General features: G+C 32.4%; 11 protein-coding genes, 2 non-coding genes and 2 pseudogenes across 13 annotated transcripts; 7 read left to right on the top strand and 8 right to left on the bottom strand.

The window, feature by feature from the left end:
* Positions 1–12,454: 12,454 nt before the first annotated feature.
* On the bottom strand, positions 12,455–13,213 carry LOC147075405 (eukaryotic translation initiation factor 2 subunit 1-like). The gene has a single exon (XM_085942478.1). The coding sequence runs from the start codon at positions 13,211–13,213 to the stop codon at positions 12,455–12,457; it is 759 nt and encodes a 252-aa protein (XP_085798604.1).
* Positions 13,214–23,350: 10,137 nt separating this feature from the next.
* LOC147075404 (uncharacterized) lies at positions 23,351–25,633 on the top strand. Its single transcript, XM_085942477.1, has one exon. It carries the CDS (start codon positions 23,351–23,353, stop codon positions 25,631–25,633), a length of 2,283 nt encoding a protein of 760 aa, XP_085798603.1.
* A 6,712-nt stretch (positions 25,634–32,345) lies between these two features.
* Positions 32,346–32,418, bottom strand: TRNAK-UUU (transfer RNA lysine (anticodon UUU)). Its single transcript has one exon. It is a non-coding gene; the product is annotated as a tRNA-Lys (tRNA).
* A 3,862-nt stretch (positions 32,419–36,280) lies between these two features.
* On the bottom strand, positions 36,281–37,258 carry LOC147075402 (uncharacterized). Its single transcript, XM_085942476.1, has 2 exons — positions 36,848–37,258; positions 36,281–36,619 (listed from the first exon to the last, which is right to left on the bottom strand). The coding sequence occupies exons 1-2, from the start codon at positions 37,256–37,258 to the stop codon at positions 36,281–36,283; spliced, it is 750 nt and encodes a 249-aa protein (XP_085798602.1).
* A 1,928-nt stretch (positions 37,259–39,186) lies between these two features.
* Positions 39,187–40,020, bottom strand: LOC147075401 (uncharacterized). The gene has a single exon (XM_085942475.1). The coding sequence runs from the start codon at positions 40,018–40,020 to the stop codon at positions 39,187–39,189; it is 834 nt and encodes a 277-aa protein (XP_085798601.1).
* A 4,051-nt stretch (positions 40,021–44,071) lies between these two features.
* On the top strand, positions 44,072–49,154 carry LOC147075400 (5'-3' exoribonuclease 2 homolog). The gene is made up of 4 exons (XM_085942473.1): positions 44,072–44,516; positions 46,939–47,123; positions 47,220–48,276; positions 49,135–49,154. The coding sequence occupies exons 1-4, from the start codon at positions 44,072–44,074 to the stop codon at positions 49,152–49,154; spliced, it is 1,707 nt and encodes a 568-aa protein (XP_085798599.1).
* A 1,651-nt stretch (positions 49,155–50,805) lies between these two features.
* Positions 50,806–51,995, bottom strand: LOC147075399 (la protein homolog). Its single transcript, XM_085942472.1, has 2 exons — positions 51,313–51,995; positions 50,806–50,833 (listed from the first exon to the last, which is right to left on the bottom strand). The coding sequence occupies exons 1-2, from the start codon at positions 51,993–51,995 to the stop codon at positions 50,806–50,808; spliced, it is 711 nt and encodes a 236-aa protein (XP_085798598.1).
* Positions 51,996–52,141: 146 nt separating this feature from the next.
* On the bottom strand, positions 52,142–52,645 carry LOC147075398 (uncharacterized). Its single transcript, XM_085942471.1, has one exon. The coding sequence runs from the start codon at positions 52,643–52,645 to the stop codon at positions 52,142–52,144; it is 504 nt and encodes a 167-aa protein (XP_085798597.1).
* Positions 52,646–53,023: 378 nt separating this feature from the next.
* Positions 53,024–54,058, bottom strand: LOC147075397 (uncharacterized; annotated as a pseudogene).
* An 18,905-nt stretch (positions 54,059–72,963) lies between these two features.
* Positions 72,964–74,286, top strand: LOC147075396 (protein disulfide-isomerase-like). Its single transcript, XM_085942470.1, has one exon. It carries the CDS (start codon positions 72,964–72,966, stop codon positions 74,284–74,286), a length of 1,323 nt encoding a protein of 440 aa, XP_085798596.1.
* Positions 74,287–78,339: 4,053 nt separating this feature from the next.
* On the top strand, positions 78,340–79,386 carry LOC147075395 (uncharacterized). Its single transcript, XM_085942469.1, has one exon. The coding sequence runs from the start codon at positions 78,340–78,342 to the stop codon at positions 79,384–79,386; it is 1,047 nt and encodes a 348-aa protein (XP_085798595.1).
* A 2,178-nt stretch (positions 79,387–81,564) lies between these two features.
* Positions 81,565–85,181, top strand: LOC147075394 (uncharacterized). The gene is made up of 3 exons (XM_085942468.1): positions 81,565–81,666; positions 84,121–84,952; positions 85,168–85,181. Exons 1-3 carry the CDS (start codon positions 81,565–81,567, stop codon positions 85,179–85,181), a joined length of 948 nt encoding a protein of 315 aa, XP_085798594.1.
* A 707-nt stretch (positions 85,182–85,888) lies between these two features.
* LOC147075393 (uncharacterized) lies at positions 85,889–86,863 on the top strand. The gene has a single exon (XM_085942467.1). It carries the CDS (start codon positions 85,889–85,891, stop codon positions 86,861–86,863), a length of 975 nt encoding a protein of 324 aa, XP_085798593.1.
* Positions 86,864–94,099: 7,236 nt separating this feature from the next.
* LOC147075392 (uncharacterized) lies at positions 94,100–95,212 on the top strand (annotated as a pseudogene).
* An 18,598-nt stretch (positions 95,213–113,810) lies between these two features.
* TRNAW-CCA (transfer RNA tryptophan (anticodon CCA)) lies at positions 113,811–113,882 on the bottom strand. Its single transcript has one exon. It is a non-coding gene; the product is annotated as a tRNA-Trp (tRNA).
* Positions 113,883–114,142: the final 260 nt, after the last annotated feature.

The following is a 114,142-nucleotide window of genomic DNA, read 5'->3' as shown; positions in this document are numbered from 1 at the left end:
CTATAATTTGGCTTCATCCTCATCAAATGAAAGTATGAATTATTCTGTGAGTGATTTGTCAAATATTAAATCTGAATCTCTAGAAAATTGGAATGATCGCATTGCAATAAAGGATGAGCCATCAAATGTTAAGGATGGTTCTAAAAGAGCTTTTATACCAGACGAGACTAATGATACAGCCGAGATTGTACCAAATGAAAAGGGTGAGTTAATGAAAAAAGACTTTAACAGCTCGACTCCCTCTTTCAAGAAGGGCAAATGTATTAACGAGTCTAACACGAAGTCATATAAGCAAACATATTCTAAATCGTTTGCAGATATTTTTGATTTGCAAAAGGGAGCAAGTGTGTCAGGTATAGAAGTTGAAGAAGAAGAAGATGATGATGGAAAACCACTAAATATTTTTGAGGAAGAAGCCAACAGAAGTGTTCTAGGTAGTATACTTGGGATGTTTAAGAAAAAAACAATCGAGAAAGAGGAACCACTGAAAATTTACAAAAAGCAAGAGATTCAAAAGCCTAACAAGGAAAAGATAGTGAATAGAAGTGAGTATGCTGGTAAAAAGGAATCTAGTATAGTAATTCCAGGAGCAAAGATTAGGAAAGGTTTGACAGCAACAGCTTCAGAGGCTAAAATACCGAATGCAACCGATTTACCACAAATTAACAAAGACAAGCTGATCCAGATAGGTTATCGTAAATCAGTATCTTCAAAAGAACTGTTAAAAAATCCTTTGCACAGCAATGCCATGGAATCATCTGAAGCTAAGGAAGAAAGTACAAAATCTGATATTTAGAATTAATAAAAGTCTTTTTTTAAATTTGAAATCGAATTATGCTTAAAATGTTGATATTTTCTGGAAACAGTAGCCATTTTTGTCTTTATGGTAATTAATATCAGTATATCTGGTTATAAGGCTATTTAAAAAGTTATTCTAAGTAATCCTTTCTGAGTATCACCCCATTATGTCAAATATTCTTAGGGAAGTCAATGACATAATTTTGAAATTTCATGAAGATGATCAGAAAGAATTATTGAACTATTTCTTCAAAATTTCCATAGAGAAAATAGAGGATTTATCCCAGTTCACTAATAAAAAGCTGATTTTGTTAATAAATATTCTGCAGTATATCGAGGGAAACTCTAGGAACGATCTGATCAGGAGGGCATTTGAAATGAAAATACTTACGGTGAGAGCGTTGATATTGGATTTAGTATCCACAAATTACTCTGGAGAGCAGGTGAATATTTACAAGCCTGAAAAATGGATAGATTCTGTATTGAATGATATTGAGGCGACATTTAAAATAGATAGAATGAATTTACTAACCTACAAAGGCATTGGTAGTTTGCAAAAAATTGAAAAACTACCCGCCTTAGATTCGGAAAATAACATACTAGAGCCTCATCGCATTAGACAAAAGGAATGGAACTTTATTATTCCGGTCAGATTGGTGACCACTGTCATTAAAAATGAAGAAATAGTGAATTTGTTGGAAATATACAACCAAATGTTATGTGAGGAATTTATTTTAATATTTTGTTCATGTGAAAAGTTTAGAAGTGCAGGCAGGCAGTTACTACTGAACTTTATAAAGTATGCTGATAAGCTTTCATTTCTGAACTATGATTTTAACATATTCATTAATAGAATTATGCGGAATTTTGAATCAGAATGTAATATTGAGGATATTAAAATGGTTTATGTGAAATTACAGAGTGAGAAAAAGACTAGATTCAAAAAATAAGAGTTTTGCTATTTAAGATATTGTAAAAAGATAATAAATGTTGCTTGTCGAAGAATATCTAGTGGTAGCATATATAGGTGTTTATTAAGATGGATGGGTATGTTTAGTTTGGTTCTTATACTTTGATTAATCTCTACTATGATATTTTATTACAGGGTATGTAATGTATCCAATTTGAAAATGTAGCTTTGTAACTTGATGCTGCTGTTTTTATACTTTTTCCTAAAGTTTATAAATTTAAATATATTAAACCCATAGAGGCACCTTAATACTCCTTGATATAGCCAAAACTAATAACTTCCAAATAACATTGACCAACTTAAGATAATTTAACTCAAGACACATTTATAAATATATTAGAATGAAGCAATATTGCTCAAAAAATACAAGTATAATGGACGATCTTGTCATACAGTTAAATAATAGTTTTGACCACCATATATTTTAAATATCTTGTCTAGGTTTTCCTACTAGAAATTTTTAACCCCATGGGATTTGAAATTCATCATGTTAATACACCAATGCTGTTTCTGGACTGTGCATCTTTTTCTATTTGGGGAATCCCATATCTGATAGTTACACATGGAACACAGTTGACACTCTACAGTATTTGTGAGTATAATGATAAATTTTCAGAAGTTAATTCTTTATTCAATGCTGTTCATAGTACTTCGGTTGACTTAAAGACTAATATAACTTTGAGAGGAGTAATCGAAAAGACAAATACATGTGAGTGCAACTCATTGGTGATAGGTCCTGAAAACATTTCGTTATTAACAATCAGTTTTACGAGAACTGTTGGTGCGGCTAGTCCTCTTATTAAAATGACATTAAGGGATATTGATAGTGGAGTAAAAGGTCCAATCAAAATAGTTGATGATAAGGTAGGTGGAAATACCTTTATATTTGGGCCTGATGAATTTGTGGCGGTAATATCCAGAAGTGGAGATGGGTCAATCTCAACAGATAGTGCTTTGCCCGGATTAGTCTCCAAAACTAAGAGAATTAAAAATAGTACGCAGATTAATTCTTTGATTAACCCTGCTCAGAACTATCTAGACAAGAATATTTCTAAAGGCACTCCAGAAATTAGAATTGTTCGTTATAGTGACATTTCCTTTTTTCATGTCATTTCTTCTTTCATGCATTCTACAAGCATTTATTCCCTTGTTACGTCATATTCTCGTAGGCTTTTGCTGGAGCTTAGTGTGTTAAAGCCATTTCTTAAAAGCAGCCGTCACAAAGAAGTGCGAATTTCAGGTGGAGATTTCTCTGTTGAAGATGTAGAGTATATATTTGAAACACCAAGTAAAAGGATAATGGCGTATTTTGATGGTAGGTTGGAGGAAATCTTGGGGGATGGAAGCATTTCCAACTTAAAACCTGTAAATTCCTTAAAACAGCCTGCTTTTAATCTCAATTTGATAAAACAAAGCAAAACCACACGTAATATTCGAAGAAAACCGGCCGTTTCATATCTAAAGGTTCCTAAAGGAAAAATCATGTTTACAAAAAATATTCTTGATTTTTCGTTAATATTTATGCAAAGTGGAGATATTTATATTTTTGATGAAACCATGCTACACAAACTGAAACTAAGAGACTGCAATCTTAATGCCACAATTACTGGAGTTGAGCTCGTATCTCCAATTGAGCCAAAAAATGAAACCACCACTGATCAGAAATTGTTGTGTATTTTATTTTCAAAGGCGATTTCTTTTATTATTGAGATAAACATAACAGCATTAAATATAAGTGTGCTATCTACAATTTCATCTCGGTTGGATTTTGTAACTCATACACATGAGAGTGTTGTGTATTCTATTGGAGGTGTAAAACAACAAATTGAATCCAAAATTGTTTGTAATTTAGAATGTATAGCAGGTTCAAATTCTAGAAGCATAATGGAGGAACAATATTGCTCCGGACGCTCTATTTTTTTTTTGTATAAGGACTCTAATTTTAGAATTGTTAGTTACGATACTTTCTCGCTTTTGAATGGCTTACCTGTACCTCGTATTTCCAAATGTTGTAGAAAAGATTCATTTCTAGAGATTGATGGCGGGAGGTACATTATTAGAATTAATAAACCGAAACACAGCAACCTCAAAGAAAATAATGATCCAAATGATACTTTAAATGTTAATACCAATGTGCCATCATTTACTATTTTTAAAAGCGTTGAGGACAAGAAGATAGTAAATGATTATCTAGATATTGAAAGTCTTCACAGATGGATACTTGAAAACATAGGAAAGCCAGATATGAGAGAGTTAGATAGTAGTCGATCCAGTCTTATTTCGCTAAATGATGCGATTCCTTGGGGGAAATTTGATAATTTTAATATGGGTAACTTATATACCGATGGATTACATGTGCATTCTCTTAATTCAACTGTGCCATCAACTCCCATTTATTCCTCCAATTTCATTATCAATGTCAATTCATTTAAAAATAGTATAGTTGCATCTACAGATATAGGGTCAGTTTTGGTTCAATCTCGAAAAGAATACTTATTGGTCAAGACAAATGGTTGTCCAATTCACAGTACCTACTCCTTTGAATACAACAATGAGCTATTTGTTGTTAATGACAAAATTTATAAAGTTCATATTTTAGAAGAATTATACAAATCTAAGAAGATTGCAACAAACGACTATCCTAATTATTTACCACTTAGAACATCTGGTAATGTCTTACATGTATCTAAGAGAATAATAGTTATAAATGATAGAGTTTTAAGGGTTTTTACAATAAACAAGAAAATGTTGATTTCGATTGAATTAAAAGAGCCACCACAATATATAACAGGGAATGAAGATCTAATGGTAATAATTTACTTCCGAAGTGTCGATGTTTACAAAACAGAAGATTTTATTCGAAGAAAACACAAACATATTGTAAAAGATGGATCTCACACTTCCATGAGTGCATTTGATCATCTACTTCTAAATTATTTTCCAATTCCGAATATTTTGGTTAGAAATGCTATTCTGATCAAAAATCAATTAATCATAAATTCCGCAGAAAATATTCAGAAAATATACTACAACATTTGGATTAATAGTGGTGTTAGAGAGAAAAGTATAGATATTTCAGAAATTAACGAATGGACAGAGTATATTTTCCAAAAGCAAAAGTATTTTAATAACAATAATGTTGTTGATTTTCTAGAAGCTGATGATAATAAGAATCAATTCAAAACAACAGGAATCACGCCGTTCAAGCCTAGAAATATTCCATGCAATACTGTTTTTCATCATGAGTTTATCACTACAATTGCACATTTAGGCAGGAGAGTGAATTACGGTAATGATAAGATTGAAATTGAAGTTGGTAGTCCTGTGTGTAACTCTATGACTGATGAAGTGCTTTTGGATACGGATAAATACAAATACAATAAACTAATCGATAGGAGAGAAAATGGATTTGATGATGGAATATCCTGTGAAAATGGAAAAAAAAGATTCAGATTTGAGTCACTAGAGGAAAAAGAGGACTTAGAAATGTCCAGTGATCTTTTTGTTTTCCTCAAGTCACTCAAATGGAAGGAAAATATTTCATATGTGTATTCGTGCAATGATAGGCTGTATGTTTTTGGAGAAAATGGAAGTGTTCATGTTATATCACAGAGTGTTATAACATCTTAGAGAAAATTAACAATCCTATTTATAGAAATGAAGCTCTTTACAGTATTATTGGATTGTATTAATTCTGATTAATAATCAATTCATATTTATAAAAATATTACTTGATAGTATGTACAGTTTTGTACAAAAAGTTACTCTCAGCATTTATGGTATAGATTTAAAACAATCAATAAATTGCTTTATTCCAAGCTCATCAAATGTCTTCTTTTATGGTTGTGATAATTTGTCTACAAAATTTTACAAGCAAAATTACCCTATAATGAAAATTCCAAAAAACGTTTCCGATTTAGCTGATCAACAAAGCAATAATCTTTATTTTGGAAAAGCTGTTAAGGGCTGTGATTTTGAGGGAGAAGTAACATTAGATACCATTCTGAAATCCTACGAAAGTACTGGCTTTCAAGCAATAAATTTGGCTAATGCTATTGAAGAAATCAAAAATATGCGAGCAAATAACGCAAAAATTTACCTTGGCTGTACTTCTAACATTTTGTCTTCTGGCTTGAGGGAGACTGTGAAGTATCTAGTAAAGAACAAATTTATTGATGTGTTTGTTTGCACAGCAGGGGGAATTGAGGAAGATATTATCAAGTGCTTTAAAGATACATATTGTGCTTCATTTGGCTGCAATGGTAAAGAGTTGAGAGAAAATGGGTGGAATAGAATAGGGAATCTGGTCATTCATAATGACAACTATTGTGATTTCGAGACATGGATGACAGAATTTCTTAATGAGTTGATAAGTAGCCCCGTAGCAACATTAGAAAGCCCTAGGATCATTACACCCTCTAAAATGATTAATTTGATGGGTCAAAAAATTAATAATGAGCAAAGTGTATTGTATTGGGCTTATAAGAATAATATCCCGGTATACAGCCCAGCAATTACGGATGGTTCATTGGGTGATATGGTTACTATGTTTGATAAAAGAGAGTATCTTAAGATTGATATTGCAGAGGATATTTACAACATAAATATGGAGTGCTTTTCAGGTAGACAAAATGGTGCAATAATTGTTGGGTCAGGACTTATTAAGCACCATATTTTTAATGCCAATTTATTCAATAATGGACTGGATTATTGTGTTCTGCTGAATACTGCAAATGAATTTGATGGGTCCGACTCTGGTGCTTCAATTAGTGAAGCTTACAGCTGGGGCAAAGTTAAACCAGATAGAACCTGTGTGAAAGTTCATGGAGAAGCTTCTATTATATTTCCATTGATGGTATATGGTGCATTTAAAGCAGGCAAATAAATATATTTATCCAGTACATAATAATTATAGATGCGGGATGAGAAACTACGAAGATTTGTAAGAAATGGCTCTATTAGGTTGTAAAATAAGCATTTGATTAAAATTTTCATAACAGTACAATGACTATGGTTCTAATTTATTTAACATACTTGTATAAGCTTCATTATTAAACAGCTCTAAAATTGCCTCAACTTCCCAGTAGTATAAATTTAAAAGACTTTTTAGCCAACCTAATTAATAAAATCCAAATCTTTCGATATATCACTTTTCATACAAAAGTCTTCAACATACTTTAGGAACTCGTATTTGGTCATTCTTTGACTTCGTCTAACGGGAAAAATATTTGCCCAAGTTGTATAAAAGTCTATTAGTTCATCAATCTTCTTAAAAACATTTATATTCCTACAACTTTTTGAAGAATTTACTAAAAATGGAATTCCTTTCGGCGAGACAAGAAATTTCTTCACGACTTCTGATTCTTTGTACCTTCCATCTTTTTCTTTTTCATCTACAATTTGAAGATTTTTTTTTGTAAATGAATTATTCATATAAGAAAGGGCAAGTATTAATTGATTTTTTAACACAGCGGTAACATTTGTCGATATAATTATTTGCAAACTATTCTATTAACTTGTCATATTTTTCGTGTAAATACTCTATTGGTTAAGATAGCTTCTATCGTTTCACAAAATGTAGATCCTAAAATACTGTTTATAAGATCATTTATAATATTTTCGTCTTCTAACAGCCTCATTTCAGATAATAAGCCAATATATATCCTCAGTAACTTCATATCTTTAATATCAAGTTTCTGAATATAGTTGTATCCCAGAATTTTTTCTGAATGGTTCTTACGACGAATGTCCTCTTGTTTTTTAATCTGGTCAAACTTCGATGATTCTCTCTGTAATAAAAAAATGGATTCATCTAAAGCGTTTTCGTTCGAATCTGAATCATTTCTGATAGATTGGTCTTCAAAACAATGCTCAGTTTCTTTTTGAGTAGACGACATACTTAAAAAGGATTAAAAATTTTGGATTAAGTGTGTATCCTCTATTTGAAGAAATATAGCAGATATTGGAGCATAAATACTCAAATTATTGGATAAATGTTCCAGTAAACAATCAGAACCAAAACAAACGAAGGTCAATTCAGATTCAATAATAAATAATCACTTTAATCAATAACTTTAAAAATTCTCCCTGAAGTTACTGAAAAATATCCCCCAATCAACCTTCTTGCTTCTCCCAGTTTAGAAAGTAATACCTTGCCATTATTGGAGTATCGAGAATACTTTTTCTTTAAACTTTGCAATAATTCCTCCATTTCATACCATGTTCTTATAGTGTTAGTATCAACATCAAAATCTGCATTGGGGGTATTAACATACAGGAAAATCTCCGAAAGAATTTCTTTTGACGAAGAAGTCTGTAAGATAAGGGAATTTCGGAAAGCATATAGTCTCTCTTGTAAAATGCATGCTGTTCTATAAATTTCTGAGTCCTTACTGTTAAAATATTTACAATTCAGGGAGATTCTCTCGATATCATAGAAAAATGTATCAAAACTTTTGTAAAAGATTTTTTCAGGTAAAATCTCTCGGTTGATCAGTGTATTATTGGTCTTTTCAAAATCCCTTCCACTATCGTCCTTGTTGCTAAGTTCGTTGTCCAATTCTTCCCGTTGAATATGTTCTGAAAATAACCTATCTTTAACAGTGTTTAGACACATCGAGATTCTAATAAAGTCCAGATAGTTTTTAAATTCATCCAATGGAACTGGATTTTTAAATACTTCAAATTGTGGATCTTCATAGACCTCGATGAAGAAATCAATACAGTTTTTTAGGATTGACTTGTTCAGTCTAGAGACATTTGTTGGAATCAATTGATATTGGAAAATTGTCTTTTCCACAATGTTAAAAAGAGTTTTGGCACCCAAATGCAGTTTAGAATTTACAGATGCATAGGCTATTACATATCTAAGCGTATTGGTGATATTATCTACAAAGTTGCAGAGGCAGCCACGGTCAGAATGGCTTACTGTGTCACATACAATATTATCTTTACTTTTCTCAAAGGCTACAAAGTCCTCCTTATTAAATGTAGCTTCGATTAGTTTTAAAGAAACTGGTGGTTTCTCATAAAAATTAAGGATTGGTTGTGTTGCCAAGAATTTTTCAATGCTTGCCAATGCTTTGTGCTCGTTCAATCTGCTCAGAATCAGTTGTGGAATATCACAATTTCTGTATTGAATCTTCTTGCAATCGGACTTTATTCTGATAATAAATCCCCCACACACATTTTTTGGAGCAATCCTTTTACATCTCAACTTAAAGACTACCTTGCCCTTTTGCTTGATTTTTTTCCTGGGAACTTTTAATACAATCTTAAAATTGGTTTTGAAGAGTTCAAATTGAAGATCTTTATAGTTGCTTATTCGAATTCTACGAGTTTCATTTGATCTTTCAAAAGTTAAGGTAAAATCTTTTTTGTTTTCCAGATTTTTGTTAATTTCTCTGATCTTGATCGAACTGTATTCTTCAACCGGAACCAAACAGCCATCTTTTGCATGAATCAATTGCTCAATCAGGAACTTAATTTCTGAATTCCCTGAAAACATCTCTGAAATTCTGTTTATGGTCTCTAAATTGAAGCATATAAAATTGATAATTTGTTGGAACCCTATAGAAACCATTCGCAGTACAATGGTAAAGAACTGTTTAATAACAAAGCCTGTGTCGTTCATCGAAATGAATTCTTCAATACCCAATCCATTGGGATACAAAACTAATAAACCCTCAAAAGCAAGAAATCTTAGTTTGAAAAAATTTGGATATTTAGCCAAATTAATCAAATAGGCTCTTTTTAGAGAAATCTTGCCCTTATAAGCCAAGCGAATTAAACCTAAGACGCATGATTTTGTAATTAGATTATTCACACTTGGAAATACCATATCCAAAATTCTAAATCTTTCTATTTCTTGTATACAATGAGAAATATTTTTTGGAATATGGCCAAGGTTCGAAACTATGGTATCAGCTAGATTTGAAAAGTTCATATTGCCTCGATCACATTCTATGGAATTTTCACTTAAATAGAGCGTATGGGTAGTCAATCGATTAATGATATTAAAAAGGTAGAATGGATCATCAAATTGGTCCTTTGTATTATCATTATAATTAATTATGTTGTGTAGGAATGCTACAACAACCTTGATATCTTTAAGGAAAGTCTCTGGAAAATTATTGACACTTTCACAGTTCAAGTCGAAACCACCTCTGATACTTTTAGAGTAGCTTACTTCCGAAATATTTTTAACAATAGATTTCTGTAGCAAAAAATTAATAAGCCCAGAATCGCTTGTTTTTAGAACTGTTGAATTTGGAACACATCTCAGCTTAATAAAATATTGGATTAGTCTCATTATTCCGTTGTATGAAAAGGATACTGCTGGTGTCGAGTTGCTGAGTAAGATATTCTCTGGATTCTCCAAGGTATTTAGAGATTCTAGAGGAATTCGAATGTCTTTTAAGCAGTTTAGAATTCTACATTTAATCCTATAAAAAGTATGACTATCCTCCAGCAATCTCTCCATGGCCTCAATTGACTTGGTACCTGCCTTGTTTTTAAATGAATCAATAGCTTCAATTTGGCCTAGGACATTTCTTTCTGCCAACTGTTCAATAAACATATAATCAGATTGATGAATATTGCACTTGATTAGATGTTCTCGTTTATAGTCTGCTCTTATAAACAAAATCCCTCCTGTTTCTGTCTTTTTGTGATAGAAATAGGTGCAAGGCTTATCAGTTGTTATTTTGTGCAGAAATGTTCCATCACTTTCATAGGACTTTATTTTCAAACTTTCTAAAAAGGATTTATTATCGGTTTTTAACAAAGTTGTCGAATTCTCTCTGCAGGAAAGAGTAACAGAATTTTTCTTTGTGTTGATCTTCACGAAAATATCAATTTTTATAAGACCTGGATTGAAAATATAAAAATCAAAAAACTGTTTCAGTTCTTTCCCTGAGGAGTCTTTGACAATCTTTATAAAAAATGGAGTAAATGATCCCTCACAATCGTTAATCGTGTAGTTATTTGCTAGAATGTTGTCTATTATACTGTGTTTCCGAATAATAACCTTTGGAGTATTCTTAGGAGAAGATTTCAAAAAACTTGCAGTTTTTTCCTTTGAGCCTGTGTTCATTACTGGAGAGCTGATAATTTTGGTTTCCATGTTCTTCATCTCAGAACTATTGTTTGATAGGGAATGTTCCGACTCATCCAAGGAAAATTTTGTCTTTTTAGATTCATTAGTTGCATTTGAACCCGTTTTTCCACGGATCTCAATCTTAATCTTATTAGATCTTTGATCATCATCGATTCTATTATCACTATTCTCACAACTTCTGTTTCCGCCCTCTAGCTTACCCATCTTGGAATCATTGATTTTTAGTTTAATAATTGCAACAATAATCTTTTTAATAAATGCTGAACTTAGCTGAGAATTCATACAATGAAAAACCATTTTGGACTTTGTTTTAAAAAACCTAGACTGGTAATCTGATTCATCCCTTTCGGGATAAAACAGAGGAGGCTCAACTACATCATTGTTAATAACATATTCTCTATCTGCATGATATCTGTACAAAAATTCATTATTGCCTAGCAGGTATCTCAGAGAAATATCCGAAACATATCCGGCAAGTCCCTGAAAAATCCACGAATCAATTCTATTGAAATTCAAGTACATGAAAACTAGCTCTGAAATACTATCACATAGAATATTCTTCAGGTCGAAATTCAATTCGATATCTCTGGGACGGCCCAATGAGTCATATCTTATAACAATAACATTTTTTCTTGTAATATGTTCAACCACATTCATAGTAAATAGTATGGATGTGGAGTCCAAAGTAGCAAAGTTTTTAATGAATTTTATGATGTTCTGGACATCGAAAATAAATTCACTCAGATCAGCCTCAAACATTGATGGCAGAAATACATAAGAATCTTCATCAACTGTATGCTTGTTAAATGTACCAACAGAAAACGCAATGTGTGCAGGATTGGTATTTTTGGCCTCGTATACATAAATAACACTCTCTGATTTTTCCTTAAAAGAAACAAATTTTCCAGAGGAAATTATTTCCAAATCCCTTGCATTTGGTAGAATATAAACTAACTCTATGTCTGTAACTCCCTGAATGTATGGGCATGCATATGAGGGATTTAGAGCCAGAAGTTCTCTATGAGAATCATCCAAACCAATGGGTCTATAGAAGATCAAATTTGGATTGTTTACAGAAGGATTAAAACAAATTCGAAGTATAAAATCTGTTTGGTTGAGTGTTTTTGGTATCAAAACCTCAAACCCATTGGCCGAATCACAATTTTCAACAATTTTACCATCTTTGTAAAATTTTGGAACCAGCTGAAACTTCTGGCCAACAATAACCACTGTTTCGACTTCAATACAACAACTAGTTAAATATACCGAAACTTCCTCTGGCATTCTCTTTATATGGATCTCAGTATAGCCTTTGAATGCCTTTTTCCGTATATCAATGAAGTATCCGTTTCTTTGTTTTAAAATCTTCATGATGGGTGAAAAAGATTTTAAGAATAACACCAATAGGACCAAGAAAATAGCTAGTATTACAGAAATGACTCCAGATAGTGTATCCATAAGAATGTATGTCCATCTATAGCCTCAGGCTATGTGAAAACAAAAAGAACTCATTTCTTGAAGATGGACAGGCTCTATCAGAGCTTAAAGTTTAATATGACTTTAGAAATTTAATCACTACTTGACTCTTCAGATTCTTCATCATCCTCGTTTTCCACTTTTAGCACATTGTGCTTTGATTTTTCTCCAAAAACTTGAGGTGCTGACATTAAGTGGTATTCCCCTTTTAGCGATTCAATACAAGTCTTTATGGATTCAAGTGCTGAACTAACCAGTTCAATTCCCTTTTCCTTATCTGCTGTAGTATATGATACTGAATAGGTAGGCGTATTCAGTAACTGTATTTCTATTTGTGTATCAATTTCAGTGCCTCTAGATAATGCTTCCTTAACTAGTGAAACACCATCAAATCTGTTGCAATAAACATCAATATCGGCTCTAATTTTATATTTTGATGTCTTGTATCTCATCTCAATAATCTCCATAAAGGCTCTTTCATATTTATCCAAGTTGGAAGAATCGATCGATTCTTCTTTTAATTTGGAAAAATAATTATATAGGCTTCCATGCTCCTCACTCATCACATAGCCCTTTTCGATATACAGATCTGCTACCTTCTTATTTAACAGCTTGGCACTCTTGTCCATAATTGAATAGGCAATCTTATTTTTCTTAAAAAGATCCATAGTTTTTAATTTATCAGCAGATTCGACTCGTCGGATACTCAGATCGATATCCTTTCCATCAATTTTAACAACTTGACAAACTTCGATTTTCCCCAACTTGGTAACTTGCCCAATATTTTTAATTCTTTTCTTACTTAATTCTCCAGGGAAAATCATTCCCTCTGTATTTCCATATTCGATCATCTCTGCAATGATAATTCCATTTTTAATGCTTGTAATTTTTACAACAACATTCATTCCTTCTGAAATTTTACTGTTAACTATTTTACATTCAAACATACGGTAAAAAAAGTTGAAAATTTTCCATCTTATAACAAATTTATTTTTCTGGGAATTTCGATCTGTCAATGAAGATTGTTGATTTGAGACAAGAAATATTTGCCTGGAAGTTTGTAGTAAGAGGCACTCTCTTCGTATACCTAGAGAATGGATATGAGAATCCAATGCCCATATAGAAGCAAGATAGATGTCTTACCAACTATAATTGACTATTGAATGGATAGCCTTGGGATTCAATTAATGTAAGGAATTGTTTTAAAGATGTGATTTATAAAATAACTTACAAGTGAACACAGCCCGATAATTTTAAACTTTTCAGTTTAGCTAAAAATCTATCTTTATATATGGCAAGTGTATTGAAACAATTCTTATATTAAACCTCGTTTTGATATTTTAGTGTTTTTTACAGAAATTACTCTAATTATTTTAAACCCCACAAATGGTAAAAATAAAGGGATTAGTTGAAAGATTACCGAAGAAGACCCTAAAAGAAATCTATAGAACACTCTTAAAAATGTTCTCGGAAAAACATCTTATAAATCGGAAAAAGGATGCAATTTTTGCAGAATTTAAGAGACGCAAAGCTCTTTTTGAATCCAATCTCGTTCCTGAAGCCACCGGTGAAAACAGATGGGGTGAGAAGGATGCAAAACAGATCTTAAGGGAAAGAAATGACAGAGTTTTTGAGTTAGAAGGAATCGTAGATAATTTGAAGTGTGAACTATATAATCATGAAAGTAAAAAGATGAAGATTCAAGATTCAAATACAGAGATAGTTATTAAGCAAGTTATAGATCTGAATTATTATGAAAAAGAAATATCCAATCTGAAGGACAACCTAACTAGAGTTACCAAATCTCTCGAATGTGTAAAATTAGAAAGCCAAAGTGAAATCAATACCCTAAAAGCTAACAATGAGTTTATAAAGAAAGAGTATCATCACTTAAAATCCAAATATGAATCTGATCAGACATTCTTGAATTTTTCAAAGGTTTCTATAGAGTTATCTGATCGTTTAAAGGAATTGGAGAGAATGAAAAATGCAGTTTCAGAGCTGGAAAAGATGAATTATGAAAATATGGTGAATATCAAAATGTTAGAAGAAGAAAAAATGATGCTTAAAGGACACATAGGAATTTGTGAGGACAAAATTAAAAATTCGAAAATATCGCAGATTGATGGAATGAAATTTGATAACTCAGTTATATTGATGGAGCTAAAGTCAATCTCCAAGGCATTTGAAACTCTTCAACTCGAGAATAAGGAGTTCGTGGAAAAAATCTCTGAAAAAAACCAGAAGAATAATTCTTTAAATAAAAAGATGGCTGTTTTTGCAAATGAAAAGAAATTTCTGGAGAGGAAAGAGAAGACGCTGGAGAAGCAAGAAGAGTTGCTGAATCAAGCCAGGGAAAACCTTGCATTAGAAACTAAGAAATTTGAAGAGGTGGGTGAGGAAGGCAGGAAAAAATTGAATGATGCCACAAAGAAGATTAATCAGATGTCTTCGGAGTTACGAAAGATGGAGCATTCTTTGAGTGTGGTAAAGGGTGAGTTAAAAAGATATAATACAGCATATCTGAGTGAAGCGGAAAAAAACAGGGAAATTGTCATGGATAGCCAAAAGAAACAACTGGAAATTGTCAGATTGGTTTCACAAATTGAATCTTATAAGTCTGTTATTACGAATAAGGATATCCTCGAAGATATAGAGCATTTAGAGGGGATCAGACAAATTCTCAACTGTAATCTGTGCAATGATAACTTTCGAGATACCGTAATTTTGAAATGTGGGCACTGCTACTGTGAAAAATGTATTAATAATAGAATTAAATCGAGGATTAGGGGGTGCCCTACTTGTGCTATAGAATTTGTTAAAGATGATTTGATGAGGATATATTTTCCACATTAGATCCATGTATAGGGGATTCCGACCAAATAAATTAATTTCAAAGATTTGCCATGGTTATAATTTGTCCACGATATTACACAATTAATAAATATACAATACTAGAACGTAACGCCAATATCTACTACCATCAAAACACAAATAACAATCTTTTAATAAAATAGTAATTCTTGTAGCCAATATCCGATGGTTATTTCATGTTTTAGATTGCTAGCCAATTCCAGAACTTTTTACTTTTCAAAAGTTTGGAAACATTTTATTATTTGTTGAATCTCTGAAGAAATATTTACCATCATAATGTTATAGCACTTCAATATCTTTGTTTTTGCAAATTTTTTCAGTGTCAAAAACTATCCCAAATGGTTGAACTAAGCTTAGCACCAATGCTCAAAGTAACTACACCCACATTTAGAAATTTAATGGGATTAATATCTCCAAATGTAATTTTATTCACAGAAATGATTGTTTCCAATACTGTTGTGAATGTGTCAGAGGAGAAGCTACAGTATCTGCTTGGTCCTCCGAATGCTCAAACCATCGTTCAAATAGGAGGATCAGATCCGAAGAATATTGCAGAAGCAATTAAGCGACTTGTTGGGTTAGGCTGGAAAATATTCAATCTGAACTGTGGTTGTCCATCTAAAAGAGTCCAAAAGGGGATGTTTGGGGCCATTCTAATGCTCAAACAAGATCTGGTAGCTGAAATTATAAATGAAGTGTATGATTATACAGGAATTGTGCTATCTTTGAAAATCCGAACAGGGGTTGACGATACGGATTCCTATGAATTTTTTTCAGGATTCATAAATTTTATTTCCAATCAAACTAAATGTATGCATTTTTATGTACATGCTAGGAAATGTTGGTTAAATGGTGTTAGTCCCAAACACAACAGAAACATTCCAAAGCTGAATTATGATTTTGTTTATCAAATTAAGACTGAGAGGCCAGACTTGAAAATATTCCTCAATGGAGGTGTTAGAGATGCAGTAAACATTAGCAATTTGGATGGAGTAATGATTGGTCGGCATGCAGTCGAAAATATTAATATATTTAACCAGCTGCTGGAAAATTCATCAGACGAATGTCTTTATAAATTGAAGTTAGCAATACAATCTTATCTTCAGGTTGCAGACATGCTTCCTTATTCCCGGCTTCAAATTCTACTTCCACTCAACAATTTACAGAAAGGAAAGGCACATAACAAGCATTTTAGACAAGTTTTAAACAAACTTATCAATTCCACAGTGGGCTTTAATGAAATTTTTGAAAAAATCAAAGAATTTATTTGAAGAGTGTTGAGCACGCATCACCAAAAAATGTGTATCGTACAAAGTCAATGAATAAAATCGATCTTCTGCAAGTTAAACATCGTTTAATGAATGGTTGATTACTCTGGCATGCCCGGCTTAAATCAATATTTAATTTGTTTCTCTCCAATATATTTAATTATTCAATATATGCTTTTCCAGACATTTCTGCAGTTTCCTTGACAACTAACTTAACATATTGATTTATAATACTAGCAGCTAAAAACATATTGGTTCCAGAACCAATAGTGGATGTAATATCACAAAATACGATAACAAAGGATGTTATAAGTCCAGAAAGGATTGCTGCTGCAGGTATGTATTCCCTGAGCTTTTCTACTGTATTTGATTCTCTAATCCCCTTAATCTGAATGCTCTGATCTTTAAACCGTTCAGCAACCTTCTCTGGGGTGTCTTCATGGCTATCTAACCAACTTTTACTCATAACCGCCGCAGTGGCAAATGTTAGAACAAGATATATCACAAAATATATAGGCCTTTTTACTCCATCATAGAAAGAGGTTGGAGGTGTAATAAAATAAGATATACCACCTGTGGGAATCATTCCCTTTTTAAATTGCATTTCCCAAGAACCCATAATTCGTACAAAAATGTTCTTTGGAAACTTACTGTAAAGGAACCTAGAAAAGCTTGAAAAATGTGTAATGAGTTGTCCCTGAACAACAATGGGTGTTGATGAAGTGTAAAGTAAGTGAATTGGAAACAGTTCGCTGACACCCTTCTGCTTCAAAGAATATACATTCAAATTCACTTTCAACTGTTGGATATAAACCACAAATGTAAAAATAATCAAAGTGTATAGAAATTGGCATAAATTGGGTAGATTTTCTCTGAAAAAAACCTCATAGAGTGCTGAAAACTTGTTTCTTCTCGCAAAAATTACATGAATAAGAGAAACTAAGCATCCCTCAAATTCCATTCCTCTACCTGTATAAAACACCCTAGGAGAAAATGCAGACCAAATAATTCTTTCACAGACATTGGCCACAATAAATAAATTAACTCCATTACCATACCCATAACCCTTCTGAAGCATTTCATCCAACAAAACAATAATAAGGCCCGAGATGAACAGTTGAATAAAAATTATACATTTATATGCCATTGGGATGTTTTCTGGAAGCCCATAAAATCCCGTGGATATTTGTAGAATTGCTTGAAGTACTGTAATCAAGAGACTGATAAGTCTTTGTAAACACTCATAGAGCATTTTGTCCTCTTTGATTGAAAAATCAGGGACTACCATTCCTGTGAGTGTAAGAATTTGCATAATCATAGATGAGGTCAGTACTGGGCTAATACCCAAATCCATAAGAGTACCTCTATTCGACGCCATTATTACCCGCAACCAACCAAGTGGATCTTTTGAGGATGTATTTACAATCCCAAATAATGGAATTTGAGAGGCTACTGAATATATAAGAATTGCCATGGTGGTCCAAGTTAATTTATCGTTGAGACCCAAAGATCTCATTGGGGACTTGACCTCTGGTATAATGGAAGCGAAAGGTTTGACAAGCAGTAGGGATTTTTCGAAGAATCCTCTTTCCTTTACTTTTGGATGATTTGTTTGTTGCATTGGGGTAAAATAAAAAAAGATTTTTTTCAAAATAGAAAGCAAACAAAGATACATGTAAATATTTAACAAAACTTTCTAGGAAGAATTCAAAAGAATCATTAACAATAGTGGGATTTTTCTAAAGGAGCTAATTAAAATAAAGCTAGTTTCATCAACCTATGCATTATTTTCATTTAATATATAGTTTTGAAATATTTTTATCTGCGAATAGAGAAAATTATCATCATATCAGACAACCTTCTATGTGGTTCCAATTTGGTACAAAATATCCATCTGTCCTTGATTTTCATTGGGTTTGCTTAAGTAATTTTGTGGAGTTACAAAGAATAAACCAATTATCTCATGATTTCTAGCATTACCAACCTATTTTCTCAGTCAATTGGAAATATGTTATTTGGTTAACAAATAGATTTAAATCTATTCTTGGCGGTTATTGATGAGAGTCAAATAAATCTCCATCGTCAAAAGAATCGCCTATTTTTTCATCATCTTGATTAGCATTATGATCCCCAATGAATTTATCACGCTTTTTATGAGTTTGTTTCTTCTTTGATAGGTTCATGCAATCAATTTCATCTTCCTGAATTATAATATCGTCCTTTATATTGTCCAAATCACTTCTTTTCAGCAATTTATTACTATCGAATTTATCTACTTTTGAATTTTGTAATTTAGAAATATTTCTTAAAAACTCTTTATCATAACAGCAATTCCCCAATGCATTTCCGAACTGTCTTAGTGCACGCTTGAGAGAATCGGTAACTGCTTCTTTTTTCGCTTTCTCAATTGCAGATCCAAGAATCCTTTGATTATCTGCACTTCCAAACCCCACATCTTCCTTAAATACGCCATTTTTGAGAGTAACACGACAGAGACTGGAATATCCAACAGATATTTTCCCATCCCTACAATCGTTATATTCCTGTGTAACCGATTTTATTTCTGAAGACCAACCGTCGAATCCAAATACTTGGTTTGCAATACTTATAATCAACCATCCCTCAACATATGTAAGCTTTATTCCATTACATCCTGGTCTATAGCTTAAAAATTCTGGCCCAAGCGATCTATCTAGCTGCTCTGCAATTTTATCTCTGTCATTGAACTCGTGATACATAAAGAAAAAAATGAAGGTGGAAGAAAATCAACATAAACAAACAATTGAATAGATTTATTTTTGGTTCAAATATGCATAGATACCCAAAGAAGCACAAATAACTATAACAGATGCAAACAATTCTATCGGAGAAGTTGTTGGAACCAACTTGGTTACTATATGTAAGCAAAGAACCATAAAAATAAAAGTCAGAGAAAGAAAAAGCACTTGTATCGCGGTAAAAGCAATGGTAGATTCTGCATCCACAACCAATCCTCTGAGCTTTCTTATTCTTTGCTTGTCTTTACTTTTGAAGCTCTTTATTGCCGTTGTTTGAGCACTCATATTGGGGTAAAAAACTAAATGTTATTTTTGCTCAGCATCTGAAAGAAACACATTTTAATTATGGCCTTGCAAAATTCAGGCAGTAAAGTCTACAATTTCCAAGAATTTTAGGGTTTTGAAAATATATCGAATCTGCTAGAGAGTAGTTGAATTCTGTAACGATTTTGATACGCATTGCTGACATTTAGAATATGCTACAAAGAATTACATATAGCAACGCTTCTGGTTTTATAATAACTTAACACTGAAGCCAACTATAGCTTATTCAAGCAATACTTCATGGATACGTGATAGCTTCAATAGTTACAGCCTTCCTCGGAGTTAGATCAAATATTCCTAAATCTGAAATCAGGGCAATGAAGCATACTATACTGGAACAGTCAGTTAAAATGGAGATGTTAATACTGGTTGCAAAATCAAAATACATAATATTTGTCGAGTCTGTAACTGCTAATTTGATATTTTTCATTTGTTCTTGCTTGAGCAACCTACTGATGAACATAGTTGCCTTAAAACAGACATAACAATTTGGATTCCCGTACACAATATCTGGAATACTAAGAATATAATCTATTTTTGAAATTTTTGTGTAGTCGGTCAAACTTTGGGGGATTGAGAATCGATATTGAAAAATTCCAAAAAAGTCAGAGCTTGAGTTAGAATTGTCGATATTGTCAGAAACTAATGACTTTGTAAGCTCGGATGCATTGCTTGGAGCCATCTTCATCCTTTTATGATCGGACTTATCAAATACCCATGCGTATTTTGCGTCATAATTCTTAATATTACACCGACTCCTGTAGATCCTAAAGATTATTCTAAATAATTCTTCTGAATCGTCAGAGTTGAGTGTTAAATCCGACTTAATGCTGCAAAAATAGTCAAGTTCTTTGGAAATATCCATTTCCAATTTACCATGTTTGATCATACCATACTTCTCCAAATCCTTATACAGTTTTGACGGATTTTTGTTTTTTTTATTAAAGATTTTTAATTTAATAAATTTGAAATCCTCCCTCAATCTTCTACAACAATTGGTAATATTTTTTCTCAAAGAAAATGCAATTAAAAGATTACTAACATATTCATGATCCGATAGTTGTAGCTGATGGTCTATGGCTGGAGAAAATTTTAGATGCAAATATTCTAAAAATAGATCTGGATTGTTTCTAACAATGGCTATCAAGCAAGGGAACTTGTAACGATCTTCTACATTAACTCTCCCATACAAGTCAAAAAATATTTCAGTATCAAAATATTTAATCCGAGAAATGATCTTTAAAATATTCCTTTGCATGATTGCATTTGATTCCTCAATCATATTCAAAAAATATTTTGCTTGACTCTTATTAATGGCTAGCTTATTTATATTCTGCTTTCTAGTACACGCTCTCAATGCAATTAGTATGGATACTCTTATATCTTCCGACTCCTCATTTAGCATATCAATCAAATAATCAATTCCTGCCGGAATTGGAAAGTTTCCTACTGCTTTAATGATATTTTCTCTAACAACATCGATCTCATCTTCAGCCCCATAGACAAAAAGTCCAATATCGTTTTTATCAAAAAGCCTACCGCAAAACGATTCATCAGATGTATGAAACCTATTCAAAACCCTGCTAAATTCTTTTCTTACGGGCACATCTCTGTCGTTGATCAAGTGGCAGAGATTGATCAAAAGCTTCTCTGAAAGTTGGTCTTGTTCCAGTTCTCCGATTCTTTTTAAAGTGGCTAATTTAATGTCTGTATTCTGGTCTTTCAGAAACCTTAGCAAAATCCCTAAATCTTCTATATGAGCTATCGATAATAGTCTTACCTTATAAAATGGGTCACGGATCATCCGTTGGATAATTGATTCTCTATCAGCCGGATTAAGAGAGCTCAGCCCATGCTGTGCTATTTTAGCGTTGTTAGTATAAACACTTTGTATTGTCTCACCATTAATAAAAATTGAGCTCAGGTTCTTTAAATTTGAATTGTATTTTTCCAAAAACAGTGGACTACCTTTTCCAACTTTTGGAAAATTTTGATTAAAAATTGTAAAAGCCAACTTTCTTACTATTGGTGAGGAGCTTTCAAAAAACTTTTGGATACACTCTGGAACAATTTTGTTTTTTAAATGACATTCTAGAAAATCAATTTCACAACAAATCTTTAAATCAGACACTGCTTCGCTAGTGCTAGGATCGGTTTGTAACCTTATATTTGAGCTTCCATATTCAGAAAACTGCCTACACTTTGTCATTTCGGGGATAAAATAGAATGTGAAGTATATAGTTCTATTGGAATTTATGCATCTAGCAAATGAAATGCTAAATCCCAGACAACTAATATAATATCCCCATAGAATAAAGCATGATTGCAAGTTTCCACTATAATAATAAGTCCATGAAAGAATGAAGATTTTTTAGCATTTATTAAATAAACTTAATTGTAATAAAAGGTCAAATTATGTTTTGCCATTGATACAAAGTAAGTTTTCAAAATAAATAAGCTTGGGCCTGCAGAATAATTAGCTACACAAGTTAAATGATATCAGATAATAAAATCTACAAGATCGATCAATATCTATCACCACTTGGTTTATAGATATTGATGACGTTGAAATACAAGTTTTAACAGATGAACTAAAATAAATCAGAATACAGTTTAGAATATCATATTTGCATCAATCATTAATTTCCAATTTAGGAATATTGATGATTGATGCAAATATATGCTTTGGAAAAAACAATCTGTGTGCATATCGCAATCATCCCGATGGTTTTTTATTTTGGAAATTTATTCTCCTTTATGTTTATTATTTTTTTGAAACATTTCTATAAAAATATTTTTTTTCAAAGGGGTATCAATGTTGAAGAGTAGCGAAACCGATCCACTTCAAGCAGCCTTGAATGGTAGAAAGAAGTCGTTTTATGAAATTCCACTGAACAACAGCAAGTTCTTTGAAACCAGGAAGTTTAACGTAGAGCATTTTGGACTATCACTTACTCAGAGATTCACTGCTTTCTTTGCTTGTTTCATTCTGGGAATTCTTTCTTTCGTTTACGCAATCACAAATATAGTTTACTCCATTACCAATCCGTCTAAATTCGCCTTTCCATACGCTTTCAGCAACCTCATGTTTTTCATCATGTTTGGATTCATAAAGGGATTTAAAACATATATGATAGACCTATTTAAACCAAGCAAGAGACCATATTCCATTTCATTTATCGTTACAACATCTGTGACTTTGTATTTCTCATCGTCAGTCAATTACATATTTAAACTAATGCTGTTGATAATACAGATTGTATCGTGCATTAGCTTTGGAATAACGTTTATCCCAGGCGGGGCTTTTGGACTATCAAGTATTATGAGCATGATTTTATCAAGGTAGGTAAATAAATAACTAGAAATTATGAAGATTTATTTTGATTTAAACAATATAATTTCACATTGTGTTGGAAATAATAAGTTCCTCATGCAAGTAAGTCAAATGCTATTGATTCTGCAGCATTAATCCGTCTATCAATAACTTCAATAAAACTCTATTAATATTAATTATGTCTAAAGTATTTAAACAGCAAGGTGTTGGGACAGAAGCCATGCCCTATTTCTTATATCAAGAGATTGACACTTTCTTTCTTTCTGTCATGTAATATTAATATATTTCCCACATGAATTTACTTTTGTTTCAACCAAAAAACCCTAATATTTGTTTATTCCATCTTGATAATTTATTTTCTTAGTCACCAACACCAATAAATTATCAAAAAATAAAAAAATTTATCCATAAATGTCTGGTATGAAAAGAAATGTTCTACAGAAAGATAAAACTACTGAAATGGAAAACAACAATGGTAAACAGAATTTAGACAATTCAAAAGAAAAAACCATCAGTGATAGTGAGATAATTGATGTAGATCTAAAAGATTCGGCTAAGCCAAAGAATGGAGAGGTGTTTCATAAGCCAAGCAATGCTCCTAAAAAAGTTACAGTTGTTACATCCACAACGAATTCCAAACCGATGAAAGGCATCTCAATTGCACAATTGAAAGCTATGCAACAAAAGAAACAAGAGGAGTCCAAACGGCTTGAAGAAATAAAGATTCAGGCTAAAGAGGCGGCAGTAAAACGAAAGGCAGCTGAAGAAAGAAAAAGAGTCGAGGAAGAAAAAGTTAAAGCAATGGCCGAAGAGAATAATAAGACTACTAAAATGACTAGTAATTTTAACAGGCTGGGTTTATTTTCAAAACAGGATAAGAAGACTGATGTTATTCTGGAGAAAGACGCTACTAATAATCAATTAAAAGAATCCGAATTTAAAAGTCCAATCTGCTGTATTTTGGGACATGTAGATACTGGGAAGACTAAGCTATTGGATAAATTAAGAGAGTCTGATGTCCAAGGATCAGAGGCAGGTGGTATAACGCAGCAGATAGGAGCAACATTTTTCCCAACCAATGTTCTTTCGAACAAGTGTGGTGTTGCTATTCCAGACCTGCCTGGGATAGTGATTATTGATACGCCTGGCCATGAATCGTTTAGCAATCTTCGTTCAAGAGGATCATCTCTATGTGATCTAGCTATTTTAGTTGTTGACATTGTTCATGGGTTAGAACCACAAACCATCGAAAGTATTCAACTCCTAAAGCAAAAGAGAACACCATTTATTGTTGCCCTCAACAAAATCGATAGAATTTACAATTGGAATTCTGTGTCCTATAGAAAGTTTTCGGAGTGCTTAGTTGCTCAGAAAGATGAGTCAAAGCGTGAGTTTGACAAATTACTTCGTGGGACTATTAACGAGTTTGCAGAGCAAGGCCTAAATGCACTTCTGTTTTCCGAAAACAATAATCCTAAGAAGTATATTTCCCTTGTTCCAACATCTGCAATTTCAGGAGAGGGAATTCCGGATCTGATTCGATTATTTTTGGACCTATCCCACAAATATATGATTGAGAAAATGAGACTTAAGGAGTATGTTGAGTGTACTGTACTGGAGGTTAAGCAGGTTGAGGGCTTTGGAGTCACATTGGATGCAATTCTCAGTAATGGGACTTTGAGAGAAAATGACAAGATTGCTATTTCAGGATTTGAGGGTCCAATTGTTACAACAATTAGAACCCTTTTGGTCCCTCAACCTCTTAAAGAGCTCAGAGTGAAATCAATGTACCAAAGTGTCAGGAAGGTTCGAGCATCTATGGGTATAAAGATTGTTGCAAATAGTCTTGAGAATGCACTTGCAGGCTCAAAGCTATATGTGATTAATGAAGAACTGTCTGAAAGTAAAGCAATGGAGCTTTTGGAAGAAGACATATCATCAATTATATCCCATGTGGAAACCGTAGAAGAAGGTGTTCATGTTGCTGCATCTACACTTGGAGCTATGGAGGCACTCTTGTCATTTTTGAAAAAAGAGAATATATCAGTGGCATCAGTTTCATTAGGGAGAATTAGGAAAAAGGATATTTTGAAATGTTCTGCGATGTCAAACAAATTCAATCGTATTATTCTGAGCTTCGATGTTCCCATCGACAAAGAGCTTCAGGAATTAGCCGATTCTCTTTCAACAAAAGTATTCGTAGCCCCAATTATCTACCATCTATTGGATTTTCATAAGAATTTTATTCATACTTTATCCGAGTCTAATAAGTTACAAAATGCGGCCGAGGCTATATTTCCAGTTAAATTCCGTATTCTTCCGAATTGTGTCTTTATGTCAAGAAGCCCATTGGTTTTAGGTGTGGAAATTGAAAAGGGAACATTGAAGATAAATACACCAGTTTGTGTATTCAAAAGCAAGGAGATTGTTCGGCTAGGAGTTGTCACATCCATTGAAGAAAAAAAGAAGCCAGTCCACCAAGCAGGCAAGGGAAAGCAAGTTGCTGTAAAGATAGAAATTGGCAAAAATGATACGCCTAGATGCCTAGATAGACATTTTTCAGTTGATGACATGATATACTCTGTTTTGACCAGGAAGTCTATTGATCTACTGAAATTGTACTTTATGGATGAACTTCAAGACGATCATGCAGAGCTTATTGTTTTCCTAAAAAAGAAGTTTGATATTATATAAGATTCCATGGTTTGTTTTACGAGTATTTTGAATAAATCTATACAATATGAAAAATATAGGGACATATTCAGTACTATAATCATGTTGGAAATAATATCTAATAGTGCAGATAAATAATTGCAATGAAACCTATATATTTTAGATGTACATCCTCAAATAAGTTTGGGTACATTGCATCATTACAATTTGTTCAAGGTTTATTTGAATATATTTTTTATTATATTTTGTTTGTTTTTTTTGACCATGGATCCCAGTGATCATGATGACAGTAATTCTAATATAACTGACTGTAGAATAAATAGTAGTGCTTCAGCAAATTCTGATGCTACAACAAATAGCTTTGTGGAAAGTTCTTCTGTTTCAATCAATTTAATTCTTCATAGGAAATTGGTCACTGATTTTACTCTTTATGAATTAAACGATAGGGAAACAGTTTCATTTTACATTAAAAATATGGATTATTTTATCGACAATTTCCCGTATTTTAAGGATATTTGTCTCTTGGAAGAATACTTTGTCTCTAATGAACAGTTTAAAGAGTTATTTAGGAAAAAGATCGATAGATTTGTGCAGATTGTCAAATATAATCCATTGTATAGGATTCCTATCTACGATCCAGCCCATAGTAACAGCTTAGACAAGGAAGACAGTGAAAGTGAAGTTAAAACAGATTCAACCTATGATGAACTAGAATATTCCATGAAAGAAAACATTGAAAGGAGTAAGTACAAAGAATACTGTGGAGATGAATATTCAGAGACCAACTACAGCAGTGAATCAGATTCAAGTGGTGATTCTACCAGTTCTTCAGTCGATTTATCTTTGAATTCATGTGTCTCGGATGATTCTTTATCATTTAATTTTGAGATTGACCGGCATACAACTATTGAATTTCCAAATTCAGATACTGAGAACTTTCCCAATCACTTCCCAAAGGGTGATCATTTTAGAGCTAACAAACTATCTTTAGTCTGTAGATGCTGGACTAGGATTATTATGTCTTACATTAACTCATTGGATATGACAAGACATTTCCAAATGTTGCTTCCATATACAACCAGAAAGATTACTACGAAAAAGGAACACTTCAATGGTGATTCTGAAGCATTGATTTCTGATTTTGATCAATTGGTAATAACTAATCAAAGGCCAGCCAGAGGTGGTTCCGGAAATTCAATACAATCTGGCTTAGCACAAGATAGTATCATTTATGCTGGCATCAAAACCACAGTTAAAAGATCGGAAACCATACTGAGAAAGATTAATATACTTGCAAGTGACTTGTATGTGACAAACAGTCTAATTTCATCGCTTCTTTCGTCAATTTATGTTCATAACGTATCTAGACTATTAAGGAATGGAAATGTTCAGATAAGTGGAGACAGATCAAAATTCCTCAGAATCCATAATATTTTGGACTATAATGTTGAAATAGTACTAAAAATAATGTGTAAGGTTTCATCAAATGAAGTTGGACCTGAGATGACCAGATTCATAATGAAACAGATGCATAGAATCAAAAATAAATTAATCCAGTCTTTTGTAGAATATGGGTTAAAGAATGGATATATTTCTGAGTGTAATGGAGACGAACCTAAAAATACTCATATAACCAACAAAGAGAGCATATGTAAAAATATTAACAATAGTATTTCCACAAGCTTGGTCGGAGAGAATTCTAATCAAATTTTTGAAAATCTACCAAACCAAATACTAGATGATGGTCAAATTCCTTGTATTGATTGCTCTCTGAAATGTCAAGAAGATGACGGTACAGAGAGTGTACAAAGTGATAAATTAATTATTGGCATTACCAATGATAAAACCGATGAGTTAGCTACAAAATGTAATGACAATCAATTGAATATAGAAGAAGTCTTGAGCTGTGATAAAATTGAACAGAATAGTGATAAAGAATTATTATCGGAAACTTTCAAATCAGATGAGTTGGAAAATAGCAGCTCCTCAACAATCTGTGAGAATGAGGAGGTAATTGCACTCCTAAATTACATCAACTCAGAGTATTTTAATACTATGAATTTTAAATCAGTCTATAAAGCCATTATCACTATTTTATCTTATTTTCCAGGGATATCACTCAACTATAAGCTCACTATTGACAAATATTTACAACACTCTACGCCTGAGAATAGTTCTATTGATATGTATACACTATTTTATATTAGGTTGGTTTCGATGATGAATGAATGCGATGTGGTGAACTTGAATGAGTATATTAGTATGGTATTTAAGTTTAACAACAATCCGCATTTATTGACTTCAGTTTTTAGAATTATTGGAAAATTTCCCGCATTAAGAAGGTTGAAGATAATAGAGAATTGTTCTGGACAAAATTATCAGAAACACAGGGAAGAGAGTACTACCTGGAAACAGCAGAACAATTCTAAGAGGGAAATGAATATCACTGAAGAGGAATTCGTTGAATCATCAAGAGACTTTTGTCAAAATGAGAGTACGTACTATTTTATGGATAGAATGTTAAAGTGTTTAGTTGATTATGCCGGGGAGATTTATTCAGGAAACTGTGTCTATCAGCAGATTTATGGCCATTTAATTAAGCTTTATAGTTCGAATATACGATTGATTAGAAATCATGAAGGATTTTCCGATTGTCCTGACGATTCAAATCATCTTTATTCATCTGGGAAGAATCTAAATGATATTAAGATCCTTCTAAAAGGATTAATAGAAATGGAGTCTGGCCATTATTCATATTCAGAGTATGATGGGTTTGATCGCTTTGTTCTTGATACATTTTTAAGTGGGATGCCATATCCCAGCATATTTAAAGAAAGGGACAAAGGTGAGCAATATATTATTTAATAAAACGGAATATTTAATTCATAGAAATATAATTGTTCTAAGAGCTATTTGTTGTTGAATAGCTATCCATGAGCTTATTAAAGAGGTATTGATAAATAAAGTATAGTGGCAGACTGGAAATTGTTATATAATTGTGAATATTGATGAGGTTGTATATTGGATGAAAATATCCCTGGTAAGTCCTTATGATTCCAAAATAATTTATGTAGTGTTCAGTATGAGATGGCTATATTGTTTTCCATTGCCTTGTTTTATTTATAGACCAGTTCAAAGAGTGGATTATAAAAGGGTGGTTGCAAAATTATCCCATATGGCTATTGCTTTGATCAATGTACTTAACTACGATCCATAGAAACTTTGGTTTCTTCTGAACCTGAAAAATGTATTTTAGATAGGAAAGTGTATGTGTTAAATTTTAAACTGTGATAAAATCATTTATTCCTTCTCATATCTGAGCTCTCCGTATCCAACATCCTTTAATTTCCCTACATATGGATAGATATTTCCCCTTAATTCAAATGTAGGATGTTCATCTCCATTCGAACTAAACATATAGTTGTATGATTCTTTATTGAATAATCTATAGCTATCTCCTTTTAAAATAAGCTTTGACCAACACATTTCAGTATGATTTGGTGTTTTACACAAAAGATACAGGAAAATTTGTTTAGTATTGAAATTAAACTGAGAGGTCAGATCGATGTTTGGCTCAAATCGTAAATAACAATTTCTTCCACTGGATCCAAACAAGGGAACTTTTAAATTAGCTGTAATGGGTGGCTGTGGTCGCAAAGCAGAAGTAGCAAATATAGCAAATAACAAGATTACTGTACAGTTGAAAAGTGTGGAAAGATAGAAGGTACTTCTGCTGTAGGTATTTTTCATAGGGGTAAACAAAGAGGAAATTTTAGGAAGAACTTATTTCAATACCGAACGGTACAGCAAACTCAATGAAGGCACTTCACTCTGAGAATCTGATGAGCAGTAGTCACCAACTTTTCCGATTTATAAAACTTCTTTACAATTTTAGCCATGCTTTTCCAAATTTACAACATTGAGCAGAAGAATGATTCTGAGGTGTATTTACATGGAAAGAATCCAGAAGAAATTGGAGCATCCATTCAAACAATCACTATCAAAAATGTATTCTCAGATATTTACTTTCTTCACTCCGAGGGTAAGAGAAAAGAATTCATTTCCGATTTAAACAAGGCTTTCAAGGTGGTTTCAGTGGAAAATACCACCAGAAAAAACATGTTTATAAAAAGCTTGGAAAGAACTCTTAATCTTTTAAAAGTCAAATTTGCCGAAAATGTTAATTTAGAGAATTTTGAATCTGATTATTGTGAAATGGCGCAGACAGAATTTTGCAGCCCAGTCGAAAACATTGTGATTTCTAGGAAGCTCATGGGGCCATGTATCGTTGACATCACAGGGAAAAATACTGATTTTAAGGATATTAAATTTGTTAGAATGGGTTGTCTAGCAAAGTTAAAACTATGCTCAATTGCCATAGAAACACATAATGACAAAATTGTACGATACGTCTATAACGATGGAAAAAAGGAAGTGTATGGAAGGCATATGGATGCTAACGATATAAACCCAAAAGAGGAGAGTTTTAATACATTGGATGGAGTTCATTCTAGTTTATTAAGTGTGATAAGAATTCAAGAGCCTGATTTGATTATTTGTCACAACTTCAGCTTAAATAGGAAGATTAATATCAAAAACAGGCTCTTTTGTGATTTATTCAATTTTTCTATGGGAACCATCAAAGGAAGAGATTTTTCTATTGATGAACTATCCAAAAAATACGATGTGGATAGAATTCAGGGATTAATTGGAGATTCAAAGGCTATGTTGCAAATATTCTCTAGAATGAATGTGCTAAATTTGGCAAAAGAAATGTCAGAAATCAGTGGGTATATGCTAAATAGATGCCTAACTAACTCTAGGGCAGAAAGGATAGAGTATACACTGCTACATGAGTTGTATGAGCATGGATACTTATTTCCAGTAAGTATTAACAACTTAAGCTCAAAATATTCTGGAGGATTGGTATTAGAACCGGAGAAGGGATTTTATGAAGATATTGTTCTTCTACTCGATTTCAACTCATTGTATCCATCGATTATACAAGAATTCAATGTGTGTTTCTCAACAGTTGGTTTTTCTGATGATGATATCCCAGATGAAGATGAATGTGTGGATAAATTTTCCCAGAGAGAGGACACTTTCTTACCTAGGATTCTGAAAAAATTAGTAAATCGAAGACTGGAGGTTAAGAATGAAATGAAGAAGAAACAGACTGATTCTCAAATGCTGGCCTTAGATACAAGGCAAAAGGTATTAAAGTTAACAGCCAATTCTATTTATGGGTGCCTGGGATTTTCACATTCACGCTTTTGTAACTTTAAAATGGCAGCCTTTATAACAGCAAAGGGTAGAGCTATTCTAAAAGATACCAAGCACATTGCAGAAAAATGTGGAATGAAGGTAATTTATGGAGATACTGATTCTATTATGATACATACAAAGTATCCAGGCAAAAGAGAGTATTATGGAGCAGCTCTTGAATCTGTGACATTTCTCCAAGATCAGATCAATACCAAATATAAGCACATTGAGATAGAAGTAGAATGCTGTTTTAGTAAGTTGCTGCTGTATACAAAGAAGAAATATGCAGGGCTTATTTTTGATATGAATGGATCTACTATTGAAACTAAGGGTCTTGAGATCGTTAGAAGGGATTACTGTAAGGCCTCTACAGATCTATCTGTTAAGATTCTTGATATTATTTTAGAAGATGATGAGTTGGCAGATAAAGCAAGAGTTGCCGAAGAAACACAGCATGGTGAGAATCTGGCCAGTCATAACAATTTATCTACTGAAAACCGCTTTAATGTGGAAAACTCAATTGCTGAAAGAGTTTATGATCTTTGCTTGAAATACTACTCCGGGTTGTCAAAAAGGCCTGTGGAAGACTTTATAATGTCTAGTGTATTAGGTAAGGATCTATCTGCTTACACCAACCTAATCAATTTGCCCCACATCAACTTAGCTAAGAGGCTTCAAAGTTCTGGAGTTAGTCTTAAACAAAATGATGTCATTAATTATGTGATTGGTGTTGGCCATGGGCCAATTAGTAATAGGGGATTTCATCCAGAAGAAAATTTTGATGTTGACTTGCCATATTATATTAAGAATCAAATACTCCCTCCTCTCTTTAGAATACTGGCACCTTTAAGAAAAGTTCATCTTGATAAGATTGCACTTATTTTCAATGCTAAGTCCATTTCCAATACTCGGGTACTTCATAGAAAGATGACATTTACGACAGAATGTTGTCAAAATGTTCAGGAACCTCTTGATATCTGTCAAAAGTGCCAAGCCCAGATCCCCAAATCATTTTATTTCAAAAGTGCATATCTATTGCTCAGGTCTGGCTGTGATTTATACCAGTACAGGTCTGAATGTATTGATTGTGGCATGGTTTACAAAAATCATTTTACACAATGTTACTTTTGCAAAAAAGACCTAAAGATCAGCATTAAAAACAAGGATTTTGATGATCTAATTTCAAATTTGCAGGATACATTTTCTGAATTCCCTGAAATCATTTCTATGTGTAAAAAGTATTCTGCAATGTCATCCTATAGGATAATAGATCTATCCAAGTATTTTTCTGAAGAAATTCAACATTATCTGCAACTACAATAATAAATTATTTGATGAGATTTTTAGCTATGCCAATAAATATGTCACAAACACTTTTATATTGGAAGTTCTGATGATATATTAGTTATTAATGAATGAAAAAACATAATGTGAGAAAACAGAATATAAATTCTCATAAAAATTTATACACCCACAACGGGACTCGAACCCGAGACCCCCAGATTAAAAGTCTGGTGCTCTACCGACTGAGCTATGCGGGCATGTGAAGGAGTATATCTCTGTAAATATCAGTTAAAAATAAAGACTTAAAAAATATCAATCAATAAACCATATATATTGACTTACTGCAAATTATTTATTTAATTTAAACTGGCTATTGCATTATAACTAATCAATATAGATATATGGCACACATTGGTATTGCAGATTTATTATTGATACGTATACATCATCAGCAATTATACAAAAGCATTGAGCAAATATCGTCCCATAGATATCTTTCCTTCTTCGATGAAATCTGTTCCAAAAATACATCCGCTCATCGCTCACTTTCAAAGTTCAGTTCAACTCTACATATGGGACAGAGACTATCCTTAGATTCTCCTATCCACCTAAAAATGCAACTTCTATGATACTTAGTTTTACAATTCTTACATTCATCTCTGGGAAATGTCTTAGATTTTTGATCAATGATGGAGTAGCAGATCAGGCACTCCTTATATTTGCTTAGCTTGTCATCCAAATGCTTCTTCCACACATAAAAGATTTCCAATATTTTTGTTGTCTTCTGGAGGGTACACATTATTAAATTGTGTAAAATCTGGTTGATGAGAACACTTCTATTTGTATCAGTATTGATCATTTTAATCTGGATTCTAAAATCCTTGGGGATCTGAATCTCTAAAAAATTGTCTGTCGAATCTATTGTATATACAAACTTGATTATAGAACACTCAGCTGACCGTATCTGACATATTTTTGTATTGGGTATTTTTGTAGATGCAACTTTGCTAAGATAATTTGAATCCAATACATCACAAATTGGAATAGAATGGGGAATTCTGATATTTCTCAAAACATTACCAATTTTAGATATTTGGGCATTTCCATTGAAATTACTATTTTGTATTAATAGAATGGTTTTGTAAATGTTGGGGAGTACTCTACCAAACATTTTTAATTCATATTCTGTGGCATTTTCCAGAAAATTTTCCAAAGCTGAAATCATCGATGATTTCATCACTTCGTCATTTTCCAACTCTTTTGAAATTTCCTTTTCGATATAAATTACTGTCTCGATATCCTTTATAATTTCCAATGCTCGAATTAATATTGTAAAATAGCAATTTGGATAGTTAAGAAGGCTTGAGAAAAAAGAATTTGATTCCTCGCCAGCAACCCTTTCATAACAACCATCTTCTTCTGCCCCAACAGAATTGTCCTCAATATAAGTCGTAGTACTGATTATAGAATTCTTTGTCAATTCCACAGCCTCATTCAAAAATCTTTCATAAACAGCCAATCTCCGTGGTCTAACCAAACTAGGGATTACAAAATCGTCGGCATCTCTACAGATTGTGAAAAGTATAAGGTTCTTATCAAAGTTCATGATTTGTAACATATTTTGCATCGATACATTGGAAATGTTGGAAATATAACTGTCTGTTATAAATGTAGGATCCAATGGTGATATGCTTACACCAAGAGAATCACAAGTAGATTCATTATCCTGTATAGTACTCGGAAACATCTGCTCATCAGAAATTGAACTACCTAAAGTAAGATGAGTCAAATAATCAATAGCGGAAGTATCTTCACTTATCTGACTGTACTTCTTTAGATATTCAATAATAAATTGATTTTGGCCAAGATCTATTGTATATCGAATGCTCTTGTCTATGTCTGTTGAAAATACTAAAAATGACAAAACATTTTTCAATTGAGGCAGCATTGGATTTGAAGTAGTGGTGCATACGGCTAAACACTCAAATATTGAATAGACACGGAAATCTATTTCTGGGAGTGATATGCTTTGGCTTTCTGTGAAATTATGTTGCTGGTTTGAGCTTATGCAATTTGTAAAATAAATATTTCTTTTTATTTTTAACAAACTAAGAAAGTCCAGAACACCTCTGTAAAATTTCTCCGATTGTTTTGCATGCAAAAAGCTTAAGAAAGACCTATTGTAAATTCGTAAATCAGAACCAAATACAAGACTGTAATCTATGGTAGAACTGTTCGCTTCATCTCTCAAAAAATAAGAGAATAGTGTATTTACAGAGCTCTTATCTGATCTAATTGCTGATGACTCATCAAATACTGCTTTAATCTCATTTTTGCTCATACTGTTGAAAATACTTACTACAAGCTTTATTGGAAGCACATCTATAATTTTGGGCAATACATACAGCTGTGGATCTATCTTTTCAAATAATTCCGGATATTCTCTAATAATTACGGACAAATCATAATGTCCTTTGGTAATATCCCCTAATGTTTGATAATTCTGTGAATAGAAGTATGTTGCAGGCAAGACTTTCACAGCATAGATTAATATAGGGAGCACATCCTCTAGAAACTTGAATTTTGATCCATCAAACAATTCATTGGAAAATTTATCACTGAACTCTTGGTGGAATAAATATGTTTGTCTTATGTATTCATGCAATATTCCATTCTTTGTATCGCAGAAAGGCTCTAGAGAACAAAAAAGTGTAGAATCGAAAGATGGAGGAAGATTCTCATTATCCGAGCATTGATATTCAGACAAGTCTTTGATGATTTTTAAAAGAGATAGATTCAAAGAGTCTGAGAAAATTGGCATTATGGACAACGATTTCATCACTTCAGTAAAAGAATTATGAATTTGTGACCGATCTTCAGTTTTGTCCGAGTTATTTATGGTCTGAAATTTGTATAATACATCATATAGATCCATTTCTTCATTGAAGCATTTTAAGACGTAATCTTGTCTTTTGGAAACCGATAAATAAGATAGAACTATCTCCAAACACTCAACTGATTTAACATATATCTTAAAATGGTCAACGGATGGGTGTTTGACAAGCAAAGATACGAACTGGATAGGGTCTAAAGAGTGCTCCTTAAAAGGATTTTTACCTGCCAACTCTCCCTTTGAGTGGTGAAAATCATTTAGAAATATGTGATACCATGAAAGATATTCATATGTATTGTCATCCACATAAGAATAATATTGTAGCAGTATAGATACAATAAGATTAAAATTTTTACTGTTTTTTCCAGTTTCTCTAGTTTTCTCAAGTAATAATTTTTGATAAATTTCACTGTGGATCTTTGAATAAATCATCTTGATCTTATCAATCAAATGAAGAATTCTCGAAATTACAAATATGTTTGAAATAGAATTGACGGGAAAATATACATCATCTGCAAAGCTTCTAGGAATAGTGTTAGATATAGACCAACTGGAAGTACAACCATTGATATCCTTGTTGGATATAGAACAATCAGACATACAATCATCTATGTCTTTGTTGGAATGCTCTAAAATGTACAGAAAAATGCTCAGACGTAAATTACTTGGCTGCATAGTAGTGTTATGTGATCTATCACTAGAATCTGTGTGTTGAGTAGATTGAGTGTCATCCTTCTCACCAAAACGTTTCTTATAAACCTTTATAATCCCTTTCAGTAGTACCTTACTGTAGATATCATTGCTAACTATAAATTCTACAGTTGGAAACCCAATAGAGTTGAGAATCGGAACAATTGTTTTTGGAGAAGACAGAATCATTAATCGCAAAATAGATTTGGACATCGAACCTACAATATCAGAAGATACTGGTTCACAATTAACCAATGGTGCCAAAACAGACAATAGAAAAGTAATGGATTCTGGCTCTGGAAATATTCTATGTAGTTCTGAGGAGTTTGAATTGTCCAAACGATCTAATTTCTTTTGTAAACGTTTTAATGCTTTTGTACGAGTTTCTACAGACGGTTTTTGTAATTTCTCGACAATATCAACCAAATCTGGCGATGATGAATAAAAACTTGAATTTTGAAAAATATTCATAGAATTAGGGGTTAAGAAACTTAAAAAATAAGTCTCAAATAGTAATGCACTGCTATGGTCAACATTTATTCAAAACGATGTGGGCCATAAGCTTTTGGATCATGAAATCTGAAACGTGTCTTGATATTTCTCATCAGCTCTTTATCTTCATTCTGTAAAAAAACAAGACTTATATTTGACTGAATATGTGCTGGAAAACTACTTCTTGGAATGACTGCAATACCTTCCAAGACTTCAAAGCTAAGAATAATCTGACTAGCAGAAACAGAATACTTTTCCGCCAATTGCAAAACTAAGGGGTCATCCCGCACTGGAGGTGGAGCAACCTCACCTCCATCCGATGTACTTTGATCATCTAGAGCCTCAAATGTGCAGTGTATTTTATTGAGCTCCCTATTTATCATCTGCTCTTTAATTTTATGTGTGAATCTGACACCATTTGCTGCTACATTAGATCCAAGAGTTGAGTAACTAATATTTAATATATTATTTTTCTTACAAAATAAGTGTATTTCATCTTGCGGAAAATAAGGGTGTAATTCGATTTGGTTTACTACAGGTTTAATCCTACAAAATGATAGTAAATGCGTCAAATTTTTAATTCCAAAATTTGCCACTCCAATAGACCTCACTTTCCCTGAATCAACAAATGATTCCATCTTTCTCCAGAGTGGCTCCAAATCGAAACTACCATTAAAATTCACAGGCCAATGAATTAGGTACAAATCAAGGAAATCGAGTTTCAATCTACTCAACGACTCCTCTAGTGCAATTTCCGGATTATCATGGGAATCATTCCATAGTTTAGATGTTATAAACAAATCAGATCTTGTTATGTGTATATTAACATTAACATTTCCATTTTCAAAACCTGGAAGAGCTTTGGAAGATTGTAATAAATTGTCTATATATTCCCCAATAAGATGCTCATTACGGTAGAAGGGTGCAGTATCGATATGCCTATATCCCGCAGAAATGGCAGCATTTAACGCAGTTGTGATTGTTTGACGATCAGAGAGTTGCCAAGTACCGAGACCAACCATTGGCATAACCTTTCCATTATTCAATTTTATTATCATAGCAATAAATGTTTAAAAATATTTATAACTAAAGTGTTAATTTTAATTGGTCAGGAAACGAGAATAGCTATTGAGCCATTCAAGAACAATCCAAACGCTGCATTTTAAGCAATGGCTGAGTCTCCATTTCTTACTAATAGTTTTGTAGAATTAGTTAAAAACATTCTTTATCAATATACATTTATTCGTTTTTCAATACAATTTCTACGTCTGATCTGCAACAAGGGCAGAAATGCTGTCGGCTTACCAACCACTTGTCTATACAATCTTGATGAAAATGATGTTTACATTCTAGGAATCGTATTATACTATCATCTTCAAAATCTTCGAAACAAATTATACAACTGTTCTCAATATTCTCATTGCCATTGTCCTTAAAATCACCATATGTTTTCAATTTGCTTCTAAGTATATTGAAGTCATTCAGATTTGGATCTGCTCTAGAATATTTAGTAATGATTGATTTAGCCAGTGTTATGGAGATATAATACAACAAACTACCTGTTACTACAGAGATTGGCCAAAACAATGGATATCTTGTTGATATCTCTAGCGAGATGTTGTTGAAGGTATTCTCAGTACGTTCACCAGATTTTTTATTATAGCTGAAGAAAAAATCCAACAAATCTCTATCGAAAATTAGAGTCAAGATCAAGGGGTTATCGAGAAATCTCCAATATTTTCTTACAATTTCATTGTATTTCAATTCTTCAGAAGTTAAGAAGATGAATATTTGGAACTTGTTTGATACTGAAGGATTTAGTATATTTTCTTGACTCTTGCATATATCCTGGCCACTATCTTCCTCACTCTTTACCCATGCTTTTCTCGACTTTTCTATATTTTTTATACCATTCTCTTTAAAATCTTTTATTACTTCATAATTGGTATTTTTGTGATCAATAAATTGAAAAATGTAATCTTTTTCAAGAAACTTGTTGGTATACAGTGAATTGGATACAAGGATTGTTTGGTTCTGGAAATTTTTAAGGGTAACAGTAACATTTGACCTAAAATAGTAACCCACAGAATATATAAAATCCAAAACAATATTCATGCCCAAAAAACAAATAAAAAAGTAAAATAAATAAACAGTAGGAGTTTAATCTATAGGAATATTAAAAAACAAATAAAGCCTATTATTGGGATTATACAACTAAACCTTATGGGTGAGACTTCAAATTAATTGTTGATGTAGAGAAATACTACTAAACAGCAGTTTCAATATCATATACTTTCATGGACATTATTAAACTTCAAAGCTTGATAACTTTTCGACCCTTCAAATGCCAGAGTTCTCTGAAAAATTTAAAAGACTATACTTCGAAAAATATTCCTCGAATTTGACAAAAATCCTTCTTAAATGTGAACGAAAGGAATTGGAAAAAGGGTGGAACTTGGCCAACGCATGTGTAAACAATGTTTCTAGCAAATCTTCCCTTTATCCTATGATTTTAGGCAATGCTATGTTTAGAGTCTCAGTTACAAATATTGGAAACTTTCCACCGTATAAAGTAACTAAGTCTCATATTTATCCATTAAATTTTTCCAGCAAAAAACGATTCAAGCCTCATAATAACTACACTAAGGGCAATAAAGACAGGATTCTATATATTATTTCAATAGACAAGAATGGTCCAAAAATAGTGTCTGAAGATAAATATGAATGGAAGGGTGAACATCTATGGGAAGAATTTGTGAAAGATGTGGGAGGAACCGATGAAATTAAGACTTTTGAGGACTTTTCTGGGTTAAATCACCCCACATCGAAAAAGTTGATTGAGGATTTAGGTGATATTAGCCAATTTCCAGAATATCAATCACACATGAAAAAATAAATTAGTTAAAGAGTTTGTAAATAACTATACTTCTACTACAGATAGCTAAGTTCTTTATTCAAATCTACCTGGTCCAAAGCTCACAGGGTCCACAAACCTGAACTGAGTATCAATTGATTTGATTTTTTCCATGTCTTGATCTTTAATAGTAACTAGATCAATATTGGACTTAATATGTTCTGGTGAGCTACTTCTTGGAATAACAGAGCATCCCTCCTGAACAACATAACTGAGCAGTATCTGAGCAGAGGAAACACTGTACTTCTTAGCCAGTTCTATTATTAATGGATCATTTCTTACGGGCTCTTGCTTTACTTCCTCACCAATGGATTTGGTCGATCCAAGTGTTGAATAGCTTATAACCAAAATCTCATGCTTTGAACAGAATAATCTAATCTCCTTTTGAGGTAAATACGGATGGAATTCTATTTGGTTTGCAACTGGCTTAATTGTACAGAATGAAAGAAGATGGGTTAAGTTTTTGATCCCGAAATTGGCAACTCCAATCGATTTAACCTTTCTTTCAATTACCAACGATTCCATGGCAGTCCAAACGTCTTTTAGATTAAACTCTCCAGTTGAGCTTACAGGCCAATGAATTAAATACAAATCAAGGTAGTCCAATTTAAGTTTTTTCAAAGAAGCTTCACAAGCGCTTCGAACGTCTTCATGGTCTGAATTCCATAATTTAGAAGTTATGAACAGTTCTTCTCTCTTGACTACATTATTTTTGAATAAATCTTCCAAGATCTCACCGATAGTATCTTCATTGTTATAAATGGCGGCTGTATCAATATGCCTGTAGTTTGAATCGATAGCTGTGCTTATGGCCCTAGTCAAGACCTTTTTATCGGTCAATTGCCAGGTTCCAAGACCAACAGCGGGCATTTCCAGTGAATTGTTTAATTTGCAGTTCATGGGTAGAATTAAAAAACAAATTTTATTAAAATTATAATATTCCTCATTTGAAAATAGTTAAGGTTGAGATGAATCATTTATTTAACCATCCGAATAGAACCCATAATGTCAATTTAAACAGTTGATGTTTCTGCTTTTACAATTAAAATGTTACACTCCACTCAATTTGAGAAATAAACTGGTTTAAAATAACATTAATTCTCTAAAAAAGTAAATTTGTCAGTATTATGAGATTTGGTGGTACTTGTTATGGTTGGACGAGAATGAATCATATTGGTATTATTGGAGTGAAAAGATGCTAACAGTGATATGATGGACTAGATTCTGCTGATTGCCAGTTCAGATGTGTTATTTAAATCTTCTTTTCTTATCAAAATTTATAATGAATTTCATCGGATTATCAAATAGTATTATTTCTGTTGTGTTAGATACCTTCTGAATATTATCATCCTCAATCTTTTCAAAAATTGTATATGTTCCTTTCTTAATTTTTCCCTGAAGATAGAATGTCGGGAATCTTAGTTGAAGAGTATTTTGATCAAAAACACCATCAAATAGTTCGAAATTTTCAAATTCTCCTTGAAATTCAAAAAGTCGAAATTTTTGTAAATTTTCCACAACTTTTAGCATTTAAAGGGCAGGATATCCTATCAAAATCATAAATTAATTTAGACCCTAAAAATTGATAAAAACAAAATAAGAAATAATTTCAGAATATGTGTATCCATAATTTATTTGATTTAGATCGATGGGTAATTTTTATATAGAAGAAATATTTAACATTTTGAGGATGCGCTTTAATAGACCTATTCATGATCTACCCATGCATGATACACATCAATTGGTTGATCTAGGGAATTGACTTGACAGTGGAAACTGGCTTCACACACAGTGCATGCAGCTACGCCTACATTATTTACTTTTGATATTTTACATAATACAACCTTCTCGTGATGGCATTTTGGACAATTAAATCTGGTCTCCATTTTTAATGGAGCCATTTTTCTAACCATCTTTCCTCTCTTTGACTTTTTTCTTCCCATTAAAGGGGACAAAAAAATCTAAATATTTTTCAAAAACGTCCAATTTATGATGAATCTCAATTGTTTAGAATAATATAATACATGATAACCTTCTTGAACAAGAACAATCTTTATGAAATAGGTTTTGTTTGGATGCCTTAACTTGAAACTATATTCAACTTTTCCATTTAGTAGAATATTTCTATTCATCATTGCCACTAAATTGATCGCCTTTCAACAAATCACCTTCACTCCTGTAAATACAAGCTTATTAGGGTAAAGTACATTTCTAAATTCATATCTGAGCAAGAATTCTTTGTTTAGCACGGCAGCCCAAACATTAAAAATGTGGTATTCTTATTATCTTTCAATCATTATGTTGAAGTATGCACAAGTTGATTTGCTTCTTTCGAATATTCCATCCTATGTATTTCTTTGCTTTCCCATTAACTGCAGAATCTTCTCTAATTTCTTAAAATATTGTGATCTTGTAAATTTTTCGCCCTCAATCAGCATCCCCAATTCATCAACTTCCTCTTTAGACAATTTAAATACCTCTGGAAATGCTTTTATGTAAAGTTCATCCATATTACTCTTGCTAATTTTATGTGTCAGGAATGATACCACCAGAGCATGATAAGAATCTGTATCCATGGTAGGTTGATTGTACAGCAGGGATAGTAAAGCTATAAAATAACTGTTATAACTATTTCCGCTGTGAATGCAAGAATTTGCCAGGAATATCAAGGCATTTGATCTATCGGCTTTAGAACTGGTATTTTTTAATTCGACTGGTGATGAAAAGGTTAATATTTTTTCTTGCACTGTGGAATAATCGGATTTTCCCACAGTATCCATCTGCTTAGAATTATTCAATATTCCGTTGGTTAACACAATCAGAAGCAATAGAAGATTTCTATAAGCTGCCTGGCTGTTCAATTTGTGGATTTGATCAAAATCCAGCCTATGAACATATATTCCAAATAAATCCAGCAAATCTTCACATGATTGTGCATCTGTTCCATAGTCTTGGTGTGTTATTCCATTTAAATATTTCAGTATAATTTCCCTACTTTTTATACATTTCATATTTTCACTTCCAATTTGACTAAAATATACGTCGAAAATCACACTGTTCAATTTACTTTTGCAGGCACACTTGGAAAAATATACTATTTGATCAAAGTTGAGGTTTTTCAAATAAATTTTCAAATAAACTGCATGTCCTGGGTGTACCAAATAGATTTGGTCAAAAATTAATTTTAAATATTCTAAATTATAGTTGCTATTGCAGTTGGAATGGCTGGAGCTTTGTTTGTTGGTTTTTATATTTGTAGAATACTTCCATTTACTACCACTTTGATCGTTACAAGCGAATACTATCATGTCTGTCCAATCAATATGTGACTTTATATTCTTTAATTTATCAAATAGCCTTGATGGAAAAGATAGTTTAGATAAATCGTTATAAAACATGACTCGATTAAAACAGGGGAAGTACTGAGTAAAAGAATCAATAAAAGAGTATTTGGAAATAATAAATCTATCCTTCAAGGTCTCATAATTTCTATTTTCAAGAGAAATTTTCTGAACATAAAAACTATTGTGTTTATCGATAATGTCCACATCATTTGCGTTATTGTATTCGTTTGTACTATCTACACTGTTAGTAGTATTGGGCTTGTCTGCACTTCCAACATCATTCAATATTGTACATTCCAACTTTTCAATTCGGATATATTCGTACTCATGATTTCCTAATTTCCTGGAAAACATGAATAAATCTTCCAAAATGCCAGCCATATGAACAACTACTAATATTTCCTCATAAACGGTAGAAGTTCTAAATTCTTCAACTTTAGAAAGACATTCTCTAAAAAGACCAAGAGAAGATAGCTTGATTTGCTTGCCTTCATCAGTCACCGATTTGATCATGACTATTAGAGTTTTCATTATTCTTTCCGATTCTTCTAAATTTAGGAATAAATAGTTGGCTGGAGTATATAATATTTTAATAAAATATGATATTAAAGAAAGTATCAGCGTGCTGCTAAATATTTCTGGGCAGTTTTCACAAATGGCAGAAATTATTATAGAGCATCCAACAATGTCCTTCTCTACAATATCATTTTTAACATATTTAACCAATTTTGATATGATGCCCTTCAGGTTTTTATGAACCAAGGAGTTGTTGTCTAATAAATGAATTAAAGTACCAAAATACTTATCATTAGCCAGATAATCATTGCTGATGGGATAGGATGTTATTCCATGGTTGGCGTTATTGTAAAATATTTCATTGATAGATTCCTTAAATATTTTAAATATTTTACTGTAACTGAATAGCTTCCTATAGTGCTTTATAGAATCGTTTCTATAGTAGCTTATGCATTCAATCAATGGCCTTATCGATTGAGGTTCTATAGACCTCAAAAATTGATCTATAAAAACATTAAAGTCAGTGTCAATGATATGGACATATTCAGAGTAGGTACGAATATATTTGCTCAGAGAAATCAGTGATTCTTCGTTGAGAGGAATAGACAACGAAACTGAGTGAGGTATTTTGTGGTCTACTCCACGATTTCCCATTTCACTCTTCACTAACGACAATTTATTTAGGTTATTATAGAATTCCTTCAACAAATATTCGATAATATAGATATCCTTGGTTTTCAATATTTTTAAAATCTCTTCAGAATATTTCTGTTCATTTCCAACCTGATCATTTATAAATGACTCTCTTGTTTTAACTTCTTCCATATAAACGTATAATAGAAAACTTATTACTTTTAAATTAACCAATAGAAAATCAATGGTGAAACCAACCTCTATTGTAGAGTTCATTTATCTTTATAAGGATTAGCTAAGCAACCATACATCTGATCAGAGTATTTAGATAGAAAATTGCTACTGTTAGGATACTAAATCGTGCTATTAACAACTATAGTATTTGTTATTTTTGTTTTCCTCTTTATTTTCTGTTATTTTTTGTCCCAATGGTAAATGAACATTTAAAAGACTCTAAAAATGCAACAATGAAGAATTCCAGTATTAATATCAATGAAAATACAACACAAGAAGGCACTAATATTCAAGATGTTGATAATTGCCAAGCGATTGATGGTTCTAAGGAGGTGAGAGAGAGTAGATTTTATAAATCAGCACTTTCGTCTGTTGTGCAATTTTTAAATTCAAGTTTACCAGAAATATCTAATTCTACAGAGGAAGAAGAGGAGTCGAGTGCTAAAAAAAATAATAGAGACAGGAAATCTCCAAAAAGGGGAAGATGCTACAAATCTACCAGAGAAAGTAAGCAAGTCAAGAAGGCAATGAAGAAGGAAATCTTAAGAGCGAGTTCTTTAAATATAAAGGAAAAGCACACTAAGAAAGATATAGAAGTTGAAGAGGATTTATCGAGGGATAAACGAAGAAACAAGTACAGTGAGAAAGCATATAAGGACAAAATATCAAAAAATGCCAATAGAAACAAAAAGCTAGGAAATAGTAAATAAATTCGTTCAAATAATTTACTATCCTAAGGTATCAAGTACTATGTGGATCTTATGACTACTACTATATCATGACACAGATATAATGTTTTAATTTCAAAGAGTCTTGTCGATTGATTTTTTATTACAAACATTCCAGCTATTCTATATATATTTTTGATGATATCTTAAAATACTTTATTTCCAGGTTTTGTCTGTCCTACCCATGATTTGGTAGTCATAACTACTCTCTATTCAATATTTTGTTTTAGCTTGTTGTTTTGTTTTTGTTGCTTTTGCAAAATATTTGTCCTTAATTATGATTAGAAGACAGAATACCAGATTCTCCATTATGGCTGTTGGTCCAAAAGGCTGTGGAAAGTCATCTTTTTTCAACAATATAGTGGGGAAAAGCATAGTCAGAGCCTCGAACTCAATTGACATAAGTATTTATATGCTTAACCTTGATTGCGAGGGAATTATGCAGAAAATTACCTTCGTTGATACCCCTGGATTCGATACCGAAAATGATAGAAAAATACAGAATAGTATAATAGAATATATTACAGACCAGTTTGACTCACTTTTGAAAGAAGAGTCAAAAATAAGAAGAGATCCAAAACATGCAGATACTCGTGTACACTGCTTACTCTACTTCATTCCCTCGACTGGAAATGGCCTCACCCACAGGGACCTATGTTTTCTATCGAGGGTGAATAATCTCGTCAATATCATACCTGTTATAAGTAAGGCTGATGGATTAACCACTGTAGAAACAGAAAGTCTAAAAAATATTGTTAGAGATCAGCTGAGATTTTACAATATTAAAACATTTAATTTAGAAAATGAAGAGTTTCTTTCTCAATCTATTCTAGACTTAAAACTGAACTCAGTAGTCCCATTTACTATCATTAATCCTGAGGAGTATTCCATCGATCGGCTGCGTATGCATGCGTGTGGTCCAATAGAGGTGGATAATCCTTCGAATAACGACTCCAGCATAATTCGTGAAATCATTCTAAGCAGCCATCTAGATACACTTATTGAGGTGACTAGCAGTGAAATTTATGAAAATTATCGTATGGAGGTTCTAGAATCTATGACAGATCAATAAAACACAAGCATTGGTACTTATTGTTATAATATATCTACTTAATACAATTTGTCGTTCATAAACACAGCCATCAAATGGTTTTTACATTTTACTTTATCGATTCTCCTATCTGATGTATTTAATAGTGTTGTCCAAATAGTTAAAGGAAAATACATATCCTAGATTCTTTAGAAAATCTACAAATAACAAACCTCTAGTATTATTAGTGTACAAATAAATACTTCTATATTAAGAATATCATTGAATTTAGAGTGAATTAAACTTTAAAGTGAAGAAATACTTGGATATATATCATGATACAACTTACAATTTTTTATTTAATATTCCTTTTAGGATGTGAATTTATAAATTTTTTTTTAATTAAGCCATATGGCTTTCACTGTGTTATTGATGAAAGATCTAGTGGTAAAACTGGGGAAATTATTGATATATCTAATTGTAAAACTGAGGGATTTACTGAAATATATAGTGACATATATATTGATAGGACTGATACTATTAGTAAAATATCCAGTGATGGGACTGGTACTATTAGTAAAATATTCAGTGATGGGACTGGTAAAATTATTTGAATATTTAGTGATAAAGTTGATAGGACTATCAATATATATAATAGTAAAATACCGATTATTGAAAAGAAAATCACCATTTATTCTAGTTATATTGCTGACTATAATAATGTCAATTCTTGTAGTTTGCACATATTTATATCCAGGATTCAATGAATCCTGCATCACTTTGTTCAAGGTAGCAAAAAAAATTATTTGTTACCCAGTCAGCTTGTTGAAGAGGGTAAAACAAATTATTGTGTGAATACACAGTTTAAATGTCCATAGCCAATAAGATTAACTTAGTCTAGTCAGAATATTACTTTATTTAATAAAAAATTTTAAGCATTGATAGTCTCAGGGAAAAAATCCTTTTGGTGGCAAATATCTATTTTTAACTACATTAAACTAAACCTGATACTTGACGAGCAATTACTCATATCTATATGTTCATAAATAATATCTCTTACGAACATTTCACATCATCATTCAATGCCTTTAACATTATATACTTTAATCTTATAGATTTAGAGAAATCTTTTAACACATCTTTTTTAATTCGATTATTTCAACCCTCAATATGGGCGTACCATCACTGTATCGCTGGCTAACGCAAAAATATCCAAGCATTAAAACCAATATGCGTCTGTCCTCAGATTATTTCATAGACAATCTCTATTTGGATTTTAATGCAATAGTTCATCCTTGTACAGACAAAACATTGGATGATTTACGTGAAGTGGACTTAAGACTGTACAAATCTCTAGAAAATTATGTGGATGCATTAGTAGCATATACAAAACCCAGGAAGATGATTTATATTTCAATAGATGGTGTTGCTCCACGAGCCAAGCTAAACCAGCAAAGAGGAAGACGATTTGAAGGAGCAAAAACTGTTGTGGATAACAGAGAAATACACATACATGATGACCTAGGCTGTGATGTCATAACCTCCAAAGATCTAAACAATGAGAGAATGACCATATCAAGCCAGAAGCCACCAAACTACAAATATATTTTTGACCAAACATCAATTACACCTGGAACTCCATTTATGGAGCGGCTGGACAAATTTATAAGAGAGTTTATTCAATACAAACTAAGCACTGATTATGCCTGGAAAGGATTAGTAGTAATCTATTCAAGTTACAAGGTCCCTGGAGAGGGAGAACAAAAAATAATGGAGTACATCCGGATTCATCAAAAAAATAGAGATACACATGTTATATACTCTCCTGATGCTGATCTAATATTTTTAGGATTGACCTTGAGCAATAACCATATTAGGATAATGAGAGAGGAAGTTCCCTTCAGGAAATCCAATAACGATTCTGAGGAGTCGAAGACCAAGAGAAAATTGGACATTCAAGAAAAAAATCCATTTCTTGAAAAAATGTTTGTGTTGGTTGAGATTAAAAAATTGAGAAACTGTATTTTGGATCAGTTTCAGTCTGAAATTTGCAGTCGATTTGACTCGCAGAGATTTTTAGAGGATTTTGTGTTCTTGTGCTTTACCATTGGAAATGATTTTTTGCCATGTGCCCCATGCTTTGAAATCCGGACAAACGCTATTGAAAAAATAGCCGCTTTGTATGTGAAAGTCTATAAACGAACCAAGAAGTTTATTACCAATAGTGGAAGTATAAACTACGATATTTTGAAGGAATTCTTTAAAGAATGTTCTCTTGTTGAGGACAAGTCCTTGCAAGAAAAGAGAAAAAACTTGGTGGAAACAAGAGCTAGATGTGACCTGCCATTTTCAGAGGAAGAAGAGTTCTTTTTATTCACTGAAAATGGTAAGATCAGATATTACATAGAGAAGATGAATATCCATTCAGAAGAAGAGCTAAGTAGGGCTTGTGGTGAATATATCAAAGGAATGGAGTGGATATATAGATATTATTTCTACTCATGTCCTTCATGGGATTACTATTACCCATATTATTTTGCACCGTTTATGTCTGACCTGTGTGCAATGGAGGATTTGTCTATAAGTTTTGGAAAGACAAAAGCTCTTTTGCCCATGGAGCAGCTTATGGCTGTTATTCCGGGTGTTTGTAGCCATCTGTTACCCATTCCATATAGAAAATTCTATTTTGACAATGGTTCTATAAATATGAAGAGACCAGAAGTTTCACCTAATAATGACAAAAAACCCTATTTATCCAATCAAGATTATACATTGGTCTATGATGAAAATCATTCTATTTATGACAATTATGATTTTACTGATTTAAACTTTCATATTGATAACTTCCAAAAAGTAATGGACTGGCAAGCAATTCCAATCTTACCCTTTGTTGATATTTCGGCAATCCAGGAGTTTACAAAGAAGCACAAGCATCTTTTAAGTTTTGAAGAAACTAGTAGGAATATGGTGGGGTTGTCCCAATATTTTACGAATAAACCAGAAACAATTAAGCAGATTAGTAATTTGTACAACAAGTCCTTTGATTATTTTAATTCCACGGAATTTGCGGGGAAGATACTGTCTGGTATTGATATTTATTTGCCTAATCAAGTAATTCAAAGAAATGGATTCAGCTATGTAAACAAGTGTGCATCATTTGACTTTGATCAAAGATATCGAATATATAAAGATAAGAGATATAATAAATAGAGATTCAAATCGTAATCCCCAATAACTTTATTTACAGATTTTTATTAGAATTTAAACCACAGCCATGAGATTCTGTTTGTATAATTTATTAATTGTAAAATAGAAAACTAAAATATGTTACCGATCATGCGGTCGTGAAATTAACTTCAGGCACTTCTATTATTCAACAACTGTTAAATACATTGATTATCTATCATTCACTTTGAAATCCGATTGGCCAATGCTATTTAATGGGTTTTCTAGATTCTGTATAGATTTAACGCTTTTTGTTTATTCTATTTTTTGCTAGCCCTTCCATGGGGAATGTGATTTCTAAAGTGGATAATCCAGCAGATCAACTTTTCCGATTCGAGGAGAAAATTCTTAACGCAGAAGCACATTTGATTAAACTGAGACGAAAAAGAATCCCAAAAAGACTCATTTTCATTTCAGGAATACTTGTGGCAATTTTCTGTGTTTTTGTACGGTTAGGATATATTTCCATGCTTCTATTAAGTAGTGTAGTATTTACTGGAACGATTACTTTAAACAATTCATTCAATACTAGACGAATTCGGATGGCTGAATACAAGCTAAAGACATTAAAAGAGTGTCAGAAGGCATTTGTCAAAGAATGTAAACTGGATGAGGCGTTTTCCAAGACCAGAAGGCTTATAGAAAAATATGAAGACGAGGAGAGTAGAGAGACATTTTTCAAGACTGTTATAGAAAAGAAACGAACGGGTGCAGATCGACTTAGTGACTTTATACTAGCGAATGACCCAGCACAGATGAATGCATTAATATGCGGCGTGTGTGGCCAGCATAATGGACTCATCGATCCTTGTAATCGGAGCATAAATTATTTTTACTGCTACAGTTGTAAAGAGAGAACTGATAGAATTATAAAAAAAGAGGGTGAATTGGCAAAAGCAGTTTGAAGAAGTCATCAATAGTGATTTTGAGTAAAATATGTAATAAATAGCATTGTTTTTACACAAAACAGATTATTTGAGAATTGTTGTAATAAATAGCATTGTTTTTACACAAAACAGATTGTCTGAGGATTGTTGTGATTCTACTCTATTAACTTTTATGATTAATCAATGTGAATGAAATTAGTGTTTAATTCAGTAACAAAGCCTATCGATGAATGCTTTTCCAATAGTTGTGTTTATGCAAATTTTCACACTTCCTATGAAACAAGTAAACAAACCCTTATTTAGACAGTTGATCATCATGCTGATTATTATCTGCATAAAGATATCACTAGAAATTGTGTTTATACAGTGAATTTTAGAAAATTTTATTTAGATGGATTAGCAATATATTCTAATTAACATTATTGATAAATTTGTTTATTTATGAAATTGTTTCATTTGTATATTTTATAAATATTTCACTAAATATCCCATGGATAAAAAAGGGAATTTACAGGGAAATAAAAAAAATGATGAGGAAATGAATGAAACGATTAAAGAAGCAGAGTTAGACAAATTCAAAGCAACTTTAAAGACTATAAATACCAAGGAAGAATGTATTGCAGATAATATACAGGAATTGGAAAAAGAAATTTTGTTAGGGAATAATAGTGAAGCTGTAGAAGTTTTCCTACGGGTTTATGATCTTGCACACAATCAAGATAAGCAGTTTCTTTCAAAAATGGCAGGGTTTGAAATTAATGGTATATGGCATACTGCCATAGAGATATACGGGAATGAATATTTTTATGGACCAGGAATCGTATATAAGCCAGCCGGGTCGGTTTATAACTATGGAAAATTAGTAGATAGATATTCTATTGGACACACAAGTTGTTCTATGGATGACTTGCATTGTTTTATAGAAAATTCAAGGGAAACATGGAGTAAGACAAGGTACAACCTGTTGGATTTTAATTGTAATCATTTTAGTGACTTTTTGGCAGAATTTTTAGTACAGAATGGCATATCAAGGGATATTGTTGAATTTTCAAGCAAATTTAAGGAGTCACCCTTGTGCCAAATCCTCTTTAAAAAGAAGTAAAAGCATATTTTACAACTTAGAGGGAATATAAATAAATGGCATGAATGCAAAAAATCGGAGACTTCATTTTAGATTGTTGGTTTATCTATTCATGTTGTTCCAAACAGTTAATAGTTTTAATAATTTATTCTCTTTTTTTCTTTGATAGATTCTTCTTTTGCTCTCCTGTCTTTATATTAATATGTCCCACATAAGCAACTGCTTCCTCCTCCTTCATTCTTATTAGTTTATATTTTGTTTCTCCAGATTCAAACTCTTTTTCTTCCCAATCTTCTCTGTACTTCAATCTTACAACATTTCGCTTAAAATCAACAAATGCAATATTTTTACAGCCGACTTTATGGAGATCATTTCTGGGCTTCCTTCATACTCAATATTATAAAGTTTTGGAATAAAATCATTTTTAATCTTCTTTGCTAATTCTTCTTGTTTGGTCCCTTTTAATTTTTTATTTTCTAAATACTCTGCCTTCCTCTGAACAATCAACTTGAGAGACTCACTGAGTTTAAGTTTCTTGGAATTAACATTATCAATAGTTCTCTTAGCTGATGAGCCATCACCTTCAATCACGTCTGTGGTTCCATTTTCTTTATCATTTTCAATAGTTTGAGATCCCTCTTCTTTCTCCACATTATCAACCAAATCCTTGGTTAGCAACTCATCCACATCCTCTTTTGTTGCAAACTCCACATAGCAACATCCAGTAAAGTTCTTTTTAATATCTCTTCTCATTGTAATTCTCACCGGCTGAGAATATTTTTGTAAAACTTCTTCTATATACTCCAAACTCCTATCTTTATCAAATCCGCTAACATGTACTATCCTATCAGAAATATCACTGCTTTTTCTGTACTTCTTAAATTCTTCGGTCTCCACTTTTCTCAGCATTTCGTTTCCTACCTCACCCTCAACAGTAACTACTGTGGAGTCTTTTACAGATTGAACTACATCGGCAACTGAGGCATTTAAAGCACTCAATCTCTTAAAAGTAATGATTGTTGAAATTGGAACAGCTCCTCCATTTTTTATAGAGGTTTCCATAAGAAATTTATCTTTAGCAAAATTGGCATCACTGAAGTAAAATTCAACTTGCTTCTTTATTTTATCACTGTTAGCATTTTCCTTCATGTGAGTTTCAGAATTCATCGGTTAAAAAAATTGTAAAAAATTAAAAATGGCACAAATTGAAGGTGCAATAGAGTAAAAATTTTCCTTTCACAAACAAAATATTGATAACTAAACTCTTCTTTTGGAAGTCCTTTGAATAGGTATATTCAATATTTTAATTGGATTTATTCTGTGATTTCCTCAATGTACTTATAAATTTCCTCTTTCTCAATTTTTAATGAACTCTTTGGATAAACTATTTTTTCATTATTCTTTCGTGTCTCAACTTTGAGAATATTCCTGTGGATTTCCACTCCTTCCTCTTCAATCACATTTACATCTACATTAGAACCAGAATACAAATCATTCTTGATTCCTGCTTTAATTGCCTCAATACCCAATGCCATTGCTTCTTCCTTACTCATATCAAATTTAAATCCCATTTCTAAGACTGCTATGGCAGCTAGGGATCCAGACCCTAGGGATGTGAAATCAACCTCTGCAGAATACCCATTTGGAGAAATCGAATACAAGCGGGTGCCATTATCGTCTATGCCCCCAAGTACAAGAGCAGCACCTATCTGGCCTTTATAGCCATGGAGGTAATCCACAATTATTCTCTCCGCATGTGTTATTAATGGATCTTTGAGATATTTGTAACTAAATAGTTGCAATTCATGAGATGCCATTCTTGTTACTCTTCTAGTATCAGCAGCGGTTCCAGCTCCACAGCACATAATTTTTGGAGCTACAAAATGAATTTTCGAGCAATTTTTATCTGCTATGACACTACCGTTGGTACTTCTTGTATCTGCACACAAAATTACACCCTTATTAAATTTAATTCCAACAATTGTGGTTCCTGTTTTGGTGTACATGGGGGATAAAAACCAAAAATTGTAATTTAAGAAACAAATAAAAACTAGATACACCAAAGATTTTGCCAAACTATTTATTAGTGTAGATTGGATTGAATATAGGAATTTCAGAGTAGAATGAAATTCTATCAAAGCATTAGACTATAACGCCAAAAACAATTTACCAATTATGCTTTTATAATCAACACTTTAAAATTTATCTATTCTTTCTTGTATAAATCCCAGTAAGGAATCCAGATATTTTTTACCATTATGATCAATCCTATGCTTTGATAGAAGTGGGGGAGTAATAAGAAAGTTTGGTTCATAATGGGCATAGAATGGATCATTTGGAGGTATATTATCATTTATTTGTACTTCGCAGAGGACAGATGTTTCATAGGCCCAGCATCTTGCAACATTGTGTATTGTATACCCACCACCCCCTAAAACTATCATAGGAATATCATAATCCTTTACAAATTTGATGCAATCCGAATGGCAGCCCACACTCAGGTTGAACATCCCCAGCTTATCTTCAGCCAGAGAATCAGCTCCTGCTTGAAATACTATAGCATTTGGCTTGAATTTCCTAATTGCATTTGAAATAATAGGCTCATAAATATATTTGTATCCAGTATCCACAATTCCAGTCTGCAGTGGTACATTTACAGCACGCTTGTTGGAAGTAACCAAATCACCAGTTTGGGGAAAAAATCCCTCTCCGTGCTTATGAAGTGAAATAGTAAGGACTCTGTCATTATCATAGAATGCTTCTTCTACTCCATCACCATGATGTACATCTATGTCTATATACATCACACGCTCATGCTTACAGAGTAACTCCTGTATAGCCATTACGATGTCGTTTGCAAAGCAGAATCCGGATGGTTCATTTTTATGCGCATGGTGGAGTCCTCCAGCCCAATTAATAACACATTTGTGTTCTCCTGAATTAATCAACTGTGCAGCATTAATGGAGGAGCTAGAATATCTTTCTACAAAATCAACAATATTTTCGAAATTTGGACAGTCATCAGTTTCCTCTTTTCCAAGAGTTGCAATGTATTCTTTAGTGTGATAACTTAGAGGGACTTTTTCTGGAGCATATAGAGTCATATGGCTGTCCAAGTTGTATGATTTTACCAAAGAGTGGGTCATCAAAATTCGAATGGGATTCATGGGATGGTCCTTCCCATAACTGTGCAATCCGATTGAATCATCGTATAAGTAAGCAATTTTCATAGAAGGGATACAAAAGTTTACGAAAAGATTAGAATAATCAATACTTTGAAAACTGTTTTAAGCAACCCATCTAGGAGTGTGAAATACTACATTTACTTATAAATACAATTATAATTCAAGAGTGATCCATTACATTACCACTCCAAAGACAGACCATTGAAAAATTATTTGTTCAAGCATATCCCCTCTTATGGCTGGGTTTAAGCACAGATTTATTATCGTGCAGACAGATCGTTCGATTCTGAAGAATATACACAATATCATTTACAATCACATTAAGGAGGAATTTGGGGAATATGCTTTGAGTTTAATTGATCAATTGGTTTTAGTAGAAGTTCATGAGGCTTGTTCTTTATCAATCATTCGATGTAATTTAGAAATTTACAAGTATGTAACCTACTGTATGGTTTCAACTGGAAGTGTAGGAAGGAAAAGAATCAAAATGGAAATATTATTTGTGAGTGGAATACTGCGCAAAGCCAAAGAAAGACTATTGAGGCATCTAAAAAGCTGTGAAAATATGCCTACACCAATTCAATATAAGCAAGCCTGAAAAGGATATTAAGAATAAAACTTTGTCAACTTTCTCGCGAATTTTGTATTTACAGGTATTCCTCTACTGTTTGATTTATTCATAGAATGCTATTCCCACCAACTCCAAAAGTTTATCAGCACAAATGCCTTCAAGAGCATATATGGAGTTCTGTATAGAAATCTATTTTTAGTAATATACATAAAAGGGTTGAAGAAACTGGCATAACATGTGCAAAGCCACCAATTAAATAATTGTTAAGGAGTAGAAGGCAAAGCTTATGAAAAGCTTCTATTAATATGAGGTTCTTTCTAACTATTCTCTTTATAGCCTTCGGCATCATCACAAATAGATCTCATAAATTTGACACATTCTTTAGGATATTTTCCAATGGCCGTTTCTCCAGATAACATCACTCCATCACAGCCATTTTTAACCGCATAACCTATATCTGTTATTTCAGATCTTGTAGGATATGGCTTAGAAATCATACTATTCATCATCTCAGTAGCCATAAATAGTAATTTCTTTTGGGACAACCCACTATTTTTAATTAAGCTCTTATTAAATTCTTTAACTGCTTTAAATAGATATTCTTGTGTCGAAAACATTTTTTCTACTCCTATATTTAAACAAAGATCGCCTCTGGCTACCATAATTCCATCAGACTCAGTCAGTATTTGTTGGATGTTTTTAACAGCTGTTTCAGTTTCAATTTTAGAAACTATCCTTATAGGAAGCCTTCCCCCATGCTCTGTTGAAGTAGAAGAGCCATCAATGTTTTCTTGGTTGTGCAAGATAGTCTCATTGACCAGCTTACGAACCTGTAAAACATCATCTACGGTTTGGGAAAATGAGACAAATACATAATCAATTCCCCTGCCAATTCCCTGTTTTAAGCACTTAATATCGTTTTCAGTTAAAATACTTGAAAATGTCCAGTGCTTAAATGTTATCTTAGTTTGTCCGCTAAAACAATCCTCACCAAGGCATTTGGATAATAAATACGATTCGCAAACTCCAATGACTTCGAAGCAACAATTTGAATCACCTAGTGAGAACATTGCACCAATAGAAACAGGGGAAAAAGTAGGGATATTTGAAGAAAATGTGTGGGTTGTTTGTGGTATGGATTGTATTTTATGTCGATTATGGAAAGTACTTTTGGTTTCTCCAGAACAGTTTTTATCAAATAGTTTTATAGCTTTCCCAGATTCTGATATGTTGTATTCTAATTCAGCTCTGGCACTTTTTATTAAAATAATCTCTTCAGAACCGATATTTGTTTTTTCCTTAAAACATACTCTTAATTCCGGTCCTGCTGTATCATATGCTATTTTAATGGATCTTCCAATCAACTCTTCAGAAATACTAATGTTTTTTCCAATCTCAGTCAATTCACTTTCATTCACATGACTTAAATTAACTCTTAAAATTGTCATTCCATTATCTGATAGATCTTTTATAGAGGCTTTATTATTCGTTTTAGGCCCTATAGTGCAGATTATTTCAGTATTTCCATGCTGATTCATATTCTTAAGGAGATGAAAAGTTGAGAAATTAGGCTCCTTTAGTTTACTATACATTAATTGGTGAACAGCAGTCTTTGATTTAAGGCTTTGGCTTTGATATGATCAGAAAATATTTGAGTAACTTAGCTAACAAGAGCATAGTGTTGATTTATAATATTCCAAAGACTGACTAGCTAATATTACCAAACCTTCATGTAATACTCTCCAACAGATGTTGCAATCATGAATGGTTTGTGTTTAAAGGCATACTAGATGTAAAAATATAATGGTTGAAAATTCAAAAGACTTTCTCTTAAGCAGTATAGTATGTATGTGCATTTACTCGATTTTTATTTTTCAAAACTACTGTAGAAATTTTACCCATGAGTCGTTTGACAAACACTTCTTCAAGTAATTCTACAGTTAGCATGTTAGCTTCTGTCAATTTTAGCCAACAATACAACCAGAACTATCTAGCTAGGCTTTCTCAATTTAGAAAAATTATTCCACAGTGTGATAGCATTCCAACAGTCACAGTGTCAGAGATTGAAGGTAGGTGCACAGTAATTGGTACATTATTTTTGGTTTCAAACTCTAAGCATTCTGTTTTAGATACTTTTAGAGATTCTGATATTAATAATAGGGATGATGGTTCTAAGTGTTACATAGATAATAATTCTAAATACTTTATTGAAGACGAAACAGGGAAGGTTTTTATTCAAATTGACAAGTCAATACTTCCAATTTTAATAACTGGAATGGTGCTAGGATTCACGGGGGAAATGACAGCAGACTTGTTTGTATGCTCAGATATCGTATTTCCCAAGCCAATTATATCAGGCAACAAAGAAAAAGTTAAGAAAAAACTGTTTGTTGCAGGAAATATTCTATTTAACCAAAACTATGATAAGCTACTTTCTTTAATATACTTTCTATCTGATAGGATAGACGATGTAGTCTTAATTGGCGATATATTTAGTAATTCTGATGAAATAGGCTGCAAAAGATTTGAACATATCTTAAATTATATTAAGGGAAATATATACATCGTCCCTGGAATCAATGATCCTACAACACGTATGATTCCACAGCAAGCACTTCACTCCAAATTAGTAAATATCGATTGCATTAGGCTAGAAAATCCTTCTAAACTGGAGATTCATGATCATAACTTTGTAATTATGAATAACCATATTCTAAAGGATATCGAAAGATATGTAAGAGAGCCTGTTGATATATTGGATGTAGTGAAATTATTGGTTCGAATTAGGCATATTTTGCCCAATGCACCTGATACTGTAAGTTGTATCCCCTATAAGGATAAAGATCCATTTATTATTGAAGAGTTGGATTTCTTGATCGCAGGATATGGAAGTGAGGTTAAGCATGAGGTTGTAGATAATATTTCACTTGTTATTGTTCCTGATTTTAATCTTACAAATGAGGGAGTAGTAATAGACATGAATGAAAATAATATTGAAATTTTTAAAATTGAAGATGCACTTTAAATAAATCCATAAAGTAATTTATGGAAATTGTCTGTTATAGGAAAGAATATTCTTAATAAATAAAAGATTTTATTTAGAAGATAGATGATGATTCCAATAGAAAATTTCATTCCTTTAATGATTCATTATTTTGAAAAACTATCCGAGATGATATAATATGAAAGAGCATTGCAACTTGCGAACAACCTATTATATGTGATAGATTTATTTGTTGAAAATCTAGATTATCTTTGCAGGTCAGCATGCTTTCTTCAAAACGATATTAATACCTATATTTCTGATCACTTTTTATCCTCAACCGTAATACCCATCGGAATATACTTCACATTAAGTTCCTGACATACCTCCACTAATTTTCTCATAAATTTGTTTTGAACAGTCCACATAAAATAACCGTTTTGGTGATTTATTGCATGCCTTACCAGAAATGTGTATAAAATGAACTTGGTATCCTTAATTTCGTCAACAGCCACTATAATGGAGTTCAGAGCGGGGGATATTCGGACAAATTGCTCAATTTTTTGCTGTAGCTCCATCATTGTGAGCCTAGGTGTTGTATTCGAGATATAAAATGCAATCTTCCATGTCTGGTTATTCGATCTTCTGATATTTTTAATAATTTTGTTTTTGAGATATTCGTTGGAAATAATTACATATTCATTGTTCCATCTTTCAAATATTGTATAAAATAGACGAATTTCCTGTACAATAATATTATCGTTGTCAAGATGGATTCTATCACCAATATCGTAAGGTCGATGGTAGATTAAAAACAGGAATTGGTTAAAGCAGCTATAGCATATTGGAATTAGAAAGACGGCAAGTGTGATCAGGAATTCACTTGGCATAATTGATGTAAATAAATATCGAAAGCTGGTGGTAGTCAAGATCTCATTAGGAGTAGACTCAGTGGGCTTATTACTGTTCAACAAATAACTTTTATTATTACTTGCAGCATATTTCGTGTTTGAATCGAATACTTTCCCCAACACTAAAGTCAAAAATACAGTTTCCAAAATAATCGAAATTCTTCGCAGAAGCTTAACAATTATTGCACTGTTTTCTAGTACCTTTATAAATGTCCCTCGCTCATTATTAATCTGTCTCATATTATCATAGAACATGTCATAGGTCAATTCAGAATCCAAGTTTTGTGAAAGAATCTTGAAGCAGTCTTCAGCATCAGCTTTATTAAACATCTTGCGTAAACTACTAACGGTGATTTTTCCAGGCAGCCTTATGCTATCAATTTCTTTTAATTTATTATAACTATCTCTATTCATATTAATTCCTCTATTTTTATCGGTTTCAAACAAGTTGTATTGTAAGTTAATTTGATTCAACTTATCCATTTCCATGGATGTAAGGGTTGAGAAGTTAATAATACTCTTCGGAGTCCTCGAAGAGTTATCACTTGAAACATCATTGGAGTTGTTCTCCTCAGAGTTGCTATCGCTTTCGTTCGCTTCTGTTAAATCATCTTTTTTAAATTCTGTTCCACTATCATCAATATCATAACTGTCACCATCACTAACCAATTCCTTGTCTGTATCAAATTCAATCTCACAATCATCAATATTGGGATCAATCGTTGTATACTCTTCTATATTTTCACATTTTTGCTTATACTCACTATTAAGAATACACTTCTTTGTTGATTTTGATTTTCCAGAAATTTGGTCAATCTTGAATTCGGGTTCATCTAATTCTAGATCATCCAATGATGGTTGTTTTTCGAAATTTCTTATCCTTGTATCACTCTGGTTAATTGCATCACTACTATGAATACCCTCGAAATCAGAGCTCAATTCACACTCTTCATTACAAATATTATTTTTTCTCGCAATATTGCCCAAAGAATAGACATTCAACTCCACGCTACTTTCCACCAAATTATTTGTCAAGTTAGAGCTTAAGAGACTATCTATATCTTTCTTCACATATTGTTCTGAAAAATCAAATGTCTTTTCAATATCATCAGATTCTATTTTTAAAATATCAGTTTCTGGAGACTCTTCTTCGGACTTTAGCACTCTTATACCGCTAAAAAAGCTGTGAGGATGCATTTCTGAACTTCTTTTCTGTAAGTATTGCCCTCGTTCTTCTAATTTGGCTTGAATTAGATGTAGGGCATCATACGCCTTTGACATATTATTTGCACTAGTATCATCTGTCCATAGACAGAACAGTATTTTTGGATTGATTCTAGAATGCATACTTTTCAGATGGCTTATCACAGCTTGATCGTCTGAATGATAGATTGAAGTGGTGGCTTTGATATAGAATCTTTCAAATTTTATAATATCCCTGTAATATTTCAAATGATCATTTTGAAAGAAATTATCGAGCATAGTAATTGTTATATAGTTTCTAAGCATGTCGATAATTGCAAATATACCCAGTGTAATATTGATCTGAGATTGATAATTGTTTGAAATAACATAGTTTACAAAATCCATAAAACATGTTTTAACAAAGCCTTTCGAGCTTGCAACATTTTCACTGAGGTAATCTCCTTTGGATATATTTTTGTTAAACTCATGATTTAGATGTATTATAGACATTACATTGTTCATCTCCAATAAAAAGATAACTTTGTCCATTTTGGACAATATTTTTCCGAATTTAGATAAATTCCAAGATGAAAAGACTTTTCTTAAGAATATTAATGTGAACACTCCAAAAATTACTGCCAAGATCAGTGCTTTGTGAGAATATTCTGGTTGTAAAACAGAACACAGCAGAAGTAGGTGATATACTGTAAAGAGAATACTACATATATATTTGTAGGCTGAAGCACTCATTGTCTTAAAGGGGAGTGTAGAAATACCAAAATAAAAGGAGAAACCACTCATAAGAATCCAACGTATATAGACATACTATGACACAATTAGAACTATTTAATCTATTTTCTTGTTAGTTTGCATTTTAATAAATCATTAAATAAACTTTGAGATAGTTCTAAACCTAGTCTTAACAGTTTGGAAGCATTTTATTAATATTTTAATTCTTTTAATCCATTTTAAATGAGTTTTCCAAATTCGAAAATAGATATTGAAGAATTCTTAGAAGCACGTTCAAAAGAGATCATTGAAATCGAAAAGAGTATCACAACTAAAAACAAAAAGAGCTTGTTGTTTCAAAGACTACCATTTTATAAAAGAAGAAGGAATAGAAATTACGACAAAATATCAAGGAGGAAATTTACAGGTAGAAAGAAAGATCGACATTTTTTAAGGAGTCATACATACTTTGCAAAAAGATTTTTTATGATGAAGTTAGCAACTCCCGTAAAAGAATGCTTTTTTGCAAATCCAAAAGTTGAATTAAACTGCAATGGCAACCTCTCATTATTAGATTCAAGGCATGATAGAGAAATTAAATCTGCCGATGATTGTAGACAATCATTAAGTGATGCGAATTTGATGAATAATTCATTAAGCCCATTTAGTTTTCCATTTACTATCCCTATTAGGCGAAGAATTAAGAGCAGTAAATTCATTTATAAATCAAAGAATAGAGGATATCTTTTCGATGAAAGTTTCAGGGGCATATTTGCCTACAACAAGGATCAAATTAAGGAAGTTGTTGGTAGAGATATTAATAATAATGATATTGGAAGACAAAATCTTAATTTATTGGATTATCTCAACAATAATTCTGAAAATGCTATTGATTATTTTGATAATGAATTTGAAATTATTGTGGATGGAGGTGTAGTGATAAGTATTGGAAAGAGATTTCCAGCTCTGAATGAATTAGGGAACTGGGATAGCTCTGTCTTAAATTTTGGATCCATCGAGGATAATAAAAGAATAGAATCGCTTAGGAATATTTCCGATACATATTTAGGCTACCAACATCATATTGAAGAAAGACCATCTGTTTTTAACTCATTTTATAATAGTTCCAACTTTAAAGATAGCTTTTGTAGTTTGTCTATTATTAAGGATAAGTTTGAGGGAATATTACCTGAAAGTGACAAATATAAGATTTTTTATAATAGAAAATCATCGACTGGGTCGATGAATACAATTGAAACTGCCAAAATTATTTGCCACAGAAACTATGTGATGGAAATTATTCAAAAATTGTCAAATGTAGGATTAATTCCAGTATGCTTGGAAGAAATCGAAAGAATTGCATTAGAATGTGATAGAATGACAGTTTATGATAATATAAACAGCACCATTTACAGATTAATCGAGTATGAAAGAGTTGCTGAGATCATGAAACTCGCAACCAATAAACCAAAGGGGAAAAGAAATGGCCTAGAGGTTATATGTCTTAAAAAAGATATTGGAATTTTCAATCCAAAGAATAAGAAAAACGGTCCGTGTCATGATCATAGTAAGCCAGCAAATAGTTCAACTGCCGAATCTAGTTTAGAGGATGGTGTAGAATGTATTTTAACAACTCCAGATGTCAAAGATTTTGAACTTATTAAATACAGCTACTTCATATTTAGTGTGGACAAGGGAGATGTGCAGAGATATTCAGAAATATTTACAGACGATTCTTTAGTGGGACGAGTAATTCGATGTGGATTTAAGTATACCAGCGGGAAGATGTATGGCTTAGGTGTGTTATTTGAGGATGTCAAAGAAACTACATTATTTGTGAGAAATATCGGTTTGTCCATTTATTACCAGATTGAGATTGAAAAATGGATAGAAGATAGAACATACTCCTAGATGGTAACAACATACGGCCTATTAAATTTATTATAACTTTAAAAAGACTTATTATTTTACATCTGTTGTCATTCCTCATTGAATATACTAATAGAATATAAAAGATAAACTAATTCACCCAGGGGACATTGGATATAGTATGTTGTCATATATATTTTAAGTTCTTGAAGTATAATGAGGATTTTCAGAGCTAACAAAATGTATGTATTTACTAAACTTTCATTAATTTTAGTTGCTGTACTGGACAACCCCTCATTAATGTGTTCTATTACCAATAATGCAATATTTTCCATTATTGATAAGTTAAGAGCACCAACTTATGCTAGGAATCTTGCTCAGATAATCTATCAATATGCTATAAAAGAGCTTACAGATAAAGAAAAAGGGTTTGTTGAGGACAATAGGAATAGGTGGGGAGGCCATTCTTCCAATGATATAAATGATCCTCAAGCAACTTTGGAAAAATTACTGGAAAGCAAAGAAACGAATGTCAAAACTGTGGATGAAATAGCCTCTGCCAAAGAATTGAACAATGCAATTGCCAGTGAACTCAAGAGTAACATTAACAAAGAGCCAAATGCATCTACATCATCTATTGATTTAACATCCAACATCATATTATGGCAAGATTCAGTTCCATATTTTCCAATTCTCTGCCAATCAGTATTCCTCGCTTGTAAAATTGCAGATTACAATGTTTCCTCATCTCATTTTGAAAAGATTTCAGGCTATAAGCTGAATGGGATAGTTGAAAGTAAAATATGTGAAACAATTGGATTCAATTTTGATATTCCAAATATTCGGGTTCTGTTTTCTGATCTATGTCGTATGATATCCATTGATATGTTGTCGTATGAAGCAAAACTAGATTTGATATTTTGTGATGAAAGAGTAAATAAGGTGGCCTTCATTAAAAATGCTACGAATAATACTAAAGGTTTGATAGGTATTGCTGAGCTGTGCATTGCCACATTTAACGATCAGAATTTGGATTTGTTAGAAATAATTACATGTTCCAAGTTTGATAGAGATCGTATTAGTATAATTAGATCTGAGATATTTTACTAATTTTACTAATCAATGAATTTGGCTATCATATAATAATTTCTGCATGCAATTCTTCATAGGAACAGTATTGTATTTTCAGTATATGATTATTCCTTTTAACTTATAAAATTGACACCCCTACTGATATGCTTTTCCATCCCTTAACTCTTAAGCTCCTGGCAGATTTCAAATATTCAACAAAGCATATTCCTGATTTAGATCTGCTTGCTCTAATCCTTGATAATACTGAAAATGCCATCTCCAATCTGATCCATGATATTTTGTACAGCTATAAAATACAAGAGAATATCGAAAACACTTTTTCATACGCATTTGTTCCTCTGAAAGAAAGAATTGTTAAGTTTTTCTGCAAATGTGTTCATCCAGTCACGAATAGATATACATGCTTTCTAAAAGAGGAGCAATTTTCATATCTCAACGAATTCACCACGAAACTGATATTGGAGAATCGGAAGAACTTACCCTTAAGATTATCAGATGAAGTATCAAGCACTCTTATCCTTGAATTAGAGGAGCAATCATTGAATTCCACTGGAGCAGCTTTAGATGGATTACGTACTAATAGAAATGCTATAAATAACGAGATGATTAGAGAAAGTAGGACAAATATTCCTGTTTTGAAGAAAACCTTTCCAAATGGCACAATTGCATCAAAAGAAATGGTATGTCTTGATAAAGATACCAATATAGAGATGAATGATTCTGTTTACAATAGTATCAGTCTCTTGGACAAGAATTCTACAAACAACTCCAATGATTTCAATTGTTCTGTATTGCCCAATGTAAAAAGATTCTCAATTAAACGAACAATCGCTTTACAGAACAATACACTTAACTTTGTTAAGAGATACACAACGAAGAAGTCCTATAAGAAGTTTGAACCTGTTATTTTTCCAAGTGGAATATATGTGTTTGATAGGAACAATATAGATTATGTAACCAAACGTAAGAGAGGAGATTTAGCACGAGAAAGAAAATTGCAATTTATAAAAAGATGGGATCAGAAGAGACCAACAATATACCAGCTTAGTCAAGTAAAGTATATTAAACATATAAGCAGACGGATTAATGAAGGACTTGAACTAAAGAATGGTAATGGCGGTATCAGTTCTGACTGTAATATAGGTGTCTATAGCTTTCATAAACTCCCGGATGTGATAGATTATGATTACAGCTCTTCTGAAGATTGGGATGAGGGGACATTTGAACTAGAATCTTCTATTGATGAGAGTGATGAATCGGTAACATCAGGAAGTTTAAATGATATGATAGAAAGTGATTCAGAAGATAAAGAATCTGAAGAAAATATAATTGATGAAACTATAATATGCAATAGTAAGATTTCTAAGGCCACTCCCAGCTTCTTGTTGAATGGTGTGAAAGTTGAGATTTACTGTGATGAGTTTGCGTTTAAAAATAATAAATTACATTAAAATAAACGCTTTCTGAAAAGTAGTGATAGTAGTATATTATAATACATCCTTTTAAAACCGATATCTTGAATATTGATAAGTATTATATGTAATCTCATACTATGAGGTTTCCGCAGACATTCAACCGTAATTTTTATATTTTTTGAGCCCTTGTTTCCATGTTTCAATTTCTTTTTGATACTTTTAAGAAATTCAAGTCTTCTAAAGACTTCACAGTGAACGCATTTTCAAAAATAATTAATATTTTGCAGAAGAACTCAACATTGACCAGAGCAGAGTTACTAGAGATATTTGAAATAATAGAGAATAGCACAGGTCCTGGGAGGACTAGAACAAACAATAGATGCATTGATACTGGCTTATACAAGAAACTTATTATTGATTCTATCATTTTTAGAAACATTATAAAGTCGAAAGAATCTGAATTTATAAAGCTTGATCACTCATTGTGCGGAGCAAATGCATGGATAAATGAAGAATGTCTTGTAAAAAAGGAAGATATTCCCTTCTATTTCTCAGAAAGATTTTTTAATACGTTACGTAATATAGATATGGAAAAACAAAGAGATGATACTGTTATAAATGGAATGAGTGATAATATACTGGACTATTTGGCAATAAATAAGGATAAGAAAGAAGGTAGCAGACACAATGGGGTTCGTAACGATATTACTGATAGAGGCAGCAATATCACCAATTATTTAAACAGCTTAGAATTCAACTCTATTTTTAATGTGGACATTCCCAGAGAATCTTATAGTCACTTGCCTTGGATTATAGACTATAAGCAATGTAATATTGGAAATTGTAAGGGAGGCGATTGCTTAAAGTGCTTGGCCGTAGATATGCGTAGACAAGTGGCTATGCAAGTTGTTTTTGAAGAACAGTACAGACGAAAGGATGAAGAAAAGAAACGAGAACCTACGAGTAGAAATAGATATCTCTCAACAAGAAAGGCATTTAATACAAAAATCGAGAAACTCACGGAAATGGATTACAATCGATTTAAGGATGCAACTACAGAGGAACAGGAGGAATATTTGTGGTGGAAAGAGAGTAATTCAAAAAATAAATTTAACAATGAGATGGATCAAGCACCTATAGTGGAAGACACCAAGAATCAAAAGTTTTCTCACTCTTCAGAAGAGAGAAAACTAACCAATCCATTCACAAATACAGATGACATTTCGATTGGCACCAAAGCATTATATCCGTTATCTAATCCATTTATCAGCACATCATTGAATGTTAATTCATCATTCCTGTCCAACAACAAATCTAACGATGAGCTATCACAAGATAAAAACATCATATTTACTGCATCTCCGTCCTTTGATTCTGCGGATAGCAATATATTCTCCAAAATAACCAAGGAAGATATTATCAATGATGAAATAATTAAAGGAAAAAGTGAAATTATTGACAAATTGGATAGAAATAGCAATGTGGCTGATCAAAGTATAGATCCATCGAATACAAACACTTTAGAAAAAGATATGGAGTTGATTGACTATGGCAATACAAACGATAATGCATCAATTTTGAAGAGTAATACCAATATTTCCCAAGCTAATCCTGAGGAGAAAATGTTTGAAAGTGTATCAAAAGACAACAAACAGATTTCAAAATTTGTTGATTCTAATAATAACACTTTATCCCTGGTAAATACTCCTATTCAACCCATAAATCCATTTATGGCCCATGAACAGGCTGTATTTGATTATAAAGCCCAAAATCAAAGCGAAGGGATGTCCAAATTTTCAAATAACAATGATACTTCAAATATCTTCATCCAGGAGAAGCCTAATGAAAATACAATATCTAATCCATTCCATCATGAAAATGATCCAATCATGTCCACCAGTAATCCCTTTCAACAGAGTGCAAGTGAGAATCCATTTTTACATGTTCAAAATAATTTAAGGAGTGATTTAAATTATGATCAAAATCACACACCCGCTGTTGGTAAAAGAAAATGTGATTATTCTAAAAGTTCCAGTGGAGTATCTAATGTTCTTGAAGTAAAAGCGATGGATAATCCATTTAATAACAGTGAGATTCATGGTCCATCTTCAGTAACTACCAATCCTTTTGCCAATAGTTATTCCAATCCATTTTCTCAGGATATTATATCACAAGGTTCTTCAATGAATAATCATTTGTTAACCGATACACTAGTCAATAATCGTACATTCAATGGCTTGCCAGAGTTTAGCAATCCGTTCAGCAATATATCAGCCGACAAAGCCATTCCAATCAATACCAATCCATTTAATAATAATTTATTCAACGTAGAGAAAGTAGAGTCAGATGAGGAGGAAGGGTTTGTGAGGAGAAGAGCTAGAGGAAGAAGACATTAATAAATATTTTTTCATAGGATAATAATCAACGGTTTGAAAAATCTATAATAGAGATGATGTCGAAGGTAGTTATTATTATTAAAGAATATAGGTCCTTTGCTTCGAGAAATCTTGCCTTGACTGCACTGCCAATTTATGCCTCCTTAGACATATATCTGAATAAAATGTTTCCTCAATTGATACATCAATGTTAGTTTCACTTTTATTTTTATAAAATTTTTTTGATGCCCTATGAGGATTGATAGCGTTCCTTTAAAGAAATTCATAATAAAAACTTTTATGCAACATGGTAGAATAGGTTTAGGAGAAGTTGCCGAAAAGATCATAGAGCTAATCAAAACCAGATTTTTTGTAAATGAACATATTCTCATTGATGGAAGTGACTGTGTATACTCCATTATAAAGTGTAATAAGGAAAGGAATGCCTATACTGTGATGAAAGATAATGAAGAAATCATTTTGGAATCTGGAAATTTTAGAAGAGCCAGCAACTATTCAGTGGGTGATATTTCAGTGTTTTTAGATAAAATTACCAAGCAAACACCGTTTGGGCCAATTTTGATAGAGAATGTATTTGATAAGATTACGGATCAGAATTTTGGTGAAGAGGTAGTGTCTACACCAATCGGCAAAACTAGGGAAATTCCCAAAGGTAAGAATATTAGTAGAAGTATATATGAGGAAAGAGCCGCTGGTCAAACCTTCTTGGACCCATTCTTTTCTCAAGCTTCGAACAACAGATTAACCAATAGGCCTACCGAAAGCAGCCAAATCAATGCACATCTGAATCATATAAGAGATAACCAGATTAGACTGCATAACCAGCCAGGTCAGCTTAGTCCTAATAAATTGACCCAGATTAATAAGATGAATTCTTCTCATCAGATCAGTGGCGAGCTCAATAATATTACTATTCATCATCAGAAAAATATGGGATCTAACAACATTATGAGCCAGACCAGTTCATCACAGAAGAAAAGGAGAGGAGAAGAAAAATTTGTTGCAAATTCTTCAAAGGCAGTAAAAATCGATTGTTTTGAAGGGGATAATTTATTGAGGCTGGTGAAGATCTATCAGTTCCTGTTATCTTTCAATTCTATTTTACAAATTGGTTCTTTTACACTTACAAGTCTTGCACAAGGTATTTTAGATCCAGAATACAACAATGATATTATATTTACTATACATTCAAAGCTGATATGCATTATAGAAAATGAGCTAAAATCAAACCGAACTAAGTTTATTGATCTTTTCAAGTTTTACTTGTCAAATTTGCCAAATGTTGGGAATAGTGATCAAGAAATTGTAAATGGAAAGAAGATTGTGTTTCTTAGAGAAACATGGAGATCAGCAACAAAACAATTCATTGAGTCGATTGCCATGGACGATTGTCCCCAGTTTATGAGATTTTATGATATTTTCAAGAAAGAGCCTGGAAGCGTGAATAAAGAAACTTTACATGTGCCGAAGAATAGTAATTTATTGTCTCTCAGATTAGAATTTGTTAATTTATTGATAGATTCAGTTATAATTACTGGGACATTTAGAGATTATATTAATGAGATGAATACACTGCTAAAGAATGATCGTATTAAAATTGATAGTTTAAATGCGATGAAGCGAAGACAAGTGGATATTCCAAATAAAAGCATACTCCAGAAAGAACTCGAGGAAACAGAGAATAGATATCTGCTTAGCCCACTTAAGAGAACACTAGGTAGAATTGATGACTATTTAATTTTTTTACTTGATTTCAAAATAGCACTGATGGATAGATCCACACATGTTCTATATTTATGTGATAAAGATGATGCATACAAATTAATGTACTCTTTGAACCCAACAGTTCGTAATTTAAGACTAACTATTTCCAATGTTAAGGATGCTATAGAAATGTGTTATAATAAATGATTTTCATATCAAATTGATGAGATGAAATTTATTATAAAAAATAGTTTATGATTCATTTATTTAGTTTTTTGCATTAGATCATTATAGTTTTTCAACTTCTGGCCAAAATATCTTGAATATTCATCAGACCCTTCAAATCTTCTTAGAATGGCATTAAAATACACTACGATGTGGGACATGTTTAACTCCAAGGCTAATTTTGTATAAATTCTCAGATATTTAACTTTTTGGTTGTTTAAAAAAATCCGTGGTCTTTTGCTGAGTGTGGTTGGATAATACAATTCTAGGTGATCATTGGCAAACAACGAAATCATCAACCTTCCCATTGGAATTGGAGATATACTTAGTAGAGTGAACTGTAAGTTTTCATAGTTCATATTATTTTTATATTCTGTATATTTGAAGAAGAGTTTTCTATCTATAATCAGATTGCAATCAACAGAGATCCAAAGTTTCAAAACCCTGTTCAAAATGCTAAATAAAGACTTCTTCGTCTCTATAGTTTCATAGAAGCTGTTCCTTAGCATTTCGTTTAAAATACTCATGACAAAGATTTCTGAATTCAGGTAAAATTGTAGTAGATTTTCCATTGCAGGAATTGGATTTTTGTTTTTCAGATTGTGTTTCAGATCAAAATAGCTGTTCTTGATGCTTTTATACATTTCCAAGGTGTCATTAGACAGCTGTAAAGACTTTTTGAATGAAATCTCATCAGCTTCATCCTTTATTAAAAAATTGAAGCAGAACATAATTAATCTTTAGAAATATTTTTTATTGAAGAGTCAGAAACCTAATGATTTATAAAAAACCATTGGTTTGTGAATGAAACCGAATTTGATCATTAAATAAATCAAATCAGTTGAGTTCTAAAGCACATGTGTGTTTCGAATAGGAGCTTGGTGGGAAATTCATAGAAACAAATTTTGATGGTTTATTATGGCATTCATTCTATACTACTTGACAGAGCTACATCTATCCGAATGCTATATTATAATAAATAACTTATTGGAATGAAAAATTATTTCTATTGCATATATGGCTTTATTAGGATATGTTTAAAGTATAAGTCCTCAGAGTGTATAATGGCTAGCTTATGAATATTAGCATGCATATTCTATTTTACCTCGAGGGTTTAGAACATTTATGGGTAGATTCACTTCAAATTCATCCAATTTTATCTTTAACGTATATTTTACCTCAAATAGCTCTGTCTTTATACTAAATGTATCAAAATGTACCTTAACAACCCTCTCTAGTGTTCTTTCCGAATTATAGATCTCATCCAAAATAACATGAAAGTCAATCAATGTCTCCAAACGAGGGGTAATGCTTTTATTGGACAGTTCCATCGCAACAGCAAGAGTATCATTCCCACCACTGCTACTTCGATTTTCATGGATTTTTTCCCTGTCTGGTCCAACTTTCCCATGTCTTGTATACTCTATATCTTGTCTATAGATACGTACTTTTGTTTTCTTTACTTTGGTTTTATAAATTATTCTAATTTGATCTCTATAATGCAGAAGTTCCGGAACCTCTAAAATCCCCAAAAAATCATTCTCATTTTTAATTTTGAATTTAACTGGATCGGAAGATATTTTAAGAATATTCAAATCCCTAAACTGTGGAATGTTTTCTAGAATGGATAATTTAGACAAAGTATTCGCCAATGAATTTTCAGAACTATTTGAAAGAACTTCATTATCATCTATTGGTGATGATTGATTATCTGCAATAGTTGAAGAATATTCTTTAGTTGAACTGGAAATCATAGTAGTCGATAGATTATTCACAGGTGATGATGAAGAGTGGGAATTTGAGTTTGTTTCAGTGCTTTCATCTATATGATCATCTTTCATCTTTTCAGTTATACTACAGTGTTCATAAAACATCCTATCAATTTCCTCATTAAGTTGCAGCATCTCAGCTGATGTTGAAAAGTCATAGCTTATTGACCTGGAATGAGAAAGACTGCTCTGTGAATCATTGGCAATAAACTGTAGTTCTTCCTCTGATTTTTTTGCTGCAACAACTTGAAATTCTGAGTGTATATCTTCATCAATGTCTGGTTTATTACTAGATATGCTATTTTCTATACTCCCCGGATGTCCATCATTTTCTAATGGTTTTTCTATTACTCCTTCATGAATATCCCCTATTACCACTTTCTCATAGTTCTTCAATAATATCTTGCAGATTTCTTTCTTTCTCTTTAAGTATTCACTAATAATCTCCTGATAATTCATAAATTCTCCTTCCAAAGATATGCCATCGTTGCTCTTTGGATTAATTCTATCTACCTTGGAGAAATCGATTGTGGAATGGTTATGTAACAAAATGTTTGAAGTGAAATATTTTTTAGATTTCGCATAAATCATAATAATATCCAAAGAATATGAAACAGAAAAGTTCTTACTCTGAAATGAAGGGGTTATTGTTTTTGGCAATTTCATAAAAAATCTACAAACAAATTGGGTATTGCCAGTGGTTAAATGGTGATGCAGACCATTATGGTATTGGGCTATTTTTTTATCACCTACATCCAACTCCATAACGGAATTAATAATATCAGCATCACTTTTCGATAGGTCTAAATCTTTTTCTAAATCGCTGTCCACTGGAGAGTAATTTTTCACTTTCTGACTTGGCTCAAAATGATATTCACATCCAAAATGCTGCAATCTGACAGAATGGGTATCTAGAAATCCATTTAGTTTGATATAACAGCCAAAGGCATCTGGGATGTCGTGATACACATTTAATTGAAGAATATCTCCTGCATAATTGTTACTAACAAATATCTCCATGAACAAGAAAGGGTTCGAAAAGTTAGACAAAGGCTTTTAATGGTTCTATAAGTATTCATCTAAAGATGTATAAGCAATTTTCCTTATCACAGTATGATATTTATTCATATTTCCTATAAGTCATTGACCAAGATTTCGATGTTAATTTTTTATCAAATACAATCTGGTTTCCCTCTACTTCAAAGAATTGGTTCTTGGACCCATGCAGATGTATTCGAGATCATCAGACGTGGGAATCTCCACCAAAAAATTCACTCTTGTAGAGACAAATTGTCCTACGAAAAATGATAGAGTAAATATGCTATCGATGATATGTAAAGGTTTGGAGCCTTATAATGTGGTTCCAAATTTACTATTGTGCTCGAAAAGAACAGCTCTTAACAATAAAGTAAACCAATACATTATTATTAGAGATACTGGTGGCTTGAGCAGCCTTGAAATTGATGCAATCGCTCTAAATAATGAGAGTGAAAAAGGTGAAGAAATTGATACTGTTAGTCAACATACTGAAGATAAGAATACTAGCCATATTTCTAACACTATTGCTGGATTTATTATGTTTAGATTGGCCATATCACATGTCCATATTTATGAACTATTTGTGGAAGAAAATTTTCAGTCACAGGGAATTGGCAGTTTCATGGTTAATCATCTAAGAGAGCTTTACGATAGATTATCAATTACATTGAATGTATACGATACTAACAAAAGAGCACAAAGATTGTATGAAAAGCTTGGATTTGTAAAAAGCTCACCAACAGAACAACATAGCATTGAAATGACTTTGAATCCATCGAGTATGAAAAATATGTTATAGATATAGATGAGCGATATTATGTAGTCCCAAATAAATAATGCCGTTTCACATCAGTCTATATATAAGAGGTGTTATTTGTATCCAATCATGGAATGTACAGCTATGTCGAGGATGTCATAGTTTTCTTCCTTTTTTTGCTTTAGCAAACAAACTAATTATTAACAATTTATTTTCAAATTCTATATAAACAAATAAATTTATTAAAAAGTTTGAATTCTTTAGCCCATGTTCATAACAAACATTTTACAAGTCAGTGCGCTAGCAATGGTGTTGAAGTCAAACAAGCCAGATTCAGAAATGCTTAAAGAAGTTGAGTATGTACAAGACAACTCCATTGAAGAAAGCAAATATCTTCTTTCTGTTCAGGGAATAAATGTTGAATGTAAATCTGAAGAGGAGGCCAAGACCTTGTATGATGGTTTAAAACATATGAATGGCTTGCCAAAGGATTTTGTTGGAATCATTAATGAAGTTAATTCTAAAGAAAGATCCTTTGAATCAGATTTAAGAAGTGGGGTTTTTAATATTATCACGTTTTTTACCGATAATCAGGAGCATATCAAAACTATTGCGGGATTAGATGCCCCAAAGAATTTCAAGGTTATTGTATCAACCGATAGGGAAGAAGCGGCCAAGCTTGGCGTTCAATTTCCAGGAATAATGGGCTATAATGCTTCTGATAAGAATACTCTCCAATTTGAGTTTTCCTTGGAATTGAAGACACTCATATCTGCGATTAGTCTAGATTCATTCTCCAAAATTTCATCAGAAAACTTTGGAGATTTCAGTACTTTGACACAGAAAATAATTTATTTTATTACTAACAATGAATCTTTTGAGAAATCTAAGATGCAATATGGGCAAACAGCCAAGAAATTCTCCTCTCTTGCCAAAGTTGTTTACTTTGATAAAGACGAGGTGAAATATCTTATTAGCCTGGCACATATTAAAGAAGTCGAGTTTCCAGTTGTATTGATTGTAGAAAATGATAATAAAAGAATCGTGAGAAATGTTACGGCTGATGAATTTGAAAAGTCTGTAAAATCTTTGCTGGATGGAAGTGCCGATAGGATTCTATTTTCATCGATTATACCAGATGATAACGCTAGTAGGCCTGTTAAAGTGATCAATACCCATACGTATTCTGAGGTTATTGATGACAAATCCATGGACAAGATTATTTTCTTCAGTTCGCCAAGATGTGGAATTTGCAATCAGCTTGAACCAATTTTTGAATCATTTGCCAAAACATTGCAGAATAAAGATGTCCCGATTTTCATTGGGAAATACAATACTATTGAAAATGAATCAATTTCTAGCTTGGACATAAAAGGTGTTCCTACAATTTATTTTAAGAAACAAAATTCAGTGGAGATGATTGACATTAGTTCCAAGAGAACGATTGTTGATTGGCTGGCATTCCTTAGTAATGAAGGTGTCTCTTCTAAGATCAACATTGATGATTTCAAAGAATATTTCGAGCAGACTGCTTCGGAGGAAATTAAAGACGAACATGTTCACAGTGAGACTTGCCATCATGAAAAAGAAGAAGAGGTAAGCTCAGAACCCATAAAGGAGGAGTTATAAAATAATAAATAGGCCTTTATTATTCATTCTTTAGTTAAAGCGTGTATGTTATGCAAATTTTTAAACTTTAGAGAGCTTTTTCTATGTAGACTAGAACCACTCCCAGATAAAGAGTTAAGTTGATATTCTAAATATTACTTATACAAGTGCCATGTTAATTAATTATCTAGGAATACATGATTAATTGCTTTTTCCCTGAGAGATATGCAAGTCAACAAGATGCTATAATATTGCGTATAATTTCTACCAGACAAATTGGAACTTTGAAAAACTTCTCACGATCTAAAAGAATGAATGGTATTAAAAGCATTTGCAAGTACGGTTTCAGCTCCTATAAACTACAGAATTGATATCTTTTTGCTTGATGACTTTAATTTATTCAGTTTCTCTCTTCATCTTCTTGACATTGTAAGTATCTTGCGTTACCGTAACGGTATAAATATGTAATTTTTCTAATTCTGTCTCATCTGCAATATACATAGTATAGGATTCATATCCGGAAAATCTTTGAGCCTTTGCCAGCTTCTTGGCTGCATTATATGGAAATCTATCAATCACGCAGATAATTTCTCCCATTGAATCCCTCTTAGGTTTTCCATCCACCATTTCTACCCAATTTCTCTTTGGTGTCGTGTAGAATGTATTAGACTTGGTTATCATATTGTATTTGTTCTTTAGATCGATAATTCTTCTACTTGGAGAGAAATCGTCTTGATTTTCATCTAAAATCTTCCTCCACTGAAACCCATGAGCTTCTACATGCCTTATTAAGGCCTTTGTTTCCTCACGAGACCAAAACACTTTGTTTCTGCTTTGCGTTCTGAATGGAACAGTATTGTCTTCAGACTCGATTGAATCCATATAAGGTTGAACTGAAGGAGTCTCATGTATATTATGCTTAGGAGAATTTGGTTCTATCCCTGTGATATTCTTTTCGTCTGAATTACAATTTCCACCAATATTCTCCTTTTCTTTCTTCTTGCAATTTTTCTCTTTTTTGTGCCTAAAGACTTCATTTTTCATTTTTACGGTCGTAGTAGAGAGTGTTATCTCTTCATTAATTCTATCTGACAATTTACAATCTGTAGTAATCGATAAATCTTTATCATAGTTGCCAACAGGATTTATAGGCTTACTCTGATCATCAATAGGGCATATCATGCTATTCTGGTCTGACATCTCGCCCATTTGGGGGTTAAACAATAATGTATCTATTTAAAAAATATTTTGAAAATATTGATAAAAAATCTAAAAAATGATAAAGCCCATTTATTAAATTATTCAATTACTTAAAATAAAATATTACTCAATGCTTTGATTTTCAATAATTATTCTGTACGGTTATAATCTCACAAAAGGTGTGCAATTAATTAAATCAGTTGGAATGAGTTGTTTGACACTTCACTAAAAAGGAGGGAAACAGCAGTGTTTCCAATAGGCAATAAAAAAATATCCAGCAAGAGAATTTATCCAGCAATGTAGTTTACAAAACAATCATCAGGTATTGGTGTTATTGTTGCAAGACATGATTTGCTTTAAAAAAGCTTCAAGTTTTAATTTACAAAACATTTAAATCACTTAAAAAGTAAAGGAATGTGAATCAAGAAACTTTAACGATCTGTGCTGGTATTGACCCGAATGCTTAATAGAGCTACGACATTTGAAATACATACAAGCTGAAGTTGTTACAGAATATAAGCTTACTACACAAACACAATTAATTTATCAGAAGTTGAGGTTGACACTTTTTGAAAGAGTGAAAAACAAAGCTTACATGTTTACATATTTTAATGTTAATTTATCTCAAGAAATAGCATAATTCTTTATTTATTCATTGCCACCCTTAATAAATGTCTTCAATTCAAAGAGTAAATGAGCTTCATTCCACACTTTTAAAATCAGCAGCCAAGTTCGTTTCCCCATCGCTCAGTGAGTATTTTACAAGAAAAGCTAACGAAAATCATTCGAAAATGACTAATAAAGAGGAGTATATTAAAGACACTAAAGAGCTTATTGAAGTATTGGATAGGACATCTGGAATATACAATATGTATGGTGGAAAAGCACATTATTGAATAAAAATAAATTGCAAAGGAAGAAATACTTTACTACTTATAGTTAGTTTAATGGTGTGTTATTTGATCTCCTAGAATGGTACTTGAATCAAATCATTCTTCGAATATTTCCCTCGAAAAATCCTATTCAAGCCTTATGTACAATTTGCTCCATCTCATAACATATACTTTTATTTTAGTATTGGCTTTAAATGTGTTTTATTATTTGCAGAGGAGCTACTTAATTTTTCTATGATTTTGCTACCCCATTCCATGGATCTCGATCTTACTAAGCAAGCTGTTTCAGCATCAAAAAACTATGTCTATAATAAGTTAGACAGAGTGGACTACAAAGTTCTTAGAGAGTACTTTGATGTAAATAATTCTTATGTCATTAATAAGACAATGCTGATTTTGTGTCCATTTTATGAAACTAAGAATCTAGAAAGTAGTGGAAATAATACCCCTCAGTTTGAATATTCAAAACCCAAGCATCCATCCAGTATATCCGATAACCTCAATTCATCTATTTATAGACCCGATCTTTACATTCCAATTGTATTTATAATATCCCTTATTCTTTTCAGATTAGGATCAACTGGTAAGTTCCATCCCGAATCTCTTTTGCTTATGTCATCTCGGACCATTGTTATTAATGTCTTGACAGCTCTATTCTACAAGCTAGTAATGTATCTCTCTAGCGCTACAACTCCTTATCTTTCGCTATTGGCATTTTCAGGCTACAAATTTGTTACAATTCTAATGGTGTCTCTTTTATATATGATCCTTCCTCGTCTCCTTATGTTTCCTATTTCTATTTATCTCTTAGTTGCATACTTTGTTTTCTTCTCAAGATGTTTAAAACCAGCCGTAAATAATTTGCCCAAGGTGACTATTGTGTTTGCATTAGCCGGGATGGAAACTATATTATCAATATATTACATAAGATTTTAATAAATAAAAATGTATACTGAAAATATTTTACTGATATTTAGCTATTTATTGATTGGAACTGTGCGATTTTGCTCTACTGATTTTTTAGCCTTCTTAATCAAAATTTATATGGTTTTGTTTAATTGACACCCTTTTTAGAAAAATGGTTTTAAATCTGTTGAAAAATATTTTTGTGAAATCTGACAAAAGTCAAGGAGAATTAACTATTCAAAACAAGTCAGTTGGAACTGTTAAATCCAAGATTGATGACGATATTTTATATTTTGATGACGTTCCAGTAATTATAGGGGAAATTGAAAATCTGAAAGCAGCAACCAACTCTATTTTGGAAAATACTGTCAAAAGCAATTCCTCCACCAGTAGTAAGTCCATCTCTCCCAACGATAGCATTTTAAGAAAGGACATTGGTACTCTTATTACTTCGTTCTCATTTAATTATAGATTGAAAAAGTATATTTTCTATACTAATAATTATGAACTTTATGAAACTTTAAGTGTTATGGTTGTAAATGATAACCATTGTTCGTTCCATGCTAAGGTATCCTATTCAGTCTATAACACAGAAAATAGAACATTTGAAGGAGATAGAGATGTAGAAATGGTTCTTATAGAAAAAATAGCCAAGTCAAATGGTACAGAAGATGATAAAAATACAAAGTCGATGATGGGCCAACAAAAAGACAATCATAGCTATGTTGGCCCTAGGTCGAAGACACAGTCAAAAAATACTTCATTCCAAAATAAAATAGCATTAGACTTGGGAATTCTCACTAATTCTGCCAAATATTTCCTGCGTGTAGAAGATAATCATGAAATCTTCCATTTTCAACAAATTTCTGCAAACATACAGTATTATTTAGATCAATCTACAAGGGCTTTTATCTGGTCCATCTTTAAAGATGAAGGATTCAAAACATTCTGTATCAAATTTAAAGAAAATATTGAATTTTTGGAATTTCTGACTAAATATGTCAAGATAGCAAGTGGTGGTGTATGCAATTCTGAAGATATTCAAAATAAGAAGCAAGAGCCTAGTCTTTGTGCGATGGAGAAAGGGAAATACCCCGATTCAGATGAAGATAGTTTGGACAACGAGGATGTTTGGACGGAGTCTCCAATTACCTCCTCTAACAATCCTCTCTTTGAATCATCTAACTATTCTAAAGATACATCTGAATATATAAACAAACATTTATTGGTAGGTGTTGACCAGGTATTTGTAACAAGAGGATCTTCTTTAGGGGTTTTCGACCAGAATTTAAAGTTCCAGGCCCACATTAAAAATGCATTTACAGACCCAACAAAACTGATTACTCATAATGGAAAGCAAAATCTACTTATTCAAAATCGAAAAAGAAATAGCGAACTTGATCTGATGGATTTAGAACGTGGAGAGGTGATTGAGACTTGGGCACTTGAAGATATGAATGATTACTTTGATAGCAATAGGGGAGACAACACAGGCACATTGGTGGGAATTGGAGATTACAATCTGTTTAGAATAGATCCAAGGGTAAAGGATAAAATTGTGGAGAAAAAGGAGTATAAAACCAAAAGCAATTTCAATGTCGGAATTGCCACAGAAAATGGAGATGTAGCTATAGCCAGTGATAAATTACGACTGTACAATAGCATTGATAAAAGAGCCAAGTCCTTATTTGACGGATTTGGAGATAAAATTGAAGGGATTGATACATCTAAGGATGGTAGCATAGTGCTATGCACATGTAAAAAATATATTCTGGTTTATAGAGTCAATTCAAACTATGGAACTGCAAACAAGATCAAATTAACCCCGAAGAGACTCCAACTGAAACCACAGCATCTTTCTATGATGAATTCCGACCTTCACTTTACTACAGCCAAGTTTGACCAAAAGGATAAGTTTATTATAAGCTCCACAGGAAAATACATAATAAAATGGAAGGTATCGGATGTCCTTGAAAATGATGTGTATAACTATTCTATCAAGACTCTTGGAGATGAGATAGTTGATGAAAACTTTGTATTTGATGGTGAAGACATTGTGGTTGCGCTTCCAAATGATGTAAAGCATATCCAAAAGGATATGCTGAAAAAGCCACGTGAATAGTCAATTTGTTGTATCAATTAGTCATTGAAGATTCATTTTAATAAATAATATTCCAAAATTAGCCAAATTCTTGTGTCAATTGGATCATTGATCCCAGTCCGAATTTATACCTAACTGAACTAAATCAAATGTTCACTATCCCCATTTAAATATGAACAAATCATTGAAGAATATGCTTTAAGCTATGTTTCATAGTGATATCTATACAGAATGAATCCCGATTTCTTTCTATTAATATTTATCCATCTTAGTTTGTTATCCTTCAGTTTATATCTTCCAATAAATTTAATTTTTATATAACCAAAGAGAACACCTCCAATTTTGCCCTCAGAATGGCTATTTATGATGAAAAAGCCCTGGTGTTACTCTTAAAGTCAAATTGGCTACCTTTGGAAGATTCTATCAAAGCAATATCTGAAATTTTACATTTAGATTTTTTCTCTGATACACCAAATGCAGGTTATGACCACTTATTTCATAAAACAACTTCTGGGACATATGGACATTCAATATCAGATTTGTCTACAATACCATCAGCTATCTATACCATTTCATCCCATGATGCTATTGTAGATATAAGTGATAAATTGATAATTTCAGTAATCTTTGTAGAAAATTCTATAAACAATCGTTTTAAATATATTCAGAAATATCTGCAGCACTTTACAGATAGAATGGATGTATTTTACTTTTTACTGAAGTATTTATTCACTATTTCCAAGAAAAGCAGCTTGTTGAGTTCAACCGATGAGACTGTTGCATATAACAAGGATGGATTGATCTCTCAAGTGCATTCGAAAGTAAGATTGAAATACCAATCTATTTGTGGCTGTATTTTTACAGATACATACTGCATTATTCCAAATATAATATCCTGTAATACAGAGATCAACATATTTTCACATCGTAAGGATGATCTTATAGTTTACGAAGGTAAGCTTCGGAATATTGATGGAATCCAATCAGCCAATGATAGTATTCGACAGGACAATGCTTCTAATATCTTTATATCCAACTTCAATGCAATAATTTCCCTACCAACTAACTTCACCGGTCTGATTAATTTACAGTGTTTGTTTGGGATTGAAGAATTTCAGAAGAATCTTCCAACAGTACTTCCAGGTGGAAACGAATATTATTATGAAACCAATTATATAATTGATGGTGATATCATTAACGAAGTTTTCAATCAAACTCAGAAACAGGCTATTGGTGAGGTTGAAACTCACAATCAGTCAAATGATCATGTAGTTCCAAATACCTCGACAAATTTGAGAATTGTAAATAACAATGTCTATATAGATGGGGTAAAATGTAGTACAAGTAGCTTTTTGTTCAAAAAGGGTCTCAGATTGTCAGAAATATTGGAATTTATTGCAAAGAATAAATAAATAAAAGCAAATAGTATTTTACATAGAGACAATCGACTAAGTATTGCGCATTACTTACCCAAATAAGATCCCATCCAGATCTATTGTTGAATACAAGTTATTTTTACACCTCCCCAAAATGGGAGTATCCAATCTCTGGCAATTGCTCAAGCCTTGTGGAGTAAAGTCAATTCCAAAAAACAAACGGTTAGCAATAGATGCATCGATCTGGATTCATCAATTAACTAAAGGAGTTTCAAGTGTTAATCAAGGAGATCATATTGCAACCAACAACTCTCGTATGTCAAAGAATTCTACTTTTTTCAACACCGGCGATGCCTCCAGCAATACTTCGATTGTACTATTCATAAATAGAATTATCAAATTGCTCTACAACAATATTGTTCCGATATTTGTTTTTGATGGAGGAACACCCGCTTTGAAAAGAGATACTATTATTCAAAGGAAGGCTGTGCTGATGGAAAGTGAGCAGAAAAATATAATAAAGGGAATTGTTGAAAACAGAATATGTGGGATATGTAATGTCAAAATGCGGATATGTGAGCATGGAGGTGAGATAAGGTCTGATATTCTAGGGAAGACAGAAAAGATTGTGACTGAAAAATTAAAAAATCACAGCTATAATTGGGGGGATGAAAATGATAGTTCATATTCAGATGATCAAGAAATTGCTAGTATAACAGAAAATGAGTTGAGCAATCATCAAATACTACCTCAGTACAGTAACCCTTATGATCTTCCTGATAGATCCTTATCTAAGTCAAAGAAGCTAAAGAGGTTGATAGAAATGCGTATAAAGCGCAAAGAGCCCCTTCCACTTGATAACAGCAGTGACATTAATTTTGTGAAAAGTCAATTGGAGAATGTAAAAAGAAGAAATATGGTCAATGTACTGATAAGAGAGCTTAACGGGGAAAGTAGACTAATTCAGAGTGATTGTAAAATAATTGCAGAAATAAGAAATGAGTCAAAGAATAATGTGAATAAAAGCGAGATTAATTTGAAAAGCAGAATAACAAACTCTAATGATGACATTGAAGATATAGAAGTAGACTCAAGTGTGAAAAATCCAGTGAATATCGATGATATTATGGAGGATTATAGATTATTAGTTCAGGAATATAAAGATCATTATGGCAGTAATAATAAGGATAAGGTTGGTGAGATGGCTGCAGAACACAAAAATAGTGACATTATATTGGAGAATGATTCGATTTTATGCAAAAGTTTGGAAGAAATCAAAGAGTATTTGAATTCTAAATATATGAATGTTCATAAAAGTGGTATTTCCATGACGGTCTCTTCTCATGCCTTCAGACGAAATTCAGATATCACAGGCAAATTCAAATCTATTCTGGATATTTTTAATATTAGATATATTGATTCTCCTTTGGAATCTGACAGTCAATGTGCACATCTATTTTTAAATGGTGTTGTGGATGGTGTAATTTCTGAAGACAACGATATTCTTTTGTATGGCGCCAGGATTTACAAGAACTTTTTCTCCAAGAATAAATCAATACTGGAGTATTCCATAGATAGTATTACCAGAGAAATGAATCTGAACCAAAATGACTTAATATTAATGTCTATGGTTCTAGGATCTGATTATACAGAAGGAGTTAAGAATGTGGGGATTAAAAAGGCATATAAAAGGATTATGGAGTATAAAAGACATTACGAATATACAGCGAAAACTAAGCCGGTTCAAACAGAAGAGGATATCACAAGCAACACAATACGCGATCCAATATCAGATTCTGAGGATTTATGCGGAGGATTTTTGAATGCCAACAACCTTACTACTGATAGCCATTGCAGTGTCATCTTAGATGAGAAAACAGATCTAAATCAGGAATTTGCTAGCAAGGAATATTCTCCCGATAAGAATAACTCTTTTCTATCTGATAAGTGTATAATCGATGTGCTCAATATAATATGCCCCGAGGTCAGTAAAGAACTGGGTCTGAAAATCTATAAAATATACACAAATCCTGTGGCCAGAAGCGTTGACTCATTTGTAAATGGTAGAGTAAATGTAACAAAGTTGAGGCATCTTTTAAAAGAAAATGATGTTGATGAAGGAAAAACAGAAGAAATAATATTTCATATTGAGCGAATACAACGCAATTCCGTTGAAGATTGAATATCCTTGCAACAAATTGCTTCATGGATATTTAGTATGTCCTACACGTTCTATATCTCATTTTTATACAATTGCCGTAATTTTTACTTTAAAATTTGAAATGGATGTTCCCTATTTAAATGGTTCAGATAAAAAAATGCTGTTTGATAGAAACAGAGCCAAGTATCAAGGAAGTTATTGCTAAACTCGGTGAAACTGAAAATTTCATAGTATATGATGCCAATGACACTGAAATCTTTATTACTGAGGAGGCTGCTATTACCATCAAAGAAAAGATCGATAGAATAATGAAAGTAAGCAAATAATTAATATATTGGATTAGGAAAATAGATTAAATGTTTTATTACATGTAAACGACATATGTGTTTTGCATTACCACAAGCCTTAAACACAGGATCACCTGACAGTTTCTACCAATCTGTGTTACCCACCTAGTAGCTATTCTCAGTATAACCACTTTTCTCTCTCCAGACAATAGTTTTTATATTTTGAGGTTTGTATCTCACAGAGTATTAAGCATAATAGAGTTGAATATCAATATTAAATCTTTGTTGATTTATATTTATTTATAAACACTATTACTAAAAATTCATTGGTTCTTGATTGTTTCGATTCAAAAATATTTTTAATTTTACCTACCCAAGTATGAAGGATCTCATTTTACAGAAAACTACGCCTGAAAGATCTACAAGAAACGTCTTATTTGTGAACCATAAGCATTCCAATTTGAAGATCAACGAGGAGTCATATGTTTTTGTCGGAAATTCTATGCTTTTTCTCTGTGAATTTGATCCAGAGGTTAATATAGAACATGTCCAAGCAAACAAAATTCAGAGAGAGTTTTTGAATAAAAATTTGGGCTCTGAAATTTCTCTTCTCCCATTTGATTCCAAATATATCGAAGAAATAAAAATTGCTAAGTTCAAAGTTGAAGTTCAGGCACTTGTCAATTTAGAGATAGATGCTGTAGAATTTACGGAGTACTTAAAGAGGGAAACCTACAAAATCCCTTTAAATTTCAATCAGAAGCTAATTATGCCCTATTCTGGAACCAAACTTATTCTTACGGTGGAGGATATTCTGTTTGATGAGCCAAACGCATTTGGTGTTATTTCAGAAAATACGGAAATATTTATTAGCTCTACATCATCAAGAATTAGTATAAAAAACAGTAATCTTCAAAGTAATCTCCTCAAGCCAAATTTCAGTTTTGAAAAGTTAGAAATAGGTGGCCTGAAAAAGGAATTTGAGCAAATGTTTAGAAGAGCTTTTGTTCAACGTCTATTCGATCCGGATACAATTAAAAAAATGGGTATACCCCATGTAAAAGGCATTATGCTATATGGACCACCAGGTACTGGTAAGACGTTGATTGCTAGAAAATTAGGCTCTCTTTTAAATGCGTTGCCCCCTAAAATCGTTAATGGGCCTGAGATTCTAAACAAGTATGTGGGACAGAGTGAAGAGAATATTAGAAAGTTATTCCATGAAGCAGAGGAGGATTACAAGTCCAAGAAAGAAAATAGCCCATTACACATAATTATTTTTGATGAAATTGATGCAATATGTAAAAAGAGAGGGTCCGATTCCACTGGAGTGGGTGATCAAGTAGTAAATCAACTTCTCAGCAAAATAGATGGTGTTGAAAGCTTAAATAACATTTTAGTTATTGGTATGACCAATCGATTGGATCTAATCGATGAGGCCTTACTCAGACCTGGTAGATTTGAAATTCACCTGGAAATTTCCTTGCCAGATGAATCAAGTAGGCTAGAAATATTCCAAATCCACACCAAACAAATGATCGGGAATCGATTTATGAACGATGATGTTGATTTGAAGCAGCTTTCTTCTCTTACCAAAAACTACACTGGTGCAGAAATTTCAGCGGTCGTAAGGGGGGCAGGCTCCTTTGCTCTTGAAAGAAAAGTTAGAAGTGAAGGAGATAGAACAGTTGTAGAGAACGATAAGATCAACATTACAATGGCTGATATGGTGGAAGCATTGAATGAGACGAAACCCGCATTCGGTGTGGATGAAGATGAATATTCAACCTATAGTAAGGTATTTTATGAAACTGACCAGTTTATAGCTGCAATAAATTTAGGGAATGGACTTTTAACTAAATTGAAGAATACCAACCTGTACAATACCAGCTCCCTACTCCTATATGGAGCTACTGGAACAGGAAAGACTACACTTGCAGTCCGAATTGCCATTAATAGCCAGTTTCCGTTTATTAAGATTATAAGCCCTAAAGATTTAGTTGGAATGAATGAATATGAAAAAGTTAATTTCATAAAGGGAAGATTTTCCGATGCTTATAAATCCGAGGAATCAATTATTATACTAGACGAAATTGAGTCATTGATAGAGTACGTCAATATTGGTCCGCGATTCAGCAATATTGTATTGCAGGCCTTGAAAATATTTATTAAACACGAGGGGAAAAAGAAGCTTTTTGTTTTTGGAACGACCTCAATTCCTGATGTAATGAAAGAGTGTGGGATTTTGGACTGTTTTACAGAAACTACACAGATATATCCCTGTGACAAGCTAGATTATGAAAAATTGTCACTACAGAACGCTGACTTCAATGAAATTGATTTTACACCAGGGTTGACGATGAAAAGGCTATTGTCGATGCTGCCTGAAGCTGATAACTCAACCAAGTAAATCAATACTTTCTAATCAAAAAATCTGTTTCAAGGAATTTTTATAATCTTTTTGGTGAAAATCTCAGTTAATTAGGTGATATATTCATCTTATTGTGATTAGTTATGTTGTAAATATTAATAATACCAACAAACAACTTTTAATTTTGGCTACCACCAACCAATAATATAGTTGTGGTGCTGATATTTGTAAAAGATCATTTTACATTTTCAGAACTATTACTAACCCCTTAAAAATAAAAAACCCTATTAGTTTAACAAAGTTTTTATCTTCAACATCACCCCCTTGAATGAAAGTTGGCATAAATGGATTTGGAAGAATTGGAAAAAACATCTACAAAATTCTTGTGAAATCTGGAGTTGATGTTCCCGTTATTAATGATCCCTTTATTGATCTGGAATATCTAAAGTATCTGTTGAAGCATGATTCTGTTTTCTATAATGAAAACCAATCGATAGAAATAGAAGGAGATTCTGTGATTTACCAAGGGTTTAAAACCGTTTTAAGTAGAGAAAGAAGTCCAAAAGACATTCCCTGGGAGAAATATGGCATAGACTATGTTATTGAATCGAGTGGTGTGTTTTTAAATACAGAAAGTTGTGAAGAACACAAATGTAAAAAGGTCTTTCTAACTGCACCCTCTACAGATGTTAAGATGTATGTCTATGGAGTAAACCATACTGAAATCGACTTGAAAGATAAGGTAATTAGTGCTGCAAGTTGCACAACAAATTGCTTGGCACCTATTGCCAAACTGATCAATGACAAGTATACAATAAAAGAAGCATTGATGACAACAGTTCATTCTTTGACTGCAACCCAATGTACCGTAGACTCAAAAGGAAAGAAATGGAGAATTTCTAGAAGTGCATTTAATATTATTCCAGCCAGTACAGGTGCAGCTAAAGCAGTAAGCCATGTAATTCCGGAGTTGGAGGGCAAAATTGATGGAATGGCTTTTAGGGTGCCTGTGCAAAATGCTTCGGTTGTCGACTTAGTGGTAAGGGTTGAAAAGGAGACTAGTTTACAACAGATTGCCGAAGACATTAGAAAACAGTCTGGAGTTATTGAGCTGACCACTGAAGAGATTGTTAGCTCTGACATTATAGGAAATTCGAGAAGTTCTATCTTTGATTTAAATGCATCTATTCAGCTTAATCCAAAGTTTTTTAAGTTGATCTGCTGGTATGATAATGAGCATGGATATTCTTGCAGAGTTGTAGATTTGGTGAAATACATTAATGCACAAAATAACAGTGAATAAATAAGAGATTAAAGCAGTTGTTTCCTTCCATTTGTAGTGTATGCCAATTTTTGAAAAATTATAGGAAATTTTCTATTAAACACTTGGCAGCCCTCTTAAAAATGACTGATTTTGAACACTTTTTAGAATTAAACTGCAATCGATCAACATCGAATGAAGAATCTGAGAAATACAGGGAAGGTGTCAGTAATATCAGCTTCTTAGAAAGCACAGACTCGAGTGGCTTAAGTTTTATAGATCGTGCAAGATTTTTGTACGTTAGGAATTTGTGTCTGAAGTCGCCAGAAAGCTTTGATGTTCCAGATGACTTATCTGTAGCTGAAAGAAGTCTAATGTATGCTTCTTTTCTAGACTTCTCCTCAGCTTATAACATTCTAAATTTAGACATGGACTATCAAATGATCGGGGCTGATGCAGAAAGTAGAGTAGGAAACAAGTTTGTAACTACAGTGTTGGATATTACCTTTCCAGGTCTGGAAAAAGAAATATCATACACTCAAAACCATGCTTTTTTTCCTAATTTTAGAGTGTTTAGACTTGATATTTATCAAATGATCCATCTATATATTAAACTCAAGGAAATTATAGCAACAGAAGAAAATCCATCTCTTTTGGAAACTTATGTTGAAGCATATGTAAATAGAGCCCTGTTTGATTTGCAGGAAGATAGTTTGGCCACCTTTAGCCATGAAGTTCAGCAATTAAAAGAAACTGTATCAAAAAATGATAAAGCTCCTGGATCATTTCTTATTGATTTAGACATTAGAAACCACATGGAAATGGTATTTAGACAGATTTATTCTACTATTTTTAACCAATCGGGAAAATTATCAAAATTTGTCGATTATAAAATCAATATCACTGAAAAAAATTTTGAGTTGCCAATTTTATTTAAATTTGATGTTTTAATTGTCTTGGGCACCTCATTGATGAACGAAATCGACTACTCTGGAGCCTATGATATTTTACAAAACTATATTGTCCGTGGCCAAAGAATCACCTGCTTAATTGCCATGAAATCATATGAAAGATGTGTTGATGAGATAAATTCATATATGTTTAAAATAGGTACTCCAAAAAATAGAATCGATAGTATGAAACTCTCTAACTTAAATATAAAATTAGGCCATATTTGTCAAAATCCTGCATACTATGATATTGCAGCAGACATTTTTAGATCGTATGAACCATATAGAGCCAAGGGCTTGTTTTATTTTAATCAAAAGAAATTTGATTTGGCAGCCTTGGCCATGGAGCAAGCATTGAATCTGGTGCCTGAAAACGAAGAGATTCTTTATTCGTATGGATGTATTTTGGTTGAACTGGATAGGATTGCTGATGCAATAGGTGTTTTCAAAAAATTAAAATTGGGAAATCCCCAAAGTGTAAATATTTCTAAAAATCTTAGCTTCTGCTATTATAGGTTAGAGGATTTAGAAAACACATTGGACACATTGAAATCAATTGCAAGAAACGACCAGAATTCCCTGAAACAGTATTTTTTGCTATCCATAAGAAACTCTCTCAAAAGCAATATTATTTGGGCTCTTCAATTGATTACTTGGGACAGTATAGTTGAGGAGGCATGCTACTATTTGTTGAACAATAGGACTTTTTCTAAGGATGAGTTGCTATCAGTTCTCTCAAGAAATATCTATTGTGATCATGAAATAATTTTAAGAGTATCCCAATTTTGATAAAGCAATATTTAGCATAGAGAGATTGCAAGTGAAGAATTTGAGACAGATACGATAGCTACAATGATATGCTTTTGTTTATTTAGAAAGAGTACGTTATTTAACCAGTAAACACGTGTTATCCAGAGGATTTTACATGCCTTATAAATGAACCTATAAAGGATATTTTTATTAATACATATCTGTTGAATTAACTATGAAGCCATTAATACACGTATAAGAAGTAAATGACTTTTCTAAAACCATTCGTAAGTAAGTTTCTTTTCCTATAATTTTTGATATGAGTTTGAAAAATAAGCCCTTTCTATGTCGAAAATTAATTATGTTTTCAACTCGAATTACACAAGAACTTCTGTAAAGGAATACAACCAAATTAAAATTATAGATGCTAATGTTCCAACGGATCAGACTTATTTTGATCATCACAGCCAACTACATAGTGAAATGATAAAAGTTGGGAAAATTGAAAAGTTGGAATGCACATGGAAAAAAGTATTTAAAGTTGTTCTAGATAAAAAATACACATATGATATTGGAGATGCTGTCGGTATAATTGCTCCTAATTCTGATAAAATGGTTGATCGCTTGTTAAATATTCTGCATCTACCAGATCAAAGGATTATCATTGAAAGAACCGGCTTGCAACCCTTCAAATATTGTGGTACGTTAAGAAACTTTTTTAAATACAAAATGGACATTTCAGGAATTCCCAGAAAACTTGCACTTCTTAATCTGTCAAAATCCTCAAACAAGCCCGAGGATATGGAGTATTTGTCTAGCAAAGAAGGTACGAGAGATTATTGCAGACTGGGTTTTGATTGGATTAACTTGATAGATATTATTGAGGAGTTTGATTGTAAACCTACATTGGAAGAGCTGATAATCAACTGTGATTTTATCAAGCCTAGATATTATACACTTATAAATAGAAATGGAGAGAAAGGAGAGATACTTTTGGGAATACTATCCAAAAATGAGAAGTTGGGGCATGTTAGTAGGTATATTGCAGAAAATGCAGAGAATATTTCCGAATTAGAAATTTCATTTAGGAAAAACACCTTATTGAAGGGTGTAGAGGGAAATTTAACTTGCTTATGCACTGGAACAGGTATTGCTCTATTTATTTCTTTGTATAACAATATTCCTTTGCATCATAAACTAAAACTTATTTACGGATTTAGAAATGACGAAGATGATCTTTTTGGTATTTATTGCCAAAAAAAATCAAATGTATCTGTTATTAAGGCAAAATCTTCTGATGGAAAGTATGTTTATGAATTCTTAGATGCAATTGAGGGGACAGGCATGTCTGTCCTTGTTTGTGGGAATATAAAGATGCAGAGAATGGTTTTTGAAAAAATAAGGGAAAGAAACCCTGAATTGGTTTCCCTAAAAAAAATATTTTTTGATAATTGGCAGTGATATATGGCTTTTATACACACCAATAGGATTACTTTGGATAGTATCTTTTCACCCATTAAACACTATACTATATTGTCTAAATGGGTAAATGCAGCTGCACTGATTTAGAACTGTTAAAGCTTAATTATAAATAGTCTTTAAGATAAAATTATTATGTACATTTGCCACAACTTTTAAATCTTAACTTTGATTGAGGCATGTAATTAAAACATTTTAATCGAGTTTATTAATGTAGGTGGTAATTGAACCATATTTAACTATTAAAGCAATTAAAACTGTAAGAATTATGCATACACCCATAGCAGCAAATATCTTCCCGATACCAAGGTTTCTATTCAGCATTTCGCATTTCCCAAAACCTTCATCACACGTATAATTCAATTGGGTGCCATAAATTGATAATGCTGTTATATTTTTTGGTAAACCATCCAGTCGATTTAGTAGTTCACCACCGCCATACACATAAATGTTTCCTTCTTTGGAGGCTGCAATTACATGCTTTCCATCATTTGCAATGGCTGTGATCAGTGGCAGCCTGAAATCTTTTCCATTTATGTCCAACAAGGAACCACTGGAAAAGGCTGTATAGAATGCAAGATTACCATTTCTGCATGTAATTTCTTCTATGTTTCCGTCTACCTCTGCATCAACATCATCAAACTCAAATATAGATAGCTCTTTCAAGAAGGAGACTTTATGCAACTTTCCATCCTTTACAAAGGCATCATTCCAGATTCCCAACGAGTCATCTGAATTCTCACTCACACATATTAGATTGTTACCAACTTTTTTGAGCTTATTAACCTGCATTGGTTTATCGTTCTGTTGTTGTGCCATCTGTATGGGAGATGTATTCTCTACATCATAGAATCCATACATATCGTACCCATCCAGTAGAATCAAATGCTTAGCCAAAATAGCCTTGGTGAATTTTCTATTTATTTGGCTAAGCAATTGGAATTCTTCATTCCATCTTAATAGATAAAAGTTTTCATCTCCAATTGCAGCTACTAAGATCCAGTTTGAATCTGTTTGAATGTCAACTTTTAAAGTTTTAACCAATTCATCACTCGGCTTGACAGATTCATTCTTGAGTGATTGCTCATTATTTGCTTTCAATTTGTCATCATCGTAGTCTAGCATATCAACAGTGTTGTCATACTTGTCATATACTTCTATGGAATGAATTCTATCTACTGTTGCAAATGTAACTTCACTTTTGCTGGACAGAACTCCCTTGTATATTGCAGATACACCATTATTAATGCCATCTCCCCCTCCCACAAATATAAAATCTTTTGTAGATTCGATATCAAAAAGCGGCATTTTAAACTTTTGCATCCCCTATCTCATCAATTTAAATTTTATTTGATAATCAGCCAATAAAAACTCTCCTATTAAGGAGTTATTAATATGAAAAATCAATTTTTAAAAACAAGCGATATTAGCCCAATTAGTATCGCGAAAATAAACTAAAAGAGTAATAGTCCCCATGAATTATTGCAATATATGAAAATAAGAGGCCTAACAATCTTGTCCTCACATGAGTGAAGATTTCCTCAAATGATCCAAGTTATACTTGATAAGTTTATTTATTTTTAATAAGATATTTCTTTCTGTTCCTTGTTATACAAGAAATCTATCAAAACTCCAATCAGCATAAATATAAGAACAAATATAATGAGTATATTAAATCCTCTCATCTTTCTAGTATTCACTGTCCCCATCACGCCATTTAAAATGGTGAAGTGGATCTTTTTCTTATCAATTGCAATACCTGTTATGGGCAGGTCAGACACTTTCATTTCAGAAGATTTTTTCCCGTTTTCGAAAATCACTATATTTCCAGAAACTGTGGAAACAGCCACAATATTCTCATGCATTGCAAGGGCTGTAATTTTCTCCATGGTAATATCCCTACCGTTGATATTTAGATTACTCTTCTTGCTATGATGCGAGTAAAATACCAAAATTTTACCTTCACAGATAATTTTTGATATTTTCCCTGAAACTTCTGCATCACAATCATCATATGTAAAGATGCTTTGGCCACCTTTATAGACAACTTTGTGGATTTCTGAGCCATTTATGAAGAAATTGTCCCAATCTGCTGATAGATCCGGCTTAGTAATATTTGGAACTCTTACATCCATACATACAATTTTGTTATGTTTTTTTGTTAGCTTGAAAATATTAGACTCATCTGTGCTTGGCTTATCCTTTTCTTCAACCTTGGAGATATCTGCTTCTGACACCTGTGTACTTGTTCTTTTCCCAGGAATGGTTAAACGAGGATTATGCTCTACATCATAAAGGCCGTAAATTTTATTGTTAGCAAGTACTATCATATTTTTTGAAAGAACCACTTTCTTAACTCCTTTTCTAATTTTACTTAAACTGTGGAATTTACCATCAAACTTCAGAACATGTAGAAAATTCTCTCCAATTGCAGCAATAATCACCTTTTTGGTTGCTGGAAAGTCCTCAGAGTTTTTAGATTTCCCAGATTCAGGCGATATTTCTTTGCTTTGATCAACACCTTCACTCCCAGTATCCTCAACATTTCTTCTTTTAATATCCTTCAATAGCTCAACATCAATGTTCTTCTTGACCGATTTTCTATGTTTTTTTGTCTTGTCCTCCTTATTCTCAGAATGTTCAATTGTATTACTTTCAGATTCACTAGGCTCTCCCTCTTCACTATTCCCATCTGCTTTTGAAATATCAGCCTCGTTTTCATTATTTTCTTCAATACTGTTCTCCTCTTCTGAGTCACATTCATAAACCTCTATTGCGGTAATAATATCTTCGGTCTCATAGAATACCCTTTTTTCTTGGCTATCTTTCAACAGAACAGTTACTCCATTTTCCACACCAAAGTCCTTACTTCCTCCTCCACCAGCGATAATAATTAGCTCTTCCGTGGCCTTTATATCAAAGAGAGGCATGTTGACATCAATCATGGGTTAAAAAGAGAAATTCTATAACAATAGAAGATGTCCAATAATGTTAAAGGAGATGTTGTTTCAAATTCACAAAACTGACGTGGAAATAGCAGCTAACAATGTATATGAAAGTGTTGTCTCATATTCAATAATAATGAAAAACTTTACAAGAAAACAATTGGATAAAAGTTTATTTATCACCAATTTTCCCAATATCAAATAGAATCGTATAGTGATAGATATTTTTCATCACTTGTACGTAGTAATTTGGTTGCATAGCGCATAACATACAAGCTTATTAATATACCAATAATTACAACAATTTCCAGATTGGCTGGGTAGTTTAGTAGAAGAAGGATAATAAATATTATATTTACTGACATACCTATTACCAAAGCAAATATTTTTGCCTTCCTACCTAACCTATTTTCATAACATAGGTATAAAAGTCCTACACTGACAATTAAAACCCCCACAAGCATTGCTATAGATGTCCAATTTTCAAAATGATCTTTTACTACTTTTGTGGGTATATCCGTAACATCATTATCCATATTGGCCAAGCTTGGCTTATTTTCATCTGAATAAACATTATTGGATTTTTTATCAATGAGTATATTAGAATTTTCGGATGCAAAGTCCTCAGAATAGACTTTAACTTTAGGAAGTATAGGTAGAAGTGGTACATCTTGAACTCTTGAATTATAATCATTATTTAATGGTCTATAAAACTCACCATTCACAATATTGTCAATATACCCCTTGTCTATATGCTCATTTTCAAATTCTCTATTTAAATTAGGATATTTTGAAGAATATACCATAAGGGGGTGTGCAGATTATGAAAATCGAAAAAATATATCCTTTTTCGTGAAGTTAAATTATCTTCTAGCATTCAATGGTTGTATTCACTGATATAGTAATCTTGATGTCTTCATAACTATAAACAAAGTCCAAAATTCTTTTTCTATAAACATATTGATTTTCTGAAATTCGTTAAAGTTTAAGTTTTAAAAATATTCTCAATAGCAATTAATTACTATACAATAATATGTATACCTTTACACACCATTCTATATCGAATAAACTTCCTTTGCATCTCTATAATTCATAAGTCTTATACTGTAAAGTGAAATTCTACTTTTTCTTATCATTCCAATATTCTTCTACCCATGGATGTCTCTGAGATTGAAGTTGGTTATAAAGTCCCAACAAAAAGCCCTCTAAATGATTTGGAAACAATAAAATGTGAGATTGTAGCTATACAAGAAACCTCTACAACACCCTCCTTCTATATCCATTACTGTGAATTGAATAGAAGATATGATACTTGGATCGATGGAAGAGAACTTATTCTGAAAGATTTGTCCGAAATAGAAGTTCCTAGAAAAAAGAAAAAAATTGACGATAAAAAGGATATAAAGAAGGTTGAGGAGGAGTTGAAAGTAAGAAATTTTGAAAAGATTATCATTGGAAATCACAGTATGAATACGTGGTATTTTAGTCCATATCCCAAGGAAGTTATAAAGGATAAAACAGTTTATATCTGTGAGTACTGTTTGTTTTATTTCGCTTCCCAGAATCAACTAAATGATCACTGTGTAAGTTGCGATCTTCGCCATCCACCTGGAACACAAATTTACAACGATGAAGAGAACAACTTGTCATTTTTTGAAATCGATGGGTATAAGCAAAAAAACTACTGCAGGAATCTAGCTCTTTTATCAAAATTATTTCTGGATCACAAATCGCTTTACTATGATGTGGACGCGTTTCTATTCTATGTTTTATGCCGTAGAGAGAAGGTAGACATCAGAAATGCAAGTATAGACCGACCAGATGGATACAAGATAGTGGGATACTTTTCTAAAGAAAAGGTTTCTGAACAGGGATATAATCTTGCATGTATTTTGACTCTTCCATCGGAACAAAGAAAAGGCTATGGGAAAGTTTTAATAGACTTCTCCTATATGCTTAGCAAAAAGGAAAATTTAATAAGTGGGCCTGAGAAGCCATTGAGTGATTTAGGCTTGCTGTCTTATCGGGCTTACTGGTTGGAGATAATTCTATCCGAGATTAGAGAATCCAATAAAATCAATATCAAAGAAATGTCTAACAAGACCCATATTTCCGAAGATGATATTATTGGTACGCTTTTGGCCAACAAGATGATGAAATTTCATCAAGATAATTTGTTGATATTGTTAGGCTGTAAATTGAAGAAAAAGTTGGAGATGGGTAGGAAGCATCGAGTATATGAAAATAAGTTGATAAAGGAATATTAATGATATTTGGTATTTATGAATTGTCAGTTTCTATTGACTGAATGCTCTGTAGGACTTCATATACCTGTGAAAAATTGTTGGTATAAATGATGTTTGTGGATTTTTTAATTCAATACAACCTAGTTTGTCCATATCTTCATTTATTTTTTAGAAGTTATGAAGTTTAAAAAAGCTCTTCCAGATTCTGTCTTTTCAAGTTTATTTCTCACAATAAACTGTGAAACAAATTTCAGATAGTTATCTAGCTTTCTTCTACGTTCTTCAACCACGGTCTTCTTTAATTTTAGAAAAACTTTAGGAGGAAATGAAGGCAGATATGGTATTTCCTTGGACAGATTTTGATGTAGCCTCAAGAACTCAGAATATCTTCTAAAAATTCGAATATAGTTGGTAGATAATTCTTCATGATCAGCCACTATCACGATCTGATACTCAGTATGGCCCTGAATAGTTTGGTGGGAAGGAATTGAAATTTCAAATATACATTCGTTGATCATCATATTCAGTAAATAAATATTTTATAAATAGAGCCTTTTTGAAACAGGTAAAAATAAATAATTGGTTTTTAATTCAAAGATTCAGTGGGAAATTGTGTATGCTTTTTATTTTAAGATACTAGAAGTGATTGATAATCTAATAGTAATCATGGATTTGGTTCAAATTCAGTGCTAGTTCTATTCATCTGATGAATGGGAAATATCTTACAAATTGACTGCAGAATAATTATTTTCTAGAGTAGTAGTGGTGTTTAACTCCTTATCGAACTTTTCGTCTGATTTACTATTAAAACTAGTAGAATCTACAAAATACAAATTATTTTTGATGGAATTTTCATTTAAGTTAGTATTTATGGTTTGGATCAACTCACAAAGTGTAGGTGATCTCAAAGTGGAATTCATCCATCTTGATAGAGGAAAAGCAACCAATGATGCCACAAAAGACTTGGATACTTCACAGATATAATAAAAGAAGAGCGAGAAGAATATTGATGTTAGTCCACTGTTTATCCACGAGTTGTTCATTGTAGGGACAAATTATAGCAGCTACTTTTTCATAGCATAGATTAACTAAATCATATTTCTGGAGGTATTGGAAATAACTTCATAACGATTTATTAGTTGATACATTTGATAGATATGGACCATCTATTTAAGGAGATTTTTTAATTAAAACACTCCTGGATCAATTTTCTATTTAATTGTATTGATTTAACAAGTATATTTGCTCTACTTATAACCATCTCATTAATAGATGGATGTTGTACAATATTGTTACTTTCATTAAAAAGTCTGGAAAACTGCCTTTACAAATGATGAGCAGTTGAATATACATCTTTAATATATTAATAACTTTAGTTTCTTGCCATCAATTCAAAACATTTCCAGCTAACATTTTTCAAGCCCTGAAAATGCAACATCATGAAAAAATAATGCAATTTGGTAATTTGAATTTGGTAGAATACTTGAATAAAACTCACAAAACATCCGACAAATTTGTCATTGAAAACCAAATGCACAACTTAAGACAATATCAGAAGGAGCTTAACGAACAACTTTATCGTTCTTTTATTAAAAATAGTGACTCTTTATTGAAAATTCTAGACACATATCAGTATTGCTACAATATCTTGGACTCTTTCTCAATGCCTAATCAGATTTCAGATGGAATTGAGACTAATATTAACCATGAAAAATGTTTAGAATTCGAGAAGAAATGCTCCAACTTTATGGATGATATGAATCCTTTTATTACAGAAAGAAGATATTTGATTTCTACAGAGTACTTTAATGAAAATAGAATCATTTGTCTTTTAACTAATGATTTGCTGTTTATTGGTGAGCTTGATCAGAATTCATCAAAGTATAAATTAAGAAATTCATTTAACACTCGAACCATTGAAGTTCACTTGTTTAAGGATGAAGAATGCTCAAATATAGATAAGATGGAGTGTTATGGAGGGGACACTAAGAAGAATTCTAGCACTAAAAAGTCATTCATAGAAATCGAATCTAGTGGAATTAAATACATATTGAACCAAGACTACCCTGTGCTAGAGGAGTTCTATAATCTATTCCAAGAAATATTTTATGAATATTCGGTGGAGATAAGTGAGACACTATCACCAGACAATAACCTGATAAAATACTATATTCAAACAGAACAGATGAAGAAACTATCAAAGTATTTGAGTTCCTTTGAAAATATTCAACTAGATATCTCTAAGTTACCAATATACTCCTTTGAGGATCTGAAGTACGTATTGGATACATCTACAGTTCCAGATGCTGCATTTAAGAGCTTTGTAACATTAAAGTTCAAAAAAGGGCTGGAAAATATCAACAAAATTCAAAATATCAAAGGCGTCATCAATGAGTTATTTGATTACTTGGAAGTATTTGCTGAGTTGTTAAATCAACTGTACACAGATTTGTCAAAATCTAGGATAGATCTTTGTACAATATTAGAAGGCCTAATTCTCTATATTTTTGATGCCTTAGAGAAGAGAGTGTTTAATAAATTCTATGAAATTAAAATCACGAATGAGAACCTAAATCTCATAAAATCCAGATTAAGAATGAAGAATTATGACTTTGAGTATCTAATTGGATCATTATTGCAGAGAAAGGAAGGATTTTCTAGAAAATGTCTGGAACTTGCCAAAGTAGAAATTAAAGATAAATTAAATTTATTTTTTGAATAAAACAATTAACAGTATTGTATGTGCTTCTAGTATTTTTTACCCTGTTATCTATATAGAATGAAAACTACAAAAGAAGCTAATTATATGCCTCCAAAAGGTATCATAGATAATTCTACTGACTTTTAATCGTGAAAACAATCAATTCTAACAAAGTTGGTAGAAATACAATTCTATAATAAATGTATTGTGTATTTATTTGGTTAACGATTGGAAATATTATATTGTCGAATGATAACCTCTAATAATCAAATACTATTTAGTCAATGCCTTATTTTCATTAAGATTGCTCATATCCTTATCAGATAAGAAACCCTTGTCTTTCAGTTTTTCCAAATATCTATAAAGCTTATCCATATTGAATGGTGGGTTCTCAACCATGTTTGTAACTAAAAAGCATAATGTCTTGGCCTCTTTAGAACTATTAATTTTAAGATTGGTCAAGAACGATAGATCTACAAGATAATTTCTGAAGACCAAGTATTTATAAATATCAAGACGTATAAATGTAGGAATAGTTTTGAGCCATTCTTCTAAATCATGGAGGGTAGGACTTTTATCATCTTCAACTCTACAAAGGCTCCATTCCTTGAATACCTTTTTATTAGACTGAATCTCTTCTTCAATTAGCTCGATCATCTCCATAGAAATAGCCTTTTTTCCATCTCTCAACATTTTTTTGATTCCTGAAGTGTTAAGATTATCATACTTTTTGAAATGGGACGACTTTTTAAAATTCTTTTTGATAAAGTCTACAATCTCCTGGAAATAGTAGCTTTCTAAGTTATTTTCTTTCAGGAACTGGCTTGCAACATTTTCAATATTTTCGGAGTCATTAAAAGACAAAGTGTATTGCTTATCATTCAGCGTGACATTAAAAGAATTGTCAAAGGTTTTTGTTTCAGCACTTATATCCTCACTGCTAACTTTTCCCATCAATTCCCATTCTGAACCTCTTCTAATATATACATTTCCATTTTCAACCTTCAGGGAATCATCTCCTGATTTATATTTGCCTGAGTTACTCAACCTTGGAGATGTATTATCAGAAACGTTTTTGTCAACATCTATTGATAACTTCTCCTGTGTCTTTCTTTTATTACTAAACTTCAACTGATATAGTATTCCATTATCTCCAACAGCATTAAGATTCCCTTCAACCTCACAGATATCCCATATAGAAAGTATCCCTGAAATTTGTATCTTGTCCAATAGTTCAAACTGCTGATCAACAATGTAAATCCATCCATCTTCTCCCCCAACAGCTAAATAATCCAAAAATACACAGATGCAATAGCAAAAACTCGACAAATTCCTGCTTTTCAAAATGTCTCCAGTCATAGAAACCTTTAGAAGTTTTCCTAAATTATCCACTGCATAGATAGAACCATTAAAGCAAACCATTCCTCTAATAGGAGCTGTATGCAGACTAAAATCACCCAGTAGAGAAATAGATTGATGTAAACTTTCCTGGTTATCACAACTATCTTTCCCTTCAATGCCGAAAATCCTTAAATGAGAATCGGCACATCCAGTTAGAAAGCTATTTTCAGATAGAATAAATGTTGCCCAAACTGAGGCAGGATGTGGAAAAGGATAGCATATTCCATTTTTATAAAATATTGCCGAATTATCCCAAGATCCACTTAGAATACAGCCATAATTAAAATCTATACTGCATACATTCTGTGCATGCCTATAAATTGTAAAGAGGGATCCATCGACTTGTCTCAATCCCACCTGTCCATCCTGAAGGCCTATAGCCATCTTGCCATCGTGTACTGCCATTGAATTAATGTTTGCCGTTAATTGGAAAACAAGTTTGATTATTGGATGAGAATGAGCCTGCCGATCACTTTCCAAAATTGTAACAGATTGTTCATGCCCTCCAACTGCATATGGGCTACTGACAACTTTTTTGATAGCTTTTTGAGATATCTTCGTGTCTGAAATAATTTCTAGCATATAACTAAGGGCTAAAAGGCAATGGGCCAACAAGTATTAACACCTGTATAAATAGTAACTGTCATAAATAAAATATTAAACATTATTCAATGTGATAAAACAATAAAATTTGATAAACTTTTCATTATCAATTTATTCAATAACACATAGAAATTACATTTAATAGGTAGGATGGCTTAAAGATGCAATTTACTTAGACTTATTCTCTAATACCATGCCTAGCTTTGCATTCTTCTGAAAAACGATAGTTGAATAGGAGCTCCTCCCCTTTATAAATGTCTCTATTTGCCCGGAAGCCAATTTTAGTCAGGCCATTTACTATCGTAACTTCAGAATCCAAATTATCATCTCTGCTGGAGTGATTGATATATCTTGATGTATTTCCTAGTGAAAAGGCATCGATAGAAAACAAACAATCTCCATTAAATTTTACCAAATCAAACAAATATGAACAGTGATTGATTTCATAGAAGTTACCTCTTCTTTCGGCTTCCTTATCTGAAATGACCTCTCCTGTATATTCAAAAACAAACTCACCCTTTTTAATCATCGACTCATTAGAAAAGAGTCCAAATCCATGAAATTTCGATTTGTAGATTGATGTGGACTTTTTGATCTTCTCTTGGATTGGTCGATTTGCACAGTTGCATGCTTGAGATTGTTTTTTGATTAAACTACCATCCCTTGCTCTGCAGTTTTTTTCTATGGAACTTGCTGTATTACTACCTGCAAAACTATCTAATCCACTTGATTTCACAAACCTCTTACTCTCTATTTCATTAGATTTGCTTTTATCTGGCTCATTCGATATTTGATTGCCACATAATTCTGTACACTCTCTTCCGTGATCATTACAAAAACAATATTCTGAGAAGGTACAGTTGGAGCTGCAGTTGCAATATCTCACATTTTTGCATCTAATGCAGAAACAGCTCAATTCACAGGCAATTCCCCTTGTAGCACAGGAACAGATACCCTTTCTACATGGGCCAGCATGCTTACATGGAGTGAAGTATTCCATAATTACTGTGCTTTTTGTGGAATTAGAGATTGCTTTAGTGGGAATTTTTTTATTCGGAAGGCTATGGCAATCCATATTCACAAGTGGTGAATTGATAAGATTGGCGATCATTTTTATTACACATCCTTTCAGGCTTAAATAAGGAGCATTCTTCGATAAGAATTCAATTCCAGAGGTAGTTGAAGGAAAATATGCATTTCTACATGGTGTATTCCCCATTAAACAACCCAAATGACCATCTGTTGGTTGGCTTCCATTACAGCGATCTTTCTTTCCACTACTTGCTTCACCATAGCTTTGAATATAATTGCAAATACACTCATTAGTTTCATTATATTTTAAAACCTTTCCAGGATTTATTGTGTGAAACCCACAGTTAAATATCAGGCAAACGTTACAGAAAAAACTAGCTAGGGTGTTTTTCCTCGCATTCGAAGTCTTATATTTATCTGGCTCTTTTAGGAATCTACTGTCCAAACATTCATCCCCAATCTTTAGAAAACGCTTTCCAGCATTCTCACTTCCAAATTGTCTGCATTTCGTTAAAAATATTTTGTCAATTGTATCTCGAGCATCAAATGGTCTGTCACCCATGACAGTACCCTCATACCAGTTGATTTCTGTTGGACGATCTGTTTTTACAGATGGGAGAAATCTCAATATTGGATCATCTTCGGTGTATAAATTGACATCTGTAATTGTTAAAAAAGTACTTTTAGGGTCTGGATCTCTTGGTGGTATTATGGAGCGATTTCTTAGAAAAATCAGCTCTTCTCTCTGGAGAGACTGCAATTTCGCTCTATCAACAAAAGCAACATTTTTGGACACTATTTTGTGAACTAACTGCTTATAAAAAAGCTTAGAATTATTGTAAAGCGAGTCCATTGAAAGAAGTAGGAGGGTTAAACAATCAATAAAGTTGATGAGCTTAAAACTTGTGGTTGTTGAAAATATCAGTCCAAATGAAATGACTCATGGAAGGCCATCTTTATGACTGAGGAATGCAGATGTACTTGATTTAGCCCTAATGTTTTGTTTCGAGTGCAAAGAGTATTTGAATGTATCCAAAATAAATTGTAGTCATTGTGGCAAGAGAGCTGATAAATACAGGGAAACATCAACAATCTACAAAGTGTTAGACTTGGTTTTACTGAAGCCCGAAGTATTTTTTCATTGCCTGAAAAATAAAGAAATTTCAACAGAAAAGATTTTAAAATATCTTTATTTGGAGCTAATAATACAGTTCATTGTATCTAGAACAATAATAATCCACCAACATTACAGATACGAAAATTCATCAGATAAGATCCTAGGGAGTATGGATGGGGATCTTAACCAAATAATCAAACATAATTCTATCGATTCAAAACTATGTTTTTATCCATCCTTTGTAAGCCAATCATCCAATTTACTATTACAGCTGATAGTATTAAAACATGTACTTAACAATGTCTCCCATCGGCAAATCCTTTATGCTATTCTCTTGGGCTCGCTGTTCAATTACTTTAAAATAATTTTTTATTTCTGGAGCTATTCAAAATTCGAATATTTTATAATTATTGAAATATTGAATGCAGCAGCTCTAACAACTGCATTATCAATATATGAAGAAAACTATTCCAAGATTATTTCTACAGTAATGATACTAAAAATTGTGGGCATTTATAGATTTTTCGAAGGACATTTATTTGAGTTTCAACTATTTGAAAAATATTATTAACAGTTTTTGTTGGTGGATATAAAATACAGAAGAAGCTTACAATTCTTAGAAGAGTTGAATTACTTACATAATTAGCAATTTCATTTATTTACTCCAAAGAATATTTTACAGAATCTTCTTAAATAAAACTTATTTTATTACTAAACAATTGAATTTAAATCACTTCTTTATTGATGCAATGAGTAAAAATCACTAATAGAAGACCGTCATAATGTAGATGTTCCATTCTCAGCTATGTCCGAGGCAACATCATATTCCCTCTTTCGAGCAAGGTAGTAAACCCCACTATTACCAGCTAAGAATATCACAATTCCCATGATAACAGCATATATAGGAATAAAAGCTAAAAACGGGAGAAAGGATGCCGCAAACACACCTGATATAAGACCTATATACTGATTCCTTGGGAACTTCTTATCACTGAGATGTTTTGGTAAACGACTTACGAGTATCATAGATAAAATAACTGCAATAATTGCGAATACTACTACTTCTTTGTGTTGGAATTGCATAATCTTGTCAAAAAAAGATGGTTCAGCTTTAATTCGAGAACCAAACGTTGGGTACGCCGGGTTTTCAGGCTTTATAGGTGAAGTATCAGGTGCAAGTGGCACTGTTGACTTAATATCCATATAAGGATTAGGCGTTGTACCCTTTGGATCAACTGGAGATACAGGTGTAAAGTCTGTAAAAGGTGCTGGTTTTTCTATTGGAGATGTTGGCTGAACAACTGGGGGAGTTGGAGTTTTAACATCAACAACTGGGGGAGTTGGAGTTTTAACATCGACAACTGGGGGAGTTGGAGTTTTAACATCGACAACTGGGGGAGTTGGAGTTTTAACATCAACAACTGGGGGAGTTGGAGTTTTAACATCGACAACTGGAGGTGGTGTCGGTGTCTGAGTAGCCGAAAGATTAGCATAATACCAATCATGTGCAGCACCAGGCCAACCACGTGGATCATACCATGACATAATACCCCCATCTCAAAATTTTTATATTTATTATAAATTAATATTCCTGGGAAGGAAATAGCAAGAAAATGATTCCAGTAAAATTAATATTCCTTGGAAGGAAATATAAAAAAATGGCAAATTTATATCATAATAAGCTTTTACAAAATATTTTTAAATGTAGAATTTAGTTTATTCCAAAATATCAATTAGGGAATTGTTTTAAAAGGGGCGATTAAGGGGTATATTAATAAGTTGATCATGAAAGATAATAGGATTTATATATAATAGCTGGATTTAGAAGTGGAATATATTGTGTCATTTCAATAGCTACACAGCTCTGATATTTCTAGCAATATATTGTCAAAATATAATTTAATCATTTTCAAACATTTGTAAATCTTTCAAAATCTACAAACATTCTATGGACCATTTTTCCGGTGCTGATATAAATGTAATCATTTATTAGTTCAAAATCTACACAATCAGTCAATTTCGTCTGAACAATGAATGGAGATTGATCTTTTCCAATATTTCTCAAATCAAATAGATAAATATCTCCAGATGTAGTCAAGGAAATAAGGAGGTGATCTTTTATATCAAATGTTTGGCATGAATCATACAGTTCAATACAGCCAACAAAAATAGTATCACCAATATTTAATGAAAGCACATTTGTTTTTACTAAATTATATCCTTCTAATGAATTGTTTATTGTGAAATCACTAACTAGCTCGTCATCAGATTGTAGGTTATAAATTACCGAAATACTGTGATTACTCATAGACACTATTAAATTCCCATAATACATTACCTTGGTTATAACGCTCTTGTGAATATTGTGATAAGTATGACTGGGAATGCCCACAAATTGTTGTAGCCCTGTTTTTTGGTATTCTGTCAGACTAGTTTCAATATTCCATTGCTTTATTGTCAAGTCAGCTCCAGAGCTGATAATTTTCGAACAGCTATCATTGATGTCAAATGTCAAAATGTGATCTTTATGGCATAAAATCCCTCCAATTAAGACTGCACATGTAAAGTTAGTGATATCCCAGGCTCTGATAGTTCTATCTTCACTACAGCTCGCTATGAAATTTCCAATCTTTTTCAAAAACTTAATCTCACCTGTATGACCCCTTAGTTCACCGATCATCTTACCTTCATAAAGATCGAGAATTTTAATAAGACCAGATACCCCTGCAATAGCGAATAAATGGTGATAAGTATTTGATTGACACTTTGAGAATGTGTTAGAAAGATCATCATTACTTGGGCTCCTTTCAAAATGCCCAGTATTTAAGTGAGTCATAGGAATCTTGTTTCTTTTATTGCTTGCAATAGCATTATAATCCATGTCCATATCTATAAATTCACAACACAGAAATTTTTCGTTTTTATCTCCATCAATATGGGACTGTAATTCCCTAAAAGTATCAGTAAATAAAACACATGATCTATGGCCCACAGCAGCCAAAACATTTAAAGTTGGATGAGCTTTTATAAAGCTTAGCTGTCGTTTAGAAAAAGTAGCAGAATTATTCATGGAAGGGATCCGAAAAGAAACAATTTATAACTCATTAGTATATTTAATGATACACTATAGTTGATATCCATGATAATGTTTTATAAATAGCTGGTGGTTAGTCAATTAGTATAACTGTTTACTTTAAAGCAATTATATGCTATTATAAACCCTTATTATTACAAATCATGCAGCTGTTCATATGTTAATTTAAAAGACAGAGGTTCAAACGCCTCTCCTCCACCAGAGTAGAATTTTGAAAAGAATTCAATCCAGTTTAATCGTAATGCGTGCAAGCATGAACTAAGCCCTTCGAGACCTATCAGCAGAAGCATGGTAGCTACGACATAAACTGGGCTAAGACAGATCGCCCAAATCCAACTCTCATTCCCTATGGTAAATTGGTGCAGAACTGACGTTAGTTGGACATGAGCCAGTGAAACAGCCCAAAGTCTTAGGTATGAGCTTGTATTTGAAATAAGTCCAAGCCCAAACTCAATTGTGTGAATTCCAGAGTTGATCCATACATCAAGCATTTGATCACTTCTTACCCTTCTTTTGCTTATCAAATACATAGGCTTTGTAAAAAACATCCAGGGAATACAAACTATTATTACTGCTGCTATAAACAGCTGTACATACATTTGGTATGGAAACATTTCATCCCGAATATTAAACGGGTCAGTGTACATTCCTATCAAGGTTGTAATTATAGAAGGATGGTTTATCGTAACTAGCCACTTATAAATACATAAAAATACCAAATATCCCAGAAACATTGTGAAGGCTATTGTTTGAGGTATCCCTACACAGTAAAGAGTTAGCAAATCATTTTCATAAATTGAGTTAGCCAATGATATTGTTGATCCCAAAAGCATATGAAAAAATCCTAAAATTAAACTTAGCTTCATCTTCAAGGAATTGGTAAAGGCCATCTTATTTGCAGCATGATGCCAAACTGGATCTAGACCGAAGGGATATGTCCTATTGGTGGTACCAAACTGAGAATTAAATAGTGCTATTGGCCTGGATGCAAAGTCTGAATATATAAAACCGAACCATATTGCCGAAAATGAACATGTTAGAATTACATATCTTCCATCTAAAATTATCTGTAATACTCCACAATTATGATTTAATTTATCAAATTTATAAATCATATATCCCGACATTAATAGCAGAAATAGTCCATGAAATACATCTCCAAACATTACCCCGAACATTAATGGAAATGTAAATATCATGAAAACACCGGGATTAATTTCTTGATATTTTGGTACTCCAAAAACATTTGTAAGATTTTGAAAGGCTTCGGTAAATTTGTTATTAGAAAATGATGTTGGAACTATTTCCTCTTCTCTCTTCTTGGTTACTTCATAATAAAATCTACATTCTTCAAATGATTTCAACTTCTCCAAATCATCCAGATCTTTTGTTCTAACCCAAGCTTCCCCAACAAAACTCGATCCCAAACCTTGTTTTTCCCCAATATCTTCTATTCTATCGATAATTTTGCCTTTTGATGACTGATAGATTAGTTTATTTAAAGTGTCATATATTTGCTTTTCTCTGTAAATCAGCTCCATCCAAGTCTGATACTTCTTTTTTACAATCTCTAACACTTCACTATGCCTTTGCTCAATTTCCCTGCAAACGATCGTCTCTTTCTTGAAGAGATCTTCTAAATAGTTTAAGCCATCCAATTTATCATTGCTTGTGGCGATCTCTTCATTTAGCAATGCTTTTGAGTCATAGACGCGTCCACCCATGGTTTCAATGATATCAATGACTGCTTTGGTCGGGTATTTACCATACACACAGACTATATATACTGTCTTTTGTTTATCTGCATATTTTAGATCGACATCGTCCATTTTAAGAAAAATATTCCTCCTAAGAATCCCCCTTAAAATTTTTTTAATTAAAAATTTCTTATCTCTATCAACAATAGCTGAAATGAAGTTGTAAGAAATTTTACCTCTTTTTGATTTTTTTCTGTCTGAATTTGAATTGTTTTCAGTAGAGAAGCAATCCTCATGTGAGGGTACGGTAAACTTTCCACAAAATTTTGATGATTCCATTGCCATTGCATAATTGCCTTCATAAATTTGACGAAGGTTTTCGTGTTCTTTTCTTAAGCATCTTAGTTCCAGAATCTGTTTGTAGTTGGTATCAATAGATTCTTCAGCTTCCTTGAAGGACATCGTCCCTGAAATCTCTTCGAATGTATCAAACTCTTTTCTCATATACTGTAATCGCTGCTCTAACTTTTCTATTAAAATCGAGCTAATATTTTGCTGATGGTTTGATTTAAATTGTATCAACCCAGTATTTCCCAACTTCTCTAGTGTCTCTCTAACATTTTTATCCCTGATATAAAGAGAGATAGATGTCATTTCATCAGATCTCAACATATTTGTTTTCTATTCTTAGAGTAATTAAGTTAAATTGGTGAAACATTTGAAAAACATCATAAAACAACTAAAAAAAACATGAACAACTCAAATAAGCGGGATTATTGTCATACCAAATCTATGTAATATGAAGTAACCGCTTCTATAGTATTTCCAACGGCAAAATTTTAAATAATTCTTCTGCTAAGGCAAAACAAAGATATATCATATATAGCTTGATGCATATACGCTAATAAAAGTGTAATTGTTCAAATGCAAAGCCCCCGATCTCTTATTTCGATCCAAATCAACTAACTCGTGGTAATACAATTTTGCTAGGGGAAGATTATTGGAAGTTCCATTATCTCAATGAATATATTTGCCTTAGTCAAGTAAAGACAGCCTAATGCTAAAATTCAATTCTTAAGAAAAAAGATTTTGCTTAAATAATATCTTCTGTTTAATTTATTATTTGTCAAAGCTAAACTTCAATCTTGAAGCATCGCATACAAACTTTTCACTGCCATTTTTGTTCAGGCGGACACACTTAACGGCAGATCCTCGGATGGAACATATTCTTGCATCCAACAAACCATTACTTAAGTGTAATTTTTCACCACTTCGGTCAAATTCAACCTGTGACAACTTCATATTTAAAAATGGATCAATCCCTGTTAAAATGCCTGAAAGAATCATCTGATTTTTTAAAAAGACCGTAATTCGGCAATTTCTGTGGGTTTTGAAAAATTCATAAAAAATCATTTGAATGGGCTTTTTTTTAAGAAAATAATTTTGGATAGGAGTTATGGAATAAATAGTTTAACGATTTTAGCCAGATTTATCAAGGAAGTATAGAATTTAGAGGTTTAATATAAAATTCAAGGGGACTATTACACTTTGTAATATGAAAACTTTAAAAATCAAAGATATTACATAGAGGATCTATTTCTTGATCAACGATAATAGCCTACAAAATAACTGGATATTCATCATATCCTCTAAGTTCCCGAGTAATATCAATCTTTTCCGTGCACGTGTTAAAGCAACATTCAGTCTCTCCTCTGAAATATGACATTCTGCATTCGAAATTGGATCAAACATAACCACAACAATGTCATCCTCACTTCCCTGGAATTTATCAACTGTATAGACTGAATTCCCTGTAATAGCTTGGGTTAAGGTCACCTGAGAATTAAAATAACACAGAATAGTACATTTAGGAAGAGATTGAATAAATTCACAATAGTCGATTTTTCTTGTGTCCAAGTATTCAACTGGCAAGCCGTCTTCATTGGTTGTCTTGCCCATAACCATCTTATTAGAATAGAATAGTATGTTACTCAATCTCATAATGCATCTGCTCATCCTATACTGTGTTTTTAATTCACAATATTGTTCATCCATTTTTAGAAAATGTTCAAAGGCACTTGTTGATCCCCCTCGTATAGGTTTAATTTGCAAGTGATCTCCCACCATCACAAATTTATCACAAAGCGATATTGGAATCATAGCAAGCAACAGTCCTATTTGAGAGCCCTCATCAATCACACAATGGTCGAAATGTCTCTCTAAAAAAATTGGATCTTTAAGACTAAAGCAAGTCCCAACCACCAAATCGACAGAATTGAATATCTCTCGGAGTATTTCAACTGAGTTGGTCAATAGGTGTCCAGAAGCTCTCTTTGATTCACTTTCATGAATTGTATCTACCAGTCCATCCAGATTATCGTTCGCCTTGTAATAATTTACCCCTTCTAATTTCGATAATAGATTTTCAATTGCTAAGTGTGTATAACAAATTAATAGTACCTTCTTCTTATAAAAAATCAATATTTTGATTAGAAGTGCTATCAACGTGCTCTTTCCTGTTCCAGGCATCCCATGGACAATTTTATGAGTTTGACAGTTTAGTCCTGCAATTAAGCCATTTCTCTGATCCTCATTTAATCTTGAGAAATCGGATTTGTAACTATCTGGAATCTTCATTGATTTGTACATAATGGTCTGAGTAGAATAATCTAACATGCTTTTAGATGAATTATAGATGATATTTTGGGGTGAATTGATTAGGTCATAATTTAAATGCGATATATTACTATTTTGAAGATTGGTATATTTCATATCATATTTCCTCACGACTGTTGAGTCTACATTGACACCTATAGACTCACTACTTATTTCAATGTCTTCAAATGAGTCTCCTTCATCTTCTAAATCAGCTTTTTTATCATAGTTAGCCATATCGGTATTTTGCCAAATCAGATCTGAACCCAAAGTTTTTATTTCATCTGGTAAATCTAAACCATACTCCTGCCCTGGCAGGATAAAAGGTATTGACTTTTGAGCATATCTTGGATATGCAATATACAGTAACGAATACAAGCTAAATTTATAAAATATCTCTGAATTATCCCTGTAAATATATACTTCTGATTCCGGAACTATTTTGCTTGATAATCTAATGTGGAAATAGATATAGGGATTGTATGGCTGTTCTAATGCAGATTTGCCAACAATATCTATATCCATTTTACCAAATAAAGTATCTTTATCTGCTATTCGATCATGATCATACTCTTTTATGGAAATAATTCTTCCCTTACAAATACTCTTTTTTACATTTGAATTAATAACAACCCAATCATCTACATTTGGCATGCCATCTATCTCGTTCTTATTAGCTTTAAATACCATGGTTACTGGTTGTTCCCTATTTCCACTTCCGTGGAATCTGGAAAAACTGCGATTTCCATCCTCCACAAAGCTTATCTCTGTTTTATTCTCTATAAAAGCTCGAATATACTCATCCTTTATATCTGATTCCTTTTCAAGTACGTCAAGTTGTTTTCTTAAAAAATGATTTGGATTTAGCTTCTGAATCTCATTATAAATATAGCATGGACTATCTGATGAACAATTACATTCTCTAATGGATTCCTGGCAGGCAATCATATTTCTTTTAATAACAATATCTCTAATTTCAGAGTGCTTAATCTTAATGTCACAGAAATTTCCAGTTAGTGAATAGAAGAGCATTGGTCTTTTAAAACGAATCTCATTGTTGATTTGAGAATGCCTACCTTCAACCATTGCGGAATAATCTTTAGTATTTTCAATATTTTCGGCATACTTATCTATTTCAGCATTCTCAATCTCCAATCTATTGCTAAATTCCTCATACAGCATCATGGTATATAATAATACTTGTGCCCTATGCTCAATACTTGGATATTTACCGGTTTTAATTTCTATTACATGCTCTTTACTGATACAATCGATCTTCCCTTTTAAACCAAAATTTGATGAGGCAAGTGGATATTCGATGTCAGTTACTACTAAGTCACCAGAAACAAACCCTAAAATGCTTTTAACATGTCTTAATAATTCGTTTAAAATTTGTTTTTCAGTAATATTACAGGAAAATAAATCAACTGTTTTCTTGTTAATAATTTCAAATAAGACATTTTTAACATATGAAAATGATAGTATATCGTTAATATTGTAGACTTCGATACCATCACTTGAAAAGGCTTTGTTGTCATACAAACAACCTTTCAGGTTTTTGAAAGAGCTATTAAACCTCCTAGAAGAATTAATCTTGGCACGTTGATCAATCATCTTCAATATTTTGGTTTTTTCGTTTAAAATTCGTTGAATAGTTTCGTGTATAATTATTCCAACCACTAATGCTGAGTTTTTCCATTTAAATCCAATATCCGCAACTTGTTTGCTCATTAGCACCATGTTGCTACATTTTAAGCCCTGTAAGAAAGTAGTTATAGATATAACATCATCATGAATAAATAGCAGATAATTAAGGCTATCAACATAAATAGTATTAGAATCTATATTTATAAAACGGTTGTGATTATCTGTTGGAATACTACTATCTTGACAATAGCACTCTAATACTGAAATGCATATCCCTATTTTCCAATCTACTCTAGTCCATTCCCCACTTACACAAACTCTCTTCTTTTCTTCGGATAAAACAACAAACTTGTCATGTCGATCAATTTTGTCAATTATAAGTCTATAAAAGTTTCTCAAATCAATAGGCCTATTTTTTGTGTTATTGTTTGTACCTTTACATATTTTTTTATAACTTACAGGTTCATCACATTCTATAGAATTCAAATCAATGGAATTTGAAAATGAAATACTGAGTGCTTCATCCCCAGAATCAGCCGTCTGTTCATTTGTGGTCAATGGGTATATTGGATTATCTAAACATGGCGCGAAAGAACTGGCATTATCTCCATGCACAGTCTGAGAAGAATTTAAAGTACTATAGGTGATCGATAGTTCTGAAGAATTCAATATACAAGAGATATTCGAGGACTTGGTTTTTAGGTTGGCCGAGATTTCACTCTCCAAAAAATCTAATTCGTTAGTTGGTTTGGTGAATGGAATAATTTCAACCTGTTGCTGACTACCTGCAGTTTTAAAATTATTCTCCAAATTATTGTAAGAAGAATCCGAATCCATAAAAAGAGTCTCAATTTTGGTATTTTCTAAAAATGAAGAAACTACCTCTAAATTTGTTTTAGACAAACTATTCTCTTGATTTAATGATTTAAGTTCTGATAGATTATACAAATTCTCGTGGCTGTTTTGTGAGATTTCTTCTTTGGCCAGAGTGCTTTTACTAATTGCAGATTCTCTATCATCACTGATTATAGATTTCTTTTCATTATTGACTGTGGATTCTATATACCCCGGTAATTCTTCATAAAATCCAAATGGATTCTCTTTATCGGAGCAAATTCTCTTTCTTGATTGAGTGACGTTGCAATCACTTTCAGAATCCTTCCATTGCACATTTCTAACATTCTTATTGTACATATGGGCTTGTAAAAAGTAAAAATGGAATTATACACTCAGAATACTTAACTTGATGGGATATATTAAACAAGTGGTACCGTGCTTCAAAACAAACTGTGTCATTCTATAGTGTCATCTATAATTAAAGAATTAAGAATCGAAAAAATGAACCATAATAATGGCATACTTATTACCACTTTTTTCAAAACAATCATTCTAATTTAAATAAATTTATTTATATTGATGTATCCAAAATATCATTAGTGTTTATAGAATACTTAAAGGTATAATAAGTCGATATTGTATAAATTAACAAAATTGGAATCAACCATAATGAACTGGTGACATTAACAACTAAAATAATGAAGTAAACAAATAGAATTATAGGGAAGTAAAGCACTGACCAGCTGAGACATTTGTTTTTTCGTAAATAGTAAACAAGACAAACAAAGATTGTGATAATTACTCCAACACTAAGAATTATAGCCCAATTTTCATAGATAAACTCTGCAATATGAGAAAATAGACTATTACCTACATTCTCTAATTTTGCAGATTCAACAAATTCAGGAATATCATCTTGACCAGAAGCCTTGGAACCAGTGGTATCTTCACCTTTCGAGAAATCGTCGGCTTTGGAACTTGTTGTCTCATCGGAATTATCATCATTAACTTTTGGAATTTCCACACATTTACATTTACTCACCTGGTCTATCCCATTAAAAGGGCTCTTTGGATCAGGATTCGATACTATACATGTACTCATCTGGTTCATATCTTTAGAATAGCTCTGTTGGTCAAGATTCAAATCATCTACACACATATCTTTGTTTATGACACATGTCTCTTTGTGTATATTGTATTCAATATTGAAAATACTCTTTAGTTTAGCTTTTACCAACTTAATATATTTGGCCAACTCGGAAAGTTTTTTCTTAGTGACCAAAGGGTCAATCTTTGAACAATCCACCCCTTCAATCTTAGCTTCTCTGCATCTGTCTTTCAAGGTCATCTCATATTTGAATTGGTTTATTAATTTCGAAATAAGATTCAGTGCAGCATTTTTATACAAATAATATCTTTCAGAATAGTTAGAACAAGATACATATTCTTTGGACTGTTCGGCCAGATTGTCAAGGAATTCATCATCTGTCATGATATCCATACCCTCATTTTCCAGTAATTCTTTAACAATTTATTGATTAGAATTTTTTTAATGGAATGATTTAGAAAGTTATATTGAAAATACGAAAAGAATGATGATAGAGAAGACCATTGTTGATATATTTGGTACTTTATGAAAAATTCAATATCTATATTAGGAAAATGAATGTTACGAAGAACATAGTTTTTATTAATACAATAAACAAAGAGATTTTCTTTACTATACTTAGTTTTGAATTTGTGAATATTAAATATTTCCAAAATAGTTTTTGATATTGATATATTTATAAAAATTGGACTATTATGATAAAAAACCAATACACTTCATTCAAAAATGACCGCGACCGGGATCGAACCGATGACCACCTGGTTTGGAATCAGAAGCGCTACCACTGCGCCACGCGGCCTAACCTGAAAACCCATTACATATTCAAGATATTTTATAACATAGTAATGACCAAAGAAATATTCTTAAAATAATAGGGGATGCTTAGTGATCACATATAGAACACTTTCATTTATCTACATGTTATTTGTGATCCATACATATCACTATAAATGGAGATGAGCTAAAAAGACTTATTTTCTATTTCGCCATTATAAAACACATTAATATTGAACTTCTTCCTCTTTCAATTTATTTGGTATTTCAAGGAATTTTTTACTT

Source organism: Rhyacophila brunnea, unplaced genomic scaffold, assembly GCF_057557595.1.
Source record: "Rhyacophila brunnea isolate RB1 unplaced genomic scaffold, BYU_Rbru_1.0 scaffold_145, whole genome shotgun sequence".
NCBI lineage: Eukaryota > Metazoa > Arthropoda > Insecta > Trichoptera > Rhyacophilidae > Rhyacophila > Rhyacophila brunnea.
The sequence above is the reverse complement of the archived record's forward strand: the minus strand, read 5'-3'. Positions and strand labels throughout refer to the sequence as shown.

What these genes read in the sequence shown, in the direction of transcription:
- LOC147075405 (XM_085942478.1), bottom strand. Translation starts at nt 13,213, where the DNA reads ATGATCGAATATGGAAATACAGAGGGAATGATTTTCCCTGGAGAATTA.
- LOC147075404 (XM_085942477.1), top strand. Translation starts at nt 23,351, where the DNA reads ATGTCTGGTATGAAAAGAAATGTTCTACAGAAAGATAAAACTACTGAA.
- LOC147075402 (XM_085942476.1), bottom strand. Translation starts at nt 37,258, where the DNA reads ATGGTTGGTCTCGGTACTTGGCAACTCTCTGATCGTCAAACAATCACA. An exon ending in CATTTGTTGATTCAGGGAAA is followed by an intron (nt 36,620 to 36,847) that starts GTGAGGTCTATT and finishes ATTAAAGAGCAG; the next exon opens with ATGATAAATAGGGAGCTCAA.
- LOC147075401 (XM_085942475.1), bottom strand. Translation starts at nt 40,020, where the DNA reads ATGCCCGCTGTTGGTCTTGGAACCTGGCAATTGACCGATAAAAAGGTC.
- LOC147075400 (XM_085942473.1), top strand. Translation starts at nt 44,072, where the DNA reads ATGGTAAATGAACATTTAAAAGACTCTAAAAATGCAACAATGAAGAAT. An exon ending in TTGAAGGAGCAAAAACTGTT is followed by an intron (nt 47,124 to 47,219) that starts GTGGATAACAGA and finishes ATATCAAGCCAG; the next exon opens with AAGCCACCAAACTACAAATA. An exon ending in GCTTATGGCTGTTATTCCGG is followed by an intron (nt 48,277 to 49,134) that starts GTGTTTGTAGCC and finishes ATTTTTTGCTAG; the next exon opens with CCCTTCCATGGGGAATGTGA.
- LOC147075399 (XM_085942472.1), bottom strand. Translation starts at nt 51,995, where the DNA reads ATGAATTCTGAAACTCACATGAAGGAAAATGCTAACAGTGATAAAATA. An exon ending in ATTGTTCAGAGGAAGGCAGA is followed by an intron (nt 50,834 to 51,312) that starts GTATTTAGAAAA and finishes TTCTTTTTAAAG; the next exon opens with AGGATTTGGCACAAGGGTGA.
- LOC147075398 (XM_085942471.1), bottom strand. Translation starts at nt 52,645, where the DNA reads ATGGCATCTCATGAATTGCAACTATTTAGTTACAAATATCTCAAAGAT.
- LOC147075396 (XM_085942470.1), top strand. Translation starts at nt 72,964, where the DNA reads ATGGTGTTGAAGTCAAACAAGCCAGATTCAGAAATGCTTAAAGAAGTT.
- LOC147075395 (XM_085942469.1), top strand. Translation starts at nt 78,340, where the DNA reads ATGGAGAAAGGGAAATACCCCGATTCAGATGAAGATAGTTTGGACAAC.
- LOC147075394 (XM_085942468.1), top strand. Translation starts at nt 81,565, where the DNA reads ATGCGTATAAAGCGCAAAGAGCCCCTTCCACTTGATAACAGCAGTGAC. An exon ending in AAAGAAGAAATATGGTCAAT is followed by an intron (nt 81,667 to 84,120) that starts GTACTGATAAGA and finishes AATCTCCTCAAG; the next exon opens with CCAAATTTCAGTTTTGAAAA.
- LOC147075393 (XM_085942467.1), top strand. Translation starts at nt 85,889, where the DNA reads ATGAAAGTTGGCATAAATGGATTTGGAAGAATTGGAAAAAACATCTAC.